The following is a 144,179-nucleotide window of genomic DNA, read 5'->3' as shown; positions in this document are numbered from 1 at the left end:
GAAATTTTGACTATGCAAATAAAACACAGGCTTTCAGGAGTACACTATCTAAAATTTCAGCCTACTCCCTACTTCTCCTTGACTGCTTTATTTTTCATAGAACTTAGAACCAATCGACATACAATATGCTTTTGTTTCATCAGTGTTTCTTAATTTATTATATAGTCTTTCTACTAAAAGAAAAGCTCCCAACAAGTAGGATTATCAAGTATTTCTTTGTATCTGGAGCCTAGAACATTGCCTTACGTTGAATATTCAATATTTGTTCAATACAATAATGAAAAAAATAACAGATCAATGTAAATCAAGAGCCTTGGAAGCAATTTTAATGTTAAGGGAAATAGATGTTTAAGACAAAAAAAAAACATAAGAAATAAAATTGACATTTGTAAACTGATAGAAGATTGGACCAAGAAGATACATCATGATGTAATTATGTGTCATTAGATTTATGGTCCTGAAATTAAAAAAAAAAAAGAATGAATTGCTGAAATGAATAGATATTAGTACCTTCAGTGGGAAAAGGTAACACATCCCCTTAAAAACTAATATGTTGAGTAAACAAAACTCAGCAATGAAATTGAAAGTTTGAATAATACAATAATTGATCTATTTTATATAGAGAGAGAACATTTTTAAACTCTGCAGTAAAGAGTAAAACAAAATATAAGCAGATGTGCAGAATTTATAATAAAGCATCACATACACTGTACTTCTCCTTTTGGTCCATGTTGGAAATTATGAATAATTTGTTTTAAAAGATTTACTTATTTATTTGAAAATCAGAGTTACAGAGAAAGAGAGGCAGAGGCAGAGAGTTCTTCCATCCATTGGTTCACATGGCCACAAACAGCCAGGGTTGGACCAGGCCAAAGCCAGGAGTCATGAGGTTCTTCTGGGTCTGTCACATGGATGCAGGGGCCCAAAGACATGAGCCATCTTCCACTGCTTTCCGAGGCCATTAGCAGGGAGCTGAATCAGAAGTGGGGCAGCCAAGACTCAAACCAGCACCCAGGCACTGTGGTGGCAGCTTTAACATCTGAGCCATGGCACAAGCCCCAGAAATTACAAATATTGTAGAAATAACTATAAAATTATAGAAAATGATCTCATGTACCTGAAAACTCTACATCTACAAAGTACTTCATGGGTTGGGAATAAATTTAAAATCAAATATTTATAGATCCTTTAAAATACACATAAAAATATAGACTATAGCAAAATAGTATTTTTAAGGTAATGAGTTTTTATACATTTATTAAAAACAAGGCATATTGAAGACAAATGGTTAAATTATTCAAGTCAATAAGCTAGGAAAAAGGAAGATGATACATTCAAAGAAATAAGAAGGAACAAAAGCAACATGAACCATTTAAATTGTTTGAATTGTTTAATCTGTAGCTTTTATACTGTTAAAGTTTTTAAAGGACAAATTATCTTTAATTGTTAAATAATTTTTGTTACTCTTCCTAGAGCTGTTTTTCTACCCAAATCCTTGGTAACATTTGATCCTTTTTCATCTTTTCACTAAAATTTTAGCAATATAGTAGTGTGAGAAAAAAAAGTCTAGGGGCTGGCGCTGTGGCTCACTTGGTTAATCCTCCGCCTGCAGCACCGGCATCCCATATGGGCGCCGGGTTGTAATCCTGGTTGCTCCTCTTCCAGTCCAGCTCTCTGCTGTGGCCCAGGAGGGCAGTGGAGGATGGCCCAAGTGCTTGGGCCCCTGCACCTGCATGGGAGACCAGGAGGAAGCACCTGGCTCCTGGTTTCAGATCGGCTCAGTGCACCGGCCATAGCAGCCATTTAGGGGGTGAACCAATGGAAGGAAGATCTTTCTCTTTGTCTCTCTCCCTGTCTATCTGTCAAATAAAAAAAAAGAAGAAAAAGAAAAAAAAGTCTGAAAAGAATCTATGAGAAAACTCCAAATAAACTTTATTTAGAAATTCAGACACCAATATTTAAATATGGAAATTAATTTAATCAACAGATTTAACTTATACATAGACATAATTTTAATTTAAAATACCCTTTCAGCAATGATGAGGTTTTCTAGAATTAGAAAGCATATAAAAATAAAAATATTTCAATGATGATCTAGGTAAATAGCTTGTGTAACAAAAGGATTCTGATGGAGTAATAATTCTTAACTGAATGTGAGTAGAGAATCTGCATCCAAAAACTAAGTATTAATAAAATTAGATGAAAAAAATAAGCTAGCTGAAAGACAGCTCTGACATAAAAATAAGACTAAAGAACCTACCCTGATTTCATGGAGTTCAGTTTTCAATCAGGATTTAGGTCATTGGTCTCCAAGTTCATTTACTCTTGGAAAAATAAAGCTTTCTGTTTTAAGAGAAAGGGCTCATGTTAAAGACACTGAGAGAGTACTTTTACACTACAACATGTTAATGATTTAAGTATAAACGAATCACAAATATATGGATTAAGTTTCCTCACAAAATCACATGGCTTGTAACTTAAAGGAAAACCCCCTTAGGCTACATGTTTTACCAAACCTAGACCAAACTGCAATAGTTTTAAGATGTTAAATATTCCCAAACTTTGGCCCAAAGTATCCATCCTTGAATCAAACAAAACATTGTGATCTATTTATACAATTCAGAGGAGAATAGCATGGGAACTCCAACAATTACCAGATAGTAAAATATACTTCTTTAGGAAATTCTGAGGTTAGTTATTCTTCCAGATATAATATGTGTATTTATAACATATTTTAAAAACTTCATGAAAGCATCAACAAATAAAATGTACCCAGGCACACAAAAAGAAATCACTCCACAATATGGTAGTCCACTATGAAAGGTAGAGGAGACTTGGTTCAACTTTGCAAATGCATATGCAATAACTATTTCTTTTTATGTTTATTTATTCTTTTCTTTTATTTTGGCAGGCAGAGTTAGACAGTGAGAGAGAGAAAGAGACAGAGAGAAAGGTCTTCCTTTCCCATTGGTTCACCCCCAAAATGGCCGCCACGGCCGGTATGCTGTGCCCATCTGAAGCCAGGATCCAGGTGCTTCCTCCTGGTCTCCCACACGGGTGCAGGGCCCAAGCACTTGGGCCATCCTCCACTGCCTTCCCGGGCCACAGCAGGGAGCTGGACTGGAAGAGGAGCAACCGGGACAGAATCTGGCACCCCAACCGGGACTAGAACCCAGGGTGCTGGCACCGCAGGCGGAGGATTAACCAACTGAGCTGAGGCGCAGGCCTCTTTTTATGTTTATTAAAGTATTCTTTAATTTTTGATTAATATTTTCCTGGTTGCTAACTGTAAGCAGTAGAAACCTAATATTTACTGGATCAAAAAGCAATCCAGTGAAGTATCCAAACACCAGGGAAGGTAGGAAAACTGTGAACCAGAAATGAGATACCAACTGAACTTTCATTGATCTCTAAATTGCTTTACTCTCTGTTTCAACTTTGTCTCTCAAACTAAACTTTTGAGAAAAAAAAAAAAAAAGGAACTAACTCAAGAAAATACTAGAGTTCCAGGATCTATTCACTTAGGTATCTTCCCAGAAAAGAAAGGGGTCTTTGCTTCAGGGGTCTTTAAAAATATGTTGATGGAGACACTAATCAACTTCCATGCCTAAGGTTCAGAAGAGGAGAGGTGTTAAGTACTAGCTGGCAGATTCTAGTAGAATGACGAAAATCAAGAAAGAGATATATTTCCTCAATAAGAAAAGTTTTGATTGTCAGGAGAAGGCGGGGTGAAAGGGAGGCACAGAATTTGGAAATAAAATGATAGATAGCACTGGGTTGAACTTTATCATGACGTGAAAATTTCCTTCAAGTTTTTGCTTATTTTCTCTTACATTCAGAAATGTGCCATTAAACATGACATCTAGAATGGTAGGAGTATACATGGAAGGTCTGAGTTTATGGAAACTGAGCTTACAAAGGTCTGAACTAATGTCTTTTGGGTTCTGTTGATAAACCCATCTTGTAAAAATATTTAATCAGTGTATAAATCAGGCCAAAGATGTGTGCTGATAAAATTTTGGTCAACATGATTCTGAGGAGAGGAAATATGCTTGATGACAGGATCCACATCTAAAAACATATCAAAGATCCAAATAATTTACCAGAGTTAATCAGTTGGAAATCAGAAGTGACTTATAGAAGGACTTTAATTTGTGCCAAAACCAACCAACCAACAAAAAACAACAAAGTTTAAAATAGAGAAGTATTTGCTTTGTGGCAGTACCATAAGAAATTTTTAGAAAGTATGTTTTTACATATATTCTCCTCCTTTTTTCCATTTCTAATCTGCTATCTTTCTCTCTTTATTCAAATTATGTGGTTTAGGTTGAATTTAAGATTTCTTAAAATGAGCTATGAACAAACTCATAGTGCAGCAATAGAAATAGGGTATCAAAATAAGAGTGAAGATTCTTCCCAACCCTTGATTCTATAACCCCTTTAGTGTGTAAATTAAGAAATAATTTTTATAATTTCATTTCTGTGTATATTGTAAGAAATTTATGGGGGAAATATTCATTAATTTTAAAGACTTTTAGAATATTTCATCTATTGGTTCCATATAATTTTTAATATTCTATGTACACTATGTCTATAAATACATAAATTAATGACAAACATTTGCAGAGTTAATTCTAGTCTTATACTATATTCAGTAGACTAATGATCACTGATTATAAATTCATAATTAAGCCTCTTCTATAAAGTTCATTGTGACTTTTCTTAGAAGACCCTTTTAGCATGAATGTTTATGGCCCAATGTGCAAAGTATATACATCAAAAAGGAAGTGTTATTAGAGTTCTCAAACTATGTTGAAATACAGAACTGAAAATATTTAAAATCTGTGACACAAAGTTGAGAAACAACCCCTAGAAGGAGAAATCATTTGTGTTCTGACATATGTTCTAGTTTATGCTGATTCTTATACCCTAAAAGATTACCTCACTACCATCTGCTCACAACTTTCAACTCTCACCTCTGACATTGTTCAATGAGGCAATGAGAACAGGCCTGGACTTCCCAGATTCTGTAAAACTGTTATAGTATTGAATCTTGTTTGTAGACAGACATATATTCCAGAGCTCAAATCTCATTGGAAAAAGACATCACTTCAGAATAGATCTTTGGCAGAGTTTAAGAAAAATCTGGGTGAATACAAGGTCAAAGAGATAGCTACATATGTTAAGTAATAGAGCTTGAAATGAATATGAAGTTAAATATTACAATGAAACATGAGAGACATAGTCAAGGAATGATAATAAATGGAATAAATTGAAAAAGCAAAATGTAGACAGTATAATAATGATTAAGAGCTAATGATGCTATGAGAAACCTGAATGCCAGCAAGACTGAGCATTGTTATTAAATGATAGAGTTGAAGATAACATTGAACTGTGGAATAACATTATCTGCTTCTGAAGTTTTCTGCTGTGTTCTTTTGTTAAATTTCAATGTGATTCCCTCATTGTCCATTGATGCATTTCTGCTACATCATTTATTGTGTATCTGGGAAAACATAACTAACAGGAAGTAGAAGAAATAGAAAGCATAGTCAACATATTCTATGATATTCTACAATCTGGCATATGCATGTGTAACAATGTAACATAGTGTTCCCATAAATGCCAAAAAGACAAACATTAGACAATACGTGCTCTGGGAGTTCAAAGGAAGGGCATTTCATTAATTCATTTTCTGATACTATAACAAAATATCTGAGGGAGGTTGGGTAACATATAAACAAAGAGGTTTATTTGGCTCACAGTTTTGGGGGCTAAAAGTTGAAACAATATGGTACTGACTTGGGGGGCTAAAAGTTGAAACAATATGATATTGACTGTATCATGTCATCATGGCAGGAACACATATGAGAACGAGAAATTACATCATGAGACAGGAAGCCAGGGGTGTTTCAAAGCCACACTCACTCTTTCATAACAACCCTTGCGTGAAAACTAACCAGAGGTCCTGTGAGAACTACTTTAATCCCTTCTAAGAGCAGTGCCTCCAATTACCTAATTACTTTCCACTCATTTCCGCCTCTTACAGATACTACCACCTCTCATATTCCCACATTGCAGACCTAGTTCCAAGCACATGAATGCTTAGGGGATACACTTAAATGATATCAAAACAATAGCAGGCATTTTTGTAAATTTAACCCACAGAGGAAGGTACCATGGATGGTTAAGATATGACCTTGCCCCTAAAGAAAACGCATGCTGTGAATTTGTGATGGAATGGGTGTCAAACATTAAATCAGAAGTCCTCCAAAAGGAAAGAAATAGTTTCCCTGCAGACAGAGAGATGCTCCTAGACTCTTCCCAGCTTCCTTACCTCACACATCTTTTCAAGCAGAGTCCTGTTGATTTCATGTTGTAAACATGTCTGTGCTCACTTGTCTCTAGCCTTCATTTGTGTGAATCATTGAACCAACCCCCAAAGGTTCATTCTTCCAGTGTTCTCTCTATCATCAGCACCTTGGCTAGAGTGAGTATCCAAAAATAATGATCTGAAGAGAGCATAACTTCTTCAATTTCAGTGGTTTTCCTTTATGGTTTACAAGACTTTCTACCTAATCAATTTGTCCATGCCTCAATTTTTTGTCTCATTGTGCTTCCTCTACAGTCATATAATCATGTTCCAGTTGTTCACACCCATTCTCTATTTTGCCCCCAGGCATTTAGGGTAGAATCTATCTCTGCTTGCCATACCCCTACTGGTCTCAAATCTAAATACAAGCTCACCCTTCCCATTCCCTCTTAAGCATTACTTTCAAGGAAGACTACTCTTAACCTTAAAATATATGAGGTCCTTCTGTTAGGTGAATCTATGGTTCTCTGTTCTTTCCTGTAATAATACTACTCACAATATCTTGTTACTCATTCATAGTCTGTCTTCCTGGAAGATCATAAGCTCTATGAGGGCCAACTTTTATTTTTCATCACCACCTCCAATATTTTGCATGTTTACAATTTAATGGGTTCTCAATAATGACTTACACAATGAATGAATATGTGAGATCAATCTAACTGGAACAAGGGACTAATATTATGGATTTCTGGAAGCAGCCTCAGGTAAGTATGATGCACTCAGATAATGGAAAAGAGTATGCACTAGACAAAGGAGTTCAGATTTTATTCTTGTTTGAGAAAGAGATAAGGACATGCGTAATTTATGAAGATATATCATGTGCTGATCTATGAAATGGGTAGGGATAGAATGAACTAAGAAAAAACAGTTGTGAAATTTTTACATTAATTAACTTACGAGAAACTTGGAATCTAAACTAGGGTAGGGACTATGAGAATAAAAATAAAGGGTTAAATAAAAGACCAAATAAGATGTGTAGACCAAATGTATAAAATAAAAACTTAAAAGCATAAAAAATTCAGGTAAAGGAAAGGAAATTTTTAAAGAATATTAGATTATAAAGATAGAATACTATATTTTGTACTAAAACTGAGCTTATAATGGAGTTCTGCCTAAATACATCCTTTGGCCACGAGGAAATGGATTTGGAAGTATGGAATTAAAATATTAGAAAATAAAGGTGAACATTTATAGTAGGTATCAACATAGGCTAGATGTGGCCCTCCACTACCTGTTTTCATAAATTTTTTAACCCTGTCTATGGTTATTTTCATTCTACAATGGCAAAAATGAATAGTATCACAGAAAATGTTTTTGTACAGGTGAGCAGTTGCTGTAATGGTCTTTTAGGTTATATGCCTAAACTCTTCACTGTCTAACCCTTAGCAGAATATGTTTACTGAATTATAGTAATGGATCAGCTGCATAAATGATGGTAATGATCTTAAATGTAAATAAATGAATCATACTTGCATATTAATCTAGATCCACATACATATATAAAACTAACTTATTTATCCAAATTTATAAGAAATGATAAATAAGTAATAGCAGGAGACAGAGAAAAAGCAGGAAAAGAAAAATCTCCCTTGATTTTTTCCCTTGAAAGATGTGTGAATGTAAAAGTCACAGTGTAATATCATTGGCATGTTCCTTAAAGAAAAGCAAATTACATTTTCCTCTGTTTAAGAAATTACTAGTGACAAAAACAATGGCAGCCTGGGAGTTGAGCTGATTCTAACCATAATTGTGTTTATAATTTTTGTCTGCTTCATACTTTATGACAGCAAGGCCTTTTAGAGGAGCAGAAAATCCATGAACTTTATCTCATCATCAGAGTTTTGCATGCTGGATGATTATTTACCAGATAAAGCTAGCTTTTGACTTAACAGAACTTCTGCTGTCATTAAATTCACCACAAGAGAAAATTAAGCCTGGCAGTTCATCTTCAAAAACACCATCCATGCCCAATGGCCTAAAGAAATATAGGAAGTAGAAACTGCAGGGTATTTTGGGCATATAAAAAGTATTCATTACTTTCTTAAGGCAAATCATATGGTTTTGACTTTTACACACATGTTCAGATGAGGTGGAGGAAGGCATTTGATCACATCAGCATAGCAGTTGTAAGAGCACTTCAGTTGCAAGTAACAGGTATGGAAGTGGACTAGGGTTACCAAAAAAAAAAAAAGGATTTTGTTGACAAACATGACAAAATTTCATAAAGACAGGTGTGGAAACCGCCTCAGAGATGACAGACTTGAGTGCTAAAACCTGTAGGATCCTTGTTACATCTCTTTCCACTGTTGTCTTTGTGTGCTTAATTTTATGGACTATTTACTTTTTCTCTTTTTTATTTCACTTTATGGAATATTTTCTCCAAAAGGGAATTTCATAGCTTTATAATGTCAATTATAGAATAAAGGTTTATTCTCCTCTATACAGCATTAGGTTGGGAAATCCTGGGAACTTGATTGATCAATTCCTTGTACCAAAACAAGTAGCTATGATCAGCTGTGGCCAAGGGTGAGAAACTTAATGTATTGTTTTATGAAGAGAAGTGTAGAAGTGGTCACCACCTTCATCCAAATATCAAAAGCTATTTCAGATATCAAATATTTCTTTTCCTATGATTATCAATGGGCAACTTACTTGGTAACATTATTATGAACTAAATTGTGCCCCCCCCCAAATTTATATGTTGATGTACTAGCTTCTAATGCATTAGAATATGACACTGTTCGGAGATAGGGTCTTTAGAGAAATAATTATATTTCATTGAGTTCTCTTGGGTGGGCTTGAATACAATATGGCTGACATTCTTATAAGAAGAGGAGATTAGGACAGAGTTAAACCAAGATTAATGTGTCTGTAGTAATAACAAATGTCTGGTGAAACATTTTCCAATTTTCTCAGATTTGTCTAAGAACCCAAATGAGAGTAAATGTGCCAATTACCCCCACGTTATCAATCATAGATCTTTAAATGAGTGGAGCAAACCACCTTTCTACATAGCCTCCTGAGAGATGCCAGTTCAGTAATACTTGCCAAAAGTTAACTGTCCCCAAGTCAACTTCCAAGTTCATGTGAGAGTGAGACTAGGAATGGGGATGTTAACTTTTAGGGACACACAGCGGTCAGCAAGAGTGGTTGTTCTCACCCTGCCTTCCTGAATATCAAGGATGTCAAGACCCTCAAATGAATGCCTTCTAAAGAGGAGGTCCCCATAAGAAGGAAATACTAGTGTTTAAATCTGCCAACCTCTGCTTACCAAGGAAAAGAAAGCAAACCTGCCAAAAGTGGCAAATAATTTAGATTATTAGGAAGTTTCTCTAAACCTACCCATCCAATCTTTCTAAAATGTAAATACAGTTTCCACTTGGATAGATTTTAAGTCTGAGCTGCTTAGGTCACTGCTCTCTGTGTGGACCAGCAGTTTAAGCAGTGACTACTTTTGACCATTTTTATCCTTGTCATCACCATGTAGGTTAATTCATTGAAAATTATTTGCAGCTTCCATTAGAGCCAATATTTTGGCCTCCAATTCTGGAGAGACAGGCTCTAAAATAAGATATATAAACTCAGAGTAATTACATACTTAATACCAAATGAGAACAGAGCAGTCTGAACCAATGTTCCTTTCAAAGTGGGGAAGTATGAATGGACCCCAAACTCTCCTCAGTTTTATTCACATGCTGAATATTTCAGATCATTTTAATTGGCCCTACTACTTCCTGCTTTACTATTGAAAAGAGATTTTAATATGTATTTTATATTTGCTCATGACAAGGTTTATTTGTTTTGTTTATTTGTTTATTGGTTACGGTTGACTTTGTAGACAGATTTTCCTTCAATCTAGTTCTTCTAGGTCCTGTCCAAAAGAAGGTTTCATATCTAGGCAAAGCGAACCAAACCATCATTTTGGAGAACCATTTCTGTATACTGATTTGTTTAAAAAAAGATTTTAAATGAGTTAATTGCTATATGAGAGAAGATAGCTTGAAAACATATGTATTGCCTTGCACTTACTTTGCAAGGAAAACAAGTTTTGGATCTGTCTCACAGACATTTATATTGCAAATATTGTCAGAAAGCAAAGCCTAAAACACTTTGCACCTAACAACTAGTCAAAATAATCATTGAGACAAATCATTTATTTTAAATTTGCCTAGAGGTCATACAATGCATCGTTTTCTCTTGATAGTCTTTTTTTTTTTTTCAGATTAGATAAGAATCCACACATTTAGGCATTGTATCATCCAGTATTCCCTCTACATTAAGGCAGCTCTAGTAGGTAGGCTGAATAACCACCTCCCAAAAGTATACATACTTTTATTCCCAAAAATATTGCATAATATGGCAAAAGGGACATGGGGATCTTGTGATGAGGAAAATCTCCTAGATCATCCTGGTGAGCCTGATTTAACTACAAGCAATCCCTATAAAACTGAGAGGAAACTTTCACTCGGAGAAGGAGCCCTAATGATGGAAGCAGAGGCCATAGAAATAGCTAGTAACCAGGAAATACAAGCAGGCTCTAGAAACTGGAAAATACAAGGAACACATTTTTCCCTAGAGCACAAAAAGAATCACATTGACTCTTGGTTTTTGATTTGACGCCTTGATTTTAGCACCGTAAGACTCATCTCAGATTTCTAACCTCTAGAATTCTTCAATAATAGATACATATTCTTTTAAGTCATTAAGTTTTTTTTTAAGTTGGTATAATAGCAATGTTGTTATATTAACAAGAAACTAATGGATAATGCTGAAAGAAAATAATATGTTAAACTTGTTTTGGTTCTGATTGAAATAGTATTGTTGAGTATGTTGTTCATTCAAGCATTGTCTTCTTTTCAGAGTTGCTCAAGGAAAATATTCTTTTGATGTCAGTACACAAATAACTGTGCTTATTGAGCTAATAAAATCCGTAGATGTGTCTCTGATTTTCTTTCTCATGAGGTCTTCACTACTAGAAAATTCCAACCCAACTCATTATTATGGGCATTAACGTCATCCCTGGTTCAGCTTTACCTTTCTGTCTTTGCTTTGTCTTTACCTTTGTTCTCATTGAAAAACCATCTTGATTTAGATGCATTTTTATGAAATTTCAAATCATATTCTGATGATGAGTACAAAAAAATCAACCATTAAGCAAATAAATTCTTAAGCATTTTGTTAATTTCCTTATGCTTACATGAAGTCCTTTCCATGCAAATTGAAATATAGAGCCTACAAAGAGAGGGAATTTGAGAGGGTATTTTGTTAAAAATGTGCCCAGAGTCTCACTGATTTTCAACTTAGATTAACAGATGACATTTTCACTTTGACAGATTCAAGGTATGCCACCTCAAAATACAACATGTTGGCATTTGAGAAAACAGCAGATGCAAGATGGTATCTCCAGCCTCTGTTTTCCTCCCCTGAAGCAGGCCATAAAACAATTCTATGACCTTCCTCTAAAGTAGGTCATCAAACCATTATTCCTGAAGGGTCCTCCTTATACCCAGAGGAAAGGAATGAAGACAGAGGGACCCAGGGAAAAATCTGAACAAACAGGCTTTGCTGAGTTTCCCTCACCCCACCCAGTTCATTATCACTGAGTCATACCCATGAAAATATACTGTTTACTCATTTCCTTTGGGTCTATATTTCTGAAGGATCCTGTGTCAAGTAAAACTTATATTATATACATTGTATACCTTTTCTCTTGTTCATCTTTTATTTAAACATCTCAGCCATGAGCTCAGAAACAGGTGGAAAAACTCTTCTCCCCTGAAGGTTTATAAGCTTTTAGAAAACATCCATTGACATAAAATCTATTACACAGCCTGCATTCTGAAAGCAAAGTCATTGATTGTGTGACTTTTAAAACAATATAATTAACAATTATATTTATTTTCTACCTAGCTAACTTATAATTTTTATGTTTCTTCACATATGGTGATGATAGACTAATATTGGCCATTTTTAATAGCGTGTATCAAAATGGTTGGTTGTGTTTGACTAAATTGTCCTTTACAATTTGACAACAATAGCTCATTCTTTGGTTAAACCTACACAATCAGTAATATTGGCTTTCCCTGTTTGGAGAGCTCTTGTGTAAAGATGAAAAGCTGGTCTTCTCCCTTCTTCACCCAGTGACCCATGACTTTGAAATAACCTACTTCATTTGTCTGTTACAGAAATATCCTCATTTAGTAGTTGTCACAGGTCTCTGTTTGTTTGAGGAGTTCCACTTAGCTGTTACTCCATGTATACATTTCCTATAGTTAATGCTGATATTGGGGAATTAACCTTTCATGCCTCTTTCCATTTGATCCTACCTGTTGACATTTGTATGCCAAAAAAAGAATATGTCAGTGGCATGACAAAGAGAAGATATGAAGTTCCAAAGTGCTTGTCTGCCAAGCAGACAGGTTTAGCTAAGGAAGGTGACTGGGAAGAGTGTGAAGATCATGCCAGACACTGAGATATATGTTTAGAAACAGAAAAAAAACTAGTGGTAAAAGCTGGTGGGAGCAAAATTTCTGGGAAGTAGGCAGATAATGGAAGGTGACAAAGTGGACCACAAAGAGGTGAATAGAGGGGGATAATTCATAGAGATGCCTGCAGTCCTCAGCATGAACACTGGACAGCTGCACAGAGACAGCAGCCCAGTTGGTCAAAAGAACTTACGGGTTTGATTTTTCATGTCTTGTTATTGAGTGAGAATGTCTGCGGTCATGTGAGAAAGTCAGCAAAGCCAATGCTTAGAACACTCAAGGGAGCTTATGAGGAGAACGTGGGTGCCACCAAATTAGAAGATTATATTCATAGTTCTGTGGAGCCAACTATCAGAAAGCTCTCTCCAGGTAATGAATATCTGTGTTTTCTTATAGAAGGAATAGGAGAAAAAGATGCTTCTCCATGTATCTGTATTTGATGAAACACGTTGATAGTCATCTTATTTTCTAGCCCTCTATAATTATATGAGAGTACCTCAAAAAGTCCATAGAAAAATGGAATAATGCAAAAACATTTTTAAATCCATGCATAGTTTTTTCATGATATGCATTTTCCATGAACTTTTTAGATACCCCTCATATTTCATTCTTTGTTTTTTTTAAACATCTGTTGCCTTCAATGGGCTATGTGCTCCAAGAAGACAGGAATCATGTATTCATTATCCAGCAACAAGCACAATGCCTATAACACAGCAGGCACTTAGTATACATTTATAAAATAAATGAATGCATCCATAAATTAGCAAAACTCAATTTATACAGATGCCTATTAGTGTGTGTCCAATTAGATTGGTTTCTAGTTTGAAAACCATGAGTATGCTTGAAACATTCAAATAAGCATTTCTTTTTTCAGCCAATTGTTTCTCATTCCATATGCTGTATGAAAGAGCTCTTTTCTGGCTCTGGACAAGAAAAAAAAAAAAACTCTAAGTAGAGTTAGAGCCCACTTTTGGACTTTGGCTTTCTATTTTTTTTTAATTTCTAGAATGCATAGAAACTATGAAAAATATTAAACATTAAAAAGATAGAGAATTTAGATTAGTTTTACCATTAAACAGTAGCTTTAGTCTATCCTTCCTTTGGTCGTCAAGTCTCTAAATTCATGTTTAGAAGATGTTTGAATCTATTTGCCATTCCTTTCTGTTGATGTTTAGATTTGAAAACTAGATAGCACTTGGATAATAATGTGATTCAATTTAACCAGTGTCATATTTTAAGGAAGCAGTGAGATATATATAACTTTTACCCCCTGGAGTTAAAATGACCTCAGTATGTGCAATCTGTTAGCTTCTTTTCCTGGAAGAGACTCTAAACAAAACTTCTTTTATGGTGCTTTCGAAAGCAATGTGTTCCTTATTCACCAATGATGCTTGTCATGTCATACAAAAAACAGGTGCCCATGCATAAAGCTATCTGAGCTCAGAAGGTTCTGCTGAATCCTGTCCTTTTGTTGGCAACCCATACAAGGGATCTTCAAAAGTTTATGGAAAATGCATATTATAAAAAACTATGCAAGGATTTCATTTAATTTTTCAACAAGGTAAATCCAATTTAAATCCAATTTTGCATGAAATTTTTGAAGTGCCTATTGTACAGTTCCAATCACAGAAAGGAAATTTTGTGGAAAAACTTCCATGTTCAAACCCAGGAGTAATCAAACACCAAACATAACTATAACACTACAGGTAAGGAAAATATAGAAAACGAGAGAACTTTGGAGGCACTGGCTACTCTGCAGTTCCTTTTTGGCAATCTCAAGCTCAAACTCTCACTGTAATTTACTTTCCAGACCAGGAAAAATAGACTTGAGCTCATTAAAGACTGAATATAGATCTTATTTTCAGAAATCTTCAATTGATTATAAGTGCTCTTGAAAAGAGCCTTTGGCCAAAGCCAAGATTCCTCTGCTTAGATTATGACCTTGTGTGGTGGGAACAAAGAGAGGAAGCCTGCAGAAAACCATGTTCTCTTCTAGGGAAGCAAGCCCTGCAGGACAACGACCAAGTCAGCAACCAGAGCTATTACCAAGCAGGCTATTTTATTAGACAAAATATTTTATTAGACAAAAGTGTCTGCTTTTTGTCAATGCTGGAAACTGATCTCCACTTCATTTATTGTTGTGTTTGCTCTTTTTTCTTCTAAGAGGTCATATCTATAAACAGTAAAAAGATTTAATTATGTATAAAGAAGCAGCAGCAGCACAGTGAGAGAGAGAGAGGAGAGACAGGCTGTTAAGGATTGGTGTAGTGCCACCTCCTCTATTTGTTACTGCTCAGGAAAAACATAAATACGGTATTAGCCTCAGCTTTGCTGAATGCAGGCTTGTGATGAAGATGCTGAGCTTTAAATTAGATACCCAGAGTTTAGGTCCACACCCACAAATTGATACACACTGATATAAGCAAGTTATTAAACTTTTCTAAATTTAATCTTAAAATGGTAATCTACTTTTCATATTATGTGAGTTTTTAGGATGATGGTGGTGTACACTTGATAAAAATTGCTAACAATTATTATCATTATTAACATTTGTTCTGAATGATGGTGTCTTTAAAAATTATTTGGCAGTAGAACATAAAGAACTATGTAAATACTTTTAAATGTGTGTGTGTGTGTGTTAGATTAATTTTGGGTTCACAGCAAAATTGTATGCCAGGTACAAAGGTTTCCCACACATCTCTCACCCTGCACATATGCTGCCTCCCCCAATCTCTTGCAGCAGAGTGTGCATTTGTTACAATTAATGAACCTGTGTTGGCACACCATCATCAGCTGAAGTCCACGTTTCACCTCTGGGTAGTATAATCTACAGGTTTGCATGTAAATTATTTTTTATTCCAAAATGCTGAGGAATGGTACATTACTGTAACTGTAATAAGGGCATCTTCCTTTCCCTTTTCATATTTTCACTAACAAAAACCAACTCCTAACATTGTGAATTTTCCATGACTAGTCTTGTTGGTTTGTTTAGTTGGAAAGAGCACATTTTGAATTGAGAGATAGCTCTTTTCCCAAGACTGACAATTTCTTGAAATAAACTCTTACTTTCACTCATCTACTGAATTGTCTATTCAGCATCCAGCAGCAAGAACCTACTACTAGTATATTTAATAATTCAGCAACAATGAAACAACTATTCTTTCATTAAAATGTGGCCAACTGGTATACAAGAAAAGTGCACTGAAAGACATATCTTTGACTGCAAAGATTTTGGTATTCTATTGGAATATAGTGGAACAGGGGACAGCAATGAAAGTAACTTAAATGTACATTCTGTCCAGAGTTTAAATCCTAGTCAAATAAAAAAAGCATGCACCTAAATAGTTACAACTGAAAGATAAAAGTGGCAAAAAGATGTGATTGAGAATTATTGGAACTCAAAGAAGGCAGAGATATTGCCTAATAACTGAGTTGTTTTAGTAACAGTTTTTGAACAAAGGCTATTAAATAAATCCATTTATTTATGGATAAGACAAGAAAAACCAAAGATAACAAGTCACGGGGAAGGGCCATCTATTCATTTCATCAACTCAGCATTATTTGGTTTATCCAGTGCCTATTAGAAGTCAGCCACTGTTGTTGGTGCTGGGGACAGAGCAGCAAAGAAAGGAGACCAGATCCTGTCTTTGATGTGTGCTCCATTGCAGGGAAGGAAAATTTCAGTTTGGTGTGAGCAAAGGGGACAAAAAACATTAGTTAGAGGGAGGAGAGGCAGAAACTATTTGGGTAGGTGCAATGGGCCGGGTCACAGAACATTTGGAAGGTCAAGCCAGAAAGGCTGACTTTTGTTGTTTAGATTTAGGTAAGCCATTAAATCTCTTTGAGCTGCAAAATATCCTAATCAGATCTGAACTTCAGGAAGATTAATTAGGTATCTAATTTGTAAGATAAAATCAAGAAGAGCAGAGTGGGTAGAAGGCAGAGCAGTTCTGAAAGAAATACCACAGCCCCACCGGTCAGGGGAGAGGTAAGTCAGGTGCTGGAGGAGGTACAGGAGTCGCAGGATGTGAAGCCAAACTCCCAAGGGCCAACAAGCGCATCTTCCAAATAAGGCAAGAAAGGCGGTTCTGCCCAGGAAAGATTAAGTTAGGGCAGCACCCACCGTTTGCTCTGGCAGGTGAATTCTCTTCCAAGTGGTCACCCGCTTTCCAAACACTTCCTTCTTTAGCTGTAAGCAGTGATCGCTGCGGTAGAAATGCATTGGCTCCAGAGAAGGGAACAGACCTCCCATCCCTGAAAGTCTTTATTCTGAGGATTTGGGAGAAAGGGGCCTTTTTGTTGGAGTTTAATCTTATTGTATTCCTGGTCACTCAGCTGATTAGCAAATGAAGAACGAAGTAAATGACCAGGAGGAATGAAAGGCGCAGGGAAATGTGCAGGCATTGTAACCTTAGGCCAATTCACAATTGTCTCCAACATGAGCTTGATGCCTATTTCCCTGGTCTTTAAACCTCTGCCTTTATTCTGGGGTTTTCTTTATTTTGCATTTGTTCTCACCAATGTACTGTGAGTGAATGGATAGCTGGCAGTGAGAGGGCCAAAGAGCTATGTATAACATTCCCAGCTCTGATCTACCAAAGTGAGATTTTCAAATAGTACCAAGATGGCTTACGAAAGTGACAGACACAAGCATCTCAGGATCCCAGGATAAAGCACAACTGTTTGAGCTCACAGGAAAATGGGAAAACACATTCATATAAGCACCAATGTACCCATATGCACAGCACACATACAGACACACACAGTACATCCCTTGGGCCATAATGGAAGAGAAAGGATATATTTGTCACCTAAATACTTTGTATATGATCTGCCCTACCCTGCCATGCATATGTCCCTACCTTTCACCTCCATCTCATCCCAAACCCATTGACAGCCTTATTCTAAGAATAAGAAAAAACAAATTATGGACCTAGGCACAAATTCATTTCACCATGTATGTTCTGTTTCCTTAGGCATTTTTTCTCACAGGTTCAAAGCCTCAATTTTCTCACCTGAAAACAGGACAAAGAATAGCACCTGTTCCTAGGCTGCAGTGTGCAGACATTGTAGACAGGTGATGAAAATGCTGGGTAATTAATGAGAATCAATAAATGACATTTACCACTTTATTATCATTGTCATTAGTGGTAAACCTCTTAGATAAAGATGCTTCATAAAGAAAAGGCACAATTCCTTGGACATATACTGCAATCAAAATCCCAACATGTCCAACAGGTCTTCAAAGTGCAAATTCACTTAAAACCCAGGCCTCCTAGGTCACCTACTATCACCCCTAAGAAAGGTGAGATACTTACAACTCCAAAGCCTAAAATAGCTCTGAAGTGTTGGCAAAGATATTCTGGTTGCAAAGGTACAGAAAGTGCCCTTGGTGAATTTCACTCCCCAAGTGTTAACTGACAAACAGCATGCAGCACTTGACAGTCTCATTCAAAAGCAGTTTACAAGAAAGTGCCTGAAATACAGAGAATTTGGCTGCTCATTATAGATACCACTTTGGCAAACATCATGTTGAGGCATCAAAGCTTTGCTAACATTGGAGGACCTAACTCAGACTCAGATAAGCAAAGCTGATAAACTGTCCCTGATTCCAGAGTACATCTGGTTAATATAATTGTTCTTACCAGCTGACATTACAGGCTGTATAAAAATTAATTTAAATTGTTCAAAGAGAAAATTTGTTTTTAAAAATTTCTGTGCGATTTCTTTTGTGCCTGGGTCATTTTGGAGTGGGAAGTGTGAACGTGGAAGGTTGTCACTGACAGAGCCAAGCTCTCCCCTGATGTGGGACCCCCTCTATTGATTGCAGCTTTCTTAGGAGTTCCTTACCTCCTAGCCTACTTGAGGAGTCAGCTCTAATATTGTGATAGGACAAAGGCTCTATTTTTCCTTGCAATGATGCGGGTTCTGTCTCTACTACTAAAATGAAGAGGAGAGGCAGCAGGCTAAGTGACAGCTTGAGATGCTTACATCCCATGTCAGAGTTCCTGGGTACAGTTCCTCACCACTTTCTAGCCATCTTCTTGCTAATGTGTAGCCTGGGAGACAGCAGCTCATGACTCAAGTCCTTGGGTTGCTGCCACTGACTTGGGTGATCTGGATGGGGTTCCTGGCTCCTGGCTTTGACCTGGCTTAATCCTGACTGTTGAGGGCATTTAGGGAATGAACCAGCTGATGGAAAACCTCTCTTTCTCTTTCTCTCTGTCACTCTGCTTTTCAAACAAGTGAAATAATAAATAAATACACATTTAAAATGAAAACAAGTCTCTACCAAAAACATAAAACTGTGCATGAGAAGTATCCTAAAGTTTCTTGAGTGCGTTATAAATGCATGGATCCATCAGTCGAGATCTATAGGTATGTTTCAGATACAGTGAGCTGTAGGACATGGATCCTTTTCTGAATAAGCATGCAGTACCTTCCCCTTTATGCAAGCTCACCATGGGGGCATCCTCCCTGGGAATCCCACTCCTGATTGCTGCGGCAGGAGGTTTCTCACTTAAACAAATCTTGCATTGCTAACAAAATAAAATAAAAGAGTTGAAAAAGCTTACCATGATGCCTATCAAGAGCAGAAATGTTCTGGGAAGGAGGTCTCGCTAGCTATCAATCAGACAATTCACTGGATTACTTAAAGCTGCTTTCCTCAGGACTGGTTTCAAGAAATCCTTTTCTCCTCTATAAATAACTCAAACTTTTCAAGCCCATGAATTTAGCAAACATTTAGAGCATTAGCTGTGTTCAGGCTCAGGACAAAACGCCAAGCCCTTCTGGTCCCTACTCCTGAGGAGCACACCGGCTCTGCAACATGATGAAAATATACACAGACTGTTTCCTGTGGTGCCAGAGATCCCACTACACAGACCAACTGAGGTTGGGCTGGGATGAAAGTGGAGCATGAGAGGAGAAATTCTTCATTTGGGAATAAGCATGGTGGGAAGTCTTCCTGTAGCAATGATACCAGTGCTGAGGATGCGAATAAATCAGGCCCTCTGCAGGGAGTGGAATGAGGGTAATATGTGGAGAGAAAGTGCAGCCTGAGGCAGAGAAGAGCAAGGCCAGAAGCCAGAGAAAGCGAGCTCCAGCAACACGGTCCTAAGCGGTTCAGAGTGCCTGGGGGACAGAATATCTGAAACATGGGATTCTCTTCCCCTAGACATTTGACTGGGTATTTTAAGTTGGAAATTGGAGATAGCAGAGTTGGACTAATCCCCATCTTGCCTTCAAGGCAGGCTGAAGACTTTGGACTACTTTAATTGCAACAGGAAGCTCTATTAGTCTCCCATTGCTAGAGTAACAAATTACCACAAGCTTACTGGTGTAAAACAACATGAATGTTATTATTTTATGGATTTCAAGTTCAGAAGTCCAACATGGGTTATCAGAGGTGGGCTCCTTTCAGAGGCCCAAGGGGAGAATCTGTTTCCCTACCTTTTTTCAGCTTCTAAGGATCACCCACATTTCTCAGCACATGGCCCTGACGAAAATCCCGCATTCCAGCCTTCTCCCTCATGCACTCATTAGGAACCCTGTGATGACACTGGGTCCACCCAGCTACAAGAGAATAATCGCCTCATATGCAAATCACATCGGCCAACTCCCTTCTACCAAGCAAGGTAACAAGAGCACAAGATTCTGGGCTTAGAAGGTGGACATCTTTGGAGCAGGTGCATTATCCATTCTGCCAAAGGGACTATTTCTGGTCATGAGCTGGAAACAGAAAGACCTGGGTTAGCATAAAGTTACTTGAGAATCAAGGGCATATTAGAACTCATAAGCATTCGAGCAACATGATGTCATCATCTTATAAAATACCTCACTCTTAGATATTTGATCATCTTATATCCAGTAGGTCTCTTTTCTTCTCTCTCTTCTCTGGTCAGGTGTGTGTGTGTGTGTGTGCGTGTGTCTGTGTGCGTGTAATCTACAGGGCCGATAACAAACACAAGAAAGTTTACGGGGATGTAGGCATCCATATAGCTTTAAAAAAATCATAGATGATTAATAAATGCATTTTGGCTCCATAACTCTAATCAATATTTCTGGCTATAACAAGTCAAAAGCAGGCCAGATCTGGATATGATTTTTTACCACATAATAGGTGTATGATCCTTAGACAAACAGCCTGAGGTTTTGTTGGCACCTGTTCTTCATCTGTTAGAGTGGCATAATGATGACTGAGAGTTTTGGAGAGAATTACATCATATATTTAAATATTGGCAGGTGATCTAAGTGGGAATATCATATGGAGACAATAACACACATAATACCTTGGCAGGAATATTTTGACATTGTGGCATTCAGTTTTTATGATGGAAAAGGTACCATATCCACATCCTTATTCCATAGCACCTTACTTCCCAAATACAGAAACTAGTCATAAATAATAGAAGCCATATATTTCAATGTGTGACAAAAACACCAGATAGAATTTCTCACATTGAGACTAACCAGACGAAATACTGAGCTTTTTAAGTAGATATGACTGTTACAATAATCAGCAATTCACAGACAAAAAAAGAACTGTGACATGTTTTCATCAGGGTTATTTTACCAAGTTGCCTTCAAATTAGCAATTTGGTGGGAGCCACCACTGGCCTGGAGCTGCCCAGTGCGTGTCCTCTCCCAAGTTGGCATCCTGGTTCTTCTTGTGATCATTATTCACAGCTGGTGAAGAATGGAAAGCAGTAGCATTCAAGCTCCCGGGTCCCAATTTCCAATGTTTTCTTCTTCCTCTAAGTTGTGGTTACCACAAGAGTCTGGGTACACAAGATATTGAAAAAGCTGTGCAACACCTTTTCCTTGAAATCCTGAAATGGTTTTCAGCACACACCAGCATTCAAGACGTTAAGAGGGTGTGTACCAAAAGCAAATGCCCAGGACAAGCAAAGGTAGGTTCTCGCTAAGAACAGATTTGGAGATGCTCATCTCATGGCACATATACAAATGAAGCAGCTTTTAGCAGTTGGGCATGAAACCACACCGGGCCTGAAGTCAGACGGCATTAGTGTTAATCCTGCAGCTGGAAGGGCATATCCAAGTCATTTATTCCATCTCCCTCATGCTGCTGATGCCTTCGCTCAGAAAGCACTCATCTAGGCCCTACCGTGTGCCAGGCACTGGCGCAGGCATCATCTAGGAAAAAATGAGCAAAGCAGGAAGTGGGCATGAAGCTAAGGAGACGCTCAAAGTACAGGTCCCATTTGTGACATAAATTCTTTTCTGCACTTTTTATTGGACTCCTTCATTCCAAGGTTGGTGAAATAATATGTTTTTAGAAAAAGATTTTCCAATATGTACAGAAATGAATAATAAAAATTACTTAAGTGTTTCTCCTTTGCTTTTATAGCTTAAAAGACCTTACTGATATCAACGAATCAAATGTTCATCTGTAACATCTTTCATAAAATTAAATATTTTATATTAGCTATTTGCTCCTTCAAGGTAAATTCTGCTTACTGAGAGGAAAAGAACAATATTGCACTATTCTGCAAATAATCTATAAATTAATAAGTGATTTTTTAATCAATTTTTTAAAAAAACATTTATTTTCACTTTATTTGAAAGGTAGACAGATGAAGGGAGCTATGAAGAGAAAGTAACCTTCCATCTGCTGGTTTACTCCTCAAATGCTCATAACAGCTGGAGCTGGGCCAAGCCAAGACAGGAGACTTGAACTCAACTTTGTCTCCCATGCAGGTGACAGAGACCCAAGCAGTTGGACTATTATCTGCATCCCAAGGTACACAGCAGCAGGAATCTGGATTCAAGAAGGGAGACAGGGTTCAAAGCAGGCACTCTGTCTGATACAGGATGGTTAAGATTCCAAAGCACCACCAAACACCAGTACCAATTCTTGTTCATTTTTTAAAAATCATTAGTTAACTATCCTATGTTTACCCTTTTCTATCACTGTCGTAGCATGCCTTTTGAGCCTAATACCTATCCACATCATTGTAAGTATCTTAATTAAAAAAAAAAAAAAAAAACTTGTGCTCAGTAAAATGAAGTCCTCTCTCTTCTGTTTTCTTGTATCTTGTGTCTTGTGAGCATTTAGCCCAGGTATCAGCCTTTGTTATGGATTGAGGGGAGCTTAGCTCTCCAAACTCCTGCAGCTGGTTAAATCAGTCTTATGTTAACAGTTAATGAATCAGTGCTTACAGTCCATGGATTAGGGTGGAGGTTTGATCTAATTACAGCGGCTAGGAGGTGGGGCCAAGGGCAGGTCTTCAGGTCACTGGGGGCTTGTCCTTGAAAGGGTGGGCTTTTAAGCCGAGCTTCCCTCATCCCTCTCTCTGGCTCCTGGCTCACTCCATGATCAGTCCTCTGCATCTCCTCTGCCATTGCCAGCCTCCACGAGATGCCAGACCAGCGAAGCCACCTGGTTTAAACCGTGACCCTCCAAATGTAAGCTGGAATAACCCTTGTCTGTCTTGGGTACTTAAAGTAACAAATGGCTGATTATTACAGCCTGCCTAGGAGATTTTCAGCAGAGAGTTTTGATTATCTGTCATGTTTATTATAAATGCTGGTCTTATATTCAAACATCCAAAGTTCTGATAACTGGTCGTTTCTTTTCTACATAAAATCTATTGACCAGGGTTTTATGAGAAAGAGCTGACTTTTGGGTTGTATCACGACAAGAACAAGAAGGCACAACAATGTTGGAAAAACCCTTATTTTGCAATTATTCCGGTAAAGATTCAACCAGGAAAGAAATGTCACTAACGTCAATAAAAATGTCAGTAGAAGTCAATAATCCAGGGGAATATTTTTCTGAGGGGAGGATATTTTAGAGCCTTAAGATATCTTCCTACTTATTAGTTAGAAGGGGGGAAAGCAGTCATTACAAAGTAGAGAAACTGCTTGATGTCTTTCCCAAGTGATCAACATTAGTAGCTCCAATGAGCACCAGGTGTACATGACGTACTTCCAGAGCAGAGAGACTGCAACGGCCAGACCATCACGTGTGCCATGCTCTTTGGAGAATGCTTAGCCTGAATCAAATCAGGAGGCAACCCCAGACACTCAGGGTGAGGACTGTTCCAAATAAATGGTAATGGAGGGCACTGAGTTCTGTGGAAAATTCCAAGTTGAAATAGTTGAAAGAGACTTGACATCCAAATGCATTACCTGAGCCTAGGTTGAATCTTGTACTGGAAAACAGGGTGTGTGTACTATAGGAGACATCGTGATAATTGGTTTAATTGACAAAAATACAAGTGGTAGTATAGATAACATTGTTTCATCAATATTAACTTTACTCAAATTGATAACTGCTAGAGTCACATGAAAGAAAATTCTTTTTCTTGAGAAATGCACTCTAAACTAAGGTTAAAGGCCTCTAATGAATGGACCCTTAAATAACTCAGAAAAAACAATTCTGCAGAAGACAGATAAATTTGGGAAACGAATGAAAAAGAAAATGGCAGATGATACTGGCATTATGCAAATCTGAGAAGGAATTCTCTGCTACACCTGTGTTTGTACTACTATTTTTGCAGTTTTCCTGTTAGTATTTCAAACAAAAGTTTTAAATAACAACAAATGCATAAAGTGAAAGAGTGAGGAAAGTTAAATATCTCTCCTTTAGACCATCTTATCAATGTAAATTTCCCATTATTTTCTGCTGTTTCACCCTGCTAATTTCTTATGTGGTATTTAGGCAGTTTGTAGTCATCCACTTATGCATTATTTGCTGAGTATCTCCCTGAGCAACATTCCCTGAGCAGAGGACTAATGTTTGTTGTGGTCACTGCCATCCTAGCATCTAGTACAATGTGTGAAACAGTATTAGATAGGAGAAAACAAGAATTTTTATATAGTTAGTGTAATATTTTAGCACTTTCTATTTTATCTTTTGTTTCCAATTTTTCATAATGGGACATGTGGCACTTTCCATTGCACAGATGAGTGGAGTAAGGAATACATACAGTTAGTTAATTTACTATATATATACTGAAATGTGCAGCGTATTATAGAGTGTTATTAAAAGAATGAGATCTGCATTCAAAGAGCTTACAATTTAGTCAAGAATAAAACAGATTATTTATGTATTATGAGCTCTAGAATTAAAAACTTGGCCCAAAACTATACAATATTTATTAATCTCAGTAAATGAAAATGCTGAAGTAAAATGAAACTTGTATAAATACTTCTGGCTTAGTATCTCTATCCACACATATGGATTTTGAAGGACAGTGATATAATGAATCAATTACAGAGTTAAGAACCTGGAAATCCTCATTTTTAGAATAAATATTGAAATTATGACAGTTCTTTAAACATTCCAGTGGAATAGCAAATTTGAAACTTTAGAAAGAGAAATAAACCATTTAAAAATGACAGCATTACCCAAGCTATACTAATAATGACCTCACCTAATTTCTAGTGAATGACTTTAACATGTGGTTACTTGTAGTTATTCATCAGTTAATTCTGCCTCTCAAATATTACAAATATATCCATGGACATATCCATGGAAGATAATACATTTTTCAATGGTTTCATTTAATAACAGTAAAATGTATAACAATCTAGTTCTGATGTAAAGTTCTGAACAAGCAAACAAAAAAAAGTAGAAGAAAAAGTTGCTACTTATAAAAAAGCCAACCATTTAAACACCAGAATTACTTTAGATAAAAAATATTATAAAAGTAGGTTGTTTCCAACTTTCAGCCAAAGAGAAATCCAAATACAAAGTTGAACAAAACCGTCAAAAACTAGCATTTAACTTTGTTGATGCCACCAGAATGGGCTCCCTGGCTAGGAAGTGTTGACAGATGAAGTGACAATCTTGGTGGCTAGCAAAGAATCTCAACTAGTCTGAGGTTACAGTCCAGTATGAGGCGAGCAAAACCCTGGCAAATTAGCCAGAGATTTGATAGTTAGTTCTAGAAAATGAGACAGTCACAGGGGGCTTGAGTAATCAAAATTAACATTACCAACCTTAAACCGCCTATTAGTCACGACTCTAGAGTATCAGAATCTCAACCATCGCTTTTATAGAAATTGGTAAGCTTCTCCTTGAGATGCCCACGTCTCATATCAGAGCGCTGGTTGGAGTTCTGGCTACTCTGCTTCCAATCTGGGTTCTAGTTTATAAACACCCTGGGAGGTAGCCAATTATGGCTCCGGTGTTTGGGCCTTGACACCCACATGGGAGACGTTGGATGGATGAAGTTTTAGGTTCAGGCTGGTCCAGCCCTGGTTGTTGTAGACATTTGGGGGGTGAATCAGCAGACAGAAAATCAATCAATCTCGTTCTCTCACTTTCAAGTAAATGAAAAACATTTTTTAGGAAAGAAAATCAGAATGACATTTTTAAAACAATAAATTGATATGAAAATGCAAAGGACACAAAACAGCCAAAACAAGTTTTAAAAAGAATAAAGTGAGTGAAAATTACATGACTTGATTTCAAAATTTACACTAAAACTATAATTATTATTATTATTTTTTTTTTATTTTTGACAGGCAGAGTGGATAGTGAGAGAGAGAGAGAGACAGAGAGAAAGGTCTTCCTTTTTGCCGTTGGTTCACCCTCCAATGGCCGCCGCAGTAGCGCGCTGCGGCCCGTGCACCGCGCTGATCCGATGGCAGGAGCCAGGTGCTTCTCCTGGTCTCCCATGGGGTGCAGGGCCCAAGCACTTGGGCCTCCTCCACTGCACTCCCTGGCCACAGCAGAGAGCTGGCCTGGAAGAGGGGCAACCGGGACAGGATCGGTGCCCCGACCGGGACTAGAACCCGGTGTGCCGGCGCCGCAAGGCGGAGGATTAGCCTAGTGAGCCGCGGCGCCGGCCTAAAACTATAATTATTAACAAAGTGTGATATTGGCTTAATTGTAGGCAGACAAAATAGATAAATGGAATGAACTTTATAGTCTGAACCTTATATTTAAGATCGATTTGTTTTCCACAAAGTCTCCAAGTTGGTTTAATGTGTGAAAGGACAATGTTTTCAAGAAAATGGTGCAGGGACAATTGTAGATTCATTAGCAAAAACCCTATGTATTCATCATCTTTTCATCACTGTTTTATTTTTTCATTTATTAAACTTTTATTTAATGAATATAAATTGTTAATAAAATACTTAAGCTACATACAGAGGAAGGAAGTTTATTTGGATCCACAGCTCTGTAGGTTCACAGCCCCAGGGGCTAGCCTCTGGGGATGGAGTTCCTGATGGCATGGTCCCTAGGCATGCAGAGCGCCTCAATGCAAGAAGGAGCACAAGTGGAGGGAGAAACACATTGCAAGCCAGGAAGCAAAGAGAGAATGGTTCACCTACATGAGCTGACTGAAGTTTATATAATCAGCCTTCTGGTGAGAACAACCTCCCCAGAGAACACTCCCAAAACTCTAGGACCTCCAACTAAGCCCACCTCCTAAGTCCCATAATTGGGTTAAGTTTCTTTCTCTTGGTACCATTCATTTTTTTGTATTGTTGTGGCTTCCTACCCCCCCCCCCCGCCAACCTCCCTCCCTCCTGTGGCCCTCCCCTCTCCCTCTCCTATCCCGCCCTTTATCGAGTTTCATTTTCAATTACTTTCATATACTTAGTATATACTAAGCAAGGATTTCAACAGGCTGCACTCACACAACCACACAAGGTATAGGGTATTGTTTGACTAGTAGTGTTTTTAGGTTTCATAGTAAAACACATTAAGAACAGAGATCCTACATGGGGAGCATGTACCCAGTGACTCCCATTGTTGATTTAACAATTGGCACTCTTATATATGACATCAGCAATCACCCGAGACTCTTGCTATGAGCTGTCTAGGCTAAGAAGTCCCTTGAGTTCACCGACTCTGAACTTGTTTAGTCAAGGCCGTGTCACAGTGGAGGTTCCTTCCTCCCTTCAGAGAAAGGCGCCTCTCTCCTTGATGGCCTGTTCCTTCTGCTGGGGTCTTGTTCACCAGGGTCTTTCATTTAGATTGTTTTTTGCCACCGTGTCATGGCTTTCCATGCCTGTGAGACTCTCATGGACCTTTTAGCCAGATCCGAATGTCCCAAGGGTTGATTCTGAGGCAGGAGAGCTGTTTTGTGTGTTTGCCATTCTATGAGTCTGCTGTGTGTCCTGCTTCCCCCGCAGGATCATTCTCTCCCTTTTAATTCTATCCTTCATTATTTGCTTACATTGGTCTTATTTGTGAAATCTCTTCGACACATACCCTATCTTTTTGATCGGTTGTGTATTTATACTTATCACTTTACCAAGTGCGCTGGCATTGGTACCTGCCTCCTTGGTAAGATTGATTTGAAATCCCCTGGCACATTTCTAGTTCCACCATTGGAGGTAAGTCCGAGTGAGCATGTGCCAACCTATATATCTCCTCCCACTCTTATTCCCACTCCTATGTTTAACATAGATCACTTTTCTGTTAATTTTAAATGCCTAAGAATGATTGTGCATTGATTACAGAGTTCAACCAGTGGTCTTATGTAGAACAAACAGAGCAACAACAACAACAACCACAACAAAAATACTAAAAGGAATAAAATAGTAAGTTGTTCCTCAACAGTCTAGACAAGGGCTGATCATGCCATTGTCTCTCATAGTGTCCATTTCACTTCAATGGGTATCATTTTAGATGCTTGTTTAGTTGCCATCGATCAGGGAGAACATATGATATTTGTCCCTTTTGGACTGGCTTATTTCACTCAGCATGATGTTTTCCGGCTTCCTCCATTTTGTTGTAAATGCCCGGATTTCATTGTTTTTGACTGCTGTATAGTGTTCCATAGAGTACATATCCCATAGTTTCTTTATCCAGTCATCTGTTGATGGACATTTATGTTGATTCCATGTCTTAGCTATTGTGAATTGAGCTGCAACAAATATCGAGGTGCAAATGGCTCTTTTTTTCTCCCCTTTAATTCCATTTGGGTAAATTCCAAGGAGTGGGATGGCTGGGTCCTGTGGTAGTGCTACATTCAGGTTTCTGAAGACTCTCCAAACTGTCTTCCATAGTGGCTTTACCAGTTTGCATTCCCACCAACAGTGGATTAGTGTCCCTTTTTCCCCACATCCTCGCCAGCATCTGTTGTTGGTTGATTTCTGTATGTAAGCCAATCTGACCGGGGTGAGGTGAAACCTCATTGTGGTTTTGATCTGCATTTCCCTGATGGCTAGGGATCCTGAGCATTTTTTCATATGTCTGTTGGCCATTTGGATTTCCTCTTTTGAAAAATGTCTGTTAAGGTCCTTGGCCCATTTTTTATTGGGTTGTTTGTTTTGATTCTGTGGTGTTTTTTGATCATTTTGTAGATTCTAGTTGTTAATCCTTTATCTGTTGTGTAATCTGCGAATAACGTCTCCCATTCTGTTGGTTGCCTCTTCACTTTCCTGACTGTTTCCTTCGCTGTAAAGAAACTCTTCAATTTGAGGTAATCCCATTTGTTTACTTTATCTCTGATTACCCGTGCCTCTGGGGTCTTCTCCAGGAATTCTTCACCTGTTCCAATATCTTGAAGGGTTTCCCCTATGCTCTCAATTAGTTTCATGGTGTCGCAGCGCATCTCTAGTTCTTTGATCGATGTTGAATGGATTTTTGTATAAGGTGTAAGATAGGGGCCTTGCTTCATACTTTGACATGTGGACATCCAGTTTTCCCAGCACCATTTATTGAAGAGGCTGTCCTTGTTCCAGGGGTTGGTTTTAGGTCCTTTGTCGAATATGAGTTGGTTATAGATGTTTGGATTGATCTCCAGTGTTTCTATTCTGTTCCATTGGTCTATCCCTCTGTTTTTGTACCATTACCAGGCTGTTTTGATTATAACTGCCCTGTAGTATGTCTTAAAGTCTGGAATTGTGATGCCTCCGACCTTATTTTTATTGTACCATTCATTTATGACTTTGGGAGTTTAAACATCCCTAAGTTACAAGAGCCAAATCTGTTCAAGTCATAACTATGCTATATCTCTCCATAGACAAACATTGCATCAAAACAGGTCAGAGACGCTGTAGGGCCTCAGGGTGCAGGGAGGACCTGCAGGTGTAGGCAGCTGTGGCCTAGAAATCTCAGGAAGTGCAGTAGCACAGCAAACTCAGCATCTGCCAAGACCACCTACAAACTGTTGCTCATCCAGCCGGAGAGCGCTTGGAATGCGGAGAACCGCTTGGACAGTAGTGCAGCCCTGAGTCTGTCTGAGAGAGAGGTGGTGCACAGGCAGGCAGATGCTGTCAGATGCTGGCTGTTAGTTTAACATCAGCTTCACTGCAGTGCAGAAGGGAGTGATTTGGACCCTCTACCACCCAGAAGTGACTGCCAGTCGTGGAGGTTTGGAGCCTCAGTGAGTGGTACTGTTGGGTCTGACCAGCCTTCACAAAGCAGATTGCACCCAATGAAGCAGACTGGTGCCAAGAATGGTACCAAGGCTTAAGTGGAGGTCTGGAGGTGCTCCTCTGATTTTAACACCAGCCCTGATGAAGCGAGCGCGACCATGCCTTCTACGGCAACATCAGGAAGGATTGCAGGTGGATATACTTCACTGAAGATAAGCTGCTCTCCTGTGAGAGTGTCATGGTCACTGTGGCCAGGGCTCTGCCCTTTTACAATGAACAGATCATTACCCATACCAAGAAGAGCTGTGCTGATGCAGCCCAGGCCACACCTTGAGAGCACTGTGAAACATCCAGAGAGTCTCTTTGCAGGAGCCATCAGGGAGCTGAACACACCCACTGGTATTACCATGGTCTATGAATTGAACAAGAACCTGAAGCCCATCCCTTCCAAGAAGTTTCTAGGGGCGGAAGACACTTTGTGTGAAGCAATGACTGCCCAGTGCAAGGCCATGAAGTGAAGACACACAGGCTTGATACCATCCAAGGGCCATCCTGCCTAGGCAAACAGTATTGCTAGGACCACTGTTGCCAGGCCAGCATTATCCAGGAATCACCTAACCCACGCAGAAATTATGCAAGAAACAGCCTCTCCCTGGCATCCACTCCTTAGCCCCTCTTCCCTGCACATGTCGCCCTGATCCCATCTGTGGGCATCTTAAATTGGAGCTACAGATGGGGCCCAGTGGCCCCATTTTCATGTGACCATTTTATCTACTTTATGCTTGTCCCAGAACCTAGGGAGAACAGTCCCTCCTGGGAGTGGGCTCAGCTCCTCTTATCCACGAGAGTCCAGAGGTTTTTGACTTGTGCTTTGTTTACTAAGGATCTGTTTGAGCAGAGGATAGGCAGGAGCCACCCTAAGGCCTGGCCAATAAGCAGTTGCAGCGGGTTCCAGGAGCCAACCCTGTACTCTGCTGTGTTCATGTTACTCTTGTTGGGGGGCAGGGAGGGGAGAAGCGGTGGGGTCCAGTCATTCCAGTGCAAGTTGAAAGTAAACTACATGGTGATTAAAAAACAAAAAACTGCTTCCTCCCTGACCCCCGGAGCAGCTGGCCACAGGGATCAATCCTGAGTTAAGTTTATGTGTTGCATTTACTTTTACAATGTATATATATAAACAAAAAAACCCTTCTGAGGTTTCTAGTGGCAGGAGAAATAGTCCCACATGTGGTCAACAGAAAATAAGCCATTTCTCAACCCAATAAAATATAAACTTCTTGATTTCTAAAGGGTAGGAGTGCATCCTGCTGTTTATTTTAGAATCCCACCCCCACCTTGTTTTGTGGCAGGGAAACACATGCTGACCATGTCCCAGGGTATCTTTCACTGTGTCCCATTTCAGAATCTTGTTCCAGTTCCTTGGCCTTGACACTTGGGCCAGTATGCATCTTAAGCACAAATGTCCTAAATCTTTTTTCTAGATCAGTATAATAAAGGAATATTGTGTAATTTTTTTATAAAAAGGATCATAAATTGAAATATAAGAACTAAAACTCAAAACTGTTAGAAACAAATACATTATGATAATTTTTGTAACCTTGGGTTAGGGCAAGTTCCAAGGGCAGGCAAAGTTCCTCAGATATGACAGGAAGTGTATAAGCCGTCTTAAAAATCCTGGCAAATTGGACTTCATCAAAATTAAAAACTTTTGTACTTCCAGGGGCATCATTATGAAATGGAAAGTATAAGCCACAAACTGAGAAAATATTTGAAAACTATATATGTGATAAAACTTGTACCCAGATGTATAAAAATTTCACACAAGTCAATAACCAAAAACAACCCTATTTAAAAAGTGGGCACAAGGAACCGGCGCTATGTCATAGTAGACTAGGCCTCCGCCTGTGGCACTGGCATCCTATATGGCCACTGGTTCACGTCCCAGCTGTTCCTCTTCCGATACAATTCCCTGCTGATGGCCCAAGTGCTTAGACCCTCATACCCCCATAGGAGACCTAGAGGAAGCTCCTGGCTCCTGGCTTCAGATTGGCCCAGCTCTGGCCATTGTGACCATTTGAGGAGTGAACCAGCAAATGGAGAACCTTTCTTTCTGTCTCTTCCTCTCTTTCTGTGTAGCTCTGTCTCTCAAATAGATGAATCTTTAAAAAATAAAAATACGCAAAAGGGCATATATTTCACCAAAAAAGATATATTGATTGCTAAATGAAGATTTTCAATGTCCTAAATAATTAGAGAAATGTTAATTAAAATCATTATAATAAAGTAAAATGATTATAATTAAAAGACAAACAATATCAATTGTTCACAAGCATGTGAAAATACTAGGGTCTCATGCATCCTGGGAGGAATATAAAGTGTTATAGCATCAGTGTAAAAATAGTTTAATCTTAAAATGCTACCAATAAATCTAACATATGAACTAGCAAGAAATCTAATGGGGAATCTACCCCAAAGAAATGAAAACATACATCCACAATAACACATCTATGTGAACATTCATAGGGTCTTATTTAACATAGCCAAATCTGAATTCAAATATCTTTCAACCAATTAATGGGAAAACGTGGTCTGTGATTCTATAAAATGGAATACCGGAATATAGTACAAACATATGCAGCAACATGAATGAACCTCAACAATGTTAGCCTCAGTGAAAGAAACTAGATGTAAGAGGCTAGGTATTATATGACTTAGGATATGGGGTATAGGAAATATCCTGAACGGGCAAGTTTATAGAGACAGAAAGCAGATCAGTATTTGACCAGTGCTGGGGTGGAAGCCAAGATTGGCTGCACAAAGGCTTTTGAGAATGTTTTGAGAGTGATGGAAAAATTCTAAACCAAAATTGTGCTGTAATTGTACAACTATATCAATTTACTAGAAATCATATAACTGTGTACTTATAATGGGTATATTGTATGTATGTAAATTACAGCATGAATTAACACATTGGAAAATGATCTTGAAATATTTTTTAAAAAAATATAACATATCTACCTGCATATACCCATCACCCACATGTTCATAAACTTACATTTCACATTTTAACCTTTCCCCATTAAAGTATATCATGAGGCAGCCATTTGCTTAGGGTAGGGTTATTTTAAAAAGTGTTGATAGGAAGAAATCTTACTGCCCACTAAACTTCACAATATACTTCTGAGACAACTAGGAAGGTATAATAACTTTGAGGATGTTCTCTCAAAAGGGATCTACTCCCTTCATACCTCACTCCACCTTGCCCTCTAGTCTGAACCAGGGGGGAGGGCAGCTGGGAAAATAAACCTGTGATGCTTTCTGTGAATTTAAGTGTCCGGGAACACTTAGCTCTCATACTTGGCATTTTGTTTTGTTTCTGTAGTGATTTGACTTGGTTTGTTTAACAGAGAGATAGAATGATGGGTAGATAGGCAGAGAGAAGGGTCTGGCACCATGGCTCACTTGGTTAATCCTCGCCCTGCGGTGCCGGCATCACATATGGTCGCCGGTTCTAGTCCTGGCTGCTCCTCTTCTAGTCCAGCTCTCTGCTGTGGCCTGGGAAGGCAGTGGAGGATGGCCCAAGTGCTTGGGCGCCTGCACCTGCATGGGAGACCAGGAGGAGGCGCCTGGCTCCTGGCTTCGGATCGCTCAGTTCTGGCCGTAGCGGTCATTTGGGAGGTGAACCAATGGAAGGAAGACCTTTCTCTCTGTCTCTCTCTCACTGTCTATAACTCTACCTGTCAAATAAATTTTTAAAAATTTGAAAAAAAGATAGGCAGAAAGAAATCTCCTATCCACTGGTTCACTTTTGAAACCATCCTGGGTCCTGTATTTGGATATAGTCAAGAAGAGGAGCAAAATCTTTGAATTCCTCAGTTCTAAAAAGGTATACCCAGTAAAATTGAGAGAGGCTCTGGGCTCCAGAGGAGCAGGGAAGTAGCCTATTTTAATCTGTGCACTAACAAGAGGTGGGGCAGCGGCTAAGAGTGAGGGCCAGCTCCACAGAGGTCCTGGAAATCAGTCTCGCTCCATTAGCTTCCCAGGCCACAGCTGTGACTCAGTGGGGGAAGCAGGATGGTGAGACCCTGAACTGGCTTAGATTGCGTGCATTCCTTCTGGCAGAATGGGAGCATGAGATAAAAACCAAGTTTGCTTACAGAAGAGAGAGAAACAAGACAATTACATTTCATCTGCACGAAATTTGTCAGCTGAGACTTACCCCTGCTCTGAACTGCTCTAAGACAGTGTTTCTCAAGCTGTTTCAGGTTTTATTATCCCGGTGAAGGTGTCTTTTTGGACATTGTTCCCTAGTTGTCCCCACTTCCCTACCCTCCAAAAGTGTAGCATCACAGCTATATTGCATGTATCTTTAAGTGCTGTGTTTTCTGTACATGTTATATTTATTTATATCTGTGTTTAGAGTAAGGGTTTATTTTGCCTCCACTATGAACCAATTTTTTTTTTCTTGCATGGGAGTAATATTAACCTTGTTGGAAATACATGCTATAAAATTCCACTTACTAGGGAAGAGAAAATAAAGGCACAAGATGATTGATTATATTAATTTATGGATTGCATTTTGCCAAATACTTTCTTTCAACACATCTCCCTTGGCCCTGTATACAAACTTGTGAAATTATCATCCTCATTTTCACAGAAAGCTAGATGGCTTCGCTGCTAGGAAATAGTGGAGCTGGACTTGGGAGCCAGATATTCCAACTCAGATCCTATGTTGTTCTTACTTGATGCTGCATTAGAAAATATTTTCTCTTGAGAAAAGTTAGGAAATTTGTTTCCTTTAAATCATACAACTGTTATGAGATGAAATACTAGAAAATGTACCAAAAAGAATCACCTAATATGGTAGGTATGCAAGCCAAATGGCTCTTGGTTTGTTCATTTTTAGCTACCAGCATTTTATTGGAGTAGCTGAAGAAGTATTACATATGTAAAATTCAATATGAAAAATGCTGTTCAAATCACTAGGAATCTGTGATGGATTTATCTTCCTATTACTGACATTTCCATAAAACTCTAGATATGGATATTGGCATTTTCAGCACGGAGAGTCTGGCAGCTGATATAAAGACACATACAAGAGACTAATTCAAAAGTTTTTGCTGAAAGAAGACTGAACATACATATGCAAACACACACAGATAAAAGGAGATTAGTATATATTCAGTGGAATTTATTGTTATTAGTGAATGACATCCTAGCCCACAAAACTGATTCTAAAACTAAATCCATAGTTTATTTATCATCTTTAAGGTACATATTAAAATTTGTAAGCGCTATTTAATGATAATGATATTGACGATCAGAATCTATGTATGTAAACCAAGTATTTTGTCATAGATGATGTTTAAACATTCCTTGCCAAATCCTTATGCCAGTGTTTATAAAGGAATCACTGCTGCACTGTTTCCCTAATCCTTAAGATTACCAAAGGATGCTACTCTCTGAGCTGTAATATATGATACACTGTTAGGGCTGGTTTTGAGGCACTCTTCCAGCCTTAGCCATGTGAACAAGCAACCCTTCCAGCTGTCTATATTACCACTGAAGACAGAAAACAAATTGCACAGCAGGTTTTGGCCAGCTGGTTAAGACACTACTTGAGATTCCCACATCCCATATCAGATTTCTGGGTTCACGTCTGGGTCCTGATTCTGGCTAACTGCTAATAGGCACCGTGCTGAAGTCCCTGCCACTTATGTAGAAGACCCCGATTGAGTTCCGGGATCCTGGCTTCAGCTTGGCCCAGCACAGGCTCTTGCAAGCATATGCACTTGAACCAGTAGAGGAAAGAGTTCTGTTTTTCATAAGAATAAATTTTTTAAAAAAGCAGATTGAGGAGCAAATAGCAGATGTCCTAGGAAAAACATCTCTACCAGTATGGATGTTTGTGCAAACAGTAAGGAAATTAGACCCAGGATTCCTCCTCTTCTAGCAATCTGAAACCTCTAGATACAAATCATGGTGAAACTCAGTCCTGGTAATCTTGAACATTGTGGGTTGAGCCTACACTTCAGGTGACAAAAGAGGGCCTCATTAGAGAAAATATGGTGAAAACTCCAAGGAGAAGGGCAGTAAAAGACCCCCTGGAGGGGCCCACAATCTGGCATAGTAGGTTAAGCCTCCGCCCATAGTGCCTGCATCCCATACAGGCCCCTATTTGAGTTGCAGCTACTCCACTCTCAGTCCAGCTCTCTGCTAATGGCCTGGGAAAAAGGTGGAATATGGCCCAAGTGATTGGGCCCCTGCACTCATGTGGGAGACCCAGAGGAAGCTCCTGGATCCTGGCTTCAGATAGGCTCATCTCCGGCCATTGTGGCCATTTGGGGAGTGAACCAGCAGATGGAAGACCTTTCTCTCTGTCTCTCCCCCTCTCTGTCTGTAACTCTGCCTCTCAAATTAAAAAAAAAATGATCCCCATAGAAGAGAAGATTCTGTACATTCTCAGAATCAAGAGAACTCCAATATGCTATCAGTCCTGTTTGGGTTGGCAGGACTATTCTTTGTGGAAATAATGTGACATATTTTAATTACTATGGTATTTCTGTTTCTTTTTGATGTAATACAAATGATGAAAAAATAATCAATAAATGGCAGTGATTAGTAACCAAAAAATAGTAGAGAAAAACATGTGGATGGTAGTATACCAGCTTTAGATCTATGCAAGTTGTTAGGTACACAGAGCTGACATACCGAAACACCTCTAAGTTCTAACTCCTTTCAGAGCAGAAGGCATAATCCATCACAATCCTTCAAATTCAGGAAATTCTAATATAACTGTGGTTTAGAGGGGTGTTTTAAACTTACTTGATTTTTAAAACAATGTTTTTCTTTAATATCATGAGGAAACATTTAGATTAGAAGATGGTGACCCAACTCTTTCCAAAATATATAGAAGAATGCACTGAATTTGAGGGAATAGTATTGAGATACAGTGGCAAATCAATGTGACGACAGTCCAATATTTTCAAATGTTATACTTTACCTGGATGAAGGAAAATTAGATTATCTACCTACATGTTACTGAATGTCGCTGTCATCTGAAGTCTAAACAAGGCCTAAATCAAACGTCTGTGGTCAGTTTGCATTTAATATAGTCTTCACATACTCTACCTTACCAAATTGTGTAAATTAAGTAGGAGAGCTGCCTTGGTGTGCATAGCAAGAAGCCAAAACTATTGAATAAATTCTAAGAATCACAGAAAATTATTGTCAAAAATTGATTATAAATAAAAATGTCTCAAAATGTTAGTGAATATGTACTATCAATAAAAATAACAAATTATTAAATATACAGAATCAAATACAAAAGAATAAAACACAAATTAAAATGTCATTCTCAGGTTATGGTGTCATTAGAGAGGGGGGAAAGCTTTGTTAATGTAGAAGTCTAACACTTTTTTTAAAAACTTTAATGAATATAAATTTTCAAAGTACAACTTCTGGATTATAGAGGCTTTTTCCCCCATAACCTCCCTCCTACCCACAACCATCCCATCCCCCACTCCCTCTCCCATCCCATTCACATCAAGATTCATTTTCAATTTTCTTTATATACAGAAGATCAACTTGGTATATACCAAGTAAAGATTTCAACAGTTTGCACCCACACAGATACACAAAGTATAAAGTACTGTTTGAGTACTAGTTATAGCATTAATTCACATTGTACAACACATTAAGGATAGAGATCCTACACGGGGAGTAAGTGCACAGTGACTCCTGTTTTTGATTTAACAATTGACACTCTTGTTTATGGCGTCAGTAATCACCTGAGGCTCTTGTCATGAGCTGCCAAGGCTGTGGAAGCCTCTTGAGTTCACCAACTCCGATCTTATTTAGACAAGGCCATAGTCAAAGTGGAAGTTCTCTCCTCCCTTCAGACAAAGGTACCTCCTTCTTTTTTGGCCCATTCTTTCCACTGGGATCTCACTCGCAGAGACCTTTCATTTAGGTCTTTTTTTTTTTCCCCCAGAGTGTCTTGGCTTTCCATGCCTGAGAAACTCTCATGGGCTTTTTAGCCAGATCTGAATGCCTTAAGGGCTGATCCTGAGGCAAGAGGTCTAACACATTTTTATATAAAGGATCTAGAGTGAATATTTCAAACTTTGTAGGCCTTATATAATCTCTTGAACATATTTTATAAAATAGCATTTAAAAATATAAAAGTCATTCTTGGTTAAAAACAAGGAATAGGTGGGGTTTTTTTGTAAAAGATTTATTTTATTTATTTGAAAGACAGAGAGAGAGAGAGGTCTTCCATCTGCTGGTTCACTCCCCAGACGGCTGCAATGGCCAGAGCTGAGCTGATCCAAAGCCAGGAGTCAGGACCTTCTGCATTTTCCACATGAGTGCAGGGGCCTAATCACTTGGGCAATCTTCCACAGCTCATGCAGGCCATAAGTAGAGAGCCGGATCAGTAGAACACAAACCCACACCCATAAGGGATGCCAGCTCTGCAGGCTGGGGCTTTAACCCACTGCATCACAATGCTGGCCTCAGGGCTTATTTTTATACCCCACCTAGTTAGTGATGTACCACAAGTGCACAAATGGATTGAGAGATGATGGGCCTAGTTTGCCACTTATTTGAGTAATGAAACTGTCAAAATCAAGAGTACCTTTGCAAAGGCTTAAAAAGAGGAACATTTTCCTGAATAATCTTCCCAGTACAGACACTTGTATAAGTTGATTCCTCAATTCTGCCATTTTTTTCGGCAAAGTACTTCATCAAACACAAATCTTGACTACATTAATCTGACCACTATGCAGAGTGACAATATGCTTTGAAAAAATTCTAGCAAAATCTCCAACCTAAAGCTGTCTCTGGTAACTACCTTAGCTGAATGATGGCTGTGGCTTCGAGTTAGCCAGACATTGCCCACGTCTTTGTGCATCCCTTCATCTCCTCTCTATGAAATGCCAAGGATGCCCTAAATTGCCTAGGTTGAAGGACAGTTTGAACCAGGTATAGGATTAAGAAAAATATTTAAGCCTGAAAACCTGGTTTATTTCCCTGTCTGTGAAATGGGATGAACAGAGAACGGAGGGGAGTTGATGGAGCAGTTTATATTATCCTACCTATTCCTTGGTTTATTATTGGGAGAAAGAGATAGTACCACAATAAACAGCCCTCCCAGAAAACTAAGAAAAATTCTAGCAACTATGCCTTAACTGCAGTTGCTTAAAGCAACACTGATAGTATGTTAATTCACTGTTGGTGGGAATGCAAATTGGTACAACCAGTATGGAGTTAGTATGGAGATTCCTCAGAAAACTAAAAATGGACCTACAATATGACCCAGCTAGCCCACTCCTAGGAATATAGCCATAGTGAAATCAGCATATGAAAGAGATATCTGCACTTGCATGTATATAGCAGCTCAATTCTCAATAGCAAAGATGTGAAATCAATCTAGATGTCCATCAACTGATGATTAGATAAACAAAATGTGGTACACATGCATGATGAAATACTACTCTGCCATTAAAAAGAATGAAATCCTGACATTTGCAACAAAATGGATGAAACTGGAGATCATTGTGCTAAGTGACATAAACCAAACCCAGAGGGGCAAACGTCACATGTTTTCTCTTACTTGTGAAAGTTATATGCAGAGTACCAAAATTGTGTGGTTATCATATCATAGAGTTAGAAATATTGCTTCACTGAATCATTCCATGTACGTGAAAGTACACCCCTTTCTCCCATGTTATGATCATTGTCTTGAATCCCTCAATGTATATTAATATCTCAGCTTTCAAGAAAAATAATATACATATGTATGTATATAATGTCTACATATAATGTGAATGTGGCAACATGTTAAAAATTATTACATTTTAAAACCAAAAAATAAACTTATCAAATGAAAAAAGAAATCAAAGAATGAAAAAAGAAATCAAAGAAAAAAGCAAGACCTACAGATCTACGCAGTGAGAGTTGTAAATGATAAGGGCAAAGAAATATCCAGGCTTAAAAGGACCAGGGCTATTTAATTTTCTTTGAAACTAAAGATGATGCAGAGGAGAATCTTAAATTCTTTGTGGGCTTAAAAGAAGTTATATACATAAGCTGTGCCAAGAAGGACTTTGGCATGAATGACATGGAAGATGGAGAAGAAAGGCAAAGGACCTTTCATACCACCACATTCCATGAAGGCTCAGGTGGGCACCCCAACTCCCCAGTACGACACACCTACCACCAGCATTGCAGTCACTTCTCCTGGGAGGGCATTAACAACTGGTCGCCATCAAGTTCCGTCTCAGCAGGAACCGGCATAAGCTACCTCCGGGACTGTTTGAATTCCTTCAAATGGGCAATTATATACTCGGAATCCCTTCCTCTCTCCCACTAACTCCTAATGCTTCCAGCATCTTAAGAAATGAGAATCGGGAAGAAGTCATCAAAAAGCCTTGGAGGAAAAAGAATCTTAATGTGTATGAATAGAGTTTTGTACTGAACCATAATACCTAAATCTGTTTCAAGAAATTTTCGTATCAATCTAAATAGTTCTAGAATAATTTGAGCTAGATAGTACAGGGAACTTCTCTTAGGACAGTTCCATAGTTACAAAATGAGAGTTTTATTTTTGCTTCATCAACTTTTATGAATTACCATGGCCATGAGGCATTCCATCAGAAACATAGAAAAATGAAATGATTTTATTCTCAAATTGTACAAAATTAGAATACCAAAAGCTTCCCAAATCTATAAGAAAATGCAAATGTTTAGAAATGCAGGGACTTAGAGATAAACAAGAAATGTGAAGAGCAGATGGGACAATGATTTTCTGATGAAAAATGAGAACAACAAGTCTAAGGATGCCCCTATAGAGTATGAGGATGTCTCTGATAGAATAAATTCAAGTTAATTATTTTTCTTAAAAAAAAAAAAGATTTACTTATTTATCTGAAAAGCAGAGTTGGGGAGAAGGGAAGGAGGGAGGGGGGGAAAGAGGGAAGGAGGGAGAGGTCTTCCAAATGCTAGTTCACTCCCCAGGTGGCCATAGCAGGTAGAGCTATGCCAATTGGAAGTCAGGAGCCAGGAGTTAGAGTTTCTTCTGGGTCTCCCAGGTGGGTGCAAGGAGTTGGGCTATCCTCTACTGCTTTTCCAGGCCATAGCAGAGAGCTGGATCAGAAGTGGAGCATCCAGGCAGGAACTGACGCTCATGTGCAATGCTGGCACTGCAGGCGGTAACTTTACCTACTATGCTACAGAACCAGCCCTCAAATTAATTCTTAAAGAGTAAACATATAGATTTTGATGGAGACCAAATCAATTTTTCTCTCAGACAAAAACTACGGAACTATGCACAGTTAAGACATGACATGTGGGGAAGCTTCAGGAATACTTCAAACTGATAAATGAAGGATTAATAAATTAGCTGAAATAGCAGACAGCAAATATTAGACTATCAGAAATATCAGGGATGTATAGTGGACAACAAGTTCAATTATGTATCAACAGTCTAATGAAGATGGCCCAAATCAAGTACAAAGTAATATTAAAAAGAAGATATGATTAAGACTGTATCTAGAGGTTCATGGAGTACTTTCAGAAGGGCCACTCAGCATATGATGGCATAATAAGCATGTGTGGCAGATGGGGGAACCAAAGGCCTGGAGTCTGAGAAGGCTAAGATTTTGTACTGTATGTGACATCTGACTCTGTTTTCCAATAACCAAAGGCTTCTTGCAAGGTTACCTGGAAGAAAAATCACATAGACTTATCCTCCATGACTTCATAGGTGTCTGAAATCAGAACTGGCATTCAAGAACAGAATTCATTGCAGCTGGTGTGCAGTTTCTAATGGCATTTTCTCTAAGATGGTTCAAAGGTCTAACAACAGCGGCCACTCAGTAAAGGTGTCTCGTGTGGTAAGGAGCACTGCATCACTGAAAGCATTGCAAAGAATCCGCACTCAACGAAACAACTGAGACAAAACATATCTCTGGACTTAGGATGGATGGGATTATACGTCCTTCACTTCTAAGAATTCTCGGTTTCGTTATACTGTACAGACTTCTGGAGATAAAATTTTGAGTGTGGAATGTTGGAAAATGATTGCTTGATTTCTCATTTCCTTTTGTCTAAAATGTCAAGACTTTGTTTTCAACTTTCTGAATTTTATAACTAAGAGTACTCTTGAAATAGAGAAGTTAGCCAAGGATGAAATTATAGGGAAACCAATGATCTAAACTCTTTCCTTAAGAAAGAGATCTCAAACCCAAAGGCCTACAAGAGGTCAAGTAAGGATCGCAAATTATTGATGTGGGCAGGTGATTCTCTCTTCCACTTTTGAAACATACTAGCTTCTTGAATAATCATTTATTTTCCCCAGGTGTGGCTGAAGACATGATGTCTTACCTAAATTACTGCTAAATCTCAATTCAACAATCCTCTGCATGTGTTCATTTTCAAGAGATGCCTTTCTGGGGCTGGTGTTGTGGCATAGTGGGTAAAACCACAACCTGCAATGCCAGCATCCCATATGTGCACCAGTCCATGTCCCAGCTGCTCCACTTCCAGTCTGGCTCCCTGTGAATGGCCCAGGAAAAGCAGTGAAAGATGGCAAAAATGTTTAGGTCCCTGCCACCCAAATGAAGCTCCTGGCTCCTGGCTTTGGCCTGGCCCGGAGCTGGCTGTTGCAGCCATCTAGGGAGTGAACCAGTACATGAAATATTGATCCCCTCCCTGCCCCCGTCAGTCTCTGTCTCTTCCTTCCTCTCTGTAACACTGACTTTCATATAAATAAATCTTAAAAAAAAAGAGAGAGAGTGATGTCTTTCTCCCACATGGAACTCAAAGATCCAGTTTCCCTCCACATGTGGTTCTTAGATACTCCAATTCAGGCTTTAAAAGCAGGAAAAAGAGTGAGGGACTCTTTCAAAAATCTACTGTATGCAGTGCTGGCATCCCATATGTTGTACCAGTGTGAGTCCCAGTGGTTCTTCCAATGAGCTCCCTGCTAGTGCACCTGGGAGGGCAACAGAGGATGGCTCAAGGGCTTGGGCCTCTGCACCCACTTGGGAGACCCAGAGAAAGCTCCTGGCTGCAGATCGGCATAGCTCTGGCCATTGTGGCCATCTGGGTAGTAGGCCAGCAGATGGAAGATTTCTGTCTCTCCCACTCTTTCTCTCTGTGACTCTGCCTTTCAAATAAATAAATCATTCTTTTAAAAAAAAATGAGATCCATTACCTATGCTCACTTTCCATGAGTGAGAATTTGTTACATCACCTGGATAAAAAGGAGACTGTAAAATGTAGTGCCTGGTTGAGAAGGCAGTTTATAATTTTAAGTTCACTCTATGAAAGAACACAAGTAATTATTGGACAGCTAAGCTATTTGCCACATGTTGATCCAAAGATTTTTTTTATCTCTGTTATGAGAAAATCAACTGGCAAGAGTGGTGAGCACCAGCTACTAAGATGAGGTCTTGGTGAAGTGGTTTAGATTGTGTTACATGGGGATCATTCAGAGCCATCTTCAAGGGTATGGCTGCTGCCAGGTTCTGGGGCACCACCTCTGTGTAGCATCTGACACAGATCAGGCCGGAAAGAGTTGTAGATTAGCAGTCTTTATATACTTTTTCAAGAGATGTCAAGAATTTAAATTTTTCTGTAGAACCTAGTGAATTTCAAATTTTGGACCAAGTTGTTTTTAAGTTCTTGCTAGATAAACAAAACACTTTTGTGCCAATTTTGTAACATGGGCATCTCATTTTCAAGTTCTGTATAACAGATAGCAGAGAGCTTTGCAAAAATGCTCCCAACATATTCAAATGATTTACTCTATTGAAGAGATAATATTTTCTAAAGAGATTAGAAATGTTGGTTCATTTAAAAACACTTTTCCTAAGAATGTACAATCCTCATGGTTAAGAGTTCAGAACATTGTCTTCCAGACATAAAACTTGCTTAGGTATAATTTTAGATCCTGATGGGGATAAAAAAAAAGAATATAAACCAGAAAATATGGCTTCCCAGTTTAATTTTATGCTTGATTAAAGATGATGGAGGTATTGGAAAGACAGGGGAAACCAAATGAAATAGAAATGAACAAGAGACTGCAAAGTGTCCATGGGCGATTTGACTTTGGCACAGATCCGTGGGTCTTGTTCACCAGTTCTTGCTTGTTTGTTTTACCAATGGGAAAGATTGCTGGTTTCGCTCTGAACATTTTGCACAAGTTAAATTTGACATTTTCTTTCTCCTCTAATGCTGTTTCATCATATTGTTTCTGAACCAGTGATATCCCTAATGCTTTTTCCAAAAATGGAAGCTGTGGAACTAATTATTTTAAACATCAGTCATGAGAGTTGCTTCTCTTTGCTTTTTCTTGAAGATAGCTGGCTCCACGCAGTGCACTGAATTTAATATTAATTCTGTCCTCACTTAACATTCAGGTTTGGCCCAAATTGGTCTAAATACATAGCGTACTACATACAGCTCAACCAGATTCTTGCTTTCTATAGAGGAAAAAAATGGGGGTCTGGCTAGAACTTTTCAGTCACACATAAATGACCACACAAAAAAAGTTAATTAAAGCAGATAAAGTGGATTATATATAGTTCTGAAGGATCCAAGTTAATTTTTTCTAAAATACTGATCAAGCTTTCATTTCCCTAAATGTTTATCTGGGCATCTAAGCAAGATATTGGTACATTCTGATAAGGAATTTATTACTTTTCAACTTTGCTTCAACTAGTACCAGTAAGAGTCTGCTGATGCTTCCAACACTGTCTGTTGTGTGGGCAAAACTCTACCCTTAATAGACAACAGCTCTTACACCATTGCCTCATGACAGGGTCAAACACTGATCTGATAATAGCCTGATAGTAGCTCTGATGGGGGTTTAGCAGGCTCAGGAGCACCAAGATGCACCATGAAAATCCCAGTCAATGATGCTCCTTCTTAATGGCAGACCAGATAAAGATCTGTGTGAAAAAAGGATGGAAAGGGATAGCAATAACTGCAACAAGCTTCCAGATACACCACAGAAGACTTCCAACTACTGATAGAGGGACTTGTAATCTAATCTATTCATTTTAGAAGAAAATTGCTTTTTAAATATTTACTTATTTTTGAAAGGCAGGGTTACAGAGAGAGAAGGAGACACACACACACACACAAAGAGAGAGAGAGAGAAGAGAGAGATCTTCCATCTGCTGGTTCACTCCTCAAATGACTGTAATGACCAGGCTAGGCCAGGTCAAAGTCAGGAGCCAGGAGCTTCTTCTGGGTCTCCCACATAGATGTCAGGGGACCAAGCACTTGAGCCATCCTCTGCTGCTTTCCCAGGCACATTAGCAGGGAGCCAGATTGGAAGTGGAGCAGCTGGGACTTGATCAGGTGCACCTATGGGATGCCAGCATTACAGGCCATGGCTTTACCTGCTGCACCACCATGCCAGCCCTGAGGATGCTTTCTAATATTGACTTATATGCCTACTACTCTTGTCTCTTTCCACATATTTTCTCATCTCCTGAGGTTCCAAGCTAGAGATAATCATCCTCTCCCTTGGACTTTCCAGTGAAATTTATCTTTTCCCATCAAATCTGAGATGTCACCCATTGGGACAATCCTGAATTCAGAGATATTAAAATCAGGTGGCAGGGACAGAATGATATTACTTTCTGACTTGAGTTTGAGCTATATACGTGTTATCTTAACCACCCTCAGTACAAATGCTAATCATTTTGTACTGTCTGTTGTAAAATCTTAGCACTTTCTTTTTGGTGGCATTCAAAACATACTTAAAAATGAATGGCCAGTTCTTCAGGTTGACCTGATAGGAGACCAAGTTTTCTGAATCTCAATATAGTGCTCTTTCTGCCAAATAATGTCATAAATTCTTACTAAGCAGACATTAGAAACTCTAATACAAAATAATAATAATGAAAGAGCTTACAGTTAGAGAGCTAGTAAGAGTTGGGGCAGGAATTGCAATCCACTCATTTATTGATTTGTACAATAAAAGTGCATTGAAGGCCGGCGCCGCGGCTCACTAGGCTAATCCTCTGCCTTGCGGTGCCGGCACACCGGGTTCTAGTCCCGGTCGGGGCACCGATCCTGTCCCAGTTGCCCCTCTTCCAGGCCAGCTCTCTGCTGTGGCCAGGGAGTGCAGTGGAGGATGGCCCAAGTACTTGGGTCCTGCACCCCATGGGAGACCAGGAGAAGCACCTGGCTCCTGCCATCGGATCAGCGTGGTGCGCCGGCCGCAGCACACCTACCACGGCGGCCATTGGAGGGTGAACCAACGGCAAAAGGAAGACCTTTCTCTCTGTCTCTCTCTCACTGTCCACTCTGCCTGTCAAAAAAAAAAAAAAGTGCATTGAGCACTTAAGTTTTACCAAGCAATGTTCTGGCTACTAGGGATACAGTCTAGGCTCCTGCCTTAATTCAGATAATATAAAAAATGAGGATCTGTACAATTCAAATATGAAAATCACTAGGTATGAATACTTTGTGACAACCAGAGGGAGATGACAGTGACCAGATCTGTGAGAAGTTCATGCAGGATGACAAGGCACATAGAAGTGTCTTCATCTTGCCACTACTGACTCTTGGGAGCCAATGATTCCTTTTGTAGAGTTTGCCTTAAGCGTTGTAGCATGTTCACTAGTGTTGTTGGACTTTGCCCACCAGATTTCAGCAGCTTCTCCAAGACATGACAATTAGAATGTCTCCAGACAGTGCTAAATGTATCTGAAGATAAGATTGTCCCTGATTAAACACCCCTCACCTAGAGTAACGTTGCCCCTTGTTAAAGACCTCTGAAGTAGCAAGTGGAATCAGGCTTGAAAGCAAAAGAAGTTCCTGGTGAATAAGGAGAAGAAGCTAAAAATGAGCCTATAGAGTGAAGCTCACCCCACCCCTAACCCCCATGCACGGATTTTACGGCCAGGAAAGATTTCTGGCTTTATTGTGAGACTCCCAGAGGGCCGGCGGAAGAAGCAGTTTCAGCATGATGTGACCTTACCTGCATCACCCAAGGGTTACTCTGAATTCTGTGTAGAGTATGATTCAGGAGGAAACTAGAAAAGAGAGGGTGAGCTCACATACGAAGCTACTGCAGTAGTCCAGGCAGCAGAAGATAATGGCTTAGAAGAAAATGACTGGGATGGAAGCAGAAAACAAGAGACAGATTCAGAGGAAGTGTTGGAGCAGAGCTGATAGGAATTACTGACCAATTAGGTGTGGGAGATAAGGGAAAGAGAGGTTTAAGGGTGAATCCTTGGTCATGACTAGAACATATGGAGGAATGGTGGCGACATTAGCAGGAGAAGCAGGTGTGGAAGGCAGGGAGAGAAATCCAGACTTCCAGCTGCTCCACAGCCCACATTCCTGTTTGCCACACTGCCTCCCTGGAACTTCCCCTCTTAGCTCCTTGGGAGTTTAGTCACAGAGGATTTCCTCTTTCAGAGTTTGCTTATACTTAATCTCTCTAAGCCTTTGTTTCATGGTTTGACAAATGGAGTTAGTAAACATTGTAGTGAGAACCCACCTCGCTTAGACCAATGAGGTGGAGATCCAATAAATAAGAGTTTCTAGTACTATTTCCCAATTTTGAGGTGGAAGCACTCATTCTTCATTTGACTGTTAGAACTGAGTGTGTAAGGGGAGCTGAGAAGCCAGAGTGTTGTGGCCAGTGTGAATATGGAGGCAGGCTGACTAGACTGTGGCACCTAAGCCGAAGCCATGGTCCCTGATTTCCCTTCCTTGGATGGTGCTAGGTTAGGTCAGCCACAAGAGGAGTCTGCAGGCAAGGTGGAAGGCAGAAGTGAGGTAGCAGCCCTAACACACTCTGAAGTTAGGTGTAGGACAGGTGTTGTGATTGCCCATCTATATTGTCTCTGAACTGCAGGTTCCCCTTGTTTGCAAGGGCCACACCTTATCCTGCCTGTTTATGGGTTCCTCTGAACTCATCCCCCATCTCATCTGATTCCTAGACTGGGAACCAGTGCAGTTCTATAGAGCAGTATGCCAGCTCTTCCAGCAGGACACCTGTATCACTGACAACGTGGCTTGAAAGGATAAGAGAGGCGATTTCTAGACTTTTCTTTGTTCCCCCTCCCCTGCTTCATATTCATCTTCCCTTCTGAATACTGACCCTGCTAACTTTTGGCCTCAAGCCCATTACAGAGGTAGCATAATGACTATGTTGCTTTAACCAGTACCCATATAAACTGAGTAAGATGATCACTGTGATAAATTCCTTTCTGTACATTGCCTAGAGTGGTTCTGCACTCCCTGTCACATACAGTCGTACTGATATAGTAGGTGTTATGTCAACCGTCTGCGTTTTATTGTGCATGTGTCAATGATGCAAACCTCCATCATCAATCACATTTAGATAGTATATACTATGTGTCAACACTGTTCAATGTGTTTTACATGAACTCATATAATCCTCAGAGTACCACACTCACACTTCTCTGTATTATTCCCATTGGATAATGAGTACACTGAGATCTTGAAATCTGGCCTAAATATGCCTCTGTACTTTGTTTTTTAAAGTTTTATTTACTTAGGAGAGCGAGCATGAGAGAGCTCTCCCAACTCCTAGTTCACTCACCAGATGCCCTTAACAACCTAGGGCCGGGCCAGGTGAAAGCCAGAAGCCAGAAACTCAACCTGAGTCTCCTTGACATGGGGTGACAGAATTCCAAGTACTTGAGCCATCATCTGCTACCTCCCAGGGTATAGTTTAGCAGGAAGCTGGAATTAGGAACAGATCTGGGACTCAAACCCGGGCACTCTGATATGGCATCTCAAACAGCATCTTAACTCACCTCTGCTTCTGTAATTTTGAATTCTTACATAAAGAACTGCAACCTAACTTAGTATGCAAACACATTGCCACCTCACTAAGAGTGTATCCTGGTAACCAGTGGCTGCGTCCCAGCCAATCACAGCAGCCAACTTCAGCCAGTCACAGACTTCGCACTGAGCGGATGATATCTTTGCAAGGCAAATGCTGAGCTGTAGCCAATCAAGCTGTTGTGTGTATCATTTCCTTTTTCTGTCTATACATATTGCCTGCTACATGGCTGGGCAGAACCCTCTGAACCTCTCCTGGCTCAAGGTGCTGCCTGATTCATGAGTCATTCTTTGCTCAGATAAATTCTGCTTATTTTAATTTATCTAAAGTTCTTTGGAAAAAAAAAAAAGCGACCCAGAGAGATAAGTCGCTTTATTAAGATCCCATAGGAAGAAGACATCCATGATGCAAACAGATAGTCTGACCTCACAGACTGCTTGTACCTGCTCTGCCAGGCTGCCCTTGACTGGGCTGATTAGAAAATGCTGTTGTTGTTGTTCAATAGCCACTGATACTCTCTTCCTCTTTGTTTTCCAAGAGGTCTTAACCTTCAAGCCTTTCCATCCTTCACCCAGCGTCTCACGCTCTCCAAGTTTCCTGTGCCGCCCTCGCCGGTCCTGTGTTGCTTTCTCTCCCAAGTTCCTGGGGTTTGGCACTTCAGTTGCTCATGAGTCTTTTCCCGCCTTGATGTCTTGTCCCTCTGGCTCTTTGCCTGGAACACAATGTCCTGTCCTTCCCTCCTGGAAAAGTCCTAGTCACGCTTCAAGGGCTAGTTCAAGTATCTGCCTCTCCAGGGTGTCTTCCTCAACTCCTTCCTGCAGACAACTAGCGTAGTACATATGCTAGTGCACTATGCTTTGCTTTTTTTTGTCATCAGAATCAAATTCTTCACCCCATATGTAACTTCCCCAAGGGTGTGAGCCAAATCTTATTCACTTTTGATTTTCCAATGACTACCGGGTGCCTCACATGGATGTACAAGACATCTAATAAATGCTTTTATTCTTCAGCCAAAATATATTTTACTGAGGTTGAAGTTTCTTCCAAACATCACTCCTTCAGAAAAATTCTTGCTGTACTTCTAACATCTTTGAGAGATATAGAATTCAAGTCTTTTTTTTTCTTTGTTAAATATTGGCTGATATATTTTTTTTCCTGTACAAAACGAACAGATCTTGGCAGTACCTACACACACACTCAAGTTTAAACAGAAAATAAGTTGTACTTGTTGTAGGTTAGTCCCCCAAGACGGCTACCTAGCATATAGTAGACTTTTAGTTTTATGCTGAGTGGACCTAGATCAAAGGGCAAAAGTCATAAAACTGAGGATTGCAGGCATTGAGAGGGAGCTGAGCAACTGATAAGATTCAACTCCTCTTGTCCCACGCTGTGTGCATTAGAACCTGTCCTCCCTGTGAGGATTTAGCATCCAGTCATCTGGAGACAAAGATCAAGGGCTTTATAAGCCACAGGTCTCATAAAATCTCCTCTCACAATACATTGTTTTAATAAATGCTCTCAAAGCCAATGGTGCTGATTTTATGATGTGTATTCAGATAGTCAAGGAAAAGGCTGAGGAAAGAAAAAGCAACAATAAAAATCCACCCCTTGATGAGTCAAATTGTAAGCAATGTGCAGCATTGTAAACTTGGAGTGAAAGTGAGTATTGGACTAGCAAAAAGGATGCTTACAAATCAAATCTGATCCAAATCAGAACAAGCTTCTCATTTCACTTGGGACCAGGTTTTGAACCTTGTGGGTATTCAATAAACAGCTGTTAACTATACGAACCTATCAGTGGTACTTTGCCACTCACCTGTGGTCCTAATAGTAAAATATCTGCTAAGTTTAATTTTATACTTTTCACTCAATTCACAGGTGGTTTGTTTTCTTGTTTTTTTCTTGTTTATTTTTTGGCAAAAAGCAACAAATCCAGGCAGCAATGTTAGTAATCCATCCTAGAGAAAAAATGCAAGCAGAGTGTGTGGTAAACTTAGCCGTGTAATGAGACCATTAGAAAGGATTTTTCAGTTCCCCTTTCCTTCATTCTTTGGCTTTACACAAGTTTGTGACTCAAGAACTGACATGGACAGGGCAGAGCGGGTGTAAGCCTCTCTTTGGAGTGCTTGCCAGCGAGAATGAAAGGGCTAAAAGGAATCCAGAACGCTGCTCTGCCCACATTCTCTTAGCTACCTCTCATCAGAGTCACCATCATCACAAACGATTTATTGCAACTGATCCTAGGAACGCCGCAGGAAGGTCCTTTTTCAAAATGATTCTAGCTGCTGCTGTGTTGTTTTTTTTCTAACAATGCATAAATTTACCTAAAAAAAAGTACTGATTCAACCAGGCCTATTTTATCTTCTCAAACTTGGAAGCACATAATCAGAGATGGATTAGAGTTAGGTTAGGAAATTCTGTCTTTTTTTTATTAAAAACTTTTATTTAATGAATATAAATTTCCAAAGTACAGCTTATGAATTACATTGGCTTCCCCCCTCCTATAACTTCCCTCCCACCCGCAACCCTCCCCTTTAAAATAAGAAGAGTGAATTGGAAGGACTGGATTCTTATTTTCTTTGAAAAGAAAACTAAGGGCTTTTCCTTTTAAAAACAAAGACATCCAAGTTCCACTAATTAGTGTTAGATGTGTTTTTGATTTATTTCCTCTTTTCCCTAACCTTCCCAACTGTTTGAGTTGCAGTGTGCCTCCAGCCACGTGATTAAATAGGACGCACATATATGAACAGATTGTGCATCAGAGATCTCAGAGATCTCCAAAAGCTTTGGGAAAGCTATCGCCACCCTTGTAGAGCATTAGCCAGTGTCAACGTCGAATCCAGGTGCTGATCCATGCAAATGAAATGAGCTGCTCCACGGGATTTAGGGATGTGTAATACAGGCAATATTTCGCACAGCCCTAGTTAATAAAATATTACTTGTTTGCGTTGATGAACTCAATAAACATAGAATTTAAGGCTTCTTTTGCTTACATGATCTTAGCCTTTCCTTCCTTTTTCATTTTCCCCATCCTATCAGTCCCCAAGTTTGTGGCAGATTATGGTTTCTTAAGATGACCACCATAATCTCCTGTCCTGCATTTCTTTTAAAAATCTTACCACTCTCTTTACCAAGATACAGATTTTATGCTGCCTTCCCTTGAACCTAAGTTGACCTTTTCATTGCCTCAACCAATACAGTAGAAACCATGTTGTGTGTTGCTGAGGTTGTGTTATAAATATTTAATTCTTGGAAGTTAGACACCATACCATAAGGAAGCCCAAGCAGCCTGTGGATAGGGCCATTGTAAGTGGAACTGAAATCTCAGATACTCAGCCTTAGCTAAGCTTCAAAGTTACAGCCAATACCCAGTTAACAGTCATGCAGGTGAGCCATCTTAAAAATGGATGGACCCTGGCCGGCGCCGTGGCTTAACAGGCTAATCCTCCGCCTTGTGGTGCCGGCACACAGGGTTCTAGTCCCGGTTGGGGCGCCGGATTCTATCCCGGTTGCCCCTCTTCCAGGCCAGCTCTCTGCTATGGCCTGGGAAGGCAGTGGAGGATGGCCAAAGTCCTTGGGCCCTGCACCCGCATGGGAGACCAGGAGAAGCACCTGGCTCCTGGCTTCAGATCGGCGAGATGCACCGACCGCAGCGGCCATTGGAGGGTGAACCAGCGGCAAAAAGGAAGACCTTTCTCTCTGTCTCTCTCTCTCACCATCTACTCTGCCTGTCAAAAAAAAAAAAAAAAACAAAAAAAAACAAAAAAAAAAAACGATGGACCCTTTGGAATTGCACCAGATATTTCCATATTGGGTATAAACAAGTCAATTCTACTGATGCGCAACCAAATTGCAAATTTACAGGCAACGCAAATAAAGAGTTGTTGCTGATTTATTCTACTACATTTTGAGATGGTTTGTTTGGCAACTATAGGTAACTGATACATTCCCCTAGTGTCTGTATAAATATAGCTGTCTATTCTCATCACCAGTGTTCTAAATTTAGGTTCTCATCACCAGCCTAGAGTATTGCAAAGGATCACTTTTTGCTTTCTCTCTAGTCTCTCCCTGGTTTGTTTGCATTTCCACAATCCATCCTCTATCTTACCATTTTACATCTGTGTCTCAAAAATACAGAAAAGTTCAAACTGTGGTCTTACAAAAATTTTTCAACAACTATTGGTGATTCTCAATTCTGGCTCCCATTAAAATTGTCCAAGAGTTTATGAAATCAAGGCTCAAACTCCAACCTAGAGATTCCTATTCAGTTGGTCTAAGGTGGAAACTAGTCTTCGGTATCTTTAAAGCTCTCCAGATATCCTAAAGGGCAGCCAAAGTGAGAACAATTGAAGCTGTTGGGGGAAGAAAATAACATAGGAGAATGAGTACAGTGAGGACAGGGCCAACATCACTGTTCAAAATATAAATAAAGGTGAAGAGAGGACTGATTTATAGTTTTCAAAGTAGGAGGAAAACAGATCAAATTGTCAAGCAAAGGAAATGATGGGGAATAGAAAGGAAAACCTCAAAAAGATATTGAATACAGACTCCATCAATTTCTCTTACTTTACCTAATTAAAAGCAAATTAGTATGGAGACCAGACATGAAGAATCCCTGAAGAGACAAATCAATAGGTCCCATAAGTGACTTCAACCTTGTTTGATTTGCAAACATTGAGAAATGTAAAACTATACTTGTGCCATTGGCCATTTCTTGCAAAGGCCTATTTTAAAGAAAAATTAAATTAAATTCAACCAAATCAGCAGATGCCAAGTAACTTACACTTTTGTAACTGCAGACTTTCCAGCAGGATAAACCACATAAGACAACTGTATAACTATACTATAACCAGCCACATTTTTCCCTTGTTTTTCTTCTCTGTTCATCTTGGAAAAGTCTTGCCTTTGAGTTTTCTTGTTGGAACCCCAAAACCATTTCTAATTTGGAGCTGCCTAACTGAAAATTGAATTGTTTGCTCAAATAAATTCCTCTTTTTTAGAGATTTATCTATTTATTTGAAAGACAGTTACAGAGAGATCTTCCATCCACTGGTTCACTCCCTATATGACTGCAATAGCCAGAGCTGGGCCAAGCTGAAGCAGGAAGCTGGAACTCCTATCTGGGTCTCCCACTTGGATGGCAGGGGCCCAAGCATTTGAGTCATCTTCTGCTGTTTCCCAGGTATATTAGCAGGGAGCTGGATCAGAAGTGGAGCAGCCAGGATTCAAAGTAGCCCCCATATGAGATACCAGCTTCACAGGCATCAGCATAACCTGCTGTGCCACGACACCAACTCTACAATTTTGTTTTAGCCGCTTACTATAATAAAATTATGCACATGGTCCTGATAGACTATGCAAATTACAGTTAACAGAAGACCAAATGAGCCCATGAGGACATGATTTCATTTCACACTTCATCATATTCCCCAACCTTGTCACAATCTGTTCACTGGCTTCACAAATAAAATATTGAGTGTCTGATGTTTATCATACATGGTGCTGGGGATATACAGGAAATGATATCAGACCAAGTTCTTGCCCTCATAGACTTTGCATTCTAATTGAATGTGGTAGACAACAAGTATAAGGGAGTGGAGTAAACACCTGAAGTTGTTAATAATATAAGGAAAAATAAAGCAGGAAAGGGGATAACTGGGGCAGTTGGACAGGAAGTAGGGATGGCACATGAGACAGAAAAGATTTTCCTGGTAAGATTTTCTCTGGGCACAGACCTGGCAGTAGTGAGTAGGCTGGTCATGTGATAGATGCCTGTGAGTGTTGAAAGAAGAACTAAAAGCAAGTGCGAACATGTTGAAGTTTAAAAAGTGCGCAAAGAGGCTGGTGTGACTTGGGTGGCGGGTCATAGGAGATGAGGTCCAGGAGATAACAAGGGCCAGAAGGAAGGGGGACTCAGGGTGGGGGTGGGGGTCCATAGAATTCTATGAATTTGCTCTGGGAGGGATGAAAAACTATACAATGTTCGCAATGAGAGAAGAAGCAAGATCAATATTCTAATTTGCTCACTCTAGCAGCTCTAAGTGAACCACCTTTTTTGTTTTTTTCAAAGTAAAAGTATAAAAGGAAAAGAGCTACTTCTCAAAAATTAATGAAGTTGTTTAATAAAGACTGACTTTGCTGACAAGGGGAATCTGTAGTATGCTTTGGAGAATGGACTGCAAGGAGCAAGGACTGATTCAGACCATGTATTTTTTTTTAAAGTTTTATTATAAAAATACATACTTATAAAAAAATTCAAATACAGAAATAAAAGCATAATATCCCACCTGGTATACAGACAAGCACATAAATCCCCTTCCCTCCAATCTCATTCCCCAGAGGTTATCACTGCGAACAAATTAATGTGTATCCTTTCAGACATTTTCCTTTGCATATACATGTATATATAAACACACATAAATACACACACATGATTTTTTGTCTTTTACAAAAATGAAATCACGTAAGTCTGTTACATATGATTCTTCAATTTTTTTTTGTTCATTCATTCAATATACGGAAAATTCCTAAAACACATTTATGTTCCAGTCATTTCTATACTGGAATGGCTAAAGATGAGACTAAGAGATGGGCAGGACATATATAATCAAGAGCTTTGCATTTGATGCTAATTAATATGAATTTTATATTATGGAAAATGAACTCAAGAGGATTTCTATTTGAACATTTTCTGTAATGAAAATGTGTAGTTTTCATATAAACACAATTTATCATTTAACACATTAAAATAAATTGAAAGGATATTTATTAACAAACAATATTCCATTCTATTAAAAATCTATTCCTTTAGACTTGTTTCTCAAGGAAAGATACTCATATGGGCAATGGATTGTGTATTATTTTGCTAGGGCTATCATAATAAAGTATCCACAACCAAGCTGCTTAAACAGCAGACATGTGTTATTGTCTCACAATTCCTGATGGTAAAATCCTCAATTCCAGAATCGGTAGAGCCATGCTCCCCCCAGCCTCCTGGCAGAATCCTCCCTTGCCTCTTCATAGCCTCTCGTGGTGGACAGCAATCACTGATGTTCTTTCCCTTGCAACCACATCAGTCCATGCCCTGTTTCTGTCATCACAGGGCTTTCTTCACATCATCTTCCCTCTGTGTGCCTTTGTCCAACTTTCAATTTGTAAAGGACAATGGTTATTGAATTAAAGCTCACTTTGATCACTTCACCTCAAGTCTGCAAAGACATTATTTCCCAGTAAGGTCACATTCTGATATTATATACTAACATCTTTATGCAAGCAACAATGCACAAAGAATAACATAGGAATTTTGTGCAAAACGTAAGATTATTGAATTATGGGTGGCTACCCTGGGAAATGAAATTTATGACATGTTTTTTATTCTCTCATTTTTCCAACTCCAGCAGACATTGCCCAGAGAATGACTCCAAACTCCATGAAAAAGACCTGGTTACTTTTTAAAACTATCATGCATGCATCTGTGGGTTTACATTTAAGACTGGATCCTTTCACCTTTACGGCCCCATAACTCCTAATGCAGGTTTCTTGGCATTCGAGAGGCACTTCCATCTTTCAAACTGGCTTCACAGTTCCAGGGGAGTGTGGATTACGCTTTTAATTATTAGGTCTGAGAGAGAATGGGCATCAGGCTATAAACATGTTTAAAACAAATCTAACTTGTTGAAGAACCTAGTTTTGTCTAATGAGGGTTTTTGTTTTCTGCCTCAGAATGAAAATTGCTAGACTGACAGATGAACTTTATTGAGCAGCTCAACTTGGTTGAACGCTGGGCTTGAGAGCCAATAACAAATCCCATAAAGAAAAATGTAAGCAACACACAATGCTTAGCTTCAAGATATCCTGCAGGCAAAGTACATTCTTATCAAAAAGGCCACTAGTGACCCAAGTACTGAAGTCTAACTGAAATTTATGTGTTGGCACACATGCTGTACAAAGAAAGTGAGCATTCTGTAATGGGACAGAAAGCAAAAGAAGATGAAAAACAAACACCTACTTCTTGATATATTATCAAACATCATGTTTGGAATTGCTCTGAAAATACACACAGTGAAGTATAAACTGCGTTTGACCCATCTATTATCTGGAAGTTAAATATCTCCAAATTCATTTATTTCCTCTAATCAGCTGCTACACATTTTCCCCCAGCTTCTGCCATCTGCTTTTAATTACCAGAACAATTCACAGTCCAAACTGAAATGATAAATAGTTAATCATCACAGACTTTCAGTTTACAGGTGCAATCAAAACTAAATGAAATATGCAGATTTATTTAATTTTAAAGAGAGTCAAACTTAAATGCAACCAGAACATTGTGAAAATTACCTTGTTTCTTTGACATTTTTGAGAGTTCATAAACAAAACCCACTCTAAGTAAACAGCCATAAATAAATTTTGATGAACAAGATTAACAAATAGTGTTATTTTGGGCAGGATGCTTGAAATCGAGGTTGAAAGACCCAGACTAGTAGATTTCATGGAAAGGAGTAAAAAATGATGAAGAAAAATAGCACCCCCTCCAATAACAACAACAAAAGCTCTGGGCATCTGAAATTAGAGGGCCTAAGTGTTTCAACAACTGGTAAGCTGGGGCTCGGACACAGGCACGCCGATCAGATAACCTCTCCACGTGTGAGAGAGGCTTCTGATATTTCAGCGGATTTCCTTTGGCCCTCATAAAACCCCCCCTGTAAGGCAATCTGTGTTCTGGGCATGGCTATTACGGAAGTTCTCTGTCTCTCGATGCACGGGCCTGGGGCATAACATGCTTCCCAATTGCAGTAGTCACATGTGATGTGAGGGATTCACAGTGAGAAGTGGGTTTGCCAAGTCACCTGCAGCAATAGCTTTCTGTCCCCCACAGCACCTCCCTGGCAGGCTCAGGCCCACCCTAACCACAAGGCCATCGGTGTCTAACAAAGGTACCCAGCACCGGCAGACTACACAGGAACGGCAGTACAGAAAGGAAACCTTGGAGAGGATGAGTGGCACCAACAAGACAGATCATAGCCCTCGACCTACAAGACGACCCTATGGCTTCTTCTATTGTTATTTTTTTAAGGTTTATTTATTTGAGAGGCAGAGTTACAGAGAGAGGGAGAGACACAGAGAGAAAGGTCTTCTATCCGCTGGTTCACTCCCCAGATGGCCGCAATGGCTGGAGCTGAGCTGATCTAAAGCCAGGAGCCAGAGGTTTCTTCCAGGTCTCCCACGTCGGTGCAGGGGCCCAAAGACTTGGGTCATCTTCCACTGATTTCTCAGGCCATTGCAGAGAGCTGAATCGGAAGTGGAGCAGCTGGGTCTCGAACTGGCGCCCATATGGGATGCCAGCACTGCAGACGGTGGCTTTTTTTTATTAAGATTTATTTATTTATTTGAGAGGTAGGGTTGCAGAAAGAGAGAAGGAAAGAAAGGTTTTCCATCCACTGGTTCACTCCCCAACTGGTTGCAACAGCCGGAGCTGGGCCAGTCCAAAGCCAGGAGTCAGCTACTTCTCCTGGGTCTCCCCCACGAGTGTAGGGGCCCAAGGACTTGGGCCATCTGCTACTGGTTTTCCAGGCCATAGCAGAGAGCTGGATGGGCAGTGGAACAGCCAGGACTCAAACCAGTGCCCATATGGAATGCTAGCGCCGCAGGCAGAAACTTAGCCCACTGTGCCACAGTACCAGCTCCGTGGCTGTGATTTTGATGGGCGCATTAAGGAAAGGAAAAAGTGATGTAGTAGGATACCTGGGTCGGAATGGTGAGGAGGAAGGAGCCTACTGAAGAGGGCCCAGGAGTGCATCCTGGGCAGTGGCACTGAGAGACCTTGGGGCAGGAGTAAGCTTCTGCTGGAGATGGGGAAAGGAGGGCTTCCAGGGAGGGCTGCAGGAGGGAGGTGAGAGGAAGGCAGGGTGTCGCCAGCAGTGCTGGGGTTGGAGGCCATTGAACTGTATAAGAACTGGGGCTGACGCTGTGGCATACTGGTAGGGCCACTGGCTGTACTGCCACCATCCCATGTGGGTGCCTGTTCAAATCCTGGCTGCTCCACTTCCAATCCAGCTCTCTGCTATGGCCTGGGAAAGCACTAGAAGATGGCCCAAGTGCTTGGGGCCCTGCCAGGAGACCTGCAAGTGGCTCCTGGCTTCAGCCTGGCCCAGTCCTGGTCATTGCAGCCATTTGAGGAGTGAAGAGGGTAGAAGAACTCTCTCTCTCTCTCTCTGCCTCTGCCTCTGCCTCTGCCTCTCTGTAACTCTGCCTTTCAAATAAATAAACCTCTAAAAAAGAAAAAAAAAAAAAAAAAGGAAACAGGGGTCGGCTGTGTGGAGGCTGGCTGTGAGGTTGTCCAGGCCAGTGCTCTTGAAGGCTTAGAGTAGGAGTGGCAGAGAGAGCCGGATGCACCCGGATGCACCTGAGACATTTTGGGAGGGATTCACGGTGGGGATTTATGAATGCCTCACGCAAAAGGGTGGTAAACAGGGAGAGGCTGCCCCAATACTTGGCTTGAACCCCTGCGTGGGTGGTGGCATTTGTTCATAATGGGAGGGGGGTGTGGGGGTGCAGACCAAAGGGGGAAGAAGGTGAAGGAGAGAGCGCTTTGGGTATTTCAGGTGCCATCAACCCTGAAATACCAGACGTCAATGTAAAGTGGGCAGTGGGGCATTCAGGGGAAGTTGAGAGGTAGAAATACGTATTTGAGAGTCATCAACATAGAGATATTTAAAGCTGGGAGACTAAATGGAATCACCTACTAGGGGCTGAGGGCCCAGTACTGATCCCTGAGGCGCTCTCAGCTGGAAGAGGAGCGGTTCAGAGAGGTCAGCTACGAGCTACTGAAATGAAGACCCTTCTGCAGCAAGAGTGGTCACGTGTGTTGTATCCGGTGACCGGGTGGAGGAGGAGGGAGGCCATAGCTGGCAGCAGGACCAAAGGACACTTTTCAGGTAGAATTAGCACCAGAGAGCAGGTTAGAGAGGGCTGGGGAGTGAACAGGTTGCAGGATTCGATTCCATGGACAGAAAAGGCCCAGAATAGGCAAATCCACAGAGACAGATAGCAGATGGGTGATTGCCAAGGGCTGGGGCCCGGGGAATAGCATGTAGGGAATAGCTGAATGGAAGTGCTTTGGAATTAAGTAGTGGTCAGGGTTGCACAACTTAGAAAATTGAATTGTAGAACGTGGTTATTTTCTGATATATGAATTATATATCTCAATTTAAAAAAGATTTGTTTTAATTTTTTTTAAAGATTTTATTTATTTGAGAGATACAATTACAGAAAAAGAGAGAGAGAGAAAGGTCTTCCATCCAATGGTTCACTCCCCAATTGGCTGCAACAGCTGGAGCTGTGCAGAGCCAGAGCCAGAGCCAGGAGCCAGGAGCATCCTCCAGGTCTCCCACACAGGTGCAGGGCCCAAGGACTTGGGCCATCTTCCACAGCTTTCCCGGGCCATAGCAGAGAGTTGGATTGGAAGAGGAACAGCCAGGACTCAAACCAGTGCCCATATGGGATGCTGGCGCTTCAGGCCAGGACGTTAACCCACCGTGCCACAGTGCCGGCCCGTTTTATTTATTTATTTTAAAAGATTTATTTATTTATTTGAGAATCAGGGTTACATAGTGAGAAGGAGAGGCAGAAAGAGAGATCTTCCATCTGCTGGTTTACTCCCTAATTGGCTGCAACAGCCGGAGCCATGTCGATCTGAAGCCAGGAGCCAGGAGCTTCTTCCAGGTCTCCCACATGGGTGCAGGGGTCCAAGGACTTGGGCCATCTTCTACTGCTTTCTCAGGTCATAGCAGAGAGCTGGATTGGAAGTGGAGCAGCCAGGTCTTGAACTGGTGCCCATATGGGATGCCTTCACTGCAGGCAGCGGCTTTACCCGCTATGCCACAGTGGTGGCCCCTGTTTGTTTATTTTAAAGGCAGAGTTACAGAGAGAGGGAGTTGTTCTGTCTGCTGGTTCACTCCCCAGATGGCCTCAATGACTGGGGTTGGGCCAGATCAAAACCAGGAGCCAGGATCTTCATCTGAGTCTCCCAAGTGGGTGGCAAGTGCCCAAACACTTTGGATATCTTTTCCTGCTTTCCCAGGCATGTTAGCTGGGAGCTGGTTTGGAAGAGGAGCAGCTGGGATTAGAACCAGCACCCACATGGGTTACTGTCATTGCAGGAAGTGGCTTAACCTCCTATGCCACAATATTTGTCCCCTATATCTCAATTTTTTTAAAAAAAAGAAAAGAAGATACAGAGGCTGAGGAACATGCAAAGCACCTTGGGAGAAAGGATCATAAGAAATGGTATTTTTGAGAGCATAATTAATGGAGTGTCCGGACTAGTGATTCATGGTCCCAGCCAGAAAGGGAAAAGTTTGGATGGATGGATGGAGGTTAAATAGAAGAGCTCTGTGTGGCCCGATGGGCTCCGCACAGGGCACAGCCAGGGACAGGCTCCCTTCACAGAGCAGCCTCTGGCCTGCAGAGATCCGCAGCTGTCTGTCCTGGAACCAGGCCAGCATGGAGGAGTCTACGCTCGCACTGCCTGGATTTGAACCCTGGCTTTCCATGTGGTGTGACCCTGGGCAAGTGTTGGGCAGCTCTGCTCAGGGAAACCGGGACAACCATACCTGTCTCCCAGGGATGTCACCAGGGTGCACGGAGCTGTTTATGAAAAGCCCTTCCACCCGCGCCTGGCACGGAATACGTTTGGAATTCGTGTGAAACGTTATCATCATGATTGTTGTGGTTATCCTTTTCTTCTTTCTTTTTTTTTTTTTTTTTGACAGGCAGAGTGGACAGTGAGAGAGAAAGAGACAGAGAGAAAGGTCTTCCTTTTGCCGTTGGTTCACCCTCCAATGGCCGCTGTGGCTGGTGTGCTGTGGCCAGCGCATCGCGCTGATCCGAAGCCAGGAGCCAGGTGCTTATCCTGGTCTCCCATGGGGTGCAGGGCCCAAAGACTTGGGCCATCCTCCACTGCACTCCCAGGCCACAGCAGAGAGCTGGCCTGGAAGAGGGGCAACCGGGACAGGATCGGTGCCCCGACCGGGACTAGAACCCAGTGTGCTGGTGCTGCAGGCAGAGGATTAGCCTATTGAGCTGTGGAGCCAGCAGTTATCCTTTTAACCCAGGTGATTTCGATTGTGATGATTGAGGGCTGTTTTTAGCTGCTGGATGCTTTTCTTCAGGCATAGTCGAGTCGTGAGACCAAGTGCAGCCCAGTGCCCTGGCTGAATGCTTGACCTGCTGCCCCTCCCTGTCTTAACTTCGGTGCAACCCCTGGTACCCAACCACGGCTCATATTTTGCAAACTCCTGGAATTGGGCCCTGGCTGCCATTAACAAGCCGTGTGTGACCTTCAGCAGGTTCATACCATCCCAGGCCCTTGGTTTCCTTATCCACGGAGTTTTAAGAGCTGGATTAGTGCCGTAGTCTGGGCCTGGCTCCCTGAAGCCCTTAGAATTCCAGAGAGGTGCCCCAAGAAGATACAAGGACTGGCTAGGTGTTGGGAGCACAAGTGAAGGGAGGGAAAGAAGGGAAGATTTCACGAAGGGGAGCAGAAGCCGTGGGAGGACCACGAGGGTCCTGGGAGGCAGAGGAGGATGAAGGCAGGCAGGCTTTTCACAGGAGGTGGGGTGGCCTGTGTGCATAGTGCCTGCGTAGGGACCACAGCAAGCTGTGTGTTGCTGGGAATGTCTGTGAGGCGGGAATGCAGGAGTGGGGTGGGGAGAGGAAATAGAATCAGGCATGTAGGAGGGAGGGCTTGGTCTTGGGGGTGGATGTGATGAAGCAGGAGGCCAGGACGGCAGGAGAAAATGTGGCAGCTTGGGAAGTGAGAGTCCAAGGCCAGCAGCTGGGCAGAGAGGAATCGCTTACAGGGGAGACGCAGGAGTGCCAGGTAGTGGGGTGCCTGGTAAGAGGTTAGAAGTCAGGGTTAGAATTGGAAGGGAAGCCGTAAATATCCTGGAGCCATGAGCTGCTATTTGCAACAGGTGCAGGGCAGGAGAGGCACAGGACAGGGTTTAACTGGAGTTGACATCTTGCCAGCAGAATATGGCAGGGAATTGAGGGTGTTTTCAAAGGAGTGGTTCTTTTTTTTTTTTTTAATTTTTTTATTTTTGACAGGTAGAGTGGACAGTGAGAGAGAGAGAGAGACAGAGAGACAGAGAGAAAGGTCTTCCTTTTGCCGTTGGTTCACCCTCCAATGGCCGCCTTGGTAGGTGCGCTGCGGCCGGCGCACCACGCTGATCCGATGGCAGGAGCCAGGTGCTTCTCCTGGTTTCCCATGGGGTGCAGGACCCAAGCACTTGGGCCATCCTCCACTGCACTCCCTGGCCACAGCAGAGAGCTGGCCTGGAAGAGGGGCAACCGGGACAGAATCCAGAGCCCCGACCGGGACTAGAACCCGGTGTGCCGGCGCCGCAAGGCGGAGGATTAGCCTGTTGAGCCACGGTGCCGGCCTAAAGGAGTGGTTCTAATGACACACAACAGACACTGAGCAGGTTAAGGCTGGAACATCTACCTGCTCAGATCTCCCTCCAGGATGGTTTATTCTTGGTTTCAGTGAAGGTGTGTGTGCCCTGGGAAGCAAGGTGGGATTAAGGGTCAGTTTTGCAGGAAAGGGAGGGTCGTCTTCATGCAGAGGAACCAAACTCTAAGGGGCATCACAACGGATAACCCCTCCTTTGTTGTCGTGTAGCTTCAATTCCTCCTCTGGAGATGTATGTTGGGAACGATGTAGCCCACCACTTGGGATATATCCTATATATGTTCTATAAACTGCCTGATCTTACTGCTTAATAAACATTTGGTGAAGGAAACAATCTCAATGCTAGTCCAATAATAGAAGCAAATTATAACTTCACAAGGAAGTGTTTAAAACTCAGGTTTTCTCAGATTTCCCATTTGAGCCCCACGTCCATAATTCTTTCCGAGTTTGCAGAGAATATTGAGTGGGGGTACTTCCAGTTGGGGAAGATGAAAGTTCTGTAGATAGTGCTAGTGCTTGCACAGCAGTGTGCATGTGCTTAAATGCTGCTGAACTGTGCCCTGAAAACAGCTAAAATGCCAAGTTTCATGCATTTTGTCACAACTATTTTTACAAAAGGGGGAAAAGTTAATATCTGCACCATGGCGCTGTATTATCTTTAAAGAGAATGAACTTGGGGCTGGCGTTGCAGTGTAGCACCTAAAGCCACTGCCTGCGATGGTGCACCAGTTCCTATCCTGGCTGCTCCACTTCTGACCCAGCTCTGCTAATGGCCTGGGAAAAGCACTGGAAGATGGCCCAAGTGTTTGGGCCAGTGCCACCCACGTGGAAGACCTGGGTGAAGCTCCTGGCCTCAGCCTGGGCCTGCATTTTCTCTTGCTGCCATTTGGGGAGTGAATCCAACAGATGGAAGATCTCTTTTTCTCTCTGCCACTCTGCCTTTCAAATCAATCAATCAATCAATCGATCTTTATAAAAGAGGAAGACAAATGGTCTTTCTACTTATATACTTATGTTCTTGTATATGCCTATTATCTCTAGAACTAACACAGCTGTTGTTAGAAGGGCCTGGAAGCAATGGTGGGCAGGGCACTGCTGTCCACTGTGTTTTCATTACTATATATGGACATACTTCACAGCATTCATGGGAAATGGAATTAAAAGTTTGTTTTGGTGTAAAAGTTTTGGAGCCATGCAGTTTTTTCCTAGGATGCGTCTTTCAGGACATTTTTAAAGGCCTGTTCTACTTGGGTTTCAAAATGTTTTGCACCAAAACAACCATCTTTTAATCCCATTTAAAAAAAAAAAGATTTGAAAGTCAGTAACACAGAGAGCGCGAGTGTGCTTCCATCCACTGGTTCCCTCCCCAAATGGCTGCAGAGGCTGGGGCTGGGCCAGGAGTCTGGAACTCCCTCTTGATCACCCACATAGGTGCAGGAGCCCTAGCACTTGGGCCATCCTCTGCTGCTTTCCCAGGCACATCAGCAGGGAGTGGGACAGGAAGTGAAACAGCCAGGGCTTGAACCGGTGCAGCTTCACCTAGTATGCCACAGCACTGGCCCTTTTAATCCCATTTTACACAAAATTTTTTTTTTTTTTTGACAGAGTGGATAGTGAGAGAGAGAGACAGAGAGAAAGGTCTTCCTTTTGCCGTTGGTTCACCCTCCAATGGCCGCTGTGGCTGGCGCATCGTGCTGATCCAAAGCCAGGAGCCAGGTGCTTCTCCTGGTCTCCCTTGCAGGTGCAGGGCCCAAGCACTTGGGCCATCCTCCACTGCCTTCCCAGGCCATAGCAGAGAGCTGGCCTGGAAGAGGGGCAACCGGGATAGAGTCCGGCGCCTCAACCTGGGCTAGAACCCGGTGTGCCGGTGCCGCAAGGCGGAGGATTAGCCTGTTAAGCCATGGCGCCGGCCTAATTTTTTGAAGTCCTAAAATGTAAGTAACAACCACTTGAGTTCCAGAATTAGCTCCACCTAATTTATAAGAGGGTCCTGTAAGCGTAGAACGTGAGTCTGCGATGACGTATTGGGTAGCCTGGAGTCATCCAATGCCCTCTTTCTCCCTTTTCTATGTGCAGCATAGTAAATGTGCCACATACTCGGTGGGAATGCAGAAGACTTACTCCATGATCTGCTTAGCCATAGAGGATGACGATAAAACTGACAAAACCAAGAAAATCTCAAAGAAGCTTTCCTTTTTGAGTTGGGGCACCAACAAGAACAGACAGAAGTCAGCCAGCACCCTGTGCCTCCCGTCCGTTGGGGTCGCCAGGCCTCAAAGCAAGAAGAAGCTCCCCGCTCCCTTCAGCCTCCTCAACTCCGACAGCTTTCTCTACTAATGCAGGGAAATCAGGCGGCAGACCCAAAGCGTCTCCAGCGCCGACGCGGCCTTCAAATCAGTGCCATGACAGAAAATGTCAGAATGTTCTCGAATCTCATTTTTCTGTGTAAACTTGCATTGGACGTGTTTTTATGAAGGAAGGTAACAAGAAACCTCTAGAAATTCGTGGAAAACAAACTTATTTGACAAACATTATTATATTGCTGCAAGTTATTTATTATGTTTTGTACATAGGCTAGTGTTGAGATTATGGCTGTTTTTATGGTTACAGTTAAGACTCGTGGTCCCTGTCAGTTGGGTTGGGGTTACCTGTGTTAGCACTGTTTGCCACGCTTTCCACGTTTGGGTAATAATCATTCCTCAACCTAGAACTCAGATGACCCCTGACTGAAGGTAGGTCAAAGGACTCTAGCGATAGACTAAATGAGTGGTTACTAAAAGCTGTTCCAATGAGCTGCTTAATTGGTCATCATTAACCTAAAATGACAGATGTTACTGTAATTTTACATTATATGAATGCTATTTCCAGATACTCTAGTGCCAAATTTGTCTAGTTAAATATAAAATTTAGGAACGGCTTTTCTTCTAAAGTTCGGTGTCATTCAAGAGTTGCTAACACAGTGGCAGTGTTAGGTGAAGATACTGTCTACAAGGTAGATAATATACTGTTTGATACTCAAAACATTCTTCATTTTGTTTAAAGTAGAAAGTACATAATTGTATATTTTAAGTGTTGGGTAAAAAAATAGTTTTGCATTTTATAAGGTAAAGATGTAAATGATTCAAGTGTAAAGCTCTATTTGGCTTTTAAACATGACATTCTTACCCACTGATTTCTCTTGCTATACGTTGGATGATACTGTGACTCTAGTAAGATTCACTGTTGACATAGTACAACTTACCTAGGTAAAAAATATAACATTGAAATCCAACTTTAAGAATGAGGATTTAAATATTTTCTGTTGTGCAATATCTTAAGGGAAGTAGCTGCCTTTGGGCAAGTGCAGCCATGGCTCCTGGGTCGTGTTTGTGTAAGTATTTAAATAAACACATTCATTTACCTAAGTGAACATTTGACTTTTACTTTACTTTCTCTGCTTGTTTCAAATCGTTTCTATCCTAAAGCACACAAAGCAAATGAGCTTTGAAGTTATGTCATCTTTAATTTTTTGAAGGGGAAATTGTACCATCTGATCCCTAGCCCAGGGGTTCCCTCACTGGACACAGCTGGCTCTGTTTCTTGTGTATTCTCCCTCTGGCAGGCCATGCATAAACACACATTCTTTTTTTCTTCACACACATCAATTTTGCATCTTTAAATGGGAACTCCAAGTTTTCTGTGTTCAGAAGACATGCCCAGTGATTATTAAAAAAAAAAAAAAAAAAAAAAAAACAGGGAGGAGGGAGCTGTTGTACAATTGTTTATTTATATTGGCAGCAGCCCCCAGAGCCCTGGACAGGAGCTGTGACACAGGAACCAGAGACTGGCAGTACACAGTGCTCCACTGTAGGTTTCTTTCCTCTTAGCTGGTCACACCCACCACCTGAACTTTCCAGAAGACTTTTCCGTGATAGATGCAGGTCAAGGTCACTCATTACAATCTGCCCTAATTGATTTTTTTGCTGAGCATGCAAGTCCCTGACTCTCTTAGGAAACTCAGGCCCCTTTGGTCTTAGTACAAAGAGGGCAGTGCCAGCTCTGGCCCACTGACATGCCTGAGCCGACAGCAAAGGCAGGACACTTCACAGGCTCGCTCCAGCTGTTTATTTCTTTGAAAGGCTGAGGAAGAGAGACCTTGCATCTGCTGGTCCACTCTCCCAAATACCTGGCAATAGCCAGGGTTGGGCCAGGCTAAAGCCAAGAGCCAGGAACTCCATGTGGGTGACCCAAGTACATGGGCCATCTTCTGCCTCCCAGGCACAATGGTATGGAGTAGCTGGGACTCACACCACGCATTCCAGTATAAGATTTGGGCCTCCTAAGTGCAGGCTTAACCTGCTATGCCACAACGCCTGCCCCTTCCTCTTGGTTTTTAAATATGAAAACAAGATCCCATTCTTCGTGATCTAAAGGATTAAACTTGGCCAGCTGTCACCTGGCCTGTGTGAAGAAGGCGTGGATCTGCTGTGCTACGGCTGGTCCGACGACTGGCTCCAGTTCTGGGATGGAAGCATTACTCAGCTGTTGGAGGGTTGGAAACTTCTGAAGCAGAAGGGGAGCTTTGACCTTTCCAACTCCTGGGATCTGCTGCACAGTTCGGAGGAGGTACGGCTCAGAGAACTGAGTCCGTTTCTTCCTAAGAAAAGGGTTCTTACTGGGCTCTTTGGTTTGCTCTTGAACCTGAATCGGAAATTAAAATAAAAGCACATGAGCGCCCTCTGGAAGGCTGGCAGTTTATTCTTAAAGTCTGGTTCAGCTAGACCTAAACCAGTTAAGGCTTGACTATTCTTATAGACCAAGTTCTCAGACATCAGCAAAAGTGTTGAAAGATCAGGCATATGACTACACAAAGAACAAGATAAAAATGGGTAGTTTAAAAAAAAAAACCCTAAGTTATCACAATGTTTAGAATAAAACTACTCTGAGGAATGCAAACATTTTCCTATGGATCATTTGGGTTATGCAAGATAAATGGATAAATACTTGAACTCGATCTGCTTCATGGAGGGCCTGCAAGAAACTGCCAAAAGAGAAACTGTTCTCAGGGAGTGGTGGTTACACGAAGGCTGATAAAGCTATTTTATTTAGGGACGGAAGGAACCGTGAAGCAAGGGGCATGGTGGGGAGGGATCTGTGAGCCATGCAGGGTTGCCTGCATTTCCAGTTTGATTTCCAACTCAAGCTGCACACCAGAGGGGGAAATTTAAAACACACAACTGATATTCAGGTTGTCCCTACCTCCTCTGCTGTTCTAATTTTTTAATTGGCCAGAAAGGAAGGCTCATTTATCATGGCTCAGTGGGTTAAAGCCCTAGCCTGAAGCACCGGCATTCCATATGGGCGCCGGTTCTAGTCCTGGCTGCTCCTCTTCTGATCCAGCTCCCTGCTATGGCCTGGGAAAGCAGTAGAAGATGGTCCAAGTCCTTGGGCCCCTGCACCCACGTGGGAGACCTGGAAGAAGTTCCTGGCTCCTGCCTCCTGGCTTTGGATTGGTGCAGCTCGGGCTGTTGCGGCCAACTGGGGAGTGAACCAGAGGAATGGAAGACCTCTCTCTCTGTAACTCTGTCTTTCAAATAAATAAAACAAATCTTAAAAAAAAAAAAAGCTCCCCAGGAAATTCTAATGTGTGAAAAATGAGGCAATCAGAGAACCAGTTTTTTTTTTGTTCGTTGACGTTCAATGAAGGACATGTGGGGATGAGGCAAAGTAGCTGCCAGGGGACATTTTCACCAGCCTAACAGCAGGACGGTGAATCATGGCAGTAATCAGGGTCTGGGAGTCTAAAGCAGGTTAACTCGTCTGCTCTGTGACACTTCCCTTGGCGGGGGTGGGGGTGTGTGCAAGGCCAGCTGGCCACAGAGGCAGCTTCTGAGCTTCCAAGTCCTCAAAGCGATTTTAGACGCTAGCGTGGCGGATGCCATGGGCTGGATTGATGGGTTGCAACTATAGCAGAGGCAGAGCTAGCGTATAGGTGAGCTGAGAATCTGCAGGACAGAGGGCAGCAACAAAGGAGCAGGAAGGGGTACTTACTAACTGGACAATGAGGCAGGACGCTTCCACCTGGCTGGCCACGGGAAGCAACACCATCCCAAGGTCCAGCACAGTAAACTTCTGTATGGCCGAGAAGTACTGTTCGCTCATCTGTGTTTTCTCAACTATCACAATCCCTTGTAGGTTATTGGACTGCAAAGAAAAAAAAAAAAAAAAAAAAAGCAGTCCACTTTGTAACAAGATGCCTTCTGAGGTGGAGAAAGCTATGGTTTTGTGTTTGGATTGGCCAGTGGTTTCATAGCAATTATTCCAAGGGATGGAGGGGTAAGCGTACAAATGAAATGTTCAGTTTCTTCCAGTTCAGTACTTACATTTCTAACCCGAACAAGCCTCTTTCTGTAGCCGTTTCCTGCCACCAAATCAGCTTCGGTGATATAAAGAATGCAAGATCTGTTAGACAGGTAAAAATCTACCGGTGCCAGGCCATCCTCAAAAACGAGCTTAATTTTCCCTTAAAATACAGACCAGAAAATGAGTTCCATGAAGTCTGGGAGAAAAGGCGCAACAGGGTGCAGCGCGCTCCAGCGCGTGGGGAGCCCACTCACCTTGCACCTCCTGCGCCAGCTGCGACCCCCGCCACTTCTCGCTACCACGTGCCCAAGTGGCACGTGCACGGGGCCTGGGCCGCCGGGGGGCTTCCCTTCCATCGATGGTCTCTAACGACGGCAATGCAGGTGGCACTTAGGCGCACACAGCCCCGCGTCCCGTTGAACGCCAAGCCCTCTGTGGCAGGATCTCCTCTGCAGAGTATTCTTTCAAAACCTGAATTATTAGCGTAAGAGCCAACAAATTCCTGCCCCAGTGCCCGCCTTTCTCACTTTTGTGACTTGCCTGGCCCCGGACGCGCCTCCGATCTCCATTCTAGTCCAGGGCCGGTGCGGAGCCGGCAGGACCCGCCTCCGCCTCCCAGTCTGGGGGTTCCTGTACCACCTGAGGCCGCGCCACTTCCGTGTACGTCAGCAGCGCGCGCCCAGTTTTTCATCCTGCCCGCCCTCCGCCCCCTGCAGCGTGGGATAGGCTGTGGCGTCAGGGATGGACACCTGCGCCGGCCAATTAGAGAGCAGACAGTTCAGCCGCCTCCCGCACTGGTGGGATTTGAACGGGACGCGCTGGTTGCCCAGAGCGACGGGTGTGGGAGTAACCCGGGAGCTGATTGGTTGAGGAGGAAACAGAGCCATTGGCCGACGGGGTTTCTGCGAGGTCTGTCGTGAAGAAAAAGCGTTGGGAGCTTGGCTGGAGTAGCGCGGGCTCCTGGCTGCGGAGGGACGAGGGACTTCTCTCGTAGGCTCAGCCCCGCAGCAGGCATGTTCCCGGGATTTCGGCCGCCAGGACCAGTTTGTGAGTAAATCCTCGCGCGTCCCGCGCGGGGCCGGGAACTGAGGAGCGGTTGGGATGAGGCCTGTGATGGAGGCCAGGCGGCGGCTGAGGAGAGAGGGGTTTTCAGTCGGGAAGCCCTGAGTTCGCGTGGGCCGCGGTCGCACGGGAATCCCTCTGTCTGCCCGGAGAGCTCGCTCCCGCTGCGCTGCTCGGTATCCCTGCTGGGCAGTCGCTCGTGGTTCCTTCCCCTGCCGCCCGCCACGTCCACCCCTCGAGCGGCTCCACCCTGGCCTCCAGCAGCTCCCTGGATTGGGTTCTTAGCGCCTCGCTAGTTCACGTTCTGCAGACGGCGCCAAAGGCGTCCTTTCATGTGCGGATCTGACCGCGCTGCCCTAGCGCGCAGTGTCGCCAGCATCAGCACCGCCACACACGTACCCCGCAGCCACTTGTACTCCCAGCCCCACTCCCTGAGCACTGCTCCTTTCCTACCCTTTGATGCAGGGGGCTGACTTCAGAAACCCGTTAACTTCCTCCCCTGCCACCTGCTGAGCCTGCCAGTCTTTTTAACCACCCGTGAATCCCTCGACCCTAACTTAGGCACACAGCACGCTGTCGAACATCACTTGGGCACCTTTTGGGGAGCTGTGGTTTGCTGCTGCCGCCCAGCATCTCCGGGAAGGATCTTAACAGCGTATCGCTAGCCTTGGAAAATACCAAAATTCAGATTTTGAAGTACTGCTTCTACTGACTAGGTGTTGCCTTTACAACACTGTTGAAAAGTCAGAGGGCAGGCATTTCTTCTAGTGGTTAGGACGCCAGTGGGGTCCCACAGCAGAATGCCTGAGTTCGATGCTCATCTCTGGACTCCAGCTTCACGCTAATGTGGATCCAGGGAGGCAGCAGGGATGGCTCGAGTGATTATGTTCCTGCTGCCTGCGTGGGAGACCTGGGTTGGGTTCCTGACTCTCAGCTTTTGCCCTAACTAGGGGCTATTTAGGGAGTAGGCCAGGAGATGGGAGCGCTTTCCCTCCCTCCCTCTCTCCCATTCTGCTTCACAAATAAATGAATTAATCATTTTTTAAAAGATGCATTTAAAAACATATATCCTAAGTTGAACCATTGTAAGCGGGTTCCATCTGTAATTACTGGGGAGTTGGCCAGAGGATTAGCTTTATTTATTTATTTATTTTTTTGACAGGCAGAGTTAGACAGAGACAAAGGTCTTCCTTCCATTGGTTCACTCCCCAAATGGCCGCCACGGCCAGCGTGCTGTGCTGATCCAAAGCCAGGAGCCAGGTGCCAAGTGCTTCTCCTGGTCTCCCATGTGGGTGCAGGGCCCAAGCACTTGGGCCATCCTCCACTGCACTCCCAGGCCACAGCAGAGAGCTGGCCTGGAAGAGGGGCAACCAGGACAGAATCTGGCGCCCCAACCGGGACTAGAACCCGGGGTGCTGGCGCCGCAGGCAGAGGATTAGCCTAGTGAGCCACGGCACTGGCCCAGAGGATTAGCTTTTGGGGATTAAGTACAGAAAGAGAATTTCAGCTGGAGAGTACAGCATATACTGAGGCCTGGTAAAGAATGAATTATTTGCTTTTAAGAAAAGGATGGCAATTCTGAGTGCTAAGGCATAGGGAATATGTGCAGGAATAAAGAGGGGAGCAAGAGAAGACTGTGGATCCATTGGTGGGAAGCAACCAGTGGAGACTTTCTGTGACATGCCGGACCATTTACCTGTCATCAGGGAGTGATGCTGCCCACTCTGGAATCAGAGCCCTTCAGATGGAGTCGTCTTTAGCCCGTCATTCTGGCTGCCCCTCCCAGATGTGTCTGCACTCCAGGACGCTGGAGTGGGTGCTACCTCCAGGAGCGCTGCCACCAGCGTCTTGCTCCATTCCGTTCTTCATGTTATTCCTTCTTCTTGGAGTACTTTTCCATCACATTTCCAAGTGAGAGCAGTGGTTGTCTTGGAAAACCCAGTCTAAGTGCCTGTGGGCTTTCCTCCAAGGTGAACATTTGAGGTCTCCTTGCTGGTCCCCAGATACGAAGGAGCCCTCCCCGCCTTCGACAACCTCAACATTTTGTTTTTACCGCTCCTTTGGCACTTCCCAGAATTCCGTGCTCCATTTGGGCGGTTTTCCCCAGGACTCTACCTCAAGGGTGAGGGCTGGCTTTCTTCATGATTCTCATGGTGTTCTGCCTCTAGTGGGGTGAAGAATGCTTGGTGCGCAGAAGATGAAGATTGGGCTAGCCTCAGAAACCTCCAAGAGCCTCCCAGTGCTCTAAAGCAGTGTGCTGTGCTGTGCCTCCCATTGTGTGCAGGAGCTAGTTTTCATTGCCTGCATCCTTGAGAATCTTGATGAAGTCTCTGCCAGGTGTGGGTTAGGGTGTCAGGACTGAGTTCCAGGGCTAGCAACTGAAGAAAGCAGCCTGCTTCTCAGGAAGTCTCCCTGCCCTGCAGAGGGAGGCACATGAGAGATCACTGGGGACGGTACTGGGGGATGAGTGGACGGGCTAGAGGGTGACCCTAGGGAGTGGTCAGGGAAGCTGCTCCGCGCATGGAGGGCCAAAAGGGGCCCCACAATGCTGCTCGCTGGGTGGCTGTGCTTGTCTGGCCAGATGGGGATTGAGGGTGTTAGGGAAGAGTGGGGCTCCTCAGATGGCTGGATCCCTGAGTGGACAGTGCAGTGATCCTGGGGGAGGGGTGGTGGTGGCAGGACCCAGGTGATTCCTCTTCATCCCAATGACCTCTGCTAATTTCATCTGTGCAGAAACACATCATCCATGGCCTTCTCCCTGCAGCCAGCATCGCCCCAAAGCCAGCTGTGCCCCGCACACCTCCTCCCCGCAGCCCCAACCCGTCTCCAGAGAGACAAAGGTGAGTCCCAGAGGAGCAGCACTGTACCTGCCGCCAAGCCCTGGATCCTGGAACTGTTTGAACTGTCTACACAGTCACGAGTGGGGGGGTTAGAATCCTGTGCATTGAGTTTTGTACCACAGTCCTGTAATGTACACTTACATGGGTATGAGATTCTCACATTGCACAATTGAATGTAATTAATATGTTTCAAAATATGAGCAGTCAGGCCCAAGTGTTCAGGTTAATAGTGCTTTAAAGTGAATTTTGAGTTGGTGCACGTAATTTTCTTTAAATACAAGTCTACCTTTTCCAGGAACTGCTTTGGGCAGGGAGAAAGAGCCCCTTCACTGCTCTCACCTGGATTCCCCATCCTCAGGTGCTCCCAACCCACCACCAGCTGACTTTCATTCCTAGATGCACCTGAGAGCCCTGCTGTGCCTTCCATGACTTTAGACACAGGAGAATTTTAGACTATTTTTAAGCCATTAAACGTTGGACAATGGGCAGACATTCAGCCTATTGGTTAAGACCCCCACATGCCACATTGAAGTGCCTGGATTTAATTCCCAGACCCTGCTCCTGCCTCTAGCTTCCTGCCAGCAGAGACCCTAGGAGGCAGTGATGTGTGGCTCAAGTAGTGGGTTCCTGCTGCCCCCATGGGAAACCGGACTGTACTTCCTGCTCCCAGGAGCAGTTGCAGACATTTGAAGAGTGAACCAGCAGATTTCCAAAATAAATTTTTTAAAAAATTAAAAAATTTTTAAAAGCTTAAACATTGCCAACAGTGAATGAGAGCTAACTTCATTTAGGGATGATGCCTCCTTGCCTGTGTTCTTTGGTGCTAGACCCTTGTATGCCTTCTGATAACACTCTGAAATACCTTGGTGTTTTGTTTCTTTCTTCAGTAGGAGCTTGGTAACTGGAAGAGCTGTTTGGGGATGTTTATTTTGTGTGAAGTACTCTGGAACCTGCTTAAGAAACATTGTTTCATTTCATCCTCTCAGTGACCCCATGGGAGAACTCCTCTTGTCACCTCTGTTTTGAGTCACGTGTGAGACTCAAGTGTTAGTAACTGGTCCCCAGTGGCCTTGCTGTGACCCAAATATGAGTCTATCCAGCAATTCAGTGTTTGTGTGAGCAACTTTTTGTTTTGTTTTTCAGATTTATTTATTTGAAAGACAGAGTAAGAGAGAGAGAGAGAGAGAGAGAGAGAGAGAGAGAGGTCCTCTATCTGCTGGTTCACTCCCCAAATGGCCACAACTGCCAGGTCTGGGCCAGGCTGAAGCCAGGAGCCAGGAACTCCATCCTGGTTTCCCATGTGAATGGTGAGGGCTCAAGTGCTTCAGACATCTTCCACTGCTTTCCTGGAAGTGGAGCAAGCCGGACTCACACTGGCAGGCTTCACAAGCAGTGGCTTAACCTGCACCGCCACATCGGCTCCTACTGTTGTCGTTGGTTTTAATTCTGTATGTAGAAACTCCATAATATGCTGTTATTGTTTGTGCATTAGTTAGTCACTTATCATTCTAAAAGTAGTTTTAGTGAGGTAACATATGTATAATTAACTATTTAAAGTGCATAATTTGACAAGTTTTGATGTATCCTTATACCTTTGAAACTATTATCACAATCAAGATATTAAATGTATCCATTGCTCCCAAAAGATTCCTTGTGCCTTTTGGCAGTTCTTTCCTTCCACCTTTCTCTGCCATTTCACTTTCACCTGATTTCCATCGCTGTATATTAGTTTGTATTTTCTAGAATTTTATGTAACTGATAATTATTGCTATGGCCTACATTGTGGTGCAGTAGGTTAAGCCACCACTTGTGACAGCAGCATCCCATATCAGAGTACTGGTTCAAGTCCTAGTTTGCTTTGATCCAGCTTTCTGATAATGTGCCTGGGAAAGTAGTAGACAGTGGCTCCAGTACTTGGGTCCCTGGCAGCCATGTGGGAAACCTGGATGGAATTTTTAGCTCCTGGCTTTGGCCTGGCTGTTGCAGCCATTTGGAATGAAAGATGAAAGATATCTCTCCCTCTCTCCCATCCTCCCTCCACTGCCTGCCTTTCAAATAAATAAATAAATCTTTTTAAAAAATTATTGCTGGTTTCTTTCACTCGGCATAATCCATTTTGTAAAAGTCCACACGTCCTTTTTATTGCTGAATAATATTGCATTATATGAGTAGGCCATCATTGTTTATCCATCCACTTGCTGATGAGATTTGGATTGTTTCCAACTTTTGGTTACTGGAATAAAGCTGCTGTGAGCATGTATGCACAAATCCTTGGATGCACGCTTCCATTTGTCTTGGATAAATATTTAGGAATGGAGTAGCTGGATCATACGCTAGGTGGGTACTTAATTTAATAAGAAACCGGTGAACTGTTTTCTGTAGTTGCTGATCTACTCATGTTTACTCCAGCAGACATGTTCCTTCATATCCTCACCAGCCACTTGGGTGGGGCAGTCCGTGTGTGTGTGTGTGTGTGTGTGTTTAAATATTTTATTTACTTGAGTTACAGAGAGAGGTAAAGCCAGAGAGAGAGGTTCTTCCATTCCATTGGCTCACTCCCCAAATGACCGCAATGGCCAGAGCTGAGCCGATTTGAAGCCAGGAGCTTCTTCCGGGTCTCCCATGCGGGTGCAAGGGCCCAAGAACTTGGGCCATCTTCTAACTGCTTTCCCAGGCCATAGCAGAAAGCTGAATTGGAAGAGGAGCAGCCAGGACTCAAACTGGTGCCTATATGGGATGCCGGCTCTGCAAGCTGGAGTTTTAACCTGCTGCACCACAGCGCTGGCCCCGTATTGTGTGGTTAACTTTATTTGACAATCAGTGGTTAGTTAACTTTTTTCTCTGATGACTCTCTGTATACAGATTCTTGAAAGTGGTGACAGGTGCACAGGTAGCCAGTGTTTAGTGCTTCTTGGGTGAACCTTCATCTTTTTTTGTGCTTTCTGTATATGTATGTGGGGTATGGAATATTCCTTTGGCAGCAACAGCTTTGTTGGGCCTCATGTCCATGTGCACACCCAGAGTTCCCATCGTCACGTTGAAGTACACTTGATGGACGTGCTTGTATGTGTCGATGGTGTCCCTGGTCCATGTTGACTTTCTCACCACCCTTCACTGTGGGAGTCATTCTTCCTGCCAAGGCCCAGGTTGAGAAGGAAGAGTACAGAGGCATAGTCTTGGCCAGGTTTTAAATTTTTAGACATGTAATGGGTGTGTAGTTCTGAGAGTATAGAAAAAAACAAACTCACTTTCTCCTATACTCTCATCCAACAGCAATCAACACAGCTCGTCTCTGACTCAAAATGTATGGAATTTTTTTTTTTTTCTGCTAGCAAGCAAATAATCAGTTCTGCACAGGACAGCAGTTAGGTGTCTTCCAGTTTGCTTCTGACACTGTCTACCTGAGGATAGCATCAAACCCCATAGTTTTAGGGCTCAGTTCTCAAGACTGCCCATGTCCCCCTTCAGATGCCAGTCACAAGCCATTTGTTTGACCTGCATTTCTGGCTGGCTGGCTGTAAATCAGGATCCCCACAGTCTCCTTTCTAGGTTTGAATAATTTGCTAGAGTGGCTCACAGATCTCAGGGAAACATGCTTATCTACATATTATAAAGAGTATCTAAAGGATACAAATCAGACAGGCAGCCAGATGAACAGCTCTGTAGGGCGAGGTCTGGATGGGCACTGAGCACGCGAGTGCTCCCTGTGGAGTTGGGGTTCTCCACCCTCCTGACACATGGGCATCTTGTGTTCATCTTCCTGGAATCTTTGATGTGTTCAGCTGTTTGCAAGCTCTCTGGACACAGTGTTTTTGGATTTTTATGGAAGCGTTATTACATCAGCATGATTGATTAAGCCATTGGCTAACAGTGATCAACTTAACCTTTTTTTTTTTTAACTTTTATTTAATGAATATAAATTTCCAGTGTACAGCTTATGGATTACATGGCTTCCCCCTCCCATAACTTCCCTCCCACCCACAACCCTCCCCTCTCCCGCTCCCTCTCCCCTTCCATTCACATCAAGATTCATTTTCAATTCTCTTTATATACAGAAGATCAATTTAGTATAAAGATTTCAACAGTTTGCACCCACATAGAAACACAAAGTAAAACATACTGTTTGAGTACTAGTTATAGCATTAAATCAAAATGTACAGCACATTAAGGACAGAGATCCCACATGAGGAGCAAGTGCACAGTGGCTCTTGTTGTTGACCCAACAAATTGACATTCTAGTTTATGGCGCCAGTAACCACCCTAGGCTGTCGTCATGAGTTGCCAAGGCTATGGAAGCCTTCCAAGTTCGCCGACTCTGATCATATTTAGACAGGGTCATAAAAGACAGAGTGAGGATAGTAACCAATGATCCTAAGAGTGGCATTTACCAGGTTTGAACAATTATACAGCATTAAGTGGGGAAGAGGACCATCAGTACACACAGGTTGGGAGTAGAGCCATTGGTGGTAGAGTAGAGGTTATGATTACAAAGGAATGAGGCCCAAGTGTGCTAGACAGGGTCTAGAACAAAGGACAGAGTCATTATTAGGTGTGCTAAGAAAGGTGCTGTCTAAGCTACAATTAAGTTTTCTGATTGAGAGGCAAATAGAACCTGATAGAAGGGGCTTGATAATAATCTGGTGGGCTTTAGGCCTTGTAAGTTAAGAGGCCCAGACCTATCTATCTCTTCACATGGGGTATATCCTAAGGGAGGTGTGAACCTCCTAGGGGAAGGCACTCTGTTGACTTTCATTACTTGGCTGGGCTGGGAGGAGAGCTGGCCAGGTAAAGGCAGGGGGCATCTCTAACAAGAAATTTACAGTTCTGCCTGCAATGTTGCATACCCTACTTGACCATCCTCTCAGCTGCAGTGGTCACTTTGGAAGTTGGGCTGAGTGAAGGGCTTTTCAGCTTAGAGCCAATAAGATCTGTGGCTCTGACCTGGGCATCCTTCAACACCAGGGCAGGTCCATTTCCAGTGATCCAACTCTTGGCAGAGCTGCCAGGGCTCTTCACAAGCTGACTTCTGCTGAAGCCCAGGCTTACCACATTGAAAGCCACTGCAGTGGACTGGCCTGTTGGGTCTCCTTGAGGGCAGATCACTGTCCAGCCATTAATAAGCCTGCCACCCATTGCTTCTGATGCCGAGCTTTCTTTTCCTCCTGGTTTGTGTTAAAGCAGACCAGAGGATGCAAGTCAAGGGAGTGCCCATATCCCATCTCTAATCTTCGGTGGCCTGAACTACAAGTCTATAGTCACAGGCATGTTCTGTAGTAGTTTTTCTAAGGTAGACAATGCCCATGAGGAAATTATATTCTCACTTTAAAACTTTCTTTCCCCTTGGTCTGAAAGGGAGGCCTTTTCTACTTACTGTATACTTCGTGATGGCGAAGTGAATCTAGCTGTGAGATTATCATTTAAGTTCTTATTTTGGCTATGCTATTACAGAAAAATGTTAGCCATCTCTTTTATAAGGTCTAAAGATTAAATTGTGCATCCTACAGATTCCTTCATAATAGAATTAGTTTCCTACCTTGAAGAGAATAGAGAAATGAAAGAATAAGTTGGGCTTAGAATAGAGAAATGAGGGAGCAAGTCCTAGATCGCTTGCTGACAACAGCAATATTACATGAATACTTAGCTAACCGTTTCAACCATTAGATAACAACTTAAGAAAACATTTACCAGAAGGTCCAATGCCTTCTATAAATTTTAAGAATCATGTATTTGAAAACACCTCTTAAATATCTAACCTGGTGTAGTCCGTTCAACCAGTAAACTTAAGCACAACCATATAAAATGTTTTCAGTTTCTTTCTACCAACAAGTTTAAAACACATGATACACAGATTCAGGTCACACAAATTAAAATGTATCTTTGATTGATTTTAGCAGCTCAAATCTATGGACAATCTTATCTATAAGCCATTCAAAATAAAATTCTCAATAAAATTTCCTATGTGGACATACAATATGTACACACATATAACACAGCATAATAGACCAATATAGCAATCCCAATAATAGCCTTCAAAATCTTCAACTCTTTTTGTAGATTGCCAATTGATTTGAATTGCTTTTTGTTTTTAGATTACTTTAACACATTGCTTTAACAGAGCATCAGAGTTTAATTCTATGTCAAAGAGAAATTGAGCTTCCTGTGATCTTTTGCTGTGAGGTTTCCTTCCTTTACCTTCTTTCATATAGGTGAACATGTTTCTGTGTTTCTGTGTGTAACACATCTTTAAGCATCTTTTGCAGGGCAGGATGAGTGGCAACAAATTCTTTCAGTTTCTGTTTGCTATGAAAAGTCTTAATTTCACCTTCATTCACAAATGAGAGCTTTGCAGGATATAATATTCTGGGCTGACAGTTTTTCTCTCTTAGTGCCTGGGCTATGTCTCGCCATTCCCTTCTAGCTTGTAGGGTTTCTGATGAGAAGTCTGCTGTGAGTCTAATTGGAGATCCTCTAAGAGTAATCTGACGTTTCTCTCTTGCACCTTTTAGAATCTTTTCTTTGTGTTTCACTGTGATGAGTTTGATTACAACATGTCGTGGTGAGGATCTCTTTTGGTCATGTTTATTAGGGGTTCTATAAGCTTCCTGTACTAAGATGCCTCTGTCCTTCTCCAAACCTGGGGAATTTTCTGCTAGTATCTCACTGAAAATGCCTTCTAATCCTTTCTTCCTCTCCATGCCTTCAGGAACTCCTAGAACCCGAATATTAGGTTTTTTAATAGTATCCTGTAGATTCCCGACAATATTTTTTAGATTTCTAATTTCTTCTTCTTTTCTTTGGTTTGCCTGTTTCCTTTCCTGTTCTCTGTCTTCTAAGTCTGATATTCTCTCTTCTGCTTTGCCCATTCTGTTTTTAAGGCTCTCTAATGTGTTTGTCATTTGATCTATTGAGTTCTTCATTTCATTGTGGTTTTTTGTCACTATCACAGTTTCATGTTCTACTAGTTGTTTCATTTCATTTTGATTCCTCCTTAATATTTCATTTTCACGAGAGAGATTTTCTATCTTGTCCACTAAGGATTTCTGTAGTTCAAGAATTTGTTTTTGAGAACTTCTTAATGTTCTTATCAATTTTTTGAGATCTGCTTCTTGCATTTCTTTGATCTCATCATCTTCATAATCTCGAATTGGGGTGTCTTTTTCATTTGGGGGCGTCATAGTGTCTTCCTTGTTCTTGTTACCTCGGTTTTTGCGTTTGTTGTATGGCATGTTGGAGATATTTGGTTTCTTCACTGTGGTGTTTTTTCTTGTTACGCTATGGCTCTATATTAAGTGGACTGTCTGCTTTCGGTGGAGCCTTAGAGGCTTGAGATAAGTGTGGACTGAGAGCTGGGTTTGGTTCCTCAGGGTTGAGGGTGTGTCAAAGATGACACTCCCAGGTTAGGCGTGGTAAATCTCTCTTTCTTTTTTCTTTCTCTTTTTTTTTTTTTTTTGCTTCAAAAGGGAAGTAATTCCACACAGCTGAATGTAATTGGAGGTAGTTAGCAGGCAAATGATATACCCACAGGAGCCAGAGATCGGAAGCTCTTTCCCATTGACCACACAGGGAATCTCTGCTGCCCTCGGTGTGGGCTCCAATTCTCCTGCAGTCTCCCACTGGGTTGCCAAGTTAGATCCTAATCTCCTGTTATTTCACCCCTCCCCCCAGAGTCAGGTTTTTCTGCTAGGCTCAGGGCCGGTGCAGACCTGAGGTTGCCCTGCTTATGACGTATGTCCAAAATGGCGCCTGCTCTTTGTCTTGCTCCCCTTTGAGGGGTGAGTGGAGGGAGAGAAACTTGTGTCCGTATCGGTCACTTTTTTTCTTTTTTTTCCTCTCTCTCTTCTAGTTAGCCTGGTGAACTTTTCCCCACGGAGTTTCAAGCCTCGTTCCCTCTAGTCTCCTCTTTCTGCTTGCCCGCTGGTGTCTCGGGCTATGGAGGTTCGGCTCACCTCGCGTTCCAGCGCTGGTGCGTTGAGTCTGCCGCTGGTGTCCCGAACTTGGGCTCCCACGCTCTCCACGCAGGTCCACTGTGAATCACTAGTTCCGGAAGAGTTTCCTCTGCTGTTTCTTCCCCTACTCTTCCTTGACCCTGCAGTATCTCCACTTTTATTAACCTGTGTGTCTTGCTGAACTATCAATGTGCTCCCTTCCTATTCCGCCATCTTGCCGCTCCCGATCAACTTAACCTTTAGCCTCTCTCCCTTCCCCAGAATTTAAGGTTTAGGGCTGAAAATTCCTGACCTCTGCATGCCTGGCTGGATCCCCAGACAAGCGGGTCCCTATCCTGTGGTTATCTGTGAAGTTTCCAACAATCACTTGACGAAAACTCAGTTCTGAAGCTGTTCCAGGGCTACTCTGGAACCAAGGAGAAAAAGGCCGAAAAGTTGAACAAAAGATGCTCTTGCTGCTGTAATCACTTAAGAAATAGCAAGGGTTATGGGAGCCGTGAGCCAGGACAGAAATCTGTGTATATCATAATTTTGTTACTATCCAGATTGTCGGCCCACTTCCTATTGGGTTCAATCAAGAAATGCACCAGAGGCCGGCGCCGCGGCTGACTAGGCTAATCCTCCGCCTTGCGGCGCCGGCACACCGGGTTCTAGTCCCGGTCGGGGCACCAATCCTGTCCCGGTTGCCCCTCTTCCAGGCCAGCTCTCTGCTGTGGCCAGGGAGTGCAGTGGAGGATGGCCCAAGTGCTTGGGCCCTGCACCCCATGGGAGACCAGGATAAACACCTGGCTCCTGCCATCGGATCAGCGCGGTGCGCCGGCCGCAGCGCGCCTACCGCGGCGGCCATTGGAGGGTGAACCAACGGCAAAGGAAGACCTTTCTCTCTGTCTCTCTCTCACTGTCCACTCTGCCTGTCAAAAATAAAAAAATAAAAAAATTAAAAAAAAAAAAAAGAAAAGAAATGCACCAGAAGGAGCTGTCATGCAAATAATTGATTTAGAGCAAATGCAGAGAACCCTGGGCATAATGCCCAAAGCTCCCAAGCTGTGACTCCCAGAGTAGAGGAAATAGTTTATCTTTTATTTTAGAGGGAAATGAATATGGAAGAAGGAGGGTTCCTGTCATCACATGTAGGCGTGGTGCAAGCTCATGGCAGGCACAGTTCAGAAACATGCTCCAACACAAGTTACATGTTACGGTAATAAGGTGTAAGCTTCTCCTGGGGCAGAGATCTTAGTATTAAAAAGAAGCAAAAGGGGGCCTTTGGCTACTCTTTGACCCATCTCCACAGGTGTTGCTCTTACAGCAGGGTCTGGGCTGGTCCAGTGGCTGGGGATTGCATCTCTCATGGAATGTGACAGAAAACCTAGAAGGAAACTTGGGAGAACATCAGGTGCTTTTAAAGTCTTGAAACAGAAATGAGTCATAGTAAGGACTGAGCTGATTGGGCATCAACCTGTGCTAATCTCACAGTAGTTGTGTTTCCTGGTGGTTTTATTTTGCATTAAAAAAGATTTATTTATTTGAAAGGCAGAGAAACAGAGACATCTTCATCTGCTGGTTTATTCACAAAACGGCCAGTTGGGCCTGTGCCAGGCCAAAACCAGGAGCCCAGAATTCCACCCAGGTCTCCCATGTGGATGGCAGGGACTCAACTGCTTGGGCCATCATCCACTGCTTTCCTAGGTGTGTTAGCAGGGAGCTGGATCAGAAGCAGAGTAGCCAGTACTCAAACTGGGACTCTAATGTGTGATGCAGGTGTCAAAAGTGGAGGCTTAACCTGTTGTACTGTGTAGGCCCCTATTTTATATTTTTCTAATAACTAATGGTGCCAGGGACTTTTGCTTGTTTGTCATGTGTATACTTTTCTTATTTACAATTTTAATTTTTTTATATCAAGTTTTTTTTAATCATCTGTATAGTTTCTGAAGCAAAGTCATCTGTTCAAATCTTTCCTAAATTTTAAAAATTGGGTTGTGGAGCTGGCACTGTGGTGTAGAAGGTTAAGCTTTTTCTTGCATTGCTGGCATCCCTTATGGGTGCCGGTTTGAGTCCCGGCCACTCCATTTCTGATCCAGCTCCCTGCTGTTTGCCTGGGAAAACAGTGGAAGGTGGCCAAGTGTTTGGGCCCCTGCACCTACATGGAGACCCAGATGAAGCTCCTGGCTCTTGGCTTCAGCCTGCCCCAGCCCTGGCCGTTGTGGCCATTTGGGGAGTGAACCAGCAGATGGAAGCTATCTCTCTCTCCTTTTCTCTCTGTATTTCTACCTTTAAAATAATTTTTTTTTAAAAAAGTTGGGTTCTTTGTCTTTTATTGTATTCTGAATGTTCTTTATATGTTCTGGATACAAGTCTCTTATGAAATATGTGAAATGCAAACATTTTCAAACCAGCGCCCATATGGGATGCTGGTGCTGCAGGTCCCTTTATAGTGTCTTTGAAAGAGCAGAAATTCTTGATTTGTTGGAAATCTAATTTATAAATTTTTTGTCATAACTAAGAAATCTTTATCTACCCCAGGGTCACAAAGCCATTCTCCATATTTTCCTCTAGAAATGTCACAGTTTTAGGCTTTATATTAAGATGTGTGATCTACTTGGAGTTAAATGTGGGAGGTATATATCCAAGTTTGCTTGTTTTCCATGTGGAAATTCAGTTGTTCCAGCACTATTTTGTTGTGTGCATGGATGTGTGTGTGTATATATATATATATATATATATATTTTAAGATTTATTTATTTACTTGATAGGATGACAGAGACAGAGCAAGAGAGAACACAAGAGAGATCTTCAATCTGCTGGTTCATTCCCCAAATGGCCACAATGGCCAGGGCTGAGGCAGGCCAAAGCCAAGAGCCTGGAGCTTCATCTGGGTCTCCTATGTGGGTGGCAGGGACTCAAATACTTGCACATTCTTCTGCAGTTTTTTCCAAGCCATCAGCAAGTAGTTGGATCAGAAGTGGAACAGCCCAGACATGAACTGGCACCCATATGGGATGCTGGTATTATAGGCAGCAATGGTCTTACCCACTATGCCACAATGCGGGCCCTGGGCATGGCTATATACTAATCTTTTTCTAGGTCTTTGAAGATAAGAATTAAATGCAGACATTTATAAGGTGCACCAAGTTATAAGATTTATTCAAAAGATAAGAAAGTGAGCACATGTACACATGTGAGTATGGGTTGCTGCACACAGAGAAATATCCCTTATGAGTGGGCCAGAGGATTGCTGCAAAGGAAAAGGCGCGAAAGGGGAAGAGAGAGCACCCGAGTAGCACCTCCATCCTTGCTCCAAGGCAAAAGAGAGCTCTCCTCAGTTGCTGGCCTCTTTTGTGAGGTAGGGGGTGGTACCTCTACATGCATGAAACCACCTGGGAATTTTATGATACCTCCATGAATTCTATGTGGACCTTAATATCCATGTTTTTATGGCGTTCTCCCTTCCCGCTTCAATGTCCCAAGGTGCATCCTGGGAAAGGGTGCATTTTGATTGACAGGTAGAGGGATAGCATTATATTGGGGGCTTGCAAGGACTTCCAGTTATCTCAGACCTAAACTAGCCACCTAGTTACACCACATCAGTGTGGTGAGATATACTAATTATATATTGCTATGTAATAAAGTATGCCAAAACTTGGTGGTTTATAACATGAAACAATAGCATTCCAATTCCACTGATTTTTTTTTCCTATGCAGTATGCAATCTGATGTTAATCTTAGTGTATTTTTCATGACTGATATTGTTATTTTCATCTCCTGAAGTTCAGGTCTTTTTTTTTTTTTTTTTTTAAGATTTATTTATTTACTTGAAATTCAGAGTTACACAGAGAGAGAGGGAGAGAGGAGAGAGGGAGAGGGAGAGAGAGGTCTTTCATCTGCTGGTTCACTCCCCAGATGGCTACAACGGCTGGAGCTGAGCTGATCAGGAGCCAGGAGCTTCTTCCGGGTCTCCCATGTGGGTGCAGGAGCCCAAGGACTTGGGCTATCTTCTACTGCTTTCCCAGGCCATAGCAGAAAGCTGGATCGGAAGTGGAGCAGCTGGGTCTCGAACCAGTGCCCATATGGGATGCCGTCGCTGCAGGCGGCAACTTTACCCACTACACCACATCGCCGGCCCCTGAAGTTCAGGTCTTTATAAAAAATTTTCCATATCTCTATGTAGCTTTTTGAACATATAAAATACCATTATAATAGCTGTCTCAGTGTCTTCTCCAAAAATTCTAACGTGTGTGTGTAATTTGGAATAGGTTTCAGTTGATTGATAGTCTCTTTATTATGAATGATGAAAGAAAAAATTCTGTGGCAGTTATTGTAGTACAGTGGGTTAACCCACATCCCATATCTCAGTGCCTAGGGTTAAGTCCTATCTCCACTGCAAACAAGCTTCCTGCTAATGAACCTGGGAGGCAGAGCTGATGGCTTGAGTACTAGGCTCCCTGCCACCTGGATACTGTTCCTGGCTGTGGTCTGGCCTAGCCTCTAGTGTCGTGGGTACTTGGAGAATGAATCTGAAGGTGGAAGATTGATCTCTCTCTCTCTCTCTCTCTCTCCCCCCAACCCCCACTTTCAAATAAATAAACAAATCCTGAAAAGTTCTGTGATGTCCTAAATTTAATTAACTCCCAGTATGTATGTAGAAATCTTGATTTAAATCCCATCCCTGCCCACCAGGGCCACTGCTTCGTGCTTAAAATTAATTTGTGGAACTGTTAACCTCAGTCAACCGAGATGCAACACATACTTCTCTTATCCCAAAGGCCCTTCACCCTTCTTGTTTTCCTGCCCCTTTTAGCTGAAGCTAATACAGGTTCAATGTAAATAACTTAGCTTTCTCCAAAGTTCATAAAAACACTCTCAGCTGTAGGCCTGGACATGTTTCCAACCCATCTGTAATGGTTCAGTGAACCCTCTTATTTCAAACATCTCAGTCTCAAGAGCTCTGGTTTAACATGGGTCATGTTTTCCTGACTCTGCGTGCTTCGTTATCTTGAATTGGTTATAAGGTGTTGTGAATTTTAGCTTGCTGAGTGCTAGATATTTTTGTATTCCTATAAATCTTCTTGGACTTTGTTCTGGGATGCGGTTAAAGGAAATAGTGTGACTGTCTGAGTCTTGTCCTTAGGACCTGTTCCATGGGATCTGGAGTGGTGCTCAGCCAGGGTGAATTTTCCCCCACTGTTCTGAGCCCTGTGCTCTATGTCCTGTGAGTGGTAAGTTTTAAAACATTTCTGTCTCGGCCAGCACTGTGGCTCAATAGGCTAATCCTCCGCCTGCAGCACCAGCACCCTGGGTTCTAGTCCCGGTCGGGGCACCAGATTCTGTCCCAGTTGCTCCTCTTCCAGTCCAGCTCTCTGCTGTGGCCCAGGAGTGCAGTAGAGGATGGCCCAAGTGCCTGGGCCCTGCACCCGCATGGGAGACCAGGAGAGGCACCTGGCTCCTGGCTTCGGATCAGCGCGGTGCGCCGGCCACAGCGGCCATTGGGGGGTAAAGCAACGGAAAAAGGAAGACCTTTCTCTCTCTCTCTCTCTCTCTCTCTCTCTCTCTCTCATTCTCACTCTCACTCTCACTGTCCACTCTGCCTGTCCAAAAAAATAAATAAAGATTTAAAAAAAAACATTTCTGTCTGGTGGCAACAGGCACCGTTTAGACCATATGTAAGCACCTGTGCCTCTACTCCTTTCGGATGTTTTTCCCCTGAGCTCGGGTCATTTTCTCATATGTGTATACCAAGGAATGTTCTGCTGAACACCCGTGGGGACCTTCTGCAGATCTCCTGGGTTCTGTTTGCCACTCCTTCTCTAATACCCCTTCCTGCAAATTCTATCTGCCTGGGTGTCCCCAGACTGTCACCTCCATCTCCCTACCTCAGGGAGACTTCCTGAATCCACTTCATCTCTTGTCTCTTGCTGTGACCTGGAAATTGTCCAGGCAGTAAGTTGGGACAGTTGTGTTTTTGTTTTGTTTTGTTTTGTTTTTAAGATTTATTTATTTGAAAGGCAGAGTTTCAGAGAGAGAGGGAGGGAGGGAGGGAGAGATAGAGATCTCCCATCTTCTGGTTCACTCCCCAAATGGTTCCAACAACCAGATATGGGTCAGTCCAAAGCCAGCAGCCAGGAGGTTCTTCTAGGTCTCCTACATGGGTACAGGGGCCCAAGCACTTAGACCCTCATCTTCGGCTTTTCCAGGCCATTATTAAGGAGCCGAATTTGAAGAGGAGCAGCCAGGACTCAACTGGCACCCATATGGGATTCTGGCATTGCAGGCCGTGGTTTAACCCACTGTGCCACAATGCCAGCCCTGTTTTGCTCTTTTTTAGGCAGGAGGTAAATCTGTTGCTTTGTCTTCACTATGTTTTTGGAAAATTTTCAAGGGTTTTGAAATTCTTTTATTTTCTCTCTTTTTTTAAAATTTTCTATTCTGACTTTTTAACACAGTACTTGAATAAAGGCTCTAGAGTCGGACTGCCTGAATTAGAGACCTGGTTCCACTATCTGTTGGCTAGGAAATCTTTACAAGTCATTGGATTTCCATGAAAAATGAGACACCAGTAGTAAGTGCTGATGTAAGTGATGTGAGAATCAGATGAGGTTTTCTGATGGCACATAGACTGTGGGCACAGAGTCAGGGCAGGAGGCAAACCTCGAGTGATGCATATGTGTGGCTTCAGCCTTCCCCCACGGCGTTCACGGTTCACTGTCTCAATGATGTTTTTGTGCCTAGGTCTGCTCTGGCTGCAGCCATCCTGGCAACAACGTTGACTGGGCGGACAGTCGCCATTCCTCAGCCTCGCCAGAGATCCCAATCTGAGAACAACACGATCTGCGCTGAAAAGGACAGCTTCATTGAGCCCTATGCCACCTCCTCGGAGCAGAGACTTCGGTAGGGATGGGACCCCTGGCTCTGCTTCCTGTCAGGGCACAAGAGGAGCAGCCCAGCATGGTTTCTGTGTGTGTGTGTGTGTGTGCGCGCACATGTGCGTGTGTCTATGGCTAGAGGTCAGGTTTGCACCACCAGTGTCAAAGGGGCACTGTCCAGGGACCTTAGTTACTCTCAGATCAAAATTTTCTCCAGAGTGGATCTTGTTCAATTATGACTTGTTTTAAAAACATTGGTGCTTTTCATGGCTGCACAGAGCCAGTGATTTGAGTTACTTTATCCCTTAGAAGGATTCTGTGGGTCGCACCTCAACAGAGTTGTCACTCATCACCTCTCACATGGCTGTCCTCTGGATATAACTTACTAATTTTTCTTTCCTTGCCATCTGTCCTAAGCCTTTTTTCTTTAACATTTTTCCTTTTCAAGCTGGGTTGAGCTGACACAGGGCCAGGGGGCCAGGAAGGCTCCCTCCTGAGGAAGAGAAGGCCGAGGGGAGAGCTTGGGGGTGCAGGAATCAACCAGGGGAAGCTCGAGGGTTGCAGGAGGTCAGTGTGGGGCTGGGATGAGCACTACAGTTGGAGAAGAGAGGATATGACATAGGAGCAACTGCAGGAAGATCTTTGCATATGGGAGAACCCCCGTGAGCTGGAGAATGCCTGAAGATTGGGGTGGAGGACAGCACTGAGATGAGGGTGCCCTGGGCACCTTGAAAGGGTTGGTGTCTCCTTTATGAGTGGCGGCAAGATGCTGAAGGGCTTTTGGTGTTTGTGGGGTAGGAGCAGGGAATATCAAATTTGCCTTTTTTTTTTTTTTTAAGATTGATATATTTATTTATTTGAAAGGCAGAGTTACAGAGAGGCAGAGAAAGAGAGAGAGAGAGGTCCTCCATCTGCTGCTTTACTCCCCAATTGGCCGCAATGTCTGGAGCTGTGCCTACCTGAAGCCAGGAGCCAGGAGATTCTTACAGGTCTCCCACGTGGGTGCAGGGGCCCAAGGACTTGGGCCATCTTCTACTACTTTCCCAGGCCATAGAAGAGAGCTGGATTGGAAGTGGAGCAACCAGGACTAGAACCAGTGCCCATATGGGATACTGGCACTGCAGGCAGCAGTTTTGCACACTATCACAGCACCAGCCCCCAAATTTGCCTTTCTTAACTGTCGTGTGTGTGTGTATAATATATATATATATATGTATATATATATATAAAGGTAGGGCTTTAACCTGCTGTGCCACAGCACCAGCCCCATTTCTTTCTTTTTTTTTTTTTAAATCCATGCATATGATGGGTCTTTTTAAAGTTCATGGAAGAATGTGTATTATGAAAAATATAAGCATGATTTTTAATTTTTTGTGCCAAAAACATATTCTTTTTTCATAAACTTTTTTTTTTTTTTTTTTTTTTTGACAGGCAGAGTGGATAGAGAGAGAGACAGAGAGAAAGGTCTTCCTTTTTTTTTTTTTTTTTTTTGCCGTTGGTTCACCCTCCAATGGCCGGCTGCGGCCGGCGCATCACGCTGATCCGAAGCCAGGAGCCAGGTGCTTCTCCTGGTCTCCCATGCGGGTGCAGGGCCCAAGCACCTGGGCCATCCTCCACTGCCTTCCCAGGCCATAGCAGAGAGCTGGCCTGGAAGAGGGGCAACCGGGATAGAATCCGGCGCCCCAACCGGGACTAGAACCTGGTGTGCCGGTGCCGCAAGGCGGAGGATTAGCCTGTTAAGCCACAGCGCCGGCCTTTTTTTTCATAAACTTTTAAAAATACCCCTATTCTTAATGCATTTTCTTTTAGGCCCTGTTTTGATTTTTATTTCTTACATTTAAGTCCTTGTTCCTTATTGTGATATTTGAATGTGGCCCATTTTTCTTCAGTTAAGAATTATGCTTAGCTGAACATGAACTAAAGATGAGGAGTGGGCATTTGACCTAGCAGTTACGACGCCCCCATCCCACGTCTGAGTACCTGGGGGCATTTCCCAGCTGCTGTTCCTTACTCTAGCTTCCCACCAGTACTGACCCTGCGTAGCAGCAATAATGACTCAAGAAGTTGAATTCCTGCCTCCCATGTGGAAGACTTGGATTGCATTCCAAGTTTCTGGTTCCAAACCCAGATTGTTGGCTATTGCAGGCATTACATTACACCTCTCGGAAAAAAAAAAAAAAAAAGAAAAGAAAAAGTAAGGAAATGGTCCAAAAATTCACCCAAAAGAATAAGCAAATAAAACTTTCAGAAAATCTGAAGGCCGGCGCCACAGCTTACTAGGCTAATCCTCCACCTGCGCCGCCGGCACCCCAGGTTCTAGTCCCAGTTGGGGCGCCAGATTCTGTCCCGGTTGCTCCTCTTCCAGTCCAGCTCTCTGCTGTGGCCCAGGAGTGCAGTGGAGTTTGGCCAAGGTCCTTGGGCCCCTGCACCCACATGGGAGACCAGGAGGAAGCACCTGGCTCCTGGCTTCAGATTGACACAGCCTTAGCGGCCATTTGGGGAGTGAACCAACGGAAGGAAGACTTTTCTCTCTGTCTCTCTCTCTCTCACTGTCTAACTCTGCCTGTGGGGGGAAAAAAAAAAGAAAATCTGGAAAGAATATTAGTTCCCTTGTATTTCAAAACATATTACAGAAGTGGAAAGAAGTACAAGTTCTAGGGCCAGCACTATGGTGCAACAGGTTAAAGCCCTGGCCTATAGTGCCAGCATCCCATATGGGCGCCGAGTCCCAGCTGCTCCACTTCTGATTCAGCTCTCTGCTAGGGCCTGGGAAAGCAGTGGAAGATGGCCCAAGTCCTTGGGACCTGAACCCATGTGGGAGACCCGGAAGAAGCTCCTGGCTCCGGATCAGCTCAGCTCGGGCTGTTGCTGTAATTTGGGAGGGAACTAGTGGATGGAAGACCTCTTTCTCTCTGTTTCTACCTCTCTCTGTAACACTTTCAAATAAATAAATAAATAAAATTGCAAGTTCTGGTGCAGTGGCAGCAAGGTGCCCTGGAATGCCCTAGAGTAAGCCCAGTGTGTACAGCATACTGCATCCATGATAAGATCAAAGGGGAAGGAAAGAATTCAGCAGTGCTGATCAGTGGTATTAAGAAACAACTCAGCTTCCAGCCTTGCCTAAGTCATACACCAGTATAAATTCCCATTGAATGACAAAGTTAGGTATGTACACACAGATAAGACCATAAATTCCAGTATCCAGTTTTAACAAATTTTCATGGCATGATGACTGCTATTTACTTCTAAGAATTTAGAAGGTTAAAAAAAGGAGTCGGGGGCCGGGTGCTGTGTCATAGTGGGTAAAGCCACCGACTGAGACACAGGCATCCTATGTAGGCACTGGTTCAAGTCCCGGCTGCTCCACTTCCAATCCTGCTCCCTGCTAAAGCACCTGAGAAATCAGCGGAAGATGGCCCAAGTGTTTGGGCCCCTGCACCCACATGGGAGACCCAGAAGTAGCTCCTGGCTCTGGATTGGCCCAGTTCCTGCCTTTGTAGCCATTTGGGGAATGAACCAGTGAGTGGAAGATCTCGCTGTCTCTCTCTCTGTGACTGCCTTTCAAATAAGTAAATATTTTTTTAAAAGAAAGGCATCTTAAAAAAAAAAAAAAAGATTTACTTATTTGAAAGGCAGAGTGACAGAGAGAGGGAGGGAGATCCTCCATCCACTGATTAACTTCCCAACTCCCCAAAGAGCCACAACAGCTAGGGCTACACCAGGCCTACACCAGGAGCCAGGATCTGTGTCTCCCACCTGTATGGCAGGAACCCAAGTACTTGGGCCATTTTCCAGTCCTTTCTCAGGCACATTAGCAGGGAGCTGGAATTGAAAGTGGGGCAGCCACGACTAGAACCAGTACTCCAATACTGGAAGCCAGCATTACAAGCAGTGACTTAACCTGCTATGCCAACGACAGCCTCTCTATTTGATTCTTACCCTTTAAAATGTTGACTACGAAGGCAAATTATATCAAAAACAGAGATAACTATAAAAACAAACAAGAAAAACTACAAATGCTGAGTATACAAAGAGGAGTGACAGTGGGTGCTGCAGTCTTTTTGCTCCTGTATATGTTGTAGCACCTTACAGTACTTTTATGTTGAGGGTCCGGAGGCATGGCATTTGACACGTGTGTATACATGTTGATGTCAAGTTATGAATGGCTTGTTTTGCTTTACTGTTTCATGTTCTAACACAGGCAAAGTTGGCAGAGTGAAAGGAGAACTTCTTTACCATCCTTTGAGATGCTGAGCTGTGGAGAGGAAGAGGATGATGAAACAGAGCTCTCCTCCAGCTCCGAGGAGGTGGGAGATGGCAGTGCCCAGAAAGAAGAGGGAGGTTGCCATGATGCCGAGTATGCGAAGCCACACAAAAATCAGGTGATTTGCGCATGCCAGAGTTTCTTCTTTACATGTACCCTGATGGAGTAAGGATTTTCTTTTCTCTATTCTGCATTTGATGGCTTTTGCTCCAGTATTTAGTATCATTTTAACCTGGCTATTCTAAAATTTAAACTTCTTTCCTTTATGTTTCAAAGACAAAGAAAAAAAATCTTCATATTCTTACTGTAGATTTCCCTCAGAAGTTCATAATACTGTCCTTTTTTTTTTTTTTTTTTTAAGATTTATTTATTATTTATTTGAAAACCAGAGTTACAGGGAGGCAGAGCCCGAGGTCTTCCATCCACTGATTCACTCCCCAAATGGCTGCAACAGCCAGTGCTGGGGCAGGCTGAAGCTGGGAGCCAGGAGCTTCTTCCAGGTCTCCCATGCGAGTGCAGGGGCCCAAGGATTTGGTGCTTTCCCAGGCCATAGCAGAGAGCTGAATTGGAAGTGGAGCAGCTGGGACTTGCACCAGCGCCCATATGTGATGATGGCACTATGGGTGGCAGCTTTACCCACTATGCCACAGCGCTGGCTCCCTGTCCTTTTCTTTGACCCTCTAAACTAGTTTTCCTATCCCTTATCCAAGATCAGTCTGCACATTGAAACCTTTCTTCAAATTCTTGCCTGAGAAGGGGAATGTCACCCCATGTCTCTCAATAGTAGCTGACATTTTTTGATGCCTACTAGAAATGTGCAACTCCATCTGTAGCCCTAGGTGAGTTTAACTAAGCTGGCCTCTAAGTGTGAGGGGTTCCATTCATTGCCCTTATGATGCATGGAAACCCAAGGCACAGAGCGGTTGAAGGAGCTGCACTTTTCCATTGTTAGCCGCTCCACTAATCCTACATTGTTGTTTTTTATTTATTGTTTTAAATTAAAAACAGAGAGAGGTCTTCTATCTGCTGATTTACTTTTTTTTCTTGTTAAAGATTTTATTTATTTATTTATTGACAGACAGAGTGGACAGTGAGAGAGAGAGACAGAGAGAAAGGTCTTCCTTTGCCGTTGGTTCACCCTCCAATGGCCACCGCGGCCTGTGCGCTGTGGCCGGCGCACCGCATTGATCCGAAGGCAGGAGCCAGGTGCTTCTCCTGGTCTCCCATGGGGTGCAGGGCCCAGGCACTTGGGCCATCCTCCACTGCACTCCCTGGCCACAGCAGAGAGCTGGCCTGGAAGAGGGGCAACCGGGACAGAATCCGGCGCCCCGACCAGGACTAGAACCCGGTGTGCCGGCGCCGCAAGGTGGAGGATTAGCCTATTGAGCCACAGCGCCAGCTTTTTAATTTATTTGAAAGTCAGAGTTACACGGAGAGAGAAGGAAAGGCAGAGAGAGAGAAAGAGAGAGAGAGGTCTTGAAGCCGCTGGTTCACTCACCAGTTGACTGCAACAGCCGGAGCTGGGCTGATCTGAAGCCAGGAGCCAGGAGCTTCTTCCGGGTCTCCCATGTGGAGAACCTGGACCATCTTCAGTTGCTTTCCCAGGCCATAACAGAAAGCTGGATTGAAAGTAGAGCAGCCGGGACTCAAACCAGCACCCATATGGGATGCTGGCGCTGCAGGCTGCGGCTTTACTTGCTACGCCACAGCGCCAGCCCCTGATTCACTTCTAAATCCTTGTAACAGTTAGGGCTGGACCTGGCCAAAACAAGGGTCCAGGAACTCAGTCTGGGTCTCCCATTTGAGTGTCAGGGACCAAACTACTTGAATCATTACTGCTGCCTCCATGGTCCTCATTAGCTGGAAAGGAAGTAGAGCTGGGACTTGGATCCCAGCACTGTGATACGACATATGGGGCAGCCCAAGTAGTGTCTTGACCACTGCACCAGATGCTCAAACCCTATTCCTGAGTTTTAAGCTATGCGCCTATGGTTTTGGAAACTGGATAATGCCATTTCTTTAATAGCAGGAGGTAGTACCTTAATCTTTCTTCTTTTTTCACCTTCGTATATCATGTGTTATCCATCATGACTGGACATGCAGACTTCCTACATTAATATTATTTATGGACATGAGATGTTTATAAACTATATATTTTATATTGTATATTATATACACAATATATGTAATACATTAATATGATATAGGAATTTTATATATTATATTTTGTAAATATATTGTTATATATTCATACATAAACTACATTAATATATTGATTATCCTCTACTGCATTCAGTCATATTTTAAGGAATATGTATATTTCATAAATGAACTACTAATTTCCTTTTTTTAAGATTTAGTTATTTATTTGAAAGGCAGAGTGACGGAGTTGGAGGGCGGTGGGGGTGGAGGAGCTCAGTTGTCCATCCTCTGGTTTTCTCCAGGCTGACCAGGTTGAGTCAGGAGCCTGGAATTTCATCTGCATCTCCATGTGGATGTTGGGGCCATCGTCCACTGCTTTTCCAGGCACATTAGCACAGAGCTGGATTGGAGGCAGAGCAGCCAGGACTTGAACTGGTGCTCTGATATGGGATGCTGGCGTCATGGTTGGCAGCTTAACCTGCCAGCTCCTAAACTGTTAATTCTGCACATTAAAGTCTGTATATGTTAGAATGAAGTCTGTCTACACAAGGAGTGCCAGAACAAATTCTGCCCAGAGCACTGAGAGTGCTGCTGCACGGCTCTGGAACGCCTGGGTGAAGTCCTGCTGTTCCTTAGCTGTGTAGTTTCTGGCCATAACTTTGAACCAATGTCACACTGAGAGAAGAAAGATGTAGGATTGGCCCTACAGAGCCTCCTTTGTCATTCAAAGTACCAACTTTTTTTTTTTAAGATTTATTTATTTTTTTATTTATTTTTAAAGGCAGAATTGTGGAGGCAGAGAGAGGTCTTCCATCTGCTGGTTCACTCCCCAAATGGCCGTGACAGCTGGAGCTGGGCCGATCCAAAGCTTCTTCCAGGTTGCCCATGCGGGTGCAGGGGCCCGAGGACTTGGGCCATCTTGTACTGCTTTTCCAGGCCATAGCAGCGAGCTGCCTCAGAAGTGGAGCAGCTATGACTTGAACTGGCTCCCATATGGATGCTGGCACTGCAGGTGGTGGCTTTACCCGCTATGCCACAGTACCAGCCCCACAAACCTTTTTTTTTTTTTTTTTTCTTTTAAGGCAAATCTGTCATAGTTATTTTAAAATTTTGGAAGTAGAAAGTGATGTGAGGGTACTTAAGGGGACAGCGTTGTGGCACAGTGGGTTCAGCCACTGCTTGTAATGCAGGCATCCCATGTTGGAGAACAAGTTTGAGTCTCCAGATGCTTGGCTTCCAATCCAGCTCTCTGCTAATGCTGCTGGGAAGTGGTACGTACTGGTTCCTGTTGCCTTCCTGGAGACCAGGATAGAATTCCAGGCTCCTGGCTTGTTGTGGCCATTTGAGGAGTGAACCAACAGATGGAAGATCTCTCTGTCACTCTGCCTTTCAAATAAATAAATAGTAAAAAAGAAAGTTTGTGGGGATGAGGGGAGCTGGCATTTGGCTGGTGTTTAAGAGCAGTTGGCATAAAAGGAAGGAAGGTCTCTTTAGGTCCTATATCTCATACCAGAGTCCCTGTGTTCTAGTCCTGGCTTTGCTTCCAATTCCAGCTCCCTGTTAATGTACACCTGGGAAGCAGCAGGTGATGCCGCAAGTAATTGGATTCCTGTCAACCACATGGGGGACCCAGATTGAGTTCTGGGCTGCTGACTTTGCTCTAGCCCAGTCCTTGCAGTTATAGGTGTATGGGGAGAGAACTAGCAAATGGAAGATCTATTGTCTGTCTCTCCGCATTTCAAATAAAAATTTTTAAAGTTCGTGTACAATGGAATTAGAAATATGAATTTTGGTGCAAAACCATTTTGAAATCTGCAGTTTTTCATGTTTTTTTTTTTCATGAACTTTTTGAAGACCTCTTATGAAACATTAGTGTTTTCTTTCTCCAGAATGAATATTGACATTTTTCATTCTCTTTTTTATTATTGTTAAATAGAACATCACAGATTAGGTTAAAATCTTTATTTTTCACCCTGAACCTCCCTTGCCCCTTAAAAGCCATCTTCTCTTGGATTTGGAGTACATTCTAGAAGTCTATGTTTATTTTCTCTTATAACAAGTAAGTGTAAGTAAACAACAGTCCTGTATTTTTAAATTCTATAAAGGTCACTTTACTGAACCAATGATTCCACTTCTTTGCATTTTCTCTTAGCATTCCTGTTTTGACATCAATCCTTAATTTATTGACCTACTCACGTATTGATGGACACTTAGGTTGTTTCCTTGTGTGTGTCTGATGCATGTACCAGGGTGTGTTGGACCACGCTGGATGTTGCCAAATTGTCCTAAAAAGAATTGTTCCAATGTACTGTCAGTGTGTGTATGCTAATCTCCATGTTTCTCTACTACTACCCAGACAAAAGGAAAGTCCATCCCCCTGTATAGCCCAGGATCCAAAGGTTGAGTTGCACTGATTGACAGCCATTGAAAGATTTCATTATCACCTGCACATTATCCTTGCCAAGAACAGCTGGCATGAATGAAGATAGAAGGGGATTTCAGTTTGCCACAGTCTTGGTGTTTTTTGGTGGAGGAGATAATAGGAGAAAATGTGTTTATGCTATGTGAAGCAGTTTATATGTACCATCTCATCCACTCCACATACCTGAGACATGTATGTAAAGAATCAGGATGATTGACTCATCCAGCATCAGCCAACCAAGCATCCAGTGGCAGAGACAAGATTCAGACCAGGATGACCAGTGTCCCTGTTGAGAATTAAAATTTGTGTTTGTAGTTCTCAGGTCTAGCAAGAATATTTCTTAGACTTAAGTCTTTCATTTTTAATTGACCAAGTATCCCTGAGTTTGCTAGGGTATTCAAAAAGTTAATGGAACATGGAATTAAAAAATAATGTAGGGGTTGGCATTGTGGCACAATGGGCTTGGTTGCTGCTTGTGATACTGGCATCCCATATGAGAGTGCTGGTTCAGGTCCTGGCTCCCCCACCCCCAATCCAGCTTCCTGTTAATGTGCTTAAGAAGGCAATAGAAGATGGCCCAAGTACTCAGGCCCCTGCCAGCCCAGGGGGAGACCCAGATGGAGTTCCTGGATCCTGGCTTCAGCCCAGCCCATCCCTGGGTATTGCAACTATTTGGGGAGTAAGCTAGTGAATGGAAGATCTTTCTCTCCCTCTCCCTCTGTCATTCTGGCTTTTAAATAAATAAATACATCTCTTTTAAAAAGGTAATGAAAAATTTCCACGAACTTTTTGAAGCCCTTGATATAATATTATTTAAAATATATATCACTGGGGCCAGGTTGTGGTGCAGCAGGTTAAGCTGCCCCCTGTGATGCCAGCATCCCATATAAGCAACAGTTTGAGTCCCGGCTGCTCCACTTCCAATCCAGCTCCCTACTAATATGCATAGGAAAGCAGCAAAAGGTGGCCTGAGTGCTTGGGCCCCTGTACCCATGTGGGAGACCTGGGTAGAATTCCAGGCTCCTAGCTTTGGCCAAGCTGAGCCCTGGCTTTGTGGCCATTTAGGTAGTGAATCAGTGGATCAAAGATCTCACTGTCTGTCTCTTCTTTTCTCTCTGTCACTATGCTTTTCAAATAAAATAGAATAGAATAAAATAAAATAAAAATATAAAACATTAAATAAAATAATCCCTAAATATATCTTTGAAAAGGTTGATGTGTGGAGCATAAAAAGAACGGTATTTAATCACTAATCAATAGTACCAGCTCTGAAAGTGATGTTGCCCATGGAGGTTCATTTTAATTTCTTAAAAAATATGAGATTGTCTTTCTTATATTTATTGCAGATATTCTGTATTCTGAAGTAATTTATACTTTTAGCCTTTTTGTGAGGTCATTCATACTTCTCTGAAGCAGACAATTATTTACTATTAAGATAAGCAAAACTATATTAAGGAAATAGACCAACCATTCAGAGCCTGAGTTCATGTCCCACCTTCTCTACCTCTCAGACGTGTGGCTTAGGGAAATCAGGTAACCTCTCTGCACCTCAGTTTCTTCAACCCGTGAAGGACTATATCTGGGAGGAGCTGTCTGGGCAGATAGATAGCTCAGTATGTATTAATTGAGTGTCTAAGTGAGAACCAGGCATTGTAGTAGGTGCTGGAGACTCTGTGTGAGCCACACAGAATCCAGTTACATGAATGATCAAACTTTTTTTAAAGATTTATTTATTTGAAAGGCAGAGTTCTAGGGAAAGAGGGAAAGACAGAGACAGAGAGAGCCTCCATCTGCAGCCAAAAGCCTGGAACTCCATTCATGTCTCCCATGTGGGTGGCAGGGTCCCAAGGACTTAAGGCCATCTCTGCTGCTTTCCCAAGTGCATTAGCAGGGAGGTGGATCAGAAGTGGAGCAGCTGGGACTTGAACTGGCTGTGTATGGGATGCCAGTGTGTCAGGAAGTGGGTTAGCTCACTGTGCCACAGTACAGGCCCAGCAAGGATCGCAGGTATTAGAAAGGAAAGGCACAGGGTGATGTGGGACCATGCAGCAGGGACCCCACCCTTTTTAGGAGGCCGAGAGTGTACCAGTGAAAGGATAGGAAGTAGTTGTGGCCTGATCTTGTTCCCTCTTAGGTGACTTGATTATTGTACCTGACACTTTTCTAGGTTTTATTTTGTATCCTCTTAGGTTCAGTAACTTCACCAGAATTTATTGTGGTATTTATTATTTTTTATCCATTTTCCTCCTGAAATTTGTCTGTAATTTAATTCTGCAGACATAGATTTATCTCCCATTTTTGTTTTGAGGGGATTTCTTTCCCTATTTTATCTTTGCATAACTGAATAATTACATTATTTATTCTGTTCTCCTTTGGGAATATTAGTTGGATTGTCTTAATTTGTCTTCTATATGTCTAATATTTTCTTTGATAACTTGTCCCTCTTTTTTCTATGTCACTTTAAAAAAAAAGATTTATTTGAAAGAGTTACACAGAGAGCTCTTGCATCCCCTGGTTCACTGTCCAAATGACCTCAGCTGCAGTAGCTGGGCCAGGCCGAAGCCAGGAGCCAGGAGCTTCTTCTGGATCTCCTATGTGGGTGGCATGAGCCCAAACACTTGGGCTATATTGTGCTGCTTTCCCAGGCATGTTAGCAGGGATCTGGATTGGAAATACAGAGCTGGGGCTCTGCTGTGCCACAACACTGGCCCATTTATGTCACTTCTTGTGATTTTTTTTTTTTTGGGGGGGGAGGGTGTGTGTGTACTTCCTGCATTTCTCTCTGAGCACTTTGCTCACTGCATTTTATTGTTTCTAGTAACTCGTCCTTCTGTATTGATTGCACTTTTCCTTTTTTTAAAAAAATTTATTTTATTTATTTAAAGACAGTTACAGAGAGAGGTAGAGACAGAGAGAGAGGTCTTCCATCCGCTGGTTCACTCCCCAGATGGCTGCAACAGCCAGAGCTGCGCCGATCTGAAGCCAGGAGCCAGGAGCTTCTTCCAGGTCTCCCACGCAGGTGCAGGGGCCCAAGGACTTGGGCTGTCTTCTTTTTGTTACACAAGTAATACATGGATACACATTTCTTTTTCTTTTTTCTTTTTTCTTTTTGACAGGCAGAGTGGATAGTGAGAGAGAGAGACAGAAAGATCTTCCTTTTTGCCGTTGGTTCACCTTCCAATGGCCGCTGCGGCCTGCGCATCGCGCTGATCCGAAGCCAGGAGCCAGGTGCCTCTCCTGGTCTCCCATGCGGGTGCAGGGCCCAAGCACTTGGGCATCCTCCACTGCCTTCCCGGGCCATAGCAGAGAGCTGGCCTGGAAGAGGGGCAACTGGGATAGAATCCGGCGCCCCAACCAGGACTAGAACCCGGTGTGCTGGCACCGCAAGGCAGAGGATTAGCCTGTTAAGCCACGGCGCCGGCCAGATACATATTTCTTATAGAACCTTTGATACTGTACATAAACAAAAGTCCTTCCTGAAACTCTGTCCTCTCTATTCCAGTCCTCCCCTCTCCTGGAGAAGCCTCTGTTGTCAGTGTGATATCTGTTTTATTATTACTCTTTTTTTTTTTTTGGGCTGCAAGTAATGGAATAGATAAACATAAGGATTCAATAGTAGACATTTAACTCTCTGCCATCATAAAGCCAAGAGGCAGAGGACTAGAAAATTGTTTGAGCTGCTTCTGAAGCCTGGCATTGTAAAGTCCTTTGGCCTCCTCTTCAGGGTCACAGGTGTTTACCGCAGTTCCTGGCCCCAGAGCAGAAAGGAAGAGGTGGGGGAGGGTCTTCTCATCAGGCTGCTCTGTTTTTATTGTGATTGTGAGAAACATTTTTCCTGGAAACATCCCAGCATGCGGTTCACTGGGCACACTCCCATCCCTTAAACAACCATTGGCTTAAGGGGATAGAATTACCATGAATCAAGCGCTGAGGCTGTGCCCATTTGTAGTGAACAAAATCAGGATCTCTTAGCAGGAAACCAAGGAGGGAGCTGGTTGCTGGGAGGGCAGTGTAGCAGTGGCAGCCACAGCATGCATTCTTCTGCAATCTCTCCATCTGCATTTATATACCTACAAACATACATACGTGTGCAGGTAGAAGTTTCCACTGTCGGTTTATTCTACCAGTGTGAACATCTCTGTGTGAACTTGGCCCCCACTGGGAGCAATAGAAGGCCAGGATAGCAGGCGACGCATCAGGCTGTCACTCCAGCCAATGTATAATGACTTCTAACTTCTAGTGCTAGGGTCTCCTGGGCAGCAGGTGAGGAGGTGTGGATGCACAAACCCAGCTTATGCATCCTAATGTGACCAAGTCAGGGGGGAGGTCTCGCATGTCCTTGGACGTAAGAAGTTCCCAGTGCAGGCCCCAGCAGTCCCTCTGCCTTATGGATCAAAACCGCTCCTTGTAGACTTGGTCCTTGGTTCGGTTCGCTGCCCGTACTTCTTGGAAACTTTCCCCACAGTGGAGCCAGAGCCTTGTGTGCTACATCTCTAGTGACTGTGCAGTGGATTGTGTGTGGGAGGGGGGGGAGGCAGGTATCTGGAAAGGTGCTGTGCAGTTCTGGGCTGGATCCTGTGCGTCACTGGAGTTAATCACTCGGTGGCCTTACAGTCACATCACACATACAGTCACAAGATTCTGGACTCTGTAGCCTCTGTAGCGTCCTTGCATTTTTGTCAGGTTTCCCAGCATCTTGTTTTCATTTCCAAGTAATAGAAGGCTTCTGATATCAGATTGGCTTTATAAGCTCTTGAACTTTAAATGTGTGAAGTTATAGAATACATAGCCTTTTGCTTCTATGTTGTCAGTAGCATATGATTTAAAATACATACTATTGTCCTGAGTCCAGGAATAGATTCAGACTCTATAAGTGAGCTTAATTAATTTTGCCTATTCTGAAAAGGAGATGAATTTAATCAGAGTATGCATTCTTTGGGGTTCTAGAGAGTCTTCAGTTTCATGTGTAGCCATGTTGATTCATTTGTGTTTCTGTGTAATATCCCATTTTGCAACTATACCATTCAATTATTTGCCTCTGACAGATACTTGGTTTCCAGTTATAGGCTCTCAGGAGTAGTGCTACTGAGGACTTTGATGGATGTGTCCTTTGATGTCCATACTTCTGGTGGTGTACACTGAGGGTTGGGATATACATGAGCTACCTCAGTACCAGTAGGTTCTACCAAGTAGTTTTCCATACAGGGTGTCTTCAGGATGCCATTTGAGTCTCTGATCAGTGTTACATTTCCTCAATGATAGTGAACAGCTTAATATGTCTTTGACAGGGTGAGCAGGGAGTTTGTTTCTGAAAGATAAAAAGCCAGGGGTCATTTGTTTTCTTCCTTCAAATGATGACTAGATTGACAGACCTGTCTGCTGCTCCTGAGTGGGGTCACCTTGAAGGCCATGTGTGCAGGGCTTGGTGGACCTCGTGGCCTTAGCTGTTGGCTCTGAAATACCCCCTCTCACAGTTATATTGCTGGTGGTTGCCACTACCTTCCTGCCAGCCCGTGGGGTGGCCCTCCATTGCCTGTAGCACAGTGTAGTAAGCTAAGCAGATTGCGGAAGCAAGATTTTACCAAAGATTCAGGGTGGCAGACAGGAAGCCAACCCCAAGAGCTCTGATCCTAGTTTACCCTGATCTTCCTCTTGGGCAGCCTCTATCCCTGCTCCTTGCTGTTAGAAGTGTTCTTCCTTGTCAGTGACAGACCCATTCCTGCCCGGGGTCTCTGAGGGACACCTCTGTGGCTGTTACCATTTCCGACTCCCACATGGGAGTAGCTCACAGAGAGAGGGGTTCTGTTCCCAGGAAGCCACATGTACAGTAGACTCACCTGGTCAGCACACGTGATAGGCCTTGAGCCACACAAGTGCCTGGATGAAGCTTCTCCCAGCAGGTCAGCCATTCTTGTCCCATGGACAAGTGAGTAACAGTGTCAGTAGCACTGATCAGGTATTACTGGTCACTACTGCACCAGGTAAGATGGTGTTGGGTGCTGTGCTGAGCTCCCCAGCAGGAATGAGGAAGGGAAGCTTCCCCGGGCAGCAGGGGTGGGATGTGAAGCCTTGTACGGCCTCAGCAAAAGCTGGATGGCAATGCCTTTGCCAGCCAATCAGGCTTTTCCCAGGCCTGAAGGCTCATCTGGCCCCACCAGTGTAGGCTTTTGTGTCTCAAGGAGGAAAACACCTTAGTTGCTTAGGGCTAGGGATAGCAGTAGAAAGAATGTGAAAGAAGACCTTTGAGTTTGTTAGGAGGACATTTTATACTGGTGACATTTGCCATGTATTTACTCCTCCTTTGTCTTTTGTAATAACAGAAGGTGCTTTTGTCACAGTGGGTGGACAGTGACGACGATGAAAATCCGTGTGAGCCAGATGGATTTCCAGGCTCACCTCCTGCACCACAGTATGCACAACGGAAAGGTAAGCAACCAACCAAAAAGCAAATAACTTCAAAACGTAAGAGCAGTTTGTTGCCATAAGCAATGGTGACTTTGGGGGGATGCAGGCATCTCCCCTCCATACTGTGGCTCTATGATGTTTTAACTAGGATTATATTTTAAAATTTATTTTCATTGAAAATAAGCACTCAGTCAGTTGCCCCAAGTACAGGGTGCTCACAGCCCCTGTTGTCTGCTCCCTGAGCTGTGAGGGGACCCATGACCAGGGTGGGGGGAAGAGGGTTCCTGGCTCTGCCATGAAGCTCTGCCTGTACCTTTCCTCGGCTTCCTGGTGCCTGGTGCTCCCTGGAATGAGTGGATAAGATCATCTGTCCAGTCTTCCATGCTGGGCCCAGGGCGAGGGCTGTTAGGTGAGTGGGTGGGTGGAGGTATTTCCAATTCAGTTCTGTACGTGAGCATTACCAGTCCTTATGTATTTTATTTGGCACAATGAGAGAGAGAAGGCAGCACATTATGGCATGGTAGGACACAGTTTTCAGTTTCCCAAGAGGTACCTTACATCTAGGAAGTGAGAGAGCCTGACACATAGTGAGCAAAAGGAAACTCCTTTATCAGGGCCCTTGGAGCTGCCTGGGCTCCAGAAACTCTTAGACTTTGTGACTGGAAGACAGAATGCTAGCCTAGTAACACTGGAATATTGAATCCATGTAAAAAGTGTATCTCTTCTTTAATTAGAGAAGAAATATCTGTCTTTGCAAAAAAAAAAAAATCGAATACAAATCTTATACTCCCATAGATGATGATTTTTAGCAGTTTTAAGTATGTGTATATAAGATACATACTATTTTGTTACCTGCCTTTTTTCTTCTCTTCTTTTTCTTCCTTCCTCCCCCCCCCCCCTCTCTCATTTATATATTTGAAAGGCATAGTGACAGAAAACAGAAAAAGATCTTCCATCCACAGGTTCACTCCACAATGACCACAATGGCTAGGTGGTGGGCCAGGCTGAAACCAGGAGTCTGAAATGCCATCCAGGTCTCCCACATGGGTGGCAGGGGCCCAAGCACCTGAGCCATCTCATGCTGCCTTCCCAGGTGCAGATGCGTTAGCCAGAAGATAGATTGTAAGCAGAATAGCCAGGAATCAATTCAGCACTCTGATATAAGATGCAGGTGTCCCAAGTGATGGTTTAACTGACCCACTGTGCCACACAGTATCCCCTGTCTCTTTCATCTCACAGTGCATCCTAAAGATCTTCCTATGTCTGTGTGGCCTCTTCCTCTGTTTTCTTTCTTTCTTTTTTTTTTTTTTTAAGATTTATTTATTTATTTGAAAGAGTTATACAGAGAGAGGAGAGGCAGAGAGAGAGAGGTCTTCCATCCGCTGGTCCATTTCCAATTGGCCACAATGGCTGGAGCTGCGCTGATCCAAAGCCAGGAGCCTCTTTGTCTCCCATGCGGGTGCAGGGGCCCAAGGACTTGGGCCATCTTCCACTGCTTTCTTAGGCCATAGCAGAGAGCTGGATCAGAAGTGGAGCAGCAGGACTAGAACCAGCATATAGGATGCCGACACTGCAGGTGGGGTTTTACCCACTACACCACAGCACCGGCCCCCCTCTGTTTTATGACATCTCTGCTAGGTGGCCTGATGTGTCACCTATAAATCAGGATCCAGTCAAGAGACAGAACTCAAAAGTAACTAAAGAGAGAAAATTTAATGTAGGAAATCTTCAAAAAGTTCATGAAAACTGGACGTTAGGCTAAAACTCACAAGGATTTTAACTTTATTGCACCAAAATAAACTTATCTTTTAATTCAGTTTTCTGTGGATTTTTAAAGAATATTTATTTTAATTTTATTTGAAAGAGAGGCAGAGACACATCTTCATCTGCCCATTTACTCCCCAGATACTTGCAACAGCCAGGACTGGGCCAGGCCAGTGCTAGGAGCCTGGAAGTCCATCCAGGTCTCCCACATGGATGACAGATACCCAAGGACTTGGGCCGTGTTCCGCTGCCTCCCAGAGGGCAGGCACACATTAGCAGGAAGCTGGATCAGAAGCAGAGGAGCCAGGAGTCCAACCAGGCACTCTGATGAGGGATGAGGGCGTTCCAGTGGCGACTAATCCCTGTGTCAGCCATTCATGTCTTTGAACTTTGTGAAGCCTCCTCCAATAAAGAATTATTGATTACAGCAGGATTGCCTACTGAGAGGTAAAGAGAACACTCAAGAACGCAGCACCAGCAGCTGCTCCCTAGGCTGCTGATGCAGTCTCTGAGAGGAGAGAAACCCGGGAGAGCCTTACCCAGAGCTGGTGTCCAGACCTTGTTGGAGAGAGGGTAGCCATGGCCTGCCACAGGCAGTTAAGGTGCTGTCCTCTCAGGTAGGGTGTGTCAAGGGAAGCCACCCATGGGCAGCTGCTGCGGTTGCTGGCCACCAAAAAAAAAAAAAAAAAAAAAAAAAAAGCACAGGGAAAAGAAGTCTAATCCTGAGGCAAATTCTTCTCTCCTGTGTCTCTCCAGCGCCCTCTACCGATGAAGCGTCTGATGCCTCTGGCAGGGATAAAATGTTGTAACAAGCAGGCAGTGACAGGTGGATCCTGAAACATGAGCTTGGAGCACAGGTGCTGGCTGTGCGGGATTGCAGCTCTTGCAGTGGTCCTTGGTTTGTGGAAGGCATTGAAAGGCTCTGGTCACTGGTGGAAAATCTCCATATGTCAAATTCTAATTCTGTGGCCCCGGGCCAGGCCCTCAGCTGTCTTTGCAGCAAGTGCCTGGGGAGTCTGATGTGGGTGATCCACAGACAACATGTCAGGAACCTTTCTGTGGCTCTCAGTGTTCCAGTTTTCCCCTCTGTCATTTCCGGGTGACAAGAAGCATAGTGAAGTGACTGCACCCTTCTTCGACACCGTCTGGGACGGTCTCTCTTGTCAGGTTACAGTAAGGATAAGTGGAATGACACGTGTGTATCCCAGTGCCTTCCCTTAGTCTTCATCCACTCTGTCTTGGCACATGAATACAGAGCTAGATTGGAAGCAGAGTAGCTGGGACTTGAATCAGCACTCCAGTGTGGGACCAGGCATCCCAAGGGTGGCTTAACCTGTGTCACAGTGCCCACCCCCATTAAAACTTTTGACAACAGGAATGTATTTCTGTAAAGGTTGGGACGGTCCCTAGCATGATAATCTTTGCAATAGGATGCCCATGTGGAAGACTTGTGTTGTTTTAATTGTGTGTACTCCTAGCCCATGATAGCATTGCAGAAGGGAAGACTGTGGAAATCTGTGACGGATGAAATAAGGAAATGGGGAAGAAATGTGTACATCAGTCAAAGGAGCAGCACAGACGCACCATACCAAAGAGAACTTGGGTGATGGAAAGCGTAGCTTTGATTTCCATCATATTCTTTTTCTGATAAGTGATAACTAAGATACTAGAGAAATTATTAGTTTCTTGGGGAAAATATTTGAATTTTCCTTTTAAACCGTTTATTATAATTTTGAACATGGACAAAAGTAGAGAGAAGACTGGAATGAACTCCCACCTGCTTATCACCCAGCTTCTGGAACTGCCAGAATTTTCTCTCAATTTTTTTTAAAAGATTTATTTTTATTTATTTGAAAAAGAGTTACAGAGAGGGGTAGAGACAGAGAGAGAGTGGTCCTCCATCTGCTGGTTCACTCCCCAATTGGCTGCAATGGTCAGAGCTGAGCCGATCTGAAGCCAGGAGCTTCTTCTAGGTCTCCGACATGGATGTAGTGGCCCAAGGACTTGGCCATCCTCCACTTCTTTCCCAGGCGCATTAGTGGGGAGCTGGATCAGAAGTGGAGCAGTCAGGAATTGAACCGGCACCCTTATGGGATGCTGGTGCTGCAGACTGATGCTTACCCCACTGCACCACAGCACCAGCCTCAGCATTTTCTCTTTCTTCTTAATTTATTTCCATATTGGCACCACTCTATTTTGTGAAGAATTTAAAGAGGACCTAGAAAACTCCATTAAATTTATAGAAGCAATAAGACCCAATGTAGCATTGTAGGGGATGGTATCAAAACTGTTTTAAGGATGTTATTTATTTTAAGGATGTGAATGTATTATTTATCACTTGAAATGTTCACTCATCAGAAATTATTTAGCGTCCCTACTGTGTATCAGAGATGACAGAGCCATAGGCTCTTCCCCCCACATTCCAATAGTGGAGGAGGGTATGTTCAGCGGACTGTTCTCTGGAACACCAAGGAGTGGAGGTGGGCACAAAGACCAGGGGAGCAGTTAGTGTTGTTTGCCTTAGAGAAGGCGGCAAGGAGAGGAGGTTTCACTGTGCTGGATGTGGAAGAAAAGGGTAGGGTTTTACCAGTTGACAGTCTAAGTTGTCCCGGGACATTTGACCTGATAACAGTTTGCTTAAAAGCAGTTCATCAGGGCTGGCATGGTGGCACCGCAGCAGGTTAGATGCCACTTAGGACACCGTTATCCCATGTGGGCACTGGGTCGAGTCCCAGCTGCTCTGCTTCTGATCCAGCTCTCTGCTAATGCACCTGGGAAAGCAGAGGAAGATGGTCTAAGTACTTGGGCCCCTGCCACCCACATGAGAGACTTGGATGCAGTTTTGGGCTCCTAGCTTCAGCCTGGCCCAGCCTTGGTGGTTGTGGCCATTTGGAGAGTGAAGCAGAGAATGGGAGAGCTCTCTCTGTCTCTGTCTGTTTCTCCCTCTCTACTGTCACTGTGCCTTTCAAATCTTTTATTTTTAAGGATTTATTTATGTATTTGAAAGGCAGAGTTACAGAGAGGCAGAAGCAGAGAGAGAGAGAGAGAGAGAGAGAGAGAGAGGTCTTCAAGGACTTGGGCCGTCTTCCACTGCTTTGCCAGGCGATAGCAGAGAGCTGGATCAAAAGTGGAGCAGCTGAGACCCAAACAAGCCAAATAAGCTCCCATATGGGATGTGGGCACTGCAGGCTGGGGCTTTAACCCACTGTGCCACAGTGCTGGTCCAATTTTTTTTTTTTTTTTTAAGATTTGTTTATTTATTTGAAAGAGTTACAGAGGCAGAGGCAGCGAGAGAGAGAGGTCTTCTATATGCTGTTTCATTCCCCAAATGGCTTCAACAGCTGGAGTTGAGCCGATCCAAAGCCAGGAGCCTGGAGTCTGCTCCAGGTCTCCCATGCTGGTTCAGGGGCTCAAGAACTTGGGCCATCTTCTGCTGCCTTCCCAGGTGGTAGCAGAGTGCTGGATCAGAAGTGGAGCAGATGGGACTCCAACCAGAGTCCATATGGGATGCTGGCGCTGCAAGTGGTGCCCCAATAAATGAGTCTTTAAAAAAATCATATTTTAGTAAAAACAAAACAAAAAAAGCTCTTTAATGATTAACTGTTCAACTCTTGGTAATTGTAACAAATAAGGAAGTAGATTTAGAATTTTCATGTGTCTTTAATCATTTTTGCTTTTTTTGTGAATTTTTAAAAAAGATTTATTTATTTGAAAGGCAGAGTTACAGAGAGAGAAGAAGAGGCAGAGAGAGAGAGAGAGAGAGAGTCTTCTGTCTACTGGTTCACTCCCCAATTGGCTGCAATGGCCAGAGCTGCACCAATCCAAAGCCAGGAGCTTCTTCCAGGTCACCCATGCAGGTGCAGGGTCCCAAGGACTTGGGCCATCTCCTACTGCTTTCCCAGGCCTTAGCGGAGAGCTGGATTGGAAGTGGAGCAGCTGGGACTCAAACTGGCGTCCATATGGGATGCTGGCACTGCAGGCGGCAGCTTTACCTGCTACACCACAGTGCCAACCCCTGTTTTGTGAATTCTGTAGAGATTGTGCCCTTTGTATTTGGTACATTGGTTTCTAATGTATTTTCAGCCAGTTATTATGCTTTGTAAGCTAACAGTAGAAAGTTAAAGTCACGTCCAGCATTTCAGTGCAACAGAGTATACATCACCTTCATCATTTGAGCAGTTTTTTTCAAGGAACAATGATGAGGGGACTTCCAAAAGTTAAATGAAAAGTATTATTAAAAAAAATTGTTTTGGGCCGTCATTATGGCATAGCTGGTAAAACTTCTGTCTGTGACACTGACATCCCATATGGGCATCAGTTCAGTGTCCCAGGTGCTTCAATCCAGCTCTCTGCTATGGCCTGGGAAAGCAGTTGAAGATGGCCAAAGGGCTTGGGCCCCTGCACCCTGTGGGAGACCCAGAAGAAGCTGCTGGCTCCTGCCTTTGGCCTGGCACAGCCCCAGCCGTTGTGACTGTTTGGGGAGTGAACCAGTGGGTGTGGGATCTATCTCTCTCCCTTTGTGACTCTGACTTCCAAATAAATAAAGGAATCTTTAAAAAAAATTTTTTTAAGAAACACAACTATGGGCTGGCGCCGCTGCTCACCAGGCTAATCCTCCACCTGTGGCGCCGGCACACCAGGTTCTAGTCCCGGTTGGGGCGCCGGATTCTGTCCCGGTTGTTCCTCTTCCAGTCCAGCTCTCTGCTGTGGCCCGGGAAGGCAGTGGAGGATGGCCCAAGTCCTTGGGCCCTGCACCCGCATGGGAGACCAGGGGGAAACACCTGGCTCCTGGCTTCAGATCGGCACAGCGCGCCAGCTGTAGCAGCCACTTGGGGGGTGAACCAATGGCAAAGGAAGACCTTTCTCTCTGTCTCTCTCTCTCTCTCACTGTCCACTCTGCCTGTCAAAAAAAAAAAAAAAAAAAAGAAACACAACTATGTGGATTTCAGATTTTTCTTTCTTTTTTTGCACTGCAATAGACTTTAATTCATTTTCCATGAACTCTTTGAAATCCCATCCTATTTTTCTGGCCCAGTTGGATGCTACTTCTAAGCAGAGCCATGAGAGGAGTCAGCCTGAGCCCATCTGAACAACAGTAGGTGGATGTGTGGCGAGCACAGGGGGAGGGGCCCAGCACGGCAAGGACTCAGGGTTCCCGGTGACGTTTGGCCTTGGTTCCACAATCACGTGTGCCACCAGAGGTGCACGTGAACAAGCATTGTGAAGAGCCATGGGCAAAGCAGAGGCAGGCTCCCTGCCTCACCCGTTCCCCGCTCGCCACACCCATGTCCTCCTTGGTGCAGAAGCTGAGTTTCTGTGATTTAAGTCTTCTGAGCTGTCTGATTTATCTGCTTTTAAAAGTTTTTTTCCTTTTTTTCTTACTCAGATGATACACATGTGGTTCTAAATTTAAAGGTAAGATTTTTAAAAAACCTGATATTCTCAGTAGATAGAATTTCCTCCATAATTTTTAAGCATCTCCTATGATTGTGGGGGGAAGAAAATCTTCCCTTAAGTGTCCTTTCTTCTTGAATGTTTCTTTTAAATACTTTTAAGTCAACGAGGAAACTTTTGTTTTCCATACTTTAATAATGAAAGCAAAGTACTGAAAGGTTTAAAATCACATAATTTCTAGAATGAATACACAGTAACTACCTTGAAAACATGGAAATAGTTGCAATTTAAGTTTTTAATAATGTGATGTCATACTAATTTAAAAATTGAACATTTCTAGTAGAACTTATACACTTATCTGCTTTTTCAGCAGAAATTTTAAGCTTCCTGTAATACTAATGTGTAATGGAAAAATCAACAAAAGTTTAAAGGCTTCCTCTTCCTCTAAGTGTGGATTGAGAAGCAAGGTTTTTTATATTCTTTTGTCAGCATTTTTAAAACTTGCCTCACTGCATTTGGTGGGGTCCTTTTTGCACACGGCAAAAATGTGAAATGGCCCATTTGGCGTCTGCCTTGCGCATCTCTGCTCTGCGTTTGAGCCATATCATGCGCTTTGTTTGTTTGTTTGTTTGTTTTAGCAGCAGAGAGAGCAATCGAGAGGGAGATCCCATCTGCTAGTTCCCTCTACACATGCCTGCAACAGGCTGGGCTGGGCCGGGCCAGGATGAGGCTGGGAGTTGGGAACTCAGTCCAGGTCACATGTGTAGCGGGAACCCACTTACTTGAGCCACTGCTGCCTCCCAGGGTCCGTGTCAGTGGGAGTTGGAGTTAGGAGCTGGATCCAGGCACTGAACCCAGGTATTCTGATGGTGGGATGTGGGTGTCTTAACTGCTAGGCCAAGGGCCTCCTCTCACATGTTTTGGAAAGTAAACGGATGGCCTGTTGCTCCTATGACTGTGTGAAAGGACCCAGTCACTGAACTCACAGGCAAAAAGGCAGGTGGAGGGTGCAGATAGGACTTCCCTCGCTGCCTCAGAGAACCCACCAGGAAGAAAGACCCTGCAGGTTTGAGTCACTTATATAAAGCAGTAGAGGTATGGGAATCTGGCCTGGTGGTTAAGATGCATGGGTTTGATGCCTGACTCCAGCTTCCTGCTACTGCAGACCATGGAACATAGTGGCCGTAACTCAAGTGATTGGGTTCCTGACAACCCTGGAGGAGATCCAGATTCCATTCCTGGCTCCCAGCTTCAGCCCAACTCAGTCCCAGCTGATGCTGGTGTCTGGGGTGTGAATCAGCAGGTGGGAGTTCTCTGTTGGGCTCTCAAAAACAAAAGCAAAAAAACATTGGACACTCAAGTTTCTAAAGCAAAAACAAAAACAAAAACACACCAAACCACAGGAGGCAAAATGAAGGGGGAGGTGTGCTGATAACACCTGAAGAGTGACGTCCCAGTTGCCCGTGTCCACTTTTGGGAGGTGGGAAGCTCTGTGTTCATACTCTTGCGTTTTTCCTTCCTAGGATGAAGAGGTGTCGTTGTGTGAAAAGCTTTCACCCTCCCCAGGTATTGGCCTTTTGAATGTTGTTATGATTGAAGAGCTTACTTTTTTTTTTTTTTTTAAAGATTTATTTATTTGAAAGAGTTACAGAGAGAGGGAGAAATAGAAATATCTTCCATCCTCTGGTTCACTCCTCAGATGGCCTTAATGGCCAGGACGAAGCAGGAGCTTCATCTGAGTCTCCCACGTGGGTGGCGGAGGCCCAAACAGTTGGGCCATCTTCCACTGCTTTCCCCAGGCCATTAGTAGGGACCCGGATCACAAGCGGAGCCTCTGACACATGAACCGGCATCCCATGTGGGATACCTGAATACCTGAGCCTGGATCACGCATAAAGCAAAGAGGCTGATTTAGCTCATAGTTTTGGAGGATAACAGTCTAAAGTCAAGTGGCCTGCTTTGTTCAACCTCTGGTCAGGGCTATGTGGCAGGCAGCATGTGAGGGAGTGGGAGCGGGGGACATGTGTGAGAGGAATCACACGGTGAAACAGGACATCAGAGGGCTTCTGCGGTCAGGCTCACTCTTCTGTAACAGCTCGCTCTCGCAGGAGCTGCCCGGGGCTCCTGTAGGAATTCTCTTGATCGCTTCCAAGGACGACAGCCATCCCCCCCCCCTTCACCACTTAAAGGCCCCACCACCTTTTCATATGATCACACTGGGGACCACGCCTCTGTCACGTGAGCCTTTGAGAGACAAACCCAAACCCTGTCTATACCCCCACCGTTCATCCTCCAGGTCAGATTGGAGTGATTTTCACCCTCTGTCTCAACATCTTTAGGGCCATACTCTGGGAGACCGCCAGAACTCTGGCTTCTGGTCCATAAGTTAGGTCCATTCTATGTTACAGGTATTCTGCTGTCTAGCCCATGACTTGAATTTATGTTATTAATCAAAATGTTGACTCTGGTGCGATACTGACTTGTATCTCTGAGAATCCTACTACACTCATTCCGGTGTTACTGTCTGGGCTGCAGCCCCTCTTTCCTTTCTTGTTTGACTTTGGTGCATCTCTTGGCTCAGTTACTTGATGCTTTATGGTGTAGGCACATCCTGGTCCCTAGAGGCCTGTCTAGGATGTTGTGTGTCCACTACAGGCTGCTTGGAGAGGGGAGACCAGCCAGACTGCCAGGTGTGCAGCTTGTCTCCTGTGACTGACAGGCAGGGGCAGGATGTACAATCAGCCAGGCGATGTGGGATCCCTCTCTTCCTCCTGGGCTTCTACAGACCCCTGACCTACCTTGCGTCTCTGACCTCAGATTCTGAATGTCCTGCCCGGGGAGGGGCCCACATTTTACTGGTGCTGCCCGGCCCAGGGAGGTGATTCCCTTGCTACTTCTGCTCTTGTGCTGTAACTAGCCCTGCCTCAGCTCTTTGCAGGCTGTGTGGTGTCACTGCTCCTACCAGGTCAAGGTGTATCCCTGCAACCACTCCCCTTTTTGTGACTCACCTCTTGTACTTTGTAGGCCGTGGCTTTGTCTTCAATCTAATCTCCTCTGTTTTCCCTCTGGAATTCCTTGTGGTTCCGTTCTTGTGTCCAGTGTAACTGTGGGATTACCCATTTCTTAGCCTGTCCTTTCGTGTTCTAGGGACTGGGTGTATGTATGTTGGGTCAGGAGAGGCTCTCTGAAGCCCCCAGCTCTCCCACTCTTGTCTGTTCACGGGACATCTGCCTCTACCTCTACTGGGAGGTGTGCCCTCCTTTTGATGTGGGAGAAGTAGGGTTTAATTTTATTAATCTAGGTCCTTAGCTCTTACTTAAAAAGTATTTCAAGCACAGGCACATATATAGTGCACAAGGTGATAAAGTTTATTCAGAAGGTAAGAAAGCAAACACACACACAGGCGTAGTTAGAGTGGGCCAAAGAGAGAAGAGGATGAGGGAGAGGAAGTAGAGAAGGAACACCCTCAACACCTTCTCTCTTTGGAAGAGAGCAAGCACGTTCCAGTGCCTTCTTTTATGAGGTAGTGTCATCACCCGGGAGTTTGTGACACCTCCCTGAAATTTCACGTGGAGCTTAATATGCATTTTTACTTGGCAGCCCTTCCTCAGGTCCCAGATGAAAATTGGGTATCCTTGGAAAGGGTCTGACAGACAAATAGGATAGAATTGCAGAGGGCAGGGCCATGTGGTTTATGACCTCCTGCACAGCTAACTATTTTACTCCATATTTAGAATGAGTGTCTCTCCATAGAATACCTATCTCTGTTGTCCTCCAACTTTTATTGCTATTCCTACTTTTAAAATTTTTTAAAGGATTTATTTATTTATTTATTTATTTATTTGAAAGGCAGAGTTACACACAGAGAGAGGCAGAGTCAGAGAGAGAAGTCTTCCATCATTGGTTCACTCCCCAAATGGCCCCAGTGGCCAGAGCTTGGCCAGGCCATAGCCAGGAGCCAGGCCAGGAACTTCATCCGAGACTCCCACCGGGGTGCAGGGGCCCAAGTACTTGTGCCATCTTCTGCTGCTTTCCCAGGTGCATTAGCAGGGAGCTGGATTGGAAGTGGAACAGCTGGGACTCAAACTCACTTGCATATGGGATGCCAGCACTGCAGGTGGCAGTTTAACCCACTGTGCCACAACACTGGCCTCTTAATTTTGTTTTTAATTTATTTGAAAGGCAGAGAGAGATAGTTCACTTCCCAAATACCAACAAGAGCTGGGGTGAAGCCAGGCTAAAGTCAGGAGCCCAGAACTCATTCTGGGTCTCCCAAGTGGATGGTGGGGACCCAAGTACTTAGGCCATCAGCAGCTGCCTTCCAGAGTGTGCAATAGCATCAATTCCTTGTTCAAATCCTTTCTGACTCTGTTTCTCTTCTGGTGCTGACAGCTCCTCACTGACTCTCTCCAGCTGAGGTTGCCCTTGGAGCTCTGGGCCCACATCGTAACCCGAGTTGCCTGCTCCTCTCCCTTCCATCCCCACTCTTCTCCTTCACTTTGTGTTCCTTGTCAGGGTCAGTGTCAAAGGACCAAATTACAACACCTTTAACTAAAAATCTTTTTTTTTTTTTAACTTTTATTTAATGAATATAAATTTCCATAGTACAGCTCATGGGTTACAATGGCTTCCCCCTCCCAAAACTTCCCTCCCACCCCCAACCCTCCCCTTTCCCGCTCCCTCTCCCCTTCCAATCACATCATGATTCATTTTCAATTCTCTTTATATACAAAAGATCAGTTTAGTGGAAATTAGGTAACGATTTCAACAGTTTGCCCCCATATAGCAACACAGATTGAAAAAAAAAAAAAATACTGTTGGAGTACTAGTTATAGCATTAAATAAGAGTGTACAGCACATTAAAGGCAGAGATCCTACATATTATTTTTTTAACAATTAATTAATTTTCTATGCCATTTCCAATTTAACACCAGGGTTTTTTTTTTTTTTTCATTTCCAATTATCTTTATATACAGAAGATCACTTCAGTATATAATTAGTAAAGATCTCATCAGTTTGTACCCACGCAGAAACACCAAGTGTAAAAATACTGTTTCAGTACTAGTTATAGCATTACTGCACATTAGACAACACATTAAGGACAGATCCCACATGGGATGTAAGTACACAGTGACTCCTGTTGCTGACTTAACAATTTGACACTCTTGTTCATGGCGTCAGTAATCTCCCTAGGCTCTAGACATGAGTTGCCAGGGCTATGGAAGCCTTTAGGGTTCGCTGACTTTGATCTTATTCCGATAGGGTCACAGTCAAAGTGGAAGTTCTCTCCTCCCTTCAGAGAAGGGTACCTCCTTCTTTGATGGCCCCGTTCTTTCCACTGGGATCTCACTCACAGAGATCTTTCATTTAGGTCTTCTTCTTTTTTTCTTTTCCATGGTATCTTGGCTCTCCATGCCTACAATGCTCTCATGGGCTCTTCAGCCAGATCCGAATGCCTTAAGGGCTGATTCTGAGGCCAGAGTGTTGTTTAGGACATCTGCCATTCTATGAGTCTGCTGTGTATCCCACTTCCCATGCTGGATTTTTCTCTCCCTTTTTGATTCTATCAGTTAGTATTAGCAGACACTTGTTTGTGTGATCCCTTTGTTTCTTAGACCTATCCATGCCATCGAATGTGAACTGAAATTGATCACTTGGACTAGTGAGATGGCATTGGTACATGCCACCTTGATGGGATTGTATTAGAATCCCCTGGCACATTACTAACTCCATCCTTTGGGGCAAGACTAATTGTGCATGTCCCAAACTGTGCATCTCCTCCCTCTCTTTTCCCACTCTGAGATTTAACAGGGATCACTTTTCAGTTAAAATTTAAACACCTAAGAATAATTGTGTGTTAATTACAGAGTTCAACCAATAGTACTAGAACAACAACAACAACAACAAATACTAAAAAGGATAAAGTATTACATTGTATATCTATAGTCAGGACAAAAGCTGATCAGGTCGTTGTTTCTTATAGTGTCCATTTCACTTCAACAGGTTTCCCCTTTGGTGCTCAATTGTCGCCGATCAGGGAAAACAAATGGAATTTGTCTCTTTGGGACTGGCTTAATTCACTCAGCATGATGTTTTCCAGATCCCTCCATCTTGTTGCAAATGACTGGGTTTCATTGTTCCTTACTGCTGTATAGTATTCTATGGAGTACATGTCCCATAATTTCTTTATCCAGTCTACTGTTGATGGGCATTTGGGTTGGTTCCAGGTCTTAGCTATTGTGAATTGGGCTGCAATAAACATTAATGTGCAGATGGCTTTTTTTATTAGCCAAATTAATTTCCTTTGGGTAAATTCCAAGGAGTGGGATGGCTGGGTTGTATGGTAGGGTTATGTTCAGGTTTCTGAGGAATCTCCAGACTGACTTCCATAGTGGCCTAACCAGTTTGCATTCCCACCAACAGTGGGTTAGTGTCCCTTTTTCCCCACATCCTCTCCAGCATCTATTGTTGGTAGATTTCTGAATGTGAGCCATTCTCACCGGGGTGAGGTGAAACCTCATTGTGGTTTTGATTTGCATTTCTCTGATTGCTAGTGATCTTGAACATTTTTTCATGTGTCTGTTGGCCATTTGGATTTCCTCTTTTGAAAAATGACTATTGAGGTCCTTGGCCCATCTCTTCAGTGGGTTGTTTGTTCCGTTGTTGTGGTTTTTCTTGATTTCTATGTAGATTCTGGTTATCAACCCTTTATCTGTAGTATAGTTTGCAAATATTTTTTCCCATTCTGTCGGTTGCCTCTTCACTTTCCTGACTGTTTCTTTTGAAGTACAGAAACTTCTCAATTTGATGCAATCCCAAATGTTAATTTTGGTTTTGACTGCCTGTGCTCCTGGAGTCTTTTCCAAGAAGTCTTTGCCTGTACCTATATCTTGCAGGGTTTCTCCAATGCTCTCTAATAATTTGATGGTTTCTGGTCGTAGATTTAAGTCTTTAATCCACGTTGAGTGAATTTTTGTGTAAGGTGAAAGGTATGGGTCTTGCTTCAAGCTTCTGCACATGGAAATCCAATTTTCCCAGCACCATTTATTGAATAGACTGTCCTTATTCCAGGGATTAGTTTTGGATCTTTGATCAAATATAAGTTGGCTGTCAGTGTTTGGATTGATTTCTGGTGTTTCTATTCTGTTCCATTGGTCTATCCATCTGTTTCTGTACCAGTACCATGCTGTTTTGATAACAACTGCCCTGTAGTATGCCCTGAAATCTGGGATTGTGATGCCTCCGGCTTTGTTTTTGTTGTACAAGATTGCTTTGGCTATTCGAGGTCTTCTGTGTCTCCATATGAATTTCAGCATTATTTTTTCCAGATCTGAGAAGAATGTCTTCGGTATCTTGATTGGTATTGCATTGAATGTATAAATTGCTCTTGGGAGAATAGACATTTTGATGATATTGATTCTTCCAATCCATGAGCATGGAAGATTTCTCCATTTTTTGGTATCCTCTTCTATTTCTTTCTTTAAGGTTTTGTAGTTTTCATCGTAGAGATCTTTGACGTCCTTGGTTAAGTTTATTCCAAGGTATTTGATTGTTTTTGTAGCTATTGTGAATGGGATAGATCTTAGAAGTTCTTCCTCAGCCGTGGCATTGCCTGTGTATACAAAGGCTCTTGATTTTTGTGGATTGATTTTATATCCTGCTACTTTGCCAAACTCTTCAATGAGTTCCAGTAGTCTCTTAGTAGAGTTCTTTGGGTCCCCTAAATAAAGAATCATATCGTCTGCAAAGAGGGATAGTTTGAGTTCTTCCTTCCCGATTTGTATCCCTTTAATTTCTTTTTCTTGCCTAATAGCTCTGGCTAAAACTTCCAGAACTATATTGAATAGCAGTGGTGAGAGTGGGCATCCCTGTCTGGTACCAGATCTCAGCGGAAATGTTTCCAACTTTTCTCCATTCAATAGGATGTTGGCCGTGGGTTTTTCATATATTGCTTTGATTGTATTGAGGAATGTTCCTTCCATACCCAGTTTGCTTAGAGTTTTCATCATGAAAGGGTGTTGTATTTTATCAAATGCTTTCTCTGCGTCTATTGAGAGAATCATATGGTTTTTCTTCTGCAGTTTGTTAATGTAGTGTATTACGTTGATTGTTTTGCAGACGTTGAACCATCCTTGCATACCAGGGATAAATCCCACTTGGTCTGGGTGGATGATCTTTCTGATGTGTTGTTGCATTCTATTGGCCAGAATTTTATTGAGGATTTTTGCATCTATGTTCATCAGGGATATTGGTCTGTAATTCTCTTTCAATGCTGCATCTTTCTCCGGCTTAGGAATTAAGGTGATGCTGGCTTCATAGAAAGAATTTGGGAGGATTCCCTCTTTTTCGATTGTTCTGAATAGTTTGAGAAGAATTGGAGTTAGTTCTTCTCTAAATGTCTGGTAGAACTCAGCAGTGAATCCATCTGGTCCTGGGCTTTTCTTTGTTGGGAGGGCCTTTATTACTGTTTCAATTTCTGTGTCAGTTATGGGTCTGTTTAGGTTTTCTATGTCTTCCTGGCTCAATTTAGGTAGGTTGTATGTGTCCAAGAATCTGTCCATTTCTGATAGATTTCCCTGTTTGCTGGCATACAAGTCCTTGTAGTAATTTCTGATGATTCTTTTTATTTCTGTGGTGTCTGTTGTTACGTTTCCATTTTCATCTCTGATCCTATTGATTTGGGTCTTTTCTCTTCTTTTTTTAGTTAGTTGGGCCAATGGGGTGTCAATTTTGTTTATTTTTTCAAAGAACCAGCTCCTTGTTTGGCTGATTTTTTGTAATGTTTTTTTTGATTCAATCCTGTTGATTTCTTCTTTGATTTTAATTATTTCCCTTCTTCTACTGGGTTTGGGTTTGGTTTGCTGCAGATTTTCTAGATCCTTGAGGTGACTTGAAAGCTCATCTATTTGGTGTCTCTCCAATTTCTTGATGTAGGCACCTATTGATATAAACTTTCCTCTTAATACTGCTTTTGTTGTATCCCATAGGTTTTGGTATGTTGTGCTGTTATCCTCATTTACTTCCAGAAAGTTTTTGATTTCTCTTTTAATTTCTTCTATGACCCATTGTTCATTCAGGAGCATGTTGTTCAATCTCCATGTGTTCGAACATGCTCTGGGGATTCCCGAGTTGCTAATTTCCAATTTCATTCCTTTGTGGTCTGAGAAGTTGCATGGTATGATTCTAATTCTCTTGAATTTGCTGAGACTTGCTTTATGGCCTAGTATGTGGTCAATCCTAGAGAAGGTTCCATGCACTGCTGAGAAGAATGTAAAGTCCTTAGATGTAGGATGAAATGTTCTGTAGATATCTGTTAGATCCATTTGGGCTATAGTGTCATTTAAATCTGCTGCCTCCTTGTTGATCTTCTGTCCTGTTGATCTGTCTATCTCTGAGAGTGGAGTATTGAAGTCCCCCAGTACTATTGTATTGGGGTCTAAGTCTCCCTTTAAGTCCCTTAACAAGTCTTTTAAATAAGCTGGTGCCCTGTGATTAGGTGCATATACATTGACAATCCTTATATCTTCCTGTTGAATGGATCCCTTAATCATTAAATAGTGCCCCTCTTTGTCTCTCCTGACAGTTTTTGTGGTAAAGTTTATGTTGTCTGATATTAAGATGGCTACGCCCGCTCTTTTTTCATTTCTGTTGGCATGGTATATCTTTTTCCAGCCTTTCACTTTCAGTCTGTATGGATCATTGTTGGAAAGATGAGTTTCTTGTAAGCAGCAAAAAGATGGGTTTTGTTCCTTAACCCAGTCAGCCAATCGGTGTCTTTTAACTGGACAGTTCAAGCCATTAACATTCAATGTGACTATTGAGAAGGAGTAACTTTGCCCTGCCATTTGCCAAAGATATTTTCTAATATCTGGTTTGAGATTCTTGTGGTCTTTTGCTGTGAGGTTTCCTTCCTTTACCTTCCTTCATATTGGTTACCGTGTTTCTGTGTTTCTGTATGCAACACATCTTTAAGCATCTTTTGCAGGGCAGGACGAGTGGCGACAAATTCTTTCAATTTCTGTTTGCTGTGAAAGGTCTTTATTTCACCTTCATTCACAAATGAGAGCTTTGCAGGATATAATATTCTGGGCTGGCAGTTTTTCTCTCTTAGTACCTGGGCTATATCTCGCCATTCTCTCCTGGCTTGTAGGGTTTCTGATGAGAAGTCAGCTGTGAGTCTAATTGGAGATCCTCTGAGAGTAATCTGACGTTTCTCTCTTGCACATTTTAGGATCTTTTCTTTGTGTTTCACTGTGGTGAGTTTGATTACAACATGTCGTGGTGAGGTTCTCTTTTGGTCATGTTTATTAGGGGTTCTATGGGCTTCCTGTACTAGGATGTCTGTCCTTCTCCAAACCTGGGAAATTTTCTGCTAGTATCTCACTAAAAAGGCCTTCTAACCCTTTCTCCCTTTCCATGCCTTCAGGAACTCCTAGAACCCGAATGTTGGGTTTTTTAATAGTATCCTGTAGGTTCCTGACAGTATTTTTTAGATTTCTGATTTCTTCTTTTCTTTGATTTGACTGTTTCCTTTCCTGTTCTCTGTCTTCTAATTCCGAAATTCTCTCTTCTGCTTCGCCCATTCTGTTTTTAAGGCTCTCTAATGTGTTTGTCATTTGATCTATTGAGTTCTTCATTTCATTGTGGTTTTTTCTCACTATCTCAATTTCCTTTTCTACTAGTTGTTTCATTTCATTTTGATTCCTCCTTAATATTTCATTTTCACGGGAGAGATTTTCTATCTTGTCCATTAAGGATTTCTGTAGTTCAAGAATTTGTTTTTGAGAACTTCTTAATGTTCTTATCAATTTTTTGAGATCTGCTTCTTGCATTCCCTCTATCTCTTCCTCTTCATAATCTTGCATTGGCGTGCCTTGTTCACTAGGGGGCGTCATAGTGTTGCTCTTGTTACCTCGGCTTCTATGTTTGTTGTTTGTCATGTTGGAGATAATTTATGGTGGTTTTTTTTTATTTGCTGTGGTGTTTTTTTTTTTTCTCGTTATACTATTCCCCTAAGTGAGCTGACTGCTTTGTTGGAGCCTTAGGGGCTGTGATGGGTGTGGCCAGAGAGCTGTGCTTCAGGTAAACTCTTCAGGTTTAAGGCTGTGTAAAGAGCGTCCCAGATTGCTCACTCTCTTGCTCCTTGCTGGCTCGCTTTCTCTCTCTCTTTTTTTTTTTTTTTGACTCAGTTGGGAGTGGAGTTGAGGGTAGTTGAAATCTGGCCTCTGTGAGTATTCGTTTGATCTACCCCTGGGACCACACACAGAGTTTACCTAGCCCTCAATGTGTTCTCCAGTTTCGCTAAAGTTACTGAGTTTGGCTGCGCTTTACATATGTAAAATCGCGGTGCTCTTTGTTTTGCTTGGTGAGTGAAGGGAGAGGCCTCTTTTCCCTCCCCCCAGTTTTTCGGGTTTCTGAGGTCTCTGTCTTACCCTCCTCGGTTCCCGCGCTGGCGAGAATCTGTGGCTCTGGCTCCTCTCCTGCCGCTCGGTCCGTCCTGGTCGGCTCTCTACGCGGTGGGCTCCCTGCAAGTCCTCCGTGTCCCATCCACAAGATCCGGAAGCGCCTCCTCTGCAGTTTTTTTCTTGAGTCTTTTCCTGAGGCTTTTTGTTCACTCTCCAAATGCCTACAAGGGCCAGCCAGGGCTGAACTGGGGCAACAGCCAGGAGTCAGGAACTCAATCCAGATCTCCCTTATGGTTGGCAGGAATCCAATCACTTAAGCCATCATCACTGCATCCCATGGTGTGCATTATCAACTAAAAATCTTAATTGGCTGTATTAATGATTGGAGAATGGGGCAATACTTCATTCTAAAGAAATAGATCGCTTCTCGGCCTTTTGGCTAAGATCAAGTGTAAAAAAATAGAATGAGGGTTCCAGTGAGCTGAGCAGAAAAGTTTGGCTTTATGGACAGAGAGGACTGAAGAAAGCAGAAACAATTACAAGTTACTATCCTTGGAAGGCAGGGCCAGGGAGACAGAACAATAGGAAAGTTAACTGATTAGTTAAGGTCGGGCTGCTTTTCATAAGGATTAGAGATTGTCAGGCCTATTTGAGAAATCTGGTTATTGTCTCTTTCTCCTCCCTGAGGTCAGGTAACAGCTTGCTCAGTTGAGTAACCCCACTTTCATGTTTAGTCTGCTCATACTATAGGGGTTAGTCCAAAACAGTGGCCTCCTATAGTTTTTTTAAAAGATTTATTTATTTATTTGAAAGAGAGAGAAGAAGCAGAAAGAGAAATCTTCCATCGCTGGATTACTCCCCAATTGGCTGCAATGGCTGGAGCTGCGCTGATCTGAAGCTAGCTGCCAGGAGCTTCCTCTAGGTCTTCCCATGCCAGTGCGGGGGCCCAAGGACTTGGGCCATCTTCTGCTTTCCCAGGCCGCAGCAGAGAGCTGGACAGGAAGTGGAGCAGCTGGGACTTGAACTGGCATCCGTATGGGATGCCGGCACTGCAGGCACGGCTTTACCCGCTACGCCACAGCGCTGGCCCCCTCCTATAATTTTTATCTTGACAGTGGTCATTCTTGAATTGCTCCCCCCCCTTACTTCCCACACCAACCTAGTCCTGATCCCTGTCAGGTTTTTTCTGCTGACCTTCTGTCATACTTCCTTTCCTCTCTGTCTCCACTCTAGTGCTGACCCTTGGAGCCTCTCAGTTGGATCTCATTGCGATCCATTGTTCCAGTTTTCACACCTCTGCCTGTGTGACAGCAAGCCATAGTGACACCATATTGAGTCTCACCTTTCCATTCCGACCTCCCTCTCACCCTCAGAAGGACACTGCCCACCTGGCAGCCCAACCGGCCCCACTTTCCACCCATAAAGTTGCAGTCACCACAAGGCTGGCTGATAAGGTCTGCAAGCACAGCAGCATGCCCAAGGGGCTAGCTCCTACAGCGTAGTAAAGGGACGCTGTGCACGTGCTCCCACCCAGCTCCCTGCCAGCCCACACCTGTGTAGGACCTTGCCTCTCCCGTGGCAGTGCGGCCTCAGCACCCTCCCCGCTCTGGGATCCTGCATGTGTGATAGCGAGTCTCAGGATTCCTTCTCAGGTGGGGGTGGGGCGCATTAGGTGCTCGATTGACCTTCAGGTGTCACCTCAAACCCTTTCTGACTCCTGGTGACCTGCAGATGAAGCCTCCACGCTGTCTCACAAAGCACAGGGCTTGCTTTCAGCTCCCTTCTGCCATCTCTCTTGCGGCCATGCACATGCCTTTTCCTGGGCAGCCATTCGCTTTCCAGGGACAGAAGACCACAGCACCAGGCCTGGTAGGAAGTAGATGCTCACATGGTTTGTGCAATGAAACCTTAGGAGATTATGATGGAGAGGTATAAGTAGCAATTAATATGTTAAAGCTTTCTCTCATCCCATCTCAGATATAACTGGTGGAGCATGTCAGATATGTAAAAAAAAAGCCCGAGAAAAGTTCAAGGAATTAAGCGAAGAAAATTTGCTCCTGATCAATAAAAATCAAGAACTTATCCTTGAACTGCATGTAATGAAAGAAGCGATGAGAGAACTGCATTTAAAATGCAAGAGGCTGGAAGACGACAGCTGTGCGCTGCAGGAAGCCGAGAAAGCGTCCTCTCAGGGAGGTGAGCCAGGCGCGCGGTTGTTCCATTGCTAAGGAATACGTAACACTTCACTCCTTGTATTCTTGCCGTGTTGACATTGTACGTTGTACATATTGTTATTTTATATGTGATACTGAAGATTCTTTCATTAATATTATGCTTTTTGAAGTTTGGTTTCATCTGCTATGTCATTACTATTGTTTAGCTAAAGAAATTCTGATACTTCTCTTGGAACTTGATGCTTGGCATAGTACCTTTTAAACATTTTAAAAAATTATTATTTTGGCCGGCACCGTGGCTTAACAGGCTAATCCTCCACTTTGCGGCGCTGGCACACTGGGTTCTAGTCCCGGTTGGGGCGCCGGATTCTATCCCGGTTGCCCCTCTTCCAGGCCAGCTCTCTGCTATGGCCCGGGAAGGCAGTGGAGGATGGCCCAAGTGCTTGGGCCCTGCACCCCATGGGAGACCAGGAGAAGCACCTGGCTCCTGGCTTCGGATCAGCGAGATGCGCCGGCCGCAGCGGCCATTGGAGGGTGAACCAACGGCAAAAAGGAAGACCTTTCTCTCTGTCTCTCTCTCTCTCTCACTATCCACTCTCCCTGTCAAAAAAAATATATATATTATTTTAATAATTTGACTGGAAAGTGAGAATGAGACACACAGAGAAATCTTCTGTCCATTGGTTCACTTGCCAAATGCCCATACCATAAGCTGGGGCTGAACCAGGATGAAGCCGGGAGCCTCCAGAACACAATCTGGGTCTCCCGTGTGGGTGGCAGGAGTGGCAGGGACCCAAATACTTAACCCATCATGTTAACTTAACCCATGCCTGCCTCCCAGGTGCATATTAGCAGGAAGCTAGGTTGGAAGCAGAGGACCTAGGTCTTGAACCAGAAACTCTGATATGAGATGCAGGCATCCCAAGTGGCGTGTTAACTGCTGTTCTAAATGCCCTTCCCAGCATAATGTCTTACATGTATCTCATGTCAGTTTTTATCCCTGTGAGCATCATATAAAAGTGTCTCTTTTACCACATATTAACCAGCATTTTCCTTGCTAATTTGATAGACACAAAGAGAAAGAAATTATATTTTAGTTTGTATTTCTTTTATTATTGATGAGTTTGAATTTTTTTCATATCCTTACAGGTCATTTTCTTTCTCTTTCATAAACTTTCTACCTTTAAATTTATATACTTCAGGTTTTTCTTATTGATTTGTGGGAACTTTTTATATACTGAAGATTTTAGTCATTTGTCAACATATGTAATATTTTATTAGTTTAATGATAATACAACTAAATCTATAGGATTTTTTCTTTTGTTACTTTATACCTTGGTGTTAAATCATTTTTTAACTCTAAGCTTATATAAAATATTCACCAATTTTTTTTAATATGTCTGTAAGACTAATATTATGACCTAAGTTTTCTTCATGTAGACCCTGCATCTTTCTTGTCTTAGGCACATTTATTTCTAGATACCTACTGTTATTTGTGCTGTTACCCTGTGGGATCTGTTTACTATTATTTTTTCTAATAGGACAATGCTATTTGGGAAGATTATAAGTTCTAAAATTTCCATTATTTTTAAAGACTCATTTATTTGAAAGATAGAGTCACAAAGAGGCAGAGGCAGAGAGAGAGGTCTTCCATCCGCTGGTTCACTCCCCAAATGGCAGCAATGGCTGGAGCTGTGCCCATCCAGAGCCAGGAGCCAGGAGCTTCCTCCTGGTCTCCCACGCAGGTGCAGGGGCCCAAGGACCCAGGCCATCCTACACTGCTTTCCCAGGCCATAGCAGAGAGCTGGATGAGAAGTGGAGCAGCCGGGACTCAAACCGGTGCCCATATAGGATGCTGGCTGGCACTGTAGGCAGCAGCTTTACCCACTACACCACAGCACATGATTTTTCTAGGCAAATATTTTTCTTTTGTTTTCTTTTCCTTTCTTTCTTTTTTTCTTCTCCTTTTTTTTTTTTTTTTAAAGATTTATTTATTTATTTTAAAGGCAGAATTACAGAGAGGCAGAGGTAGAGAGAAATCTTCCATCCTTTGGCTTGCTCCCCAAATGGCTGCAATGGCTAGAGCTGAACTGATCTGAAGCCAGGAACCAGGAGTTTCTTCTGGGTCTCCTACACGGGTGCAGGGGCCCAAGGACTTGGGCCATCTTCTGCTTTCCCAGGCCATAGCAGAGAGCTGGATCGGAAGTGGAGTAGCCTGCCTCGAAACGTCACCCATATGGGATGCCGGCCCTGCAGGTGGCTACTTTATCTGCTACACCACAGTGCTGATCCCCAGTGCATACATTTTTCTATCATGTGACACAATGGCTATTTCTTTTCAATTTAAAATTTTATTTTACATTATTGTACATGTAAAAACTTTAAAAACAATTAACTATTCAATGTTAGTTACTTTATTTACCACACACATTTCACTGCCAATACAAGCCTAAAAGGATTAGCAATTATATAAAATTTTCATTAACTTCTTATAATATTAACTTAATTTTTTTTGGAAGTTGCTGAACCTGAATTACTTTATCTAAGGAAACAAGCTCAAGAATTGGTGGATGAAAACGACGGGTTGAAAATGACCATCCATCGTTTGAATGTAGAACTGAGTCGATATCAAACAAAATTTAGGCATTTGTCCAAGGAAGAGGTAATGTTTCCAATTATGAAAAACCAAGCTTCTCGGGTTTTCTTTTATCCCTTACTGATGAATTGATTCTCAACTCTCAGGCATTCTTGTTTATTATAGTCTGGTATAAAAAATAGATGCATCCAAAGCATAGTCTTTGTGAGGATCATTCCGTTGCCTGCCTTCCTTTCCCAAATACATCCAGTAGACACTCCATATGAAACAGTGGGCTGATGTAGAAACGTATAACGGACGAAAAGTCTGTCTGCTGCTCCATGCTCAGACCTGTTCTCAAGGTTACAGTTGGTGCTCGTCAGTGCACAAACTCAGAAAACAAACAAATGAGTTCTTACTTTTTGGGAATGACTGCAGAATTCAATTGCACAGACTTGCTGAGCAAGCTGCTCAGATGCTGTGAGGAGTACAAGAGAACCAGAACCTCAGGCCCTGTTCTCAGGGAACAGACTTCCCAGGTCCGAGCCTTCTGCAGGGCTATGGGGTGCTGTGCAAGCAGGCCCAGGGACAGCCCACCCGCCCCAGGCACTCCTTTTCTGCCCTGTGCAAATGCCACATTCTCTTTGAGAGTCTTCTCTGATCACTACAGCTGGAAGTGATATCTCTTAAACTATTGCAGGGTGTTTGTTGTTGTTGTTGTTTGTTGTGTTGGTCTTAAGAGATTGATAGCTTGCTGCCCTGTACACTTTCCTGTGTTTTATGTTCATGTATGTTGGAAGACTTATCTCTGTAATTAGTCCATAAAATCCTTAACAAGGATCGTTTCACAATGTCTGCAAGGACTTAATGAGTTTACAATGTTGACTGAATGCATGAGTGATGAGGTAGATGTTAAGGTGAACGCATTGGAAAGTTTTTGTTCAACAAGAAAGTATCCTGTCAGGGCCATTGCTTGCCTGTGAGATTTGCCCTCCTGCTATAAACAACTGAAGCACTAGGCAGACCGTAGGGAAGTGTGTCAGCCTCGTGCTGCAGGCAGCCCTGGGCTGCGGTTCCTGGGAGCAGGGGCATAGGTGGGCCTGTGATCACCTCTGCTTTCTGCTCGGAGGCAATGAACCCGAACAGCACAGCGATCTTGCTGGTTCACGGGATAGACTTGGAGAGGCTGAGGAGACTAGAATGTGCAGGGCTAGGCTACCAGAAAGGAGCTCTGGGGAGAGAGAAGTGTAGAAACCCACAGGAGATTGCTTGGAGGTGTTTGTTAAATACTAACCTATACATGTTTAGGTTGAAACTCTGAGGCTGGGCAGAAAACAAACAGGGAGCTGGGAGCTCCCGTGGCACTGGGAGACCAGCCACGTCATGGAGCCCTTGTTGAATGCTGTGCCGTTGAGCAAGGAGCCCAGAAGGGCCACACTTCAGTAGTATAGCTAACCTAGCCTTTCAGCAGAGATCACCCAGACCGCCATAACCAGAGGAGAAAGCAAGCCTCCAATTCATCAAGCCCATCCACTAGTAACTTAAGTGCCTGCACAGAGAAAAGTAAGCCAGCACCGTTTAAAGGAGGACAACAAAATCCGGGCACTCACCAAATACTCAAAAAGTGCAGCATCCCATAAAATGTTACTAGATGTGTTTCAGATTTTAAAAGATGAAAAAGACTGGACAGCTAAGTGTAACCAGTGTGGATTCTTTTTTTCCCCACAATTATTAAATTGCTTACTTGAAAGTAAGAGCAAAGTGAGAGCAAGAGAGAGAAATCTTCATCTGCTGGTTTACTCTCCAAGTGGCCATAACAGCCAGGTCTGGGCCAGATGGAAGTCAAGATCCGGGATCTCCATTGTGGTCTCCCTCCTGGGTGGTGGGGCCCTAGTACCTGGGCCATCATCTGTAACCTTCCCAGGCACATTGGTTAGGAAGCTGTATTAGACACAGAGTAGCAAGCACTGCAGAATGTGGAATGGTGGTGTCGCGAGCAGCAGCCTAATCCTGTGTGCCATGACGTGAGTTGGAAGATAGTCCCCTAGGTTAGAAAACAGTGTTAGAGCAATGTTTCTTGATTTTATGATAACACTATGGTGAAGTAAGTGAAAAGTTTTGTTCTTAGGAAATATACACTATTTAGAGGAAAGGGGGCCTTGTATTTATAAATTACTCTCAAACATTGCAGAAAAAGGGTTTTTTTAATCCGTTTAGGTGGATGATGCCCATTGTAGATTAATATGTAAGACCTGATACTTCAGAGGAGGTATAGCTTAATGTGTCTTCAATGTGTGCTTCCTTCTTAGAGTTTAACTATTGAAGGCCTCCCATCAAAGGGCCCTATACCACCCTGGTTGGTAAGTAAACATTATTCACTTTCATCCTCATATTTTCTAGACTATATATGCATGGCTATTAAACACTGTTCCAAAATAAATATATTTTCTTGCCTTTTTTTTTAAATTGCTGATTGTGTGTGTAAGAAATATAGTAATCACCTTTTGTTCCATTCTCTCCAGTTGGATATAAAGTACCTGTCTCCATTGTTGTTGGCTTATGAGGACAGAATGAAAGAGAAGGATGAGCTCAATGCCACCCTCGAGGTAGGTTGGCAGTATCTCAGGAGAGACAGGGTTTATAAGAAGTCAGATGGTTGCAAACTTGGAGGAAATGTGTTGGAGCTAGGTGTGCCCAACATGTGGTAGATACTCTAAAGGCTTGTTAAAGGACAGTCAGGAGGAAGTGAAGAAGGAGTGTGTTAGGAAATGAGGGAGGGAACAGAGGAGGAACGGAAGGAGTGATTGACAGAGCAGGGGCAGGGTGAGTAGGGATCATGGAAGGAGGGAGGGAGGGACCGAGTAGGGCTGCATTGCAGGCTGTGGTTTCCTGAACAGGCAGGACTGGGACCTTGGAGGGCAGAGGAAGCAGCAATGGGAAACATTTCTCTTCTGGGACTGTGCAGCTGCAACCAGCACCATTAAGAGGGAGATAATGGGCAGGCAGGGGAAGGTAATCAGTTGGGGATGATTTGGACAATCTTAGATGCTGTTCCCTCCCTCCTTTTTTTCTTTCTCTTTCTTTCTTTCTCTCTCTCTTTTAGAGAGAAATGAGAGCGAGAGAGAACTCTTATTCCCTGGCTCATTCTCCAAATGCTCCCTATGACTGGGACTGGGTCAGGACAGAGTGGGAAGCTAGAAACTCAGTTCAGGTCTCCCATGTGGGTGGCAGGGACTCAGGTACTTGAGCCATCACCTGCTGCCTCCCAGGGTACCCATTAGCAGGAAGCTGGACTCAGAAGCAAACCCAGGACTTGAACAAGCTACTCTGAAATGGGATGTGAGTATCGTAACCGCTGTAATAAATGCTTGTCCCCTTAGATGCTTCTTAATTCTAGAAGAGCTGATTCTAGGGAAGTCCAGGTATTGAACTGTTGGAAGTGGTTGGGGAGTGAGCTGTTTTGATTTATTTTTTGAGAGATGGAAATAGAGTACTCCCATCCACTGGTTCACTCCCCAAATGCCTGCAATGGCCAGGTGGTTGAAGCCAGGAGCCAGGAATGCAGTCCAGGTCTCCACAGTGGGTAGCAGGAATCCAGTTACTTGAGCCTTCACTGCTGTCTCCCATGATCTGCATTAGTAGGAAGATTGAACCAGAGTTGGAGCCAGGAATTTTCTCCAGTGTGGTACACAGGCATCGTAACTGTTAGGCTAAACACTCACTCCAGGAAGTGAGGTTTTGTTCTCTTCTACCTCCTTCCCCTCTGCTTGGTGGGAATGGCTTCTGGCAGCAGAGCGCATTCCAGTTATGCGGGAGACCAAGCCTGTGTAGGCGTTGTAGGTATAGCTCCTATCTTTAGGTGATGCATTCCTCTGGGTTCCTCATTTAGGGACCGTTGGAATTGGAAGGATCCAAGGAGGGATGTGTATTAGTTTCTGTAGGATTCTGAGCTGAAAGAGTCCTAAGGCCCAGCGGTTCAGACATGCACATTCCATGCTGGAGTACCTAGGTTCGACTCCTGTGTCCACCTCCCGATTCCAGCTTCCTGCCAGAGCAGACCCTGGGAGGCAGCAGTGATACCTCCCTGCTACCCCTGTGGAAGAACTAGGTTGTGTTCCTGATCCCAGCTGTAGCCCAGCCCATTTGGGGAGTGATCAGCAGATGGGAGCTCTCTGTCTTTTTTGTTTGTTTGTTTGTTTTTTCTCTCTCTCTCTCTCCTGGTTATTCCAGGCATCTGGGGAGTGATCAGCATGTTAGCGCTCTCTCTGTCTCCCTACTCCTATTCCAGCTCTACACACACACACTCATTTCTTGACCTCTGAAATTAAAAAAACAAAAGCAAGAACTTATAAGGAAAAGTTACCCACTGTGCCTCAATACCGCCCCACACTTAATTTTCTAAGAGGCTGAATTAATCTTCTAACTGCTTAAAAATTAGTCCTAGTAATAAAATTGCTGTTTGGTACTGCTTCGGAGTCGAAGTCAGCACTGCAAAGGGACAGTTCATAAACGTTTCAGGCATCGGGAGCTGCTCAGCTTCCGTTTACAAGTCCTCAGCTCCGCCATTGTAGCTTGGAAGCTGCTGTGGACGGTGTGCAGACGATAGGCGTGGCTCTGTCTCAGTCACACTTTGTTGTGGTTGTGTTTAATGTTAATTTAATTTATCTGAAAGGCAGATAGAGAAAGATCTCCCATACACTGATTTATCCCCCAAAAGGCTACAACAGCTGGGGTTGGGCCAGGCTGAGACCTGGAGCTGGGAACTCCATCTAGGTCTCCATATGTTCAGCAGGGCCTCAAGCACTCGCACTATCATCTACTGTAGTGACTTTAAATAACAGGCTTTCTTGTGGTTGCCATGGAACAAAATAAGAACCTCCAGCCCCCACACCAACCAATCTCTTTTCCACCCAAACAGCTTAATTAGCGATGGAAAGTTCTTATTTTTATATAAAGAACTCCAATTTATCTTCCAAATTCCTTTTTAATATTTTATTTATTTGAGAGGTAGAATTACAGAGGGATAGACAGAGAGAAAGGTCTTTCATCTACTGGTTTAGTCCCCACGTGACTGCAACAGCTGGAGCTGAATCAATCTGAAGCCAGGAGCCAGGAGCTTCTTCTGGGTCTCCCACATGGGTGCAGGGGCCAAGCACTTGGGCCGTCTTCCACTCCTTTTCCAAGCCATAGCAGAGAGCTGGATCGAAAGAGGTGCAGCCAGGACATAAACCTGTGCCCCTGTGGGATTCTGGCGCCACAGGCAGAGGCTTAGCCCACTGTGCCACAGCACCAGCCCCATAATGTCCTTAAACAAAGGAAAAACTTTTTTTTTCAAAGATTTATTTTATTTATTTGAAACTCAGAGTGACAGAAATGGGAGAGATAGAATGAGAGATCTTTAGTCCACTGGTTTACCCCCCAAATGTCTGCAATGGATAGGACTGTGTCAGGCCAAAGCCAAAAGACTGGAATTCTATCTTGGTCTTCCACGTGGGTGGCAGGGACCCAAGCACCTGGGCCATCTTCCGATGCTTTTCCAGGTGATTAGCAGGAAGCTGAATTGGAAGCAGAGCAACTGAGACTTGAACCAGCACACAAATGCTCATGTTACAAGAGTGGCTTAGCCCACTGTACCACAATGCCAACCCCAAACAAAGGAAAATTTATGTGTTTATGGGCACTCTGCTGTCTTAAATTTAAAGTTTTCAAATTGTCAAGGGGCCAGCGCTGTGATGTAGTGGGTAAAGCCATCACCTGCAGTGCCAGCATCCCAAGTGGGTGCCAGTTTGAGTCTCTGCTGCTCCACTGCCAATCCAGCTCTCTGCATGGCCTGGGAAATCAGTGGAAGATGGCCCAAGTCGTTGGGCTCCTGTACCTGTGTGGGAAACCTGGAGGAGGCCCCCAGCTCCTGGCTGTTGAAGCCATTTGGGGAATGAACCAGTGTATGGAATACCCCTCTTTCTGCTTCTTCCTCTGTGACTCTGCCTTTCAAATAAATAAATAAATAAAATTTTCAAGTATTTGGCTGTAATAGAAATGCTATCACCTTAGGAATTATTTGAGACCCAGTATTCTTCTCCTTTGTACGTGACTGTGGTTGTTACTGTGTTTTCTCCTTGAGAGCAGGCACATGGTGCTGGGGTCCAGAGTTTAAGGCTGTTGCTGCCATGAGACTTTGTTCAAAGGTTATTGATGTTTTCAGCCACAAAACACAGTAGGACTAGGAACTATAGTTGTGTGTCTGTGTGTATTACAATGTACATAACTTTTGTTTCAGGAGGAAATGAGAATGTTTAGGGTGCGAGTCCAAGAAGTGGTGAAAGAAAATGAAGTGCTGCACCAGGAGTTAAATAAGAGCAGTCCTGTATCCTGTGAGGAATGGCAAGTGGTGTTGCGTTTCTGGTTTGTTAATTTAAAACAAAGGCTAGCAGGAATGAACTTTATGTAATCATTGAACGCATAAATGCGTTGTCTGGTCTTGGTGAGTTAGACTATTTTAAGAGCAAAATGAATAAGGTATAATGACATCCTAAACATATTTTGAAGATGAATTTTAGAATTTTTTTTTCTTTGACAGGCAGAGTGGACAGAGAGAGAGAGAGAGACAGAGACAGAGACAGAGAGAAAGGTCTTCCTTTGTAGTTGGTTCACCCTCCAATGGCCGCCGCGGCCGGCGCGCTGCGGCCGGCGCATCGCGCTGATCCGATGGCAGGAGCCAGGTGCTTCTCCTGGTCTCCCATGCAGGTGCAGGGCCCAAGCACTTGGGCCATCCTCCACTGCACTCCCTGGGCCATAGCAGAGAGCTGGCCTGGAAGAGGGGCAACCGGGACAGAATCTGGCGCCCCGACTGGGACTAGAACCCGGTGTGCCGGCGCTGCTAGGCGGAGGATTAGCCTGTTGAGCCACGGCGCCGGCCCAAATCACTGTGACTCTTTCCATTTCTGTTTTCTGAGCTGGGGATTTTCCTAGAGTGATTTTCCCACCCCAAACCTTAGACCCCTCCTGTGGTTCCCAGAGCTTTGAGACAGAAAGCCCAGGATGAGGCCTGCTCAGTCAGCTCCCATCTGCCGCTGGTTCCCTGACGACATAGGTCACCTTTCTTCTGTCCTGTTATCTGTGCCACGTCCTGCCCTCGGTCCTGCCTGACTGTAGCTCTCCCTTCAGGAGGGGCCGAGTCAGTGCTCCATTGTTGCCAGCGTAGCCCAAAACATAGCCCTGGTCCTGACCCTGCCACTCTATGTCTGTCTGTCCTCTGCTCCTGCTTCTCGGTGAACTCCTCAAGGCCAGCTATCACCACAGTCCATTTTGTGAGTGACCCCACAGCCAGTACCGCTGCAACAAATGCCCATTACATAGAACCAGAGGAAATAAATGTCTTTGCAAGTCTAAAGGCCATATTCATGCTAGACAAAGAAAATGAAACTCATTCACTTGTGATAGGTATGTTATATATTTTTTAAAAACGAATTAATTTCATGTACTTGAAAGACAAAGCATTTATCCGCTGGTTCACTACCCAAATCCTGCAATAGCCAGGACTGGAGCAGGCCAGAGCCAGGAACTGAGCACTCAATCCTGATCTCCCACGTGGTGGTGACCCAGCTGCCTGAGCCATCATTGTTGCTTCCCAGGGCGTGCGTCAGCAGGAAGCTAGGAGCCACAGCAGGGCTGAGACCGGAGAGAGGCATTCCAAAATACGCCATGTGGTTGTCCCAAGTGGTGTCTTAACTGCCGTATCAAATGCCTGCTCTTTATTTAGTTTTTTAGAAAGGTCTTAACACACTGAAAAAATGAAGTATTTTCCATATGTGACATCCAGAAATCTGGAGTTGAGTCAATGGCATTCCCACTGTTAGGTCAGTGCACCCTGATTTTCTGGTCACTGGTATGTCACTTGACTCTGGCCTGGACAGGTATGGATCTTGTGGCACTGTGACTTTTGTAGAACTTGGATTCTGTCAGGATGCCTAAAATGTCTTCCCCCAAAACCTTCCTTGGGAAGCAGCTCAGTCAGCTAGGCTCTCATGTTTTTCTAAGAGCCTTTGTGAGACCCTATGACCTCAGATTCTTTCTTTAACCTTGTTTATAACTATAGATGAACCTGTTTATTTTTCCTTAAACGTAAGAATTACATCCCCTACTTTCTTTTTGTTTGTTTTGTTTTGTTTTTAAGGTTTATTTATTTATTTGAAAGGCACAGCTAGAGACAGGGGCAGACAGAGAGAAAGAGATCTTCCATCAGCTGGTTCACTCTCCAAATGCCATCAATGGCTGGGGCTGGGGCAGACCAAAGCCAGGAGCCTAGAACTCTATCCAGGTCTCCCATGTGGATGGCAGGGGCTCAAACACTTAGACCATCTTCCCAGGTATATTAGCAGGGAGCTAGATTGGAAGTAGAGCAGCCGGAACTTGAACCGGTGCTTGTATGAGATGCTGGCTTTGCGGATGGCAACTTAACTTGTGCCACAGCACCGGCCCTGACATCCCCTACTTTGCAATCCACAGCTCTGCTATGTTTCCCAATCCTCCCTAGCTGAACTTCCCCTTACTTTGAATTTGCTTTCCTCTAGCTGGGGGGAAGGGGTCATAGGGCTGTGGAGTGACCATGTGAAGCCCTCCCCTGAGTAGCTCCTCCCCTGAGTCTCCTGGCTGCTTCCTCTTCCTGCACAGATGTGGGAACCCTCTCCCCCCCTCTCCCTCTCTCCCCCCCCTCTCCCTCTCTCCCCCCCCTCCCTCTCTCCCCTTACCCCCTCCCTCCTTCTCTTCTTCTCTCTATATTTCTGCCTTTCAAATAAATAAGGAGCAGGCATTTGGCTCAGTGGGTAAGCTGTTGCTTGGGACACCTACATCCCTTATTGGAGTGCCTGGATTGCAGTCCTATCTCCACTTCTGATTTCAGGTTCCTGCTAATGAATACTTTTGGAGGCAGCAGGTGATGTGTTTACTTGGATCCCGACCACCCACATGTGAGACCCAGATGAATTCCCAGCTTATGGCTTCAACTTAGTCTAGCCTTGGCTGTTGTGGGCATTTGGGGAGTGAACCAGCAGGTGAAAGATCTCTCTTTGCCTTTCAAATAAATTTTAAACATTTTGATGAAAAAGAATGGAATAAAGGGAGAGATAATAGGGATGGAGGGAGGGAGGAAGGAAAAGTCATCTAAGGAAGTTCAGAATGTAAAACAGAGCAAAGGAGAGCACTGTTTGAGGCAGGAATGAGGAGCTGGAGTGAACAGCTTGGTTGAGCTCCCCTCCCGGAGAGCATGGCAGCACCCTCCACCCGACCATGGGTGCTGATAGCAAGTAGGGACACCTCCATAGCACCAAGGAGCCAGTGCACAGCCACCATCGGCATGAGGTCATTGCTGTAGCTTATATATTGCTAGATATTCCTTCCTTTTTTTTTTTTTTTTTTAAGGATATATTTATTTATTTGCAAGGCAGAGTGAGGGAGAGACAGAGAGAGATCTCACATCCTCTAGTTCATTCCCCAAATGGCCATGATGGCCGGGGCTGGGCCAGGCCAAAGCCAAGAGCCTGAAACTCCATCCAGGTTTCCCATATTGATGGCATGGGGCCCAACTACTTGAGCCATCTCCAGCTGCTTTCCCAGGTGCATTAGCATGGAGCTGGGTTGGAAGTGGAGCAGCCAGGACTTGAACCAGCACTCACAGGGGATGCTAGTATTGCAGGCTGCAGCTTAACTCTGCACCAAAACACCAGCCCCAGACCCTCACTTTTATTCTCCTTCTACCTGACCTTTTGAGTTAAAGTGGAAAATCAAGATAGGTTACTGTTTTACTATGTACTTTGAGTGGTAAACATTTAACTAGATGATTTCTAAGGTCCCTTCAGCTCATTCTGATTGGAATTTGCAATCAGAAGGTTGAGTTGGGCCAAAATTTTGATTGCACCATCTGCAAAGAAAGGGTTTGCTTTTGTAGCAGAATTAAAGCTGGGGTGTATTTGCAGCTTTAAGAAACCATTTCAAAGCCTTCTAACAAAATAATCATTTTTCAGCAAATACACTACACATCATGAGGATTTTTTAACTAAAATGAGAAATTTGGAGGGGGCATTAAGCATAGCAATTAAAGATGCCACTTGAGATTCCACGTCCCTGGGTTCAAGTCTCAACTCGACTTTCCAATTCCAGCCTCCTGCTAACACACACTCTGGGAGACAGTGGTGATAGCTCAAGTATTGGGACTCTGCCAGCATGTGGGAGACCAGGATTGAGTTCCAGCCTCCTGGCTTTGACCTGGCCCTGCCACAGCTATTAATGGCATTTAAGGAGTAAACCAACAGATGGAAGATCTCTCTCTGTCTCTGTCTGACACTTTCTATCTCTTTGCTTTTCATATAAATAAAATTTTTAAAGAAAATGAGAACATTCTGAGTTCTTTAAAAATATTCCATATGGCCTTCAAAATAATTCAGTGGGAGGCGGATTAGAGATTTATACAGATGAAGCAAGATTGGCTATTTGATGGTGTAAGCTGGCTATTGCATACATGGAAGTTTATTATTCTCTTTATTTTTGTATGTTCAAACTGGGAAAAAGTCACTGAAACAATCCATAGTCCAAACTTCGTTGCATTTCTTTCTCCTATTCAGTTTAAATGGCAGGGTTTGCTGTACTAATGATGTCTTCAACATGGAAACATGGCCATTCATTACCTACAACACATCAGTTGCTTTCTTTTTGAATGTGTAGTGTTTCTGTAGTCATTCAGTACCTCACTGGCAATGTTTGATTTTGTCAATCAATTATAGGCACCAGCTTCAGGCTCAAGCAGAACTGGTTTTAGAGGAAAACAAGCTATTGCTGGAGCAGTTGGAGGTCCAGCAAAGGAAAGCCACAGAGACCCATGAGGAGCATCGCCAAGAAGGTAAAGTCTTTCCAGTGGTGATAGTGTGATGTCACTGTTGTCTCACTGGAAATGGGAGAAACCATGTTTTGGTTATTTTTTCTTTGAAAATGTATTTATTGATTCATTTATTTGAAAGGTAGAATGGTGGGGGGGGTGGGAGGATATCTTCCATTCACTGGTTCACTTCCCAGATGTCCACAACAGTTGGGGCTATACCAGCTCCATCCAGGTCTCCCACATGGGTGGCAGGGATCTAAGTTCTTGAGTTATTATCCATTGCCTTCCCCAGGCACTTTAGCAGAAGGCTGAATCAGAAGCAGAATAGCTGGGACCTGAACCAAGTGCTCCTATATGGGATGTAGCACCTGCTGTACCACAGTGCCCACCCCAATCAAGTTTTTTAGAATATGGAGGTACTCCCAAAAGTTCATAGAAAATAGGATTAAAAGTTGTTTATTTTTGTGCAAAAAATATTTGAAATTCATGCCTACAAGGGATATTCAGAAAGTTCATAGAAGACGCCTATTATGAAGTACCTTCACATTTTTTTTAATAAATAAATCTTTTTATTTTATTATTATTATTTTTATTTTTGACAGGCAGAGTGGGCAGTGAGAGAGAGAGACAGAGAGAAAGGTCTTCCTTTGCAGTTGGTTCACCCTCCAATGGCCGCCGCGGCTGGCGCGCTGTGGCCAGCGCACCGCGCTGATCCGAAGCCAGGAGCCAGGTGCTTCTCCTGGTCTCCCATGCAGGTGCAGGGCCCAAGCACTTGGGCCATCCTCCTCTGCACTCCCGGGCCATAGCAGAGAGCTGGCCTGGAAGAGGGGCAACCGGGACAGAATCTGGCACCCCGACTGGGACTAGAACCCGGTGTGCCGGCGCCGCTAGGTGGAGGATTAGCCTGTTGAGCCACGGCGCCGGCCACATGTTATTTTTTTTAAAGATTTATTTATTTGAAAGTCAGAGTTACACAGAAAGAGAAGGAGAGAGAGAGAGAGAGAGAGAGAGAGAGAGAGAGAGAGAGAGAGAGAGAGAGAGGTCTTCCATCTGCTGGTTTACTCCCCAGTTGGCCGCAACGGCCAGAGCTGCACTGATCTGAAGCAAGGAGCCAGGAGCTTCCTCCGGGTCTCCCATGCAGGTGCAGGGGTCCAAGGACTTGGGTCATCTTCCACTGCTATCCCAGGCTATGGCAGAGAGCTGGATCAGAAGTGGAGCAGCCACAGCACCACTACACCACAGCGCCAGCTCCACTGCACATATTCTTTACTGAAATGCAGCTATTTATAACATTTGTGGTCATTTCACTTCATGCATTGGTTGCTTTCTTAGACTGCACAGTGTCTCTAATCAGTCTGTGTGTTTTTGTAATCAGTTGTAGGTGACAGATTCAACAGAACTGGTTTTAGAGTAAACAATGCCTGAAAAGTGGGAAAAATCATGTGAGGTAAATTCTTGAAATAACACAAGAATCCCTTTCCAAATATTTGTGGAATGAGTAAATAATTAGAACAGTTTATACTCTAAACACTGGCTCTGTGCTCTTTCCTTCCTTCCTTCACGGGTGGGAACACTGTGGCTTCCGTCTCTGGGGATTAGACCTCCATCAGATACCTTCCCTGCGCGTCCCTCCCTGCAGAGGGTCCTCATAGCATGTGACTGTGGACTTCCAAGTGGGACACTTGAAGAGCCATTTCCTCTGCTCTGATGAAAACCCAAATTTATGAGCCTGAGAGAGTAGTAGCATTTTTCTGTTGCTTTGCTGGTTTTCTTTTCCAGTAAAGAATAGTGTAGGACAGGAAGCTAAACTACCAGCTGCCTTGCATGAGCCAGTGTAACCCCTCCTTCCTGTTTTCCTTTCTGCACCTGTGTGTGTAATGATTCCCCCTTCCACACTGTGAAGCCAATACTTCCTGTTGCTGAAGCTACCAGGCTAGCATTGCACCTGTTTCTGATAATGACACCATGTTTAAACATGAGAGCATGTAGAGAAAGAGTCCCACAGGAGTTTCTTCCAGACGGCTTCTCCACAGGTCTGCATGAGCTTGGAGTACTTGCCTTTACTCTTATTCCATGCTCTCTCCTCTAACAAAATACCTGAGGCTGGGTACTTTATACCCAGGAGGCTGCTGTGGGCATTTGGCTCAGCACTGACAATGCCGCTTAGGACCCCACAGTGCCAGAGTTCAAGTCCCTGCTCTGCTTCTGATCCCGTTTACTGCTGATGTGCACCCTGGGAGACAGTAGGCTATGGCTTGAGATGGTGTTCCAGGCTCCTGGCTTTGACCTGGCCTGCCCTCGCTGTTGTGGCTTATTTGGGGAGTGATCCAGTGGATGGAAGCTGGCTTGCTCTATTTTTTTCTGTCACTCTACCTGTCAAATAAATAATAAAAAGAAAGAAAAGAGGTTTATTTAACTCAGTTTTGGAGGCTGAAAGTCCCAGATTAGCTGTCCCACTGGTTTAGCCTCTGGTGGGGACCCCATGGCTGATGGCATCACAGTGGTGGGAATGTGTACGTGAGAGCCAGTGACAGCTGACAGCTGACTCTTGCAGGAACTAACCAGGGCCTGGAGAACTACATTAATCTCTTCCAAGGACACGCCCCTTGTGACCTAACCACCTTCCACCAGGTCCCACTCAAAGATTTAACTCCCTCCCAACACCACTACGCTGGGGACTGAGCTTCCAGCACAAAAACCTCCAAGCAACAAAGCACATCCAAACCATAGCACTTGGTGTTCTTGGGGCTGGAGGACAAGTTGTTGAGCCTCCTGTCTTTGTTTTCAGGATTAGAGATGATGGGGAAATTACTTTATATACTGAACTTAATTTTCCCAAATATACCAGATCTGAATGGGCATGATGATTCTTCAAGTTGCATGGGACAGGCTTATGTGATTCAAACAGCAATCCAATGTTGTTTTCCCTGGAAACAGCAGCTCATTTTAATCAATTACATGTTTCCATTGAGTGGAAAGATGTAAAGTTTTATGCGGTAGCATTCCGAAGTGCTAGTGTCAACATGCCCAGAGAATGTCTTATTATTACATACTGCCTTGTCATGTAGGATGAAAATATTTGTGATTTACCTTTTTTCATTTTATTTTGAATGAATGTGAGAGAGAGATGGAGAGAGCTCTTCCGTCCTCTGGTTCATTCCTCAAGTGCTAGGAACTCGGAGTTCCATCCAGGTCTCCCACATGGGAGTCAAGTACTTGAGCCAAAATCTGTCTCCCCAGGATATACATTAGCAGGAAGCTGGACTGGAAGCAGAGGAGCCAAGACTCGAACCCAGGCACTTTGATATGGGGTTGTGGGTGTCCCAGGTGGCAACTTAACCACTGTACCAAATGCCCACTGCATGTCTTCCTTTAAATACAGGACATGAGACATGAAAAACAGAAGAAGAATAAATTTGGTTCAGAGTTTGGCCATGTGTTATGTCCTTGAAAACCTTGAAAATCTTGCAGTTTTAGTGGTATCGTGATACGTGCTTGCGCATCTGTATGTGGTTTAGGGCATCAGTCTTCGGAAAGTCAGTTCTTTGGAGACTGGAATCATATCTTAAAAATATTGTAGTGAGCCCTAGTATAAAAATGTACTCAGTGTGCTTAGGGACTGATTCCATAACAACTTCCCCCTTCCTCCCCGCCACCCTCAATGGAAACCAAGATCCTCAGATGCTCCTGTCTCTTGTATGAACTGGTATTGGATTTGCATAGAACCTACATACATCCTCCCCATACCTTAAATCATCTCTAGGTTACTTATAGTACCCAATGAAATATGAAGACTGTGTAAATAGTTGTTATACTGTATTTTTAAAGGGAATAATGACAAGAAAAATCTGTAGGATGGGTATTTGGTATAGCAGTTAAGATGCTTCTTGCAATGCCCACATCCCATATCAGAGTGTCTAGGTTTGAGTCCTGGGTCTGATCTTGATTCCAGCTTCCAGTTGGTGTGCAGGGGAGGCAGCAGGCAAAGTGACTGAGTCCCTATTGTCCATTTAGGAGACCTGGGTTGGTTTTCCAGCTCCCGGCTTTGACCTTGCCCATCCCTGGCTGCTGTAGGCATTTGAGAAGTGAGCCAGTGGATAGGAGATCTTTGTTTTTCTCACTATCTCTCTGCCATTCAAATAAACAAAATAAATAAAAATAAAACTGTGCATGTTCATTAGAGGCATAATTTCTTTTTCCAAATATTTTTGATCTCTGGTCAGTCGAGTTCCTGGATGTAGAACCCATGACTGTATTTAGTGAATGCTTAATATAAACACAGTCATTTCCATGAGCCAGGCTCTTAGCATTAATGGATGACTCTGCAAGAGTCTTAAAGAGGACATTTGATAAGCCGAGTTGCATTGGTATATGTATATTACTAGCCCTTCCATGCAAGTCTGCATCCTTCTCTTTGCTTTTCAGTCTCTAAGCTGAATGAAAAGCTGACGCTGCTGGAAGCTACAACACAGACCCAGGAAAAGGAGCTCTGTGCCAGCAAGGAGCAGGTGGAGATTTTACAAGCTCAATGCCAGGAACTCAAAACACACCTGGATGGCACAATTGATGCAGGAGTTCATACACTGATTGTAAATAAATTAAAGAGGTAAGGATTTAAGTCTCTGCCTGTATTAATGAGTTACTGTGTGTATTGTTATAAGCAGAGTGGAGAGAGGTTGCTTGGTCTTTTTCTGAATTTTTTAAAAACCTATCCCAGCACTGGTGTCCGTGGGTGAGAATGGTACTATTTTATTAATGGAGAACCTGGATGTCCTAGAGAGCTTCAGTCTGCTCTTGGTATGTGTGTTTTTCTCTCCTGCTGTCTCTGCCTTTATTAGTTTTAGAATCAAAAATAATTTAAAGTAGTGAAACTTAGGGTAGGTGTTTGACACAGTGGTTAAGTCGCCACGTGAGACACCCACATTCCATGTCAGAGTACCTGGTTCAGGTCCTGGCAATTGTGTTTACAATCAGCTTCCTCTTAATGCAGACCCTGGGAGGCAGCCCTGGGTTGAGTTTTAGACCCTTGGCTTCAGCCTGGCTAGCCCTGGCTGTTGCAGGCATTTAAGGAGTAAACCAGCACATGGAAGATCTCTCTCCTTCTGTCTCTCTGCATTTCAACAGAAATTAAAATAAGAATAAATAAATAAATAAGGTGGTAGACCTAGAAAACAACAAGAGCCCTTAAAAAAAAAGTTCATGGGAAAATGGAATTAAAACTAAGTTTATTTTGGTATGAACAATTTTAAATCCATGTGCAGGGGCCAGCAATGTGGCAAAGCTGTCTACAACGTTGGCATCCCATATCAGAGTGCTGTTTTGAGTCCTAGTTGCTCCACTTCACATCCAACTCCCTGATAATGCATCTGGGAAAGCAGCGCCCAAGTGCTTGGGCTCCTGATACCCAGGTGGAAGATCCAGATGGAGTTCTTGGTGGCCATTTGGGGAGTGAACCAGATGATGGATAAGCTCTACCTTTCTCTGTCAATTGCTCTCTCTCTCTCTCTCTCTTCTCTCCCTCTTTTTCTTTTTCTTTTTTTTTTTTTTTTATTTGACAGGTAGAGTTACAGACAGTGAGAGAGAGACAGAGAGAAAGGTCTTCCTTCCATTGGTTCACTCCCTAAATGGCTGCTACAGCTGGCGCTGTGCCAATCCGAAGCCAGGAGCCAGGTGCTTCCTCCTGGTCTCCCATGCAGGTGCAGGAGCCCAAGCACTTGGGCCATCTTCCACTGCCCTCCCAGGCCACAGCAGAGAGCTGGACTGGAAGAGGAGCAACCGGGACTAGAACCCGGCGCCCATATGGGATGCCGGCACCGCAGGCGGAGGATTAACCAAGTGAGCCACGGCGCCGGCCCCTCTCTCCCTCTATCTTCCTCTCCCTCCCTCCCTCCCTCACACACATACACACACATAAACACACACAAAACCTTTTAAATAACAAATCTTTTAAAAAATCCATATGCAGTTTTTTCATGATGTGCATTTCTGTGAACATTTTGAAGAACACTCGTCGACATCCAGTAACAACGGGTTAAATGGAAGGATATAGCCATAGAATGGTATAAAATGCAGCCATTGAATATGTCACATGAGATTCTTTTTGGCAGAGGGAAATCACTTCAATACATAGTTTTTAGAACTGAAAAATGCAATAACCAAAATTCAGAATAAATGGGCTTAACCATAGGCTATAGATGAGGTGTGAATTTGTGAGCTAAAAAAGGCCAGAAGCAAA

The 144,179-nt window shown here is 43.2% G+C and overlaps 1 protein-coding gene and 1 pseudogene across 1 annotated transcript; one reads left to right on the top strand and one right to left on the bottom strand.

Annotated features, from left to right (window-relative positions):
* Positions 1-67,189: 67,189 nt before the first annotated feature.
* LOC133754838 (Fanconi anemia core complex-associated protein 24-like) lies at positions 67,190-70,487 on the bottom strand (annotated as a pseudogene).
* Positions 70,202-142,550, top strand: LOC133754726 (centrosomal protein of 89 kDa-like; the record flags this gene model as incomplete). The annotated part of the gene is made up of 16 exons (XM_062185169.1): positions 70,202-70,308; positions 70,399-70,621; positions 70,776-70,871; positions 73,620-73,726; positions 88,396-88,554; positions 92,731-92,911; positions 103,678-103,783; positions 110,913-110,941; positions 112,444-112,486; positions 124,303-124,521; positions 127,019-127,161; positions 129,384-129,434; positions 129,597-129,680; positions 133,352-133,455; positions 137,850-137,965; positions 142,370-142,550. Coding segments are annotated over exons 1-16 (1,949 nt in total), but the record flags the coding sequence as incomplete, so codon positions are not given.
* Between the last annotated feature and the right edge of the window lie 1,629 nt (positions 142,551-144,179).

The sequence above is a fragment of the Lepus europaeus genome, unplaced genomic scaffold (assembly GCF_033115175.1).
Source record: "Lepus europaeus isolate LE1 unplaced genomic scaffold, mLepTim1.pri SCAFFOLD_29, whole genome shotgun sequence".
Classification (NCBI taxonomy): domain Eukaryota; kingdom Metazoa; phylum Chordata; class Mammalia; order Lagomorpha; family Leporidae; genus Lepus; species Lepus europaeus.
This window is presented reverse-complemented; position numbering and strand designations above follow the sequence as displayed.